The sequence below is a fragment of the Corvus cornix genome, chromosome 4 (assembly GCF_000738735.6).
Source record: "Corvus cornix cornix isolate S_Up_H32 chromosome 4, ASM73873v5, whole genome shotgun sequence".
Classification (NCBI taxonomy): domain Eukaryota; kingdom Metazoa; phylum Chordata; class Aves; order Passeriformes; family Corvidae; genus Corvus; species Corvus cornix.
The window spans coordinates 6306342-6449977 of record NC_046334.1 but is presented as its reverse complement, the minus strand read 5'-3'; the positions used below and the strand labels follow the sequence as shown (position 1 = coordinate 6449977).

The 143636-nt window shown below is 40.0% G+C and overlaps 5 protein-coding genes and 3 long non-coding RNA genes across 16 annotated transcripts; 4 read left to right on the top strand and 4 right to left on the bottom strand.

Annotated features, from left to right (window-relative positions):
• Positions 1-28102: 28102 nt before the first annotated feature.
• On the top strand, positions 28103-45427 carry LOC109145604. Its single transcript, XR_002047077.2, has 2 exons — positions 28103-28465; positions 45361-45427. It is a non-coding gene; the product is annotated as an uncharacterized LOC109145604 (long non-coding RNA).
• On the bottom strand, positions 41275-45838 carry LOC109145603. Its single transcript, XR_002047076.2, has 2 exons — positions 45610-45838; positions 41275-41550 (listed from the first exon to the last, which is right to left on the bottom strand). It is a non-coding gene; the product is annotated as an uncharacterized LOC109145603 (long non-coding RNA).
• Positions 45839-46249: 411 nt separating this feature from the next.
• PGRMC2 (progesterone receptor membrane component 2) lies at positions 46250-59181 on the top strand. The gene is made up of 3 exons (XM_039551685.1): positions 46250-46624; positions 56262-56417; positions 57467-59181. The coding sequence occupies exons 1-3, from the start codon at positions 46297-46299 to the stop codon at positions 57562-57564; spliced, it is 582 nt and encodes a 193-aa protein (XP_039407619.1). The 5' UTR covers positions 46250-46296; the 3' UTR covers positions 57565-59181.
• A 3328-nt stretch (positions 59182-62509) lies between these two features.
• On the bottom strand, positions 62510-91478 carry LARP1B (La ribonucleoprotein 1B). 3 transcript variants are annotated; one of them, XM_039551682.1, is made up of 19 exons: positions 91241-91478; positions 83587-83648; positions 82782-82841; positions 80785-80953; positions 79191-79334; positions 76235-76378; positions 75960-76128; positions 71989-72133; positions 71616-71790; positions 70644-70816; positions 70103-70474; positions 69129-69249; positions 68408-68613; positions 67909-68015; positions 67273-67430; positions 65633-65777; positions 65028-65137; positions 64669-64796; positions 62510-64463 (listed from the first exon to the last, which is right to left on the bottom strand). In XM_039551682.1, the coding sequence occupies exons 1-19, from the start codon at positions 91461-91463 to the stop codon at positions 64242-64244; spliced, it is 3033 nt and encodes a 1010-aa protein (XP_039407616.1). In that variant the 5' UTR covers positions 91464-91478; the 3' UTR covers positions 62510-64241. The 3 variants fall into 3 exon arrangements, with proteins under 3 accessions (XP_039407616.1, XP_039407617.1, XP_039407618.1); XM_039551683.1 differs by having other exon boundaries at positions 67273-67427; XM_039551684.1 differs by lacking the exons at positions 75960-76128; positions 76235-76378; positions 79191-79334; ... (2 more) ...; positions 83587-83648; positions 91241-91478 and adding an exon at positions 74946-75183.
• Positions 91479-91781: 303 nt separating this feature from the next.
• LOC120409908 lies at positions 91782-96666 on the top strand. 2 transcript variants are annotated; one of them, XR_005601771.1, is made up of 2 exons: positions 91782-91896; positions 93475-96666. It is a non-coding gene; the product is annotated as an uncharacterized LOC120409908 (long non-coding RNA). The 2 variants fall into 2 exon arrangements; XR_005601770.1 differs by having other exon boundaries at positions 91782-92043.
• Positions 94588-114741, bottom strand: ABHD18 (abhydrolase domain containing 18). 6 transcript variants are annotated; one of them, XM_039551061.1, is made up of 14 exons: positions 114639-114741; positions 112425-112578; positions 111348-111456; positions 108684-108768; positions 108092-108192; positions 106371-106449; positions 106195-106279; positions 105653-105680; positions 103633-103771; positions 101780-101869; positions 101399-101500; positions 100132-100510; positions 97964-98126; positions 94588-97349 (listed from the first exon to the last, which is right to left on the bottom strand). In XM_039551061.1, the coding sequence occupies exons 3-14, from the start codon at positions 111437-111439 to the stop codon at positions 97298-97300; spliced, it is 1395 nt and encodes a 464-aa protein (XP_039406995.1). In that variant the 5' UTR covers positions 111440-111456; positions 112425-112578; positions 114639-114741; the 3' UTR covers positions 94588-97297. The 6 variants fall into 6 exon arrangements, with proteins under 6 accessions (XP_039406995.1, XP_019145650.1, XP_039406996.1 ...); XM_019290105.3 differs by lacking the exon at positions 114639-114741 and adding an exon at positions 113057-114420; XM_039551062.1 differs by lacking the exons at positions 103633-103771; positions 105653-105680; positions 106195-106279.
• Positions 114742-114993: 252 nt separating this feature from the next.
• Positions 114994-125148, top strand: MFSD8 (major facilitator superfamily domain containing 8). The gene is made up of 12 exons (XM_039551089.1): positions 114994-115120; positions 116187-116272; positions 117218-117261; positions 118287-118527; positions 118844-118957; positions 119584-119728; positions 120343-120401; positions 120930-121038; positions 122014-122148; positions 122522-122625; positions 122728-122987; positions 123701-125148. Exons 1-12 carry the CDS (start codon positions 115017-115019, stop codon positions 123914-123916), a joined length of 1617 nt encoding a protein of 538 aa, XP_039407023.1. The 5' UTR covers positions 114994-115016; the 3' UTR covers positions 123917-125148.
• Positions 125149-125710: 562 nt separating this feature from the next.
• Positions 125711-138259, bottom strand: PLK4 (polo like kinase 4). The gene is made up of 16 exons (XM_039551088.1): positions 138050-138259; positions 137450-137545; positions 136903-136998; positions 136694-136808; positions 134805-135837; positions 133160-133260; positions 131595-131968; positions 131055-131159; positions 130577-130679; positions 129976-130125; positions 129470-129600; positions 128985-129076; positions 128629-128767; positions 127707-127847; positions 126696-126802; positions 125711-126318 (listed from the first exon to the last, which is right to left on the bottom strand). The coding sequence occupies exons 1-16, from the start codon at positions 138077-138079 to the stop codon at positions 126219-126221; spliced, it is 2913 nt and encodes a 970-aa protein (XP_039407022.1). The 5' UTR covers positions 138080-138259; the 3' UTR covers positions 125711-126218.
• Positions 138260-143636: the final 5377 nt, after the last annotated feature.

Below are 143636 nucleotides of genomic sequence, written 5' to 3'. Positions count from 1 at the left end.
TAAATCTTTTGGAAAATAATTTTGTTCATTTTGCCTACATTTCACCCTCAGTGTAACCATACTGAGATCTATCAAGAAGCCCAGGAACAGCTGGGTAAAAATACTAGCTTAGCTCTCCTTTCTAAAGAGGCCAATCATGTAACACGTTGCTTTCTTACCAAGAACAATTTTACTTTCACACATAAAATAATTTAACATCATCTGAAGAAAAAAAAAGACTTCACATGGCAGCATTTTGCATTAAACTGTCCTACACTGATTTTTAACTCGTTCAGGGAAGACTCTTACCTCTATAAACCATCCCTTGGAGATCCCATTGAGTAGATCAGGGATTCTGAAAAAACAACAGAAGACCAAGCCTATCCTCTAGAAAACATGAAACAAAGCCAGCCACTACACTAATTCGAGTGGAAGGGGACAGGTTCTCTGGAGGGTGGGATAGAGGCTCAGCAGATAGGGTGGGATAAGCAGCTATTCTCCCTGGTGGAAGGTTCGAGCTGTTACGAGTTTGCACCAGGAGTATGAGCTTTTGAGACCCTGCAAATTCAGCAAGTCAAAACATCCATTGTAAACTTTGGTCTACTCCTCGTGGAGAGAACGGTCTGGAGGTGCCTCAAGCTCCTTCTGGGTTGAAATAAGGGGTTTGAGGACATGATCCAGTGCTGTGTTTCTGTATCTATACTTACCCTATGATCTTTTTATGGAAACTCTTCTGCTATCGGGGTCTCCTATTCCATTATCTGTTGCCCCAGATAACAGAAGCTAGGAAGCCTAGTTAATTCTGTGAGGGCTCACATTTCATTTCTCATCCCAGTGAGCTTAATAAAACTGGTTGAATAAACTATATATACAAAGAGTGGTTTAGAAAAAGTACCATTTAAATTTATTTCAATCCAGTCTGACCATAATATTTTAAGGTTAACTGCTGTAAAGCTTTACTGCTATGGATGAAGTTAACTATTTGCTTAGCTATATTTGCCTTTAAAATTCATTTGCAACAGATGCCACTGTATTTGCTGACACAAACCACATACGTCATATACACCAGGGACAGAAGTGGGATAGAGACTGGAACATTCCCAAAGAATGGTCACTCTTAGATCCCTAGGGAGGTACTTTAGTAATGGGAAATTACTGAAGTAATTTTACTTTACAATGGGAAAACTCTTATTGCTGCTGATAATGAAGTAATTACACTGACTAACAAAAGAAAATACCTTCAGGACTGTAAGTTTGTTATCTGCAACCCTTTTTGTCATGGACGTTCTTAAAATCTTGGAAGAAATAAAAACAAGTTGTCATTGATGAGGTTCTTGCCCTATCAGGAGAAAAACAGAGTATGTTTGTAACTCCAAATATCAGATAATATTAGCAGAATTATTTCATACTACGCTTGTCATTGTCAGTAAATAGCATTCCTATCAATAATTTAAATTTATCATAAACTGGCATAAATTCATAATCTCATGGGTATGCAGCCCATTACAATTCAGTGAATAATAGATAATTTACACAAGCATCTAAAACTTTCTCAATGTAGGAAAGCTATACAAAACATACCAGAATCCCTGTGATGATGGAAAAAGCAAAATGAACCCTCCTCCATGTTGCACTGGAAAAAAATAACTGAAGATTTTGTGGGGTCCTACAAAACCCTATAATGGTTCAGACCTCCAGATGTACAATAACTGGCAGACAACAGCAGCAACCAATCTCTGATGTTTTGGCCCAGGAGTTAAAGCTAAGACCTTGAAGAAATGACAAAGCTTCTTCATCCATGACACAATGCAAAGGGCAAAATAACAGTGTATTTTCTGGCCATTTTTTTTCCACAGAGAGGAAAATTAATGCTTCAAGGGAAGCTATTTCCTGAGGAAATAAGCATTCTTCTTTCATCTTTAGACTGCATTTTATAGTTGTAAGAAAATAAAATCTTATAAGAGTTTATCTGGATTTCTTACCTGCTAAGTATTTGAATTATGAGGATTTATTTGTGATTTTAAACTCATTCCCATTATGTGGGATATTAAGAAACAAAATTTTTCATGGCCTTAAATTGGAAATTCATATACTCATATAGAGCCATATTTCTCTGTATTATGTGGATACAAAAATGCTGCTAGCAAGGATTTTCTTGCTATTTTCTAAGCCTGCGAGAGACTTTTCTCTCTCACAGAAGCGGTAGCAGAGTTATGTAAACAATCAAACCACCTGCAACCTTGAAAAGTCTTATTTATAATACAGTAGAAAAATATTTTGACAATGGATGTTTTAGGATTTTAGCCAATCACCCCAAGGGTTGGCTGATCCTTTATCCAATTAGACTATGAAGAAAAAAGTCTATAAAAGAGTTTGTAAAATAATTAAATAAATCGATCTTGCTGCACAATTCCTGCCTGCTGGATCTTCTCTCCTCCTCCTCCCTATGGCTGCCGGACACGGTGATATACCCTAGGGCCACGGTAATAGTATTACACTGAGTATTATTTAGAATCAGGTATTCATATGCAAACCCAAAGTGTTGAACTGCAATGAAAAACTGTGGAAGCTTGGATTTTTACTACCAAACCTGGAGTAAAAATGTGATACATAAACAGCAAAAGGATGGATGGATAGATGACAGATAGAAGGATATTTGGAAAGACAGAAAACAGTATTTTGCTTTTCTGTTGAAGATTGTTAATGGTTCAGCACTGTACAAAACAAAAGGAGTAGAAAAAATGTGCTACATTACAGGATGTTTTGGGGATTTTTTTAATGACTGTAACAGTGACAGTAAATGGGATGTACTAGCAATGGTAAGCTTGGCAGAAACTGTGCTTTAAGGAACAATTTGAATTAAGGTAGATTAGTAATTTCCTTATAAAAGGTGAGAGACCTTCAGAAATATGATACATATGGGCTTTAACAGCACTCCCTGATGCTGATTCATGTTTGAAATTGAACAACATAGATCAACATAACTATCATCAAGAGGTCAGCCTAAATAGAGCTTCAATAACATCACTAAGAAAACTGTAAGAAGTTTGGATTGCTGAATTCCTTTACAAGCGAAATGGATGGTTAAAAGGTAGATAAGGTAGCTGGTTAAAAAGAGTACTCGGTATTTGAAACATTCAAAGTTCCGTGCCCGTCCTGATCACACAGCAGCTCTCCGTCACCGGGTCACAAATTGTCTGACGTTACTTCTTTGGAACTTGTCAGTCCTCCACACTGACTCACCGTTTTCCTTCTCATAAGAGACTATGTATTTCTCAATGCAGCTATTTATTTTTAAATAATTATAAAGATGAATTCTCAGTAATTATAACGCCTTCATTTTACTTTCCTCAGAAATTCCTCAGACTAGCAAGCCCCGTATTTCTAACAAGGGGATGATTTCTAAATAAAATTAAGGGAAATCCTCTCCTTACATCCTACAAAGAACTGATTGACAGCGCAAGAAAATGTATTGAAATACTGTCCTTGGATAGACTGCTTTTGATCTGGCAGTTATGTTTACAATTACAGTAGGTAAGCAGTAAAGTTACTGCACTTTGTGCCAGAACCTGATGCCTAATTATCTCAGCCAAACATCCTGTCCCATAAAGCAGGTTTATGAATGATCCTGACCCCAAATAATACTTCAAATTTTGATTAATTTTGAAGGAGAAAAAAGAAGCTGCTTTCTTCATCATTTTTTCACAGTCCAGCAAGCAAATACCCACTTGTTGCAAAACAATCTTACAGTGAATAGCTTTCACAAAGCTAAATACTGTTGTATGCTATCTGTAAATCTAAGCTATAAATCTAAACCTATCCTGTGCTTAAGCACTTCAGCCAATAGAAAATATGGCCTTTGGTGTATCTGTGTGTTTCAGCATCCATATTTCTTTACTACAAATGTTTTACCATGTCTCCCACATTGATACGTTCAGTTGTACTGTTCTGGACTAATGCAAGAATTAGGTTAGTCACCAAGAAAGGAACCTCAGGGTAGAACATCCAATTCTGAAAGTTACGATTAATTAAAAAAAGACACTCACAACCAAAAGGAACAGAAAATTAGCTGCTCCACCTTTTAAGAACATCTATTTCTACTAAGATTTTACACATTTCTGAACAGATTGTTGGGAAGGATTCATTGTTGGTCTTTTGGAAGCAGAGAAATTCTTTTTCTCTAGCTTCTTTTTTTAATTATTATTATAAGATTTCCTACCTACCAATTACAGGAGCTCAATATATTTAGCTGAAATTGTGGGTAACTTCAATATAATCTTAAGTAGCTGACTGAGAGGAAAATCTCTCATAAAAAGTTAGAAAGGGTTTTGCACTAATCAGTGGGAACGGACATTTATCTTCTTAATCATAAGTCTTTTATGTGGGTTACAAAACAAGTAGCAGATTCCATCTCCTTGGCATAATTCAGGAAGTTCAGGTTCTGCTGTTAGAATCAAACAAAATTTAATTTAATGCTGAAAACTACCAACTTATCTAAAACACTGCTTGTTTCAGGCAGTCTATTAAAGATGTTGACAGCTATTATCTGACAGTGAAAGTAACAGGCTTACAATTAACTAAGCATTGCAGAGTTCAGACTGTAAAAGAAAAACTGAAGACATTTTAATGGAAAAAGCTTTTCCTGAACGTTTAAAAAATCCTGTCTAATTTACCAAACAGTCTGAAACCCACTAAAGAGATCCTCACTTTTTGATGCTTCACGCTAAACAGGATGATATACATGCTAATTCTATTGAAGTTTGTGCAAACATAAGGGAGGAAGATTACTGGTTTATGAGCAAATTAACTCCAGCAATTCAGTTCCAAGTATCTGACCCAAAAATGTTGACATGTAGATGCAAATAACCACAAACAGAGTAACACTCCAAGAGTGAGGGGAGAAAACAGGGGAAGCACTCACAAAACCCAACCATGATTCCCTCACAAACTGTCTGTCAGAGACAGCAAGATTTCCACACAAGAAGGGAGTTGTAAATCCAGAGCTCTTTTCTGGGCACTCTGAGATGTATGTAGAACGTGGAAGCCCTGCTCTAGAGATCAGAGCCATCAGCAGTGGACTCTGTACCTGGAATCAGTCATTGAGATGTTTTTTTTTGTGGGCATGGTAAGAAAACTGACTCCATTTTAAGCTGCTTTATATTTGGTGGTAACAGAGACAACACCAGAGTTGTAAAAGTGTGGTAAAATTAGCTGTGATGAGGAAGTATATGAAATTGTATCCATTAGAAACTGATATCTGGCATTTTTACTGGAATAATGCCATGACACCTGTAAATTTAAACTACTTATACTAGTGGCAAAATGATGTCCTTAATGTTTGGAATAAGCCATGTTTTAGTCTCACGACTTAAAGTCAGACACACAGGCAAGCAGACAGATTCTGACATTGTATCTGAGAGTATATCTCTAGTGTTTCTCAAAGTTAGGATGAACTTCAATGGTGAGATCTCTATGGGAATACACAATGCCAAAGCTCGAATCCCCCAAAGCCCTGAAGTACATGCTCAAAATCAAATATGAGTTTTGCACGGTGGAATAAATTTATAAATGCGCTTATGTTTAGGTGAGTGCCTCAGTGCATGGCTGAATATAGGCCTAGATATCTTAGTTTACTGAGGATGCTTTTTATTTCAGCATATCACTAATAAGAACTTTATCTGAACAGGTTTTTTATGCTTTTCTATATGTGGGTTGTGCTTAGATAAGTTGACAGATAGACACACAGGTAGATAGGTATTTTTCCCTGTCTTAACTCTGACAGATACATGAAACACTGTCCTGTCAAGCTCTATTCTAAACTAATTTCTTCTGACTACCATAAAATATTAATGATGTAGAAGATGTTTCAAGAGAAGAGCATTTGTGTTAAAGTTCTAGATAGAAAATATCAGAAAACTGTCACCTCTCAATTAAAAATAATGCAATATTAATCTGTAGGGAGAATGTCAAGATTTTGTGACTCAAGAAGTATGCATTAATGAAAGCAAAACTACCTAAGGGGAATTGCTGAGCAATCACACATAAAAATGACCTGTGTAAACAATTTGGTAATTATTGCAGAAAGCACCATTAAAATAGAAATCTTTAAAAATAATCTGTCTGAAGCATTTCACTGAATTTGCATATTTACTGTCTCTTAATTACCTTTGAATAACATGTTTAATTTGCACCTTAAAATGGTATATGTTTATCTACAAATATAATTTAATTATTATTTTTGCACTTCCCATATTAGCTACACAGAAAACCAGAAAATCACCATGGAAAATATATGTGATTACATTAATTTCATCGTACTTGCTGTTAACACCTGTAGGCTAGTTTCTCCATGGATACGGATTGGGATAGTTCACTAATCTCAATTGAAGCAGTCTTTTACCAACTGAGCAGCTAGCCATGTTCTTTTTGTTTTGTTTTGTTTCAATAACCGCATGGAGGTAATTCAAAAATGCAGACATGAGACTTCTTAGAGAAATTATTAACATTGCATTATAACACCGTTGTGTTTTTAAGCTGAACTGTAACACCAGGCATGAAAACTCAGATTCTGGAGTTAACTCACTTTGGACTATTTCTTTAACATAGAATCCCCTTTCACCTGAGGCATTGAGAAATCCCCTTCATATTCCCAAGTGTTCCCTACAACCTCTGCTGTCACAGCACATCTGAAGTAACAGCTAACGTCTGGATAGTACTGTGGCTTCATTTTCCTAACAAGATACAAATTCTTGGACAGCATAGAAAAGCTCAAAACTATTCTCAGTGGTGTGGCAGGAACTAATAACTCAAGGAATATGACATTTTTATTAAGCACCGTAGCCTAAGTTTCCTCAGGAACCAGCTTTAATAATTTGGCAGTACATTGCTCTGAAGGGATTAATATTATTTACTTATAAGCATGGCTCAAAGCAGGACTGCTAACACATCCTGTACTCTTTCATCAGCTCTGCATCCGATTTTGGCCACACATAATTCAGAAGAATCATCACGGAGTAATTTCCCAACTCTCTATATGCCTCCAAGCACAAGCAAGGAAAAACTCTACCATGCATAAAAAAATGGCCTTTAATATCACAGTACACCTTTTGAGATGCTTCCCTAAACTATTTCAGAAAAGCAGATGAGCAATTCTGTCTGTTTGTTCAGGAAAATACTGCAAATTCTACACTGCCATATATAAGAGGATCAAACTGGGGCCATCATCAGTATTAATCACTGCTCTGCATATAGATTTTACTTTGCATTCCCCATGGTTTTTTAAATATTTGATAATAGTCCTGACTGCTCACTGTTGGTAGTCAGAGGATGGCAGACTTTTAAGAAAACGGCATAGCTGTACCACTTCAAAATAGTGCATTAAGATAGAAATAATATATTCAAATGTGTTCTTAATGTGTCATTGATGAAGCTAATCTTATTTAAGTTATAATAATTTCAAAATGCCTTTAGAAATACCTAATTTTAAAGGTATATCAGCATCAAATTCTTACAGAATGTAGCATGCAGTTATCAAACATCTACAGTTACGACAACCGAGTAGAAGCAATACTTCTTCCTATTTTTAATTTGTTTAATTTTTATAGGATTCATGCCTACTGGGGTCCAACAACAGGTTTAAGAATTGCAGTTTTAGGCTTTTTAAGACTTAGGAAGGGTGACTGACCTCCCTTTCTCATAGTGGGAATTCAGGAAGGAACTTCACGTTTAAATGACATAAGAAAAACTAAAAATATGTCTTGTCCAGTGGCATGTGTTTGACACTTTGTGTAACATCATGAGCACAAAATCTGAACATGTTCATGCTATAGCAGCAACAAAATAAGCCCCAAATGTGTCTGTATTAGTGCAAGGATTCAGTCCCTTTTCCAATAAAACAACAAGCCTTCCTTCAAGCAAGATTTTCACTTGGACAAGATAATTATATGAAAGAAAGAAAGGGGGTGCAGACAGCAGTAAAGCTTGCATTAAGGATAAGTACAAGAACACATGCAGACATTAGGAGATATCAGAATGCTCCCTTATACAAAAGGGAGGAGAAGAAAGTTGCCTTTTAGTTAATAATTATCTTAAGCATTAGGAGAAGGAAGTAGCTGGTCTCAGCCAAGAACAAGGGAATCAGCTGTGGCTGATCAGCAAACAATTTCTCCATTTACGTCACCTCAATCTCCTTCAGAGAGTCACTCAGATGATTAACTACTTTGGGTCTGCTGCTGATCATAAAAGCATTTTCCTTGACACCTCATAAGCTCAATAAATATGGTTTAGAGATTACAGATTTCTGGAACTTTCCACATTAGAGGGCCGGAAATGAAAGAGATACTGTCATACCGTCAGGTCAAAAATACGGGCTGGTGGCAACTGCTGCCTCTCTGTATTTAGGCTGCAGACACACCCCTGCAAACTGACACTGGAGTAGGTACCTGCTGTAAAAAGAGGATGGGTGCTGCCTGAGCACACCAGTAACAGAGCTCAGAACACTTCATAACGCTGCAGATAAATCAATACATGGTTATCATAACACCAAAACACTGTGTTAATGCACAGCATGTGGAAAATGGGAAAACGGATGGGAAAATAGCATTACAGGCCTCCAGGTTTAGTACAGCCATTAATGTACCTGGCTCTATTTCAACAGTGAAACATTTTGAGAGGCACACGAGGGTGAAAATACTTGGTCTGGCTGGAGTCAGTATGAGAGTGTAATACCACCAAAAGGTTAAGATCCTGCTCTTCTTCCCTGCCTTTCATTCCCAGACACAGAACAGATCTTTAAGCCAGGTCATTTCAGTGATCCAGATTACAGTGCTTCCTAAATAATACTATATTGGCAGATCTGTGAAGGCAGGCAATTTAAACACAAGACACATGGAAACAAGCCACTGAGGGAAGGAGACAGAGTTTCCTAAGTTGGCTTTCTTGGGGAAACCAATGTCTGGCAAGCCTGCACATTTAACTCCCATGTATTTTCAGAGAGTGCAGAGTTTAATTACTTCACTGGTGGCATACCTTGGTGCTCATTAATTACCTATTTTTGCAAAATAACTTTACTAATGACTCTTCTTTTTCTTTTCTGAGCCAATGTAACATCATTCTGCTACCTGAAGTGGCTGTCCTGCTTCATTCATTCACTCCCTTCTTCCTTGTACCACTTACAGCACTCGTGTGAGCCCCGTGAGAGGTGCTTCAGCTCCCTCCAAATGACAGAGAACAAGCCACTTTTCTTGCTGGGTTTGTTTTCTCTGGTTTAGTGAGTGGAACTAGATTATAGTAGGATCAAACATACACAATCATTCACAAGGAAGCAAACAGGAATATGTGGCCAGAAGAAAGGGGAAATTGAGTTGACTCTTTCAGCACTGGCAAGGCACGAAACCAGTTCAACATCAGAACAAGAACAAAGTCTTCCTCTGACCGAAGATAATAACCAATGGCTCAGTTACTGCTGGCTGTAATATTTGCCCAAACAGCTAAATATACAGTTTTTCAGAGAAACGCTTGTCACGGTCTTTATTTTCTGGGTATAAAGGGTATAAGTGAAAAGACCTGCAGTTCTCAGTAAGATAAGCCCATCTTCTAGGCAATGAAAGCAATAATCTGCACCATGATAGGCAGTAGCAGTGGAGAATATCACTGGTGTCCTTTGTAACACTGACAGCAATCAATGAGGACACACAGCTAAGAAAGTGCTTTTGGGCTAAGATCACTACAGAGGATTTTCTCTGATGGAGGAGCTCCTCTCCCTGCCCCACTGCCCCCTCACTGAACTGCTTATCACCCAAACTGCCTTCTAGGACACACAAACCTCCACCTGCACCAGCTGTGTGGTGGCTCAGCGCTCTTCTTGTCCTTTCCTTGGGAAAAGCAGCGCTGCTCCTCGCAATGGGGAAGGGAGCGAACATTGCCATTAGAGAAAGACAACCACAGGGCTAACCTAGACCCAGCCCTGTGAGGAGGCCAGAGGAAAAGAGAACAGGAGAAAGGCAACAGAGGCACAGTTATGCTCAGAGCCAGACTGTGCAGGCTGTGACAGATCACAGCAAAACCGAGTGCCACAGATACAATCCTGGCACAGCAGGAACCAGCAGCTGTGTCAGGTACATTTAGAACTGAACTATTACCATTATCACCATATGCTGAAACCACCCACTGCTAATAGCGAGGATCCTTCAGATGCTGTTCTCAAGCATGAGAAAGGGTTCCTAATCAGCCGGGCTCTGTCTGAAGATTGTGGGAGGGAATGGCCACAGGGAAAACCTGATACCATTGCCATCTTAACATCTGCAGGTTTATTTCCATTATGGTGTGACTCCACTGGGCATAAAGAACCAACCTGTTTGAATGGTGCCCTGCAGATACTTTTCTAAATACAAGATGATTTTACATGAGCTGTATCCTGGGTGTTTCTTAAGTAGAAGGATCAAGCAAGTCTTAGTCTGGTTAAATTTTGTTACGGATCCAGACTGATGCCAATTAAGCCACAAGCATATATGTCTGACTCTGGTGGTACAGCAACACACTATGTGAGACTACAGCAAGAGACAGCAGCCCAGAATGCCAGTGTCAAGCGAGTATTTTTCAGACCTATTAAAATATTGAATTTCTTGTGGTCCTGTGTAATTCTAGAAAATCCAAATGTAGCCACAAAAGGATTTACTTTCTATGGACATAATCTGACTGGTTGTATTTGAAGCAAAGTGGCTGTTGAGCCCTTGGGAATGAGTACTGGAAAGCTCTAAGGGCTCCAGGCACTCAGCAGTGCAGGGTGTGCTGCCACCTCTTGGTCATTTCCTCCAACAAAATCTTAATCCCCATTTTTTAAAACCTCATTAGTACATAACATTGTTTCTTTTTCCATAAAATCCTTCTGTCTTGGAAATTCTCTCTCCCTTCTTATAACTTAGAGGTATCTGGATATTGGATTTAATATCCTTTGTTGTATTTGATTATTAGGCTATTTTCCTTTTTAACAACGCTAAGATGACTTTGGGCTTGATTAATTTGAAATAAAAACATTATTGCAGTTTTATTCACACTTGCAACAACGCTGATATTTGTGTCTGCAATCTTTAGATACTGCTATCCTGGAGAGTTATTAAATATGTCCTTCTTTAAAATAGGTGTCACAAATAATAACAACAACCAATAACCCCGCTCTGAACCATAAGTGGAAACCAATATCCTCAGAAACCGACAGCTTTCAGTATGATACAAAAGCCACCAACATCCATTCAGTCCAACAGATATTTAACACCAAGGATTGATTTTCTCCTGTGAAAAAGACCCACATCTTGCATTTTTCTGAGGTCAACAGGAATTCTGAATGAAAAGTCTCAGGCTGAAACTTCTCAGATCACATTTGCTACTTCTCTGTATGAATTACTGAATTTCACTTAACTTCCTATTCACATGTAAGATTCACACACAGCTCACATTCTAGGGAGAAAAAGGAAAAATGCCAGTTCTGAAAATTTATAAAGGTCCTACTCTCTGGCAATAGGAATTGAAGGACAATAGGTAACACCTTGCCCTGTCAGGCAACAGGAGAGTAAACTAGCATATTTACTTCTATCACTTTAAATCTGTATCAGTTTAAGTCATAAAGCACTCAAAGTGACCACTCACTTCTTTTTCTCTGGAGTTAAAACCTTCTTAGTAGGATCTGTTGCAATAGCTCAAGGGTTAATTAATGATTTTACACTAAAAGAGGGTAGATTCAGACTAGATATAAGGAATTAATTTTTCATGATGAGCGTGATTAAACAGTGGCACAGGCTTCCCAGAGAGCTGGAGGATGCCCCATCCCTGGAAATATTCAAGATCAGGTTGGATGGAGCTCTTAGCAACCTGATCTAGTGGAAGATGTCCCTGCTGTTGGACTAGATGACCTTTAAAGGTCCCTTACAAGCCAAATCATTCTACAATAACACTTTTGTAGAAAGATGAGGAAACTGGAGATTTTCAGACACGTTAAGAAGCAGACATGGGTTCCTTCAATAACAGCTCTTTCTCCTCCATTTCCCTAATGATCTTACATCCCTCCAGCCAGAAAGAGAATGTTCATGTGAGGATTCCCCAGGGTACAGAATATATTTTTAGTTTAATGACAAAAATTTTTGAAAAATTGGGGTTTTTTTTCTCAGAGGGTAAAAGGCCAGGGATTACTTTGACTGCTGCATTGGACTCTTATGGTTACATTTTCAAAGCTGCGCTTGTGTTGGCAACACAAATCCTGCTATTGTTACAGGATTAGTATGCATAACTTTCCAAATGCTGCTTTGAAAATGGAGCCAAGGAATATTATTTGTGTTTACTTTCTGGAATTAATGTAGGCTCTGATTATTGGCTAGTCGTTCAACAGCACTGTTGTATACCCATCTTTTGATGTCCTATCTCTAAACACTCATTCAGACTTGTCTGGATTCCTTTAGTAGTTGGACATTTATTTAAAAAAGAAGGAATGATAAGACATCAGTTTCAACCTACCTCTTCCTTTGCCACTGATAAATACGATTTGTCTTGACTCTGCTAACACTATTTCTTGGATCTTCTTATTTTTAATGTCTCTTAGTAATAAAGAAATAAAGGGGAAAAAATTAATAACATCATCTTTTTTTTTATTTAGTTCCACTATAAATGTCAAGCCTGTGTTGCAATGATGGAATCAATATGGCACTGACATTGCCAATTTCCCTCTTCCTTGAGTCTGATGAAACTTTTTCTGATGTTCTGAACTAAAACAGGTTTTGTATCTTATTACATTATACAATTGCCTCAAAGGTGGGAGCTAGTTTTCTCCTTCTGTTACTGTGCAGCATCTATTACAACCATAATGGTAATTTCAAACTGTAAATGCTTAAAATTTTCCTACACTTATATTATCAACTTTTAAATGAGAATGGCCTTTCAACCACTAAAATTATTAATAATGGTCTTGACATGGAAATAGAGGAAAATAAAAGAATTTGTCTTATAATAGAGAGAACATCTAGTTTCTGTAGGTGGATTACATTGACGCATGACATGCACTACCTCTCCAGCACTGCCACATCTCAAGCAGTTCCAGACATGCCTGGTGATGTATCACCAGGCTCCTGGCACAGTTTGAGGAAGCCTAGAAACTGGTACCACATAAGCAGGCTTTTTCAGGTTTCTAATTTTGGCCTAAAGTGCCCTTATTTTGCATGTGTCATACCACAGGCTTATATACTTATCCTGATTTGGTTTTTCTTCCTCAGGCTGTCATTCTTTTTTTCTGTTTATACAATAAAGTAGCAAGCTGGATGCTGGTGGTGTTCTGTGCATCAGCAGCGGGAGAGGGCCTCATTAGGAGAGTAATTGTTACCCATGGTGAATCCCTCCTCTGAATTGCCCTCTAGGTGGTAGAAATCTCTTTCTTCTAACCATTTTAGAGGGTTCTAGAAAGGCTAATCTAAAAGCAACTTAATTCACAACACAGGCACCTGCCTTGAAGTACCTTGAATGAAGCTGTATGAGAAGCACCCAAGTTATAAATTAACACCACCCTTGCATGGGTCAAACAGCAATAGCTGTTTTTTATAAAAGAAGGAAAATTTTGGTAATTATTTTCTCTGTTATTGTCATGGTCACATCTAATACAGAGCTGGCATACAGTCAATATAAAAAAAACTTCCCATGAACCCCATTTCAACTATTTCAGGACTAAAACTGTCACTGACCTTTGCTTTCATCTTCATCTTCGTAAAAATTTTCTAGGATTTAAATATAATCCAACTAGAAATAACAGAGATTATTTCTTCAGTAAGTAATGAAAATTTCTCTTGTGTTGGTGTGGTATAAATGCAGACAGAATTCAAAAGTCTTACAGCCACTTGTGTAATAAAGTTCTTTTTCAGTGTGATTTAACAGCAAATAGTTTTAAAGAACCCATTTACAAAATTTGAATTTCAAATGCTTATTTCACTGTCAAAAATCTTGTAATATGTTCAGACAGCTGAACTATAAATGCCCCTAATTTTTAAACTGCACTGGCCAAAGAACTGTATCATTCATTAGATAAGGATAGTGACTACCTCACTTTAAATGAATCCTACTAGATGACAGGCTGTGGAGGGAATATTTTCTAGTGTGACGTGAGCCAGAAATACAGTTACCTAAAGGAAATAGCATTGAGGGGTAGCAGATATTAAACAGGGAAAATGCCTGCATGATGATGACTGCAGAAGGAAGCCATTCAGAGCTTCCGCACAAGCAATATTTCTTACACAGTCTTGACTACAACCCAAGACTTCATACACAGATATATATATGTATAAAAGATGCACAGTCCGTCTTGGTATGTAATTGAAAACATAAATTAAAAATCCTGACATATATTAGTCTGACAGTTGTGGGCCACTTACTATGAGAGTCCACCATTATATGTTACAAGAAATAATATTATTTACAATATTATATTGTTTATTTTCTTATTTTACAATATTATTGTTTAAATACCTTTGTCTTGTGATGTATAGAAAACCAATGGTGTAAATCAGAATCCTATGTCTCATTTAACAAGAAACAGGCATTTCTAAAGGTTTTAACCCTCTGAGGACAAAGTAATAATTCAGTTCCAACTTTTGCACATGCCTGTTGCACAAAATATAAAAAAAAAATCAATAGGAATGCTCACATGAATAGATTTTAGGCCTATTCATAGGACTGGAAGAATTATGGCCTCGGCATGTACATGGATAGAAGTAGTTTTGCAACGAAGAAAAATGGTCTGTAATGACTAGACATGTACGGTACACAAAGGCCTAGCTGCACGTTAGCAATCATTTCTAAAAGCAACTTAATTCACAACAGCACGCTGGAAGGAGTGGTATGATATGTTCTTCCAGTGCATGGCTAAGGCAGGAATAAAAAGCTGGGTTCAAATTCAACCTGGAAACAAGAGGAAAACGCTTTCAGTTACATTTTGGTCTTGTCCAGAACAGTTCTGCTGGCATTCAGTATGCACCCACAAATTTTAAGGCATGAGGTACCTCCCATCAGTTGTTCAGATGCATTTCAGCCCAGAATGCTGCAATAAGGTCAAGAGAAGTTTAGAATTTATTACAGAGAAAAGATTGCTGCTGTGGGACATCTCTGGCATCAAGCCCTGAGAGCAGCCCCCCATAACTGTTGGTCCACACAACCTCCATTGTTCTCTCAGGTTTCACAGCTGCAAAGGTTGCTTCCCCTTCCAGAAGGGAAGAGCTCTCCTCCCTGCAGCTCCACGACAGGAAGGATTTTGCTCGTTCCTTCTCATTTTGGGGAGGGAGGGGTGCTGACCTTGCTTGTATCACCCTGCCCAGAACCAATTAACTTGGCCTGAATAGCCCAGTGGGTCTCAGGTGGCCAGGGCTTGATAAGGCATTTCCTCTCCCTGTGCTGGTCTGGATAAAAGTTACTCGAAGGACACACCTTCTAAATGATACAACCTTTATTTATTTATTAAAAAAACAACTTCTGCCTTATAGATAAGAGTCTGAAAACAGGCCAAGAACCTATGAATTGAATATTTTAAAGTCTTGTTTAAGTGACTGCGTTTCTCAGAGACACTCGTGTTGGTTCCTAAGAGGAACCTTCACCTAACCGTTCCTTTTCATGGAAGGTAAACATGTTTCCCAAATGCTTTAGTAACTTGGTCCCTTTCTACGCTGGAATTCCCCCGTGTCCCCTAGCAGGAATCACCCGCAATTCCCAGCTGATGACAGTCTGGAAGGCAGGATATTTGTGGCACAAGGAAACCACAGTTTGAACAAATCTCTGTAGTTTAAAAAGGCATCTATCCATGCTTAAGCTTGGAGCTGGAGGGCTGGTGTCCCGACACCCTGCTATGGCGTAGTGCCATCTCGTGGACTACAGCGGCTCCCGGCAGAAAGCAGAGGAGGCAGGGAGCATGGAAAGGAAGATGGAGACAGAACAGTTGTTTCAGAAAAGAAACCAAACCCCGTTTGATCTGCTCTGCTCCTGATGTAGCAGAGCACTCAAAGCAACCTACAGGCATCTGATTACATAATTACCATTGCATATGTTTGTCCTTGAACGCCTTCGTGGACTTTTCAAGCAACATGGATGTGAAATTGGGATGTGACCACTCCCAAAAGGTCAGATACAAAACATGCGAGGAGGGCCCAGAACCTGAAGTTTAATCATGACTAACTCTAAATAATAAAGGGAGTAAAAAAAATAAAAAAACCTCCCAAAATAAAAGAGATCTAAGAGGTTTATATAGTCCTTCCATGTAATTACTATTGCCTCTTACTATTTGTGCACAATTGTTCATATTTAATGCAGTTTAAAATAATTAATTTACCCACAAAACATCTATGTAAACCAGGTACGAGAGAAACCCAGATTTTTTTTTTCTTACTTCCCAAATTTGGTGGCCTGAGAAAGACAATATGTCATTGGTTTGTTTCTGATGAAGGAGTGTCCAAATGACCCTATTCCGCTCCAATGGGAAGTGAAACAATTTTGATTTATAATGTTTAAAATCAAAGACTTACATTGGAAATGTAGTCTGTCACGCTTCTGAATTCCCACTCTGGCTGTGCACTGACATCATTTTGTCGGTACGGTAAGCTTTTAATTACTATACTTCCGAAAATAAATGCATCATTCATCAGCAACTATTAAATAAGCACCCAGTCTGAATCTAACCTTTTATAATGAAGTAATAAAATATTATCTAGATTAAGAATTACCTTGTTTTCTTAGGCAGATCACAATCTTCTTCACTGCCTTGCCTAATTTTTTTTTTTTCTGACATGATTTGAAACTTTTTTGCTATAGGAAATGTATCTGCCTTGATGAGGATTTGGCAGCAAAGTCTGCAATACTATGGTCTGTCATATTAGATAACACCAGGGTTTAAAACTTTTCACATTCCTTTAGTTACAAATTGTAGCAGAGCTGTGCACAACTTCTCACACCTGAATTTTTAAATAGCCCTGGTTTTGCTTTCTGCCTGATGCTGAATGAGCACAAAAACTGGCACTTTATTATGTGGAACAAACTCCATTGTTTTTAGAGTAGAAAAAAAGTAACCTGGCTTACTTCCATCACGGATGCATGTGTTACAATAAAATTCACTTTCTTGAGAGGCGCCAACAGTCCCCATAAAATGCAGGAAATTCAGGCATTTAAACCAGCAAAAGCAAACTTAACAGACTGACACCTAGGCTACTGGGATAAGATGCCCAAAAAGAAAAAAAAAAAAAAAGAAAAAAAAAGAAAAAAAATATAAGAGGATCTAATATATGCCCCCCAGCGACATTTAGGGGCCTATCCTTATCCAGGATTCTCAGCTACTGGCTCCCCCCTCTAATGCAGCTGTGTCCCACCAGCCTCTCCTCATAAAAAATAAGACACAAAATTCACAGTGTTTCCCAATTTGCAATACTTAGTAACTTTGCTTTTGCAGGGGTAAGGGCTTGTTTGATTTCCTACTCTGGATAAATTGAAGCCTTGATTTTTGCTCTTCCATGGTTGATTTGAGTTACCTATTTTTCAGGATACACTATCAATGTTTTCTCCTGTCCCTTTGGCTACAAATATAGAGAACAAGAGATTCAAATCCTCAGCTTCAGGAAAAAGCTCTGACTACTATTATTTGGGCAGACACATAGAAAAACTTGACACTTATTGTTCCTTTTGGTCTTTTGCATTGATAGATCTAGACCCAGCTGCCATTAAAAAAAACCAAAACCACACAAAAAAACCAAACAAAAAATACCAAAAAAGCCCACCCATAAACCCACAGGCAGTGGGTATTTCCAAGATTAGTATTAGTTTTAGTATCAGTATTAGTAGTATTTCCAAGTGTAGTATTTCCAAGATTCCTTAATCTACAGGTATGGCATCATGTCAAGCTGGTTTGTGAACATTCTTTATAAATAAACTAAGTTATTTAATTTCTGACAAAACCACAAACTTGAGAAGGTTGTTTGCTCCTTTTTTTAAGAAAGGAAAGACTTGCTCGTCAGACTCAGTAAGATTTTTAAATGCTAATCCACTCTCGGAACATATAGCTGACACTGACAGAATGTTTTATGATGTGATCTCTTGCGCCTACTTCCAGCTAAGATTAATAAAATCCTCACCTCCCTTTTGGCCTCCAGATCTTATTCCAGCAGGAAATCACACCTTAAAGTAACTGATCCTGCCAAATACTTCATCAGTTTCCACTAAGAGGGAAAGTGGCAGGCATGTTCCATCATAGATCTTCCCAAACGTGTTGAAGTGAAAGAGGAAAAAAATTAGATGTGTTCATCTTGTTCATCAACACCTGTAAGTATCTTCTATTGTTATAATGAATATCCTTTATCTTTGGATAATACACACATCATAAGTTGGTCTATTCTGAAGTTTTAGGAGTTTCCTTTTCTATGCTTATTCCTGTATTACTGCAGCCAAAAAACTTCAATTATTTCATTAAGACCTATATTTTAAAATATCATCCTAATATATATTACAAAATACTTTACACAAATAAATTTCTGGGCATTATAGCTCTGTACAGTACAATGGGCAGTGCATTTCTCTGAAATGCACCTAGTCCCAGAAATATTAACATAATTATTATAGTGGGTTTTAAAAGCAATCTAGTGGAGGGAAAAAAAGCCCAGCTGGAGAAAGATTTTACAAGAGGTGAGTGAAAGTGGTTGAGACCTCTCTTCTCATCAGGCCAGACCCAGTGATAGGACTGTATTCAATGCCGTGTGGGACTGCCAATTTGAAGCATGGTATGACAATGCAGTCATGTGCTCAATCAAGTTTTTGCATTATCTGGAAAGAGATATCAAATCTGGATTTTGTAGGCTTTTTTCCTTTTTCAACCAGTAACTTTGTCCGGATATAACTCATTTATTGTTCTATTCTGTGAGTTATTGTTCTAGATTTCCAAGGGGAAAGGGGTGGTATTTTTCTCTGCAGGGTTGCTCTAAGAAAACACCTGCATTTAGAGCAAGAAATTTTACAGAGCTATGAGATATTGTCCAGGGTGCAAGTGGAAATATTAAGAGTTATATCCCATCCGTGACTGGAATAAAGGTATTTTAAATTTCTGTTTCACTTTTGCACATATGGAATATGTTAAATATAATTCTCAATGCCTGTAGACTTCCTCAGAGCCTGAGATAAATTTACTGTCAGAAGAAGGAGATGTGGAGTCAGACAGAAGTCATTACTTTCAGTCTTATTCCACATTTTAGCCTGAAATACAGTGACCATTTTTGTTACCACCACAGAGGACCTGACATAAAGAAAGCATCTCAAACTGTGATCCCATTACCTCTAACTTACTTCCATGCACACCTGAAAATCACAGCCGAGCCATAGTGCCCCAGATTTTTGCCAGGGCAACATATTTTAGTAACAATATTAGAAAACTTGTTCTAGTTTTATAGAACTTTACAAAGGATAGGAAAGGATGGGGGCACAGAATAATCACATCCTCCTAATGACAGTTGTCCTTAGCTAATTTTTCAGATTTGAGATAAGAACGCGTTATGGGAATTTGATAGATTATTTGGTTATTTCAAATAAGTATTGGCAGATAAGACACAATTTAGCTGTGCCATGAAGGTAATTCTGCCTGGGGGTCTTCACTGTTTCATAGATTGCCCCCACAGTGAAATGTCAGATGTTTTGACTGGCTTTTGATCCAAGCAGACATTTGGTATTGGTCTAGACCATCAACCTCTGAAACAAATGATGCTGTTTACATGCTTCAGGCTCCTTCAGACTAACTATAGGAAGTATGCAACATCCTTCAACATGGTCACGACTGATTTCTTAGGATTACTATGAGATGCAACGTGAAAAATAGATATTTCTATAGAAATAAAATTATTATTTGCTGTGACTGAATTTAAGCCTGATAGCTTTGGCTAATACACAGGACATGCTTTTATTTTGTCTTTTTCATTCAGACCACAACTCTTCCTGCTCTGACTCAGAAGCATATACAGTTTGGGCAATGTCACACTTATTCTGCCTACAGGTTCCAGAGTAATCTGCAGTACAATTTGCAAAATTGTATGGATAATTCTCCAGGAACAATGTAATTCAGTTTCTTTTTTTCTGAATGTCACTGACTGAGATTATTCCTCCTTGGTTACCACTGATTTTATGGAAATCTTAGATTCTTAGTTTAAAAAATTATTTTCTGTTGCATCGCCATGAAAATAGATTATCCTGTTATTCTTTAGTATATAATATATACTCATTATCTTCCTAATTTGCCTGCTTAAATCTGTAGTGAACTAACATTTGTTCTGGTTTTATACTTCAGTTTCTATACCAACAGTATTTTAAAGTCCAAGACTGCTCCTTGTAATATTCAATTACAACAGCCTTACACCCAGGAAATGAAGTACTTTATATTTAATAGGTTCAGAATTCCTGTTTCAGCTACTTCCATGAAACATAATTGCATGCATGTATCTGTGGCCACGACAGAATAAGACATCCTGTAAATTTTTGGTTACCACTTTAGTGTCTGAGTTCTCTATTAAATACCATTGGTTTTCTGTTGCTCTTTATAAAGGAGCCTTGCTTCACAGGGTAGAGAAAAACAGCAAAACCAAGCAGGACACTAAATTCATCTCAGGGCTCTGCTGACATCAGAAACCACTCAATCTTTGCTCAAGAGACTCTTCATACATTTATAACCCTGCAATTTGCAGTTTCTTTCCATTGGCTTTCTACATGGGTGACCTACCAAATGTATGCACAACAGCCAACACACATCCCTTTTATGCTGACAACAAGCTGCCTGATGTTCGTACCCAAACACCAATCAGGCTTGAAAATATCCTGGACAAAAATATTTACCATGGAGCAAAAATTGGAGGAGCTGCCCTCTAAAAACTATCCATAAAAACAAAACTATTAGAAAGTGAGCCTGACAAGATACAAGTAATTTAAGAGTTCAAAGATGAGAAGAACATTTGGGTTTTGCACAAACAGTGCTGGTTTTCTAATTAATTTCTCTCACTTTTATAAAAATAAAATAATTTTCTAATCTTATCCATAGAAGAATCCATTATTATTCATGTTGAATAAAATCTTGTTTTTAAATGGGTTTGACAGAACAGATTCTCTTAACACTTCTTCAGAAGTAAACTAGGGCTTACAGCAGGAATAAATCAAATGCCACTGGACCCTTTTTGTACTCTGTTAGGAATAAGGTTTTTCTAGATTTTTCATTATATTAAAACACGCTTTAGTTAAAATAATTCCACTGCCATATCATTGCAGTCAGCCCTTCTGCTTCAAAGCTAGTTTAGTTCCTTTGGTCTCTGCTTGTACCCTCTTTGAAAGACACAAAGTTGCCAAAAAAAAGACTACTAAAGGGTACCCAAAAGTCCTCCAGCTTTGTTGTTAAGAGATTAATTCAAGGGAAGATCAGGAGCCTACACCACCAGCTGCAGGACCACACAGGAGCAAACCTTCAAACTGAAATAATGAAGAACCAGTTTATGACTCATCTGTGTTATGCTGTCTCCTCAGTCTGTGCTTCATTCATAAACAGATGGACTGTAAATATTCATGAAACAAATTTTTCAAAACTTTTAACCTCATAACCAAACAATAACCGGACAAACCTCTGCGAAAATATAATTGAAACAGATCTCTGGATTTAAGTGTAAGGACTATGGAATATAACATCATAAACCCTGAACAGACTTTTAAAAAATTATTTTAGAATTTGAAAGACTCAGTTTTGCAATTACATTCGATAATCCTTACCAAATTGGCCTCTATTGTGCACAGGAGAAGATTTAAAAGATTAGTAGTGCTTGGTTTAGAAAAAGATGAAAGAAAGTCTGGCCTAAGAAATAGAAATGTCATATTTTACTTTCATTCATAAGGCAAGAACAAATGGACAATCATAATTATGTCAGCCTGTAAGGTTTGTGCTGGCCTGTAAACGCAATTCTGTGACCATTGTTTTGTCTGAAAAGCTTCTAATATTTTTGTTCTTTCCTTCTGCATTTTTCCACTCTGAAGTAAATATACATATAATAGTGAAGTCTTTCCATTCAGCAAGAACATATTAATGAGAAGTATGCCAAAAATAGAAATTCTAATCATTAATTTGTGTTCACTCTGGAAAAGGAGGCTGCCTGCAACCCCAGAAAACTGCTTCTCCTTGTTTGCAGTCATTGTGAAAGGGCAAAGTTGAGGCAGGCAATGGATCTCATGACTTCTGGAACTGCTGGAGACCTTTGAAAGAGAAACTAGAACAGCACAGATTTTTCCATATTGATGTCTCTGTAACAACCTATCAGCTGAGGTCAGGATTAAGGGTGTACTACAAAACCCACTAAACTGTAAGAAAAACCCATGGGCTTTGTAAGTATCGTGAACTCTCATGGGAAGGGTTTGGTATGCAGGTGCTTTATCAGTCTTGTTTTGTTTAGCTAAAAAACTATGGGTGATTTGAAAAGAATTTTCTAAATCTTTATATTCCACAGTTTTACTTGTAACCTCCCCACTGAAGGGGTTTATTGATCAGCCACATCACAGAACATGGTAAAATGCAGGCCCTGCATTAACAGAAGAATACTGCAGTATTAATATTCCTCAGACTGAAAGAATGGAAGTTGTCAGAGTCAAAAAGTGGGCTCTACTATGGCCTCAAGAAAAGCTGTAATACCTTTTGAGTTCTCTTCCCATCTTCAGTAAAGAGCTCAGGACAAATCAGAAATACATCATGTTTATTCCTTGTCTTCTAGGGGAAAATAGTTCCCTATATATTTAATGGAACAAATACAACCAAAACAATATAGTGGACACCTCTGGAAAGATTTGTAGCTGCTATAATGTAATATACTAAGAAGCAGAGTCTTTTTGGTTCTGGTAAATGAGATAGTCATAACACATGAACAATAAAATCCCAACAGTGGCAAATGCAAATAAAATAAAATAACCAACTGATCCTCTGGTTGTACTCAGAAGAAAGGATAGGACAAAGGCAGTGTTATAATGACAGCTTTTGAGGACTGATCAAGCACCCAGCATTAAAATAAATACCCAGCCCTAAGGAAACCTATGTTATGCTCCAAAGAGAAATATGCTGAGCGTCACAGCTTATAGAGAAAGGAAAAGGAGGAGCTCATTCAGTGGTTCTATGTTACTCAGTTATTTACCCTTACAGAGGAAAGTGAATCCCTAAGATATGAGCCAACTATGTAAAGTAGGAACCATGCAAAGACTGCTAGAGTGGGGTCCAGAGATGAGTTGAAAGCTTTCTGCATTCATTTTCTTCAGACACCTTATTTAACTCAAAGTCCCATGGAGCCCAAATATAGGACTGTTTTCAGGTCCGGGAAGTACTTAGGTCACCAAATAAGGTATAAATGTATGGTGGCCCTAGTTAAAAACAAACAAAAAATAAATCCAAACCTGAAAGCAGAAAATATTGAGCTGCATTATATCCACGAAACACTGACATTCTCTATTTCTAAAACAGTCACTGCAGCAAGAAAGAATTGTGATATTCTAACTTTTCTACTAAAACCAGACATCTTGTTGAAGAGAAGCTGCTAGAGTTTACAACTACAGCAACCTCAGTAGTGGAAATTTTAGACTGAAAATAATGAAGACCTGAAATGTGCAAAACCCTGGAAAGGATTACGAAGGCAACTGTTGTACCACAGCATGCCGTAGTTATTATACGGTAATTTTGACATGTACAAAGTATCTTAGATACAGTTCTGAAACTTTCTAGGGTAAAATTTATTTATGTAGATAGAAAAAATAAAACATCTAATTTTTTTTTCAAAGCTAGATTTAGGCTGGTGTTATAAAAGTCATTCTCTATTTATGCCTCCCCAGCCTATGCACTAACTGAAGCAGGGCACCCCTAGGCAAATTATAGGTTATTGTGTAATTGTACACTGTATCATAATGTATTCACTCTAGAAGGCAAAATTAAAGATACATTTACTTTCATGGGAAGAAAAAAGCCAGTAATGATGATGAACATTTTAGAAGCCTGTATTTGCTAAGAACAGAGAATTAAAAGGCTTTTAGCAAATGGACTTTTTCTAACTGGTAAAAGTATTCCATTGATATTCTCCACACTTACAACCCCAGCACTGGGAGCAATAATGGAAGTGATGTTAGAATTAGGGTTCAAGGCACTGAGGCTCAAATTGCTGTCATCATCAAGGGGAAATGCTACAACTAATCACAGATTCTCAAACGATCAGCTGGCCTGATTTAGTCTGATGACCCATCAAGATTGGATACTGAACATAAGCAAGATTTTCTGGAAATGGTTTGTGTATAAATTCTTAATGTGACTTCTGTTCAGATCTTGTCCTCTTTACATTCAGATTTTTAATTACTTTTTGTAGTACCTTATGCCATTTGACAAAAAACATACTTAATAAGCAGAAGGTGTTTTCATGGAGGTTTTCATGGAGGTTTGCTTTAGTACAAACCCAAGAGTGAGATCTAAGAGGACGACTCACAAGAGTTAGTACTCACAATGTCCTCAGCTGTCTCAGATTCAGAATGAAAATAAGCTAAAACTTTTCACTCAGCAGGTTTCTGTTCCTTGTTCTAGTAGGTAATTAATTTAAATACTAATAAATTATCATCAACTTTTATCTTTTTCCTGTTGCTGGAATAACAAATCAACTCCCAGTATTATTCAAAGGGTACCTTACAGGTATGTATCTACCTATCAGCAAAGTCCAGGAGTACTCCAATTCTACATTTCAGTTCATGTCTATTTCCAGTAATAATATTAACAACACGACTTAATAAACTAAATTGTACAAAATTGGAATTTACCCTTGAAAATATGCAATTCCCATATGCAGCCACTGGATGGACTTATGGAACCAGTGAAACCTTTTGACTGTAGACAAGATGCAGAATCAAGTGAGCAACTGGCAAGAAATTTCCCTTCTGGACAGGAGAAGCTTTCTGCAAAAAAGGGCTTGCACCTAAAAAAGCAAGGTACCAGCAGGGATTTTAGCTTCTCCTCTTCAGTCGAGTACTTGTTTTTCAATACATTCAGTTTAAGAACAATTAAGTTGTTGAAATGAACCAGAGTGATAAGAAAAACTAGTTTGTAGAACATACAGGTCAGTTCCAAATGTGATTATTTGGCGTTAAAGTTTTAGGGTAAATGCACTAAAAATTGTACTGAAGAGAACCTGGTGGGGGGGGGGGGGGAGGTTTGTTCAGTTTGCAAACAGAAGCAGATCATAGTTATTTAAAATACTGCGTAATTTTTAAAGCTTATGCTGCCTTAAGGTGCTCATGTTCTTTAAGAATAAAATAGAACAGTATTTGCTTAAGCTCCCTTACCATTTTCTGGAATAGGAACTTCCATAGCAAGTGTAAAGCAAGCCCTGCATTAAGAGTATGGTCATCCATGAATATAAAAACTTTATTTCCTTTTTTAGTGCAGGTGTTAAAATTACTCCTATTTTGTGTGTATTATATATTTTAGGATCTAAAAGGGGGTCATGTGGTTTTCTCATTTTGTCTGTCTGCCCTCACCCTATTCTGTCCCAAACAACTTAGAACGGCACCAAACCTAACTCTGCATGCCTTTCTTTTGTCTTTGTGTTGTGAAGGTCATATGCAGAGTCTGTGTAGTGAGTGAATGTCCTCTGGCTCTTTCTTTAATTGCATGGGATAGTCTTACTGGGTACCCATTATAGCCAGGATGAATGAGAGACAGTGAGAAAAAAGCACAGGCAAGGAAGGCTGGGTCAGGTTCAGCGCTGCTGTCTATTGCTTTCAGTCCTCTTCTGGAATAAAGCATGAAAGGCACTGCAGACATTTGTCAATCAACAACCCGTTCCCAGCCTAATTCACTTCCTCACTGTGTGTAACAGCAACTCTGTGGATAATAAAACACCTGCAGAAAAATCACTCTGGATCTCACTGATTTCACTGCCTTCTACCATATCCTTTAAATTCCTGTTATTTTTCAGAAAAGCAAACAAAACCACTTACAGGGCCCAAAGAAACTAACTGAGCAGCCACATTTAAAGTTTCGCCTGCACTTTAACACCATTCCAAGTCAAGGAGCTGATATTCATGAATTAATTGCCTACAATGATCACACAAATCATGGAGCAGGATGGAATGACACCTCTTACACTGACAATAATCATGGTGCCCATCACTGGACACAAAAAGCATGCAGTGTGTCCCTGGCATGCCAGGACTCCTGAATGCCATATGCTGTCCTGACCTCAGATGGGGGAATACCATCTGGCATAAAAGCCCCACAGTTGGCACTGCAGACTGCAGGCTCCAGGCTCCTCTCTCTCCCCCCCCACTTCTCACCCTACCCCTCTTGACAATTACAGAAACAGCAATCTTGCAGGAATGAAGTCAGGCTACAAGGATATTGAATGACTGAGTCAGAGACTAGGAATGGGGCTGGAAACTCCAGAGCTGCCTGATACATATCATTGCCTAAAAGCAAAATTGTGACAAATCAGGTTCCTCTGTACCACTCACTAGGCAATGAGGTCCCTTCTCTCTTCCCCCTACTACATACAGTGTCATGTCACAGGGGTGCGCTTTCCTGCTAAAATCCTCCCAGAAGACATCATACCTCAGCCAGAAATGCTTCCCCCTGCGAAGCCCCTGAGCATAACTTGCTATTCTTGGCTTGTTCTGACCTCCTTTAATTTCTTGACCTTGTTCTGGAACGAGGTGTTGGTCCACTTTTAATCACACCAGACCAAACAAACAGCAATCTTCCCATACCAGTGTTGATTTGGAAGCCTTTGCTAAGCTGTGGCACTGGGAATCTTCCACCATACAGAGATTAGGTCACAGACTTCCTTCCAGGGTAGGTGGCACCAGGAGCTGCCAGCTCCAAGCTAGGACAGTAAAATGGGTGAGGCAGCATTCTAATATGACACAGGGCGATGTAGCCAGAGCCTATGGAATTACTGGTACCACTAATCTAACCACCTACATAAGCAAATCAGGTGAATCATCTGCCTTACTGGTCTATCAAGCCTCTGGCACACACATGATACTGGGTATATAATGGGGGACTGGCTCACATGAATTAGATTTTTAAAGCACTTCTAAATTACATGTTACAATTCAAGTTGCTTAGAGACACAAGCTCAGTTTAGGAGTGGTCCTCCTTCAGACAGAAAATCTAAGTGATTTCTTATTCTGCATGAGCCACTAAATACCAAACTGTTTACTTCTATAAATAGAATATTTGTCTAAAATTCTAAACCCAAAGAATTGCAAAATAATCTCATTATTCTATTGATACGGCAATTTTTTCAGTCTACGCTGGTTAGGAAATATGAAGTAAGTATCTATAGCTATAATACTGCTTTTAAGTAGAGCTCTATCAGGCAATTAGCTGTTAGGCTCACAAATGACAAAGCTGGTGCAAAGCTCTGAACCTTTTTACTCACAGATTGCTTGGTAAATTGGTTTATTTGCATTGGATGCACCACTGAAATTGTTCAAATTAGTAACCAATCAGTTCCTGTTACTATACACCTGAAAGTGTAATAGCAAATCTGTCCTGTTACAGCCAAATGACAAATATCAGGAAAACTGTTGCCAAGGCTGCCTGGTTTTTCTGTGTTGAGGCCTGTGGATTCCCACCTGTTCTGTGCAAAGCCACTGCGTATATTAAGTCGCAGCACAGGCTAAGCACAGCTTGGAACACTGCAAGTGTGGACGACATATGACATTCAATATGAATTCCCCTCACTTAATTAACATCATGTACTTTCTCTAACACAAAACAAAACAAAAAATTAGTAGCATATTCTTAAATTTTAGAGATCTGGCTTTGATTTTTGGGCATTTGTGCATGCCATTCTGAGGAAGTAACAAGACAATAGTGCTCACAGTGCTCAACCCTGACATTTGGAATGTCTAAACCTCATGCTAAATTTTTTTTTGCACATCCAAAGTGGTTACATACACTCATGCTGATAAGTGTTTCTTATCTCCTGACATTTCAGATTAGCTTTTTAAAGGCATAATGACTATCAGGACATGTTTCCATGTGTTCTGTAACACATTTCTACTCAGTTCAGACTTTAATTTCTGATACCCCACACACACATAACCTTTTCTCATTGAAAGCAAATTCCCATGCAAATGTGAAGGAAAAAGAAGAAATCTGAAAGGAAAAATAGTAATTTGCAACTCCTGAAAAACAGAAGAAAAAAATGATTCTATTCCGGAGAACAGCTGCTTTTATTTATGCATAATCAAATTCCAAAGCCAGAAGTTGGTAAGAATGGATTTATCTCCCCACTATCTAATATGTATCCAGAGCTGACCAATTGAGCTCATCGGTACAACAAAGCAGGTCCTGACCCAGGGTAACCCTACCCTTATTTTGCTGCTCTTCAGTGACTCCTTGTCCTGTGTCCCTGCTATCCATGCCTGACTTTGATCCTCACTGCTTTACAATGAGGTATGTCTTCTTATTAATTGTTTCTTTATTTAAACTTATGAAAATCAGATGTGGAAGTGTGCTACACAGTGTATTTCCCCTTAAAATTGCAAGTCTTGCAGTGCTTGCTAATGTGCAGATTGCATGCCATAAATCCACCCTCATTAGCCAGCCAATCCAACACTAATAAGGGAATGGATTCCTTGAAAAGGAGTGGGCAGGACAATGCAGGGTATTAATTTCATGTACCAATATGCATTGGTATGTACCAATATGTATTCTAATTTCATGTACCAGGATGCATTTCCTCTTCCGCCATTCAGAGCCGCTGGATGAGCTCAGAGCTAATGATGACTCTGAAAATCAGTGGAATGGTGTTTATAGGTACATTTGAGACAAATATTGATGGAAATGGAGGCCACAATTACATAGAGAAAACGTACACTCAATTGTTTGGTAATTAAAAAGAGTGGTTTAGCATAAATAATAGAACTCAGTACCAATAGAATGGAGAATGTACTGTGACCTTTTTTTGTAAGATGCTGTTCTTGCATTAAGTGACTTCTAAATATAGCAGCATTCTGTAGCCAGACTACTTAGATAAACTAGAGTGGCAATGCTATTTCATCTAAAAATAGAGAAACACTTCTCCCTCGAAATACCTAGAGCCTGTACCTGTGGTCTTGCAGGCAGCTGAAGGCAGTCTGTTTGCACAGTCATGGAAAGCAGCCGTCCTGTCCTGTCCTCCATCTCTGTTTGTAAGGATCTGCTCGTGGTGATAAAGCTCCACTTTACACAATGGTATTAATCCTTGGTCAGAGGCAGGAAATTTGGCCTAATTTCTTCCTTGGCCAAATGCCGTCAAACACACACCTCTCTGTGCTCTGATCATCAGGCTAACACTTTGCTCTTGGATGAGGGCCGGAGTAAAGGGAATGGTCAGGCACTGGTAATACTTGAAGTTGTGCTACTTGAAGAGAAAAGGGAATTCCAGGCTCATTGGGTAAGATGGAAAGTATGAACACTAATCCTTTAATGTAAAAAGAAACAAAGAAGGAACTCATCCTCATGACATGATGCCCAACTGTAGGTATGGGAAACACAGCTCCAGAGATGAACAAGGGGGAAAAAAAGATTTCAGCTTTCTCATATGTGAGCCACTAATTACTGTCCATTAAAATCCAAACAAAAACCCCAATCCAAACCACAGATTTGTCTTCTAAAATTTTAAGAGTCTGGATTTTTTTCATGCATCCAGGTGGAACCTGCATGTTTATTATTAATTTTACTTTATCAAGTATTATATTATTAATTTCATTTACTTCACATTAATTTACTTTATCAAGTCTGCAGTCTCTACTGCAAGGCAGCAGTCATACAGAAGCCCCAATTTCCATCTCTGCAAAGTTATGTGAATAAAGATGAACAATGACGGGTATTTCTAAAATGTAGCTTAAATCATTGTCCACAGAAATTGGATTTGTTACCCTGGTGTGCAACAAGCCAAAAATTGCACACTTGAAAGGGACATTGATTATTTATTTCAGAGTTGCACAAGCCTGGGTGCTCAGTGATATTCCACAAATGAAGCACACCAACTACCAAAACTTTTTACATTTTACACATTTTAGCAAACAAAGGGGTTAGTGTTCATTGGCTACAAGTTACATAGTTCTCTTATTAATTAGCACTCTATCTTCCATGGGTTAATTATTCTCTCACTTCTAATCAGTCTGCATGCTCACTCTTTCTCTTCTTTTGGGTCAGTGGGTTTCTTGGGTTGGTGGTCCATGGGTTGGCCACAGATTTACCCCTGCCAGAATTACCTTTTATCCAGTTGAGGCTGATTTTAGCACAATTGCTGAGTTAGAGTTATTAGTTTCCTCCGTATCTTGGGGGTTCTGCCAAACATCCTTGTAGCCCCTAAATTCTGCATTCTTTGTGTCCTCTATCAGTGGTACATCCTTCTTTCCAAGCTTGGTATGAGATCATTGAAGCATCTCCAGCCCTAAACCTTAACAAGGCAATTCTACCAACAAGTAATTTGTCTTTGTAACACCTGGACATCACTTAGATCTTGCTAGCTGCTACCTGTTTCAGAGTTTTAATCTCCTTTTTTGCTATTTAGGCTTGACAGTATACAAAGATCAAACATATAAGAACACCCTTTCTTAAGAAAATTTTATATATTCCACATTTTGCAACAATCAACTATCAGACTTTTTGAAAAGGTACAGACATCGCCGTTCCTATTTTTTGGGTTCTCCTTTCCTGAATTGTACAAAAGAGTGATGAGGCTACAGAGCAATTTCTACCTTTTTCCCTTCCTTTGGGCTGAAATGGTTGCCTTTTGTTTTTAAGATGCTTCCAATTGTTAATACCAAGGAGAAGAGAATTGCTGTTATAAAGATTGTGAACAAGGAGACTGCTTGAAACCCTGTGTCATGGGCCTTCTGACATCTTTCCACAGACATCATGCACAGAACTTTTATCCTCAGCCTCAAAAGCAGTCAACACCTCAAGACTCTTTCAGATTGGACTGTCCTGTTAAACCAGTATCACTGCTGCTCTTTACCAAAGAGCCTTTTCATGAGCTGCCATTCAGTCATCCAAATTTTTAGTTCAAAGAGCTACCATGTCCTCCTATATCCACAGGAACTCTCATGCCAAGGCAGAACATCTCACTTAGATGAACTCCCAAGTGCAAATCAGTAGAGAGGATACAGGAGAAAAGAGCAAGTATTAGCCACAAACTTTGCTGATCCCCAGCAAGACAATCATAAACTGCCCATTCTAGTTGAAGTCTGCAGTCAGTTACAGAGCTTTGTTGCCTTTTGTTCTGGATCGTGAAGAGCAGTTGCAATATGTTATTTCTAATCCTCTTTCAGAACATGGAGTAAGAAGGTATTTAAACAGGGAGACAAGGCTGTATCAGCTGCTCTTTGAAGCAGGCTATAAAAGAGCAGTTTTATTGCAGCTGCCATAATGAGGTAACACTTGTATTCCTGCCTGTAAAATGTCTGGAATTCAGTCTGATTTGAACTTTGCAGAATGTTTGCATATGTGGGTCAGTTCACAAGGCAGGACACTGTAAGTTGTTTGCTGTATCTGAGACACGTTGTACAGATCAAAGAGAAAGAAATAGACTGTTCAAGGTGGCCAGGTGGCTGCTGGTGGCTGGGAAGTGCTGGCTGAGAGGGTATTAGTGACACTGCAGCATCTCAGAACACGAGGAATTGTTTTCTAAAATAATCTGTTTTAGCTGGGCAGGAGGAAGGAAAGGGAGCTGTTTGCTTTTCAATCTGCTGCTCATTCTGGTTGTCCACTTCTATAACTGTGATCTACTTCAGAGTAGAGAAAGAGTAAATATAATCAGCTATAGATGGGACTCCTGCAGTTCAGAAACCTGCTATTGCCTGCAGCACAGCTAAAGGCATAGAAAATTTAGCTGAGACGTGAGATTTTATGATTGTATTAGCAAATATCGAAGTGCCACTGAAGACACACACTCCATAAATGGGTTGGAATGGAACTATTCACAGCTGATTGCAGGAGCAGCAGAGGGGAGGAGCACAGGTACAAACTACAGCAAACGCAGCTCTACTGATGCATGAAGGGCTGTAGTCTTGCCAGACCAGCAGGTGATTATTCCCCTTCCCCATCCTATTTTGTACAGAGGGAGGAACAGATCACAGGTACCCACAACGACATATCTCCAGCTGGGCTTCTTTAAATTCAAACTATGTCTGATAGCACAAATAGAATTCCTGATTTTTTTATAGGCAATAATAATAATAATAATAATAATAAGTTTTAAACATTCTTGCACTGAACAATGCTTTTACAAAAAATATATATATTTTAAATGAAATCAAAAAAGAGTATGAAAGGGTGCCACAATGAAGCATTTCATCTACAAATGAAGTTGTGCTTTGTTTTCCAAGGTTAATTATCAAAAACTTCTAAGATCCTGCTAGAAGAAATAGAACTCTTTCGTTTTTAATACTAGATCAAATTTTCTTTCTTAATAATTCTTTTCCTTAAAAGAAGAGTGGTTTTTCCTCTTCTTTTCATACGTGCAGCCTTTAATTAGTTTGTTAGACAAAAGCAGTATTAGCTAGACTCTGTCACAATTACCCACATTTGGTAGCTAATTACTCCTTGAATAGTCTTAAGGCTACCAGCAATTTTAGTACAATTGGCAGCCTGGGGCCCCCAGGAGCTGTTCCAGCAGCCAAGAATAGCTGGAACAAGGGGGCGGGCCAGCCATGACCCTTTCTCCTCAGCCACAACCTAACATATCCACTATGCCAAAGGCAAGAGTAACACAGAAATGAAAATATTCCCAAGTGGCTAAATGTGCTCTCTTTATAGCCTTTTTAAACTAATGGAGTGGCATAAAGGGACTACGGGGAAATAGAAAATAGGACCTTTTAAATGCTAAAGCATTGTCAGGACTACTAATGATTTTTCAATTTTGCAATGTTCCATTAAAACAACAGTACAAAACACTTATATGGGATCAAATTCTGACACAAGACTTTCATTCTAGTGCAATTTTATTCACTGATGCCTCATATTGCAACAATTTACATCACTGCAATATGGGTGTCAAGACAGTAAAAAAACGCTGACTTGATTTAGTAGCATTTCACATGCATTTTACACAGGTAGAAATTACTTCACAAGGGACACAGAAATGTCTGTGATTTCAGTAAAATTACTCCTGCTGTACACTTGTGTGACATCAGTGGAAGACTAAAATTAACATAAAAATTTAAATGAGGACTTCAGTTTTAAATACACTGCTAATTCAGATTCTATTCCACAACTGCAAAAAGCATTGCTCTGCAAATTCAGCAGTAATGTGCTTGTAAAGAGGAAGGAATTCCTTTTTAAAAACTTCACAAATATTTGAGGGATCCCTTTCCACTACATTCTTTAAATTTAATCTTTAGCTTACCACTGTTGATGAGCAAATTGATATGAGTACATGGATGTGGCAGCATTGCAGAGGCTCACTGTAGGATGGACACAACAGCAATAGCTCAGCTCAGTTGTCAGCAGCAGCATCACAAGGCTGTCAGTTTGGAGACACATTGCCTTTGGCAGCAGTATTGACTTAAGGTACTTCCAACCATTTTTCCCTCCTTGCTGCCTGTCCTGTTCTCCCAAGAGCCATATGACTTTTATCAACACAACTGTGTGTTAAGGTCACCCTGTGAATCAGGTCTAGGGGATATAACAGGTATTAGAGAAAAATTCTGAAGGAAAAGCACTGTTATTCAGTTTAACCTGATTCAGTCTCATCATCCAGTTCCCAAACATAAACACATACAGCTGTGCTGGCACAGCTGAAAGGGTTTCAGGAACAAGTAGCTGGCAATTGAGGTGGGTCCTGGCAATGCCTGGAAACAGGAGGCTGCTGGCAAAAGTGTGCATGGAACAATACATTTACTGTTGTCCAGCCTGGCATTGCTTACTTGCATGTGCACTGGCCAGTTACAGGGCTGTGGTCCACAACTTCAAGTACTGCAGTAAGCTGAGGCACCAGAAATCCTTTAGCAGTGTTTGTCAGGGAATTTGCCTGCCTTTCTGGGAGCAGAGCAGGGATTGGAGAAATGACAGTGTTCTTAGCACCTGACTGGAAACCACCAGCAGGGAAACAAAAGTAACACATATCAAATTTGGGTTCCACCAAAGTGCAAACCTTGACCCTCCTGACTACCTGTAGCAAAAGGTGCTCCTCAGCTCAGCTGCTCAGTGGGAGTTATCCTAAGGTCTCATCCAAAGCCCTGTCCAAAATCCTTTCTGGCTTTAAGGTCCAGAAGGATTCCCAAGATAACTCTATGGTGTCCTGACTTGAGATTTCCTGCCAGCTGTGCTCCCTGAACATCAGAGTCCAGGACCTGAAGAACAGACAAGTGCAGCAGATTCTGAAGCGATAAAATTACTTCCTAAAAATGGTCTTGGTCATAGACTGGATAGTAGGACAGATGGATTGTAGGACAGACAGAACAGCTATTGTGGGGAAAAAAAAAAATCTAAATAAAGATAGTCCAACACTGGAGCAGGTTGTCCAAAGGTGTCTCTTGACTCTCCATTCTTCAGAACTCAGCAGGACAAGGCCCCAGTCAATCTGATCTCAAACGGTCCTGCTCTGGTCTGAGACTGACCAAGTGACCTCCAGGATTCCTTCAAATTAAATTATTAAATCCCTTCAAATTAAATTATTCTGCAATTCTGTCACCAAGGAGTGCCATGTGCATGACTGATGAGGCTTCAAGGATTTGAACTGGGTAATGCTCAGGAACAATCTGAAAGAGCAGCTAAAAAAAGCAAAGCCTCAGCCTATCCTTTTTATCACTTATCCATTTCCTCAAGCTCATAAGGTCACCAAAAAACCCCCTTACTTTTAATTCCCCACTAAACTATGACAGGTAAGCACTTGATAACACAGGTGGCTGGAGAAGCTCAGTGTTTAGAAGCAATACCTGGAAGGTGAAGAGTTCTGTCCAATTTTCAGTTTTAACAGTAACAAAGGTTTTGATCTTGGGTTTTGAGCCTCCTTCCTGATAGTGGAGATCACATGTCTTTTCCCACCTCTTATTTCAAGTGCTTTGGAAATGAAGGAAATATCCATAGCTCTGACACTTCTAGTAGTTGCATCAGAGCAGTGAGGGAAATAGGAGTTTGTTTGTAGCACAGGAAATGCTCTCACCCTTTCTAAGTATCTCTTAGTACAGAGCTCATGGCAAGCCTTGACATCGGGGAAGCAAGGCCTCAAGTGCAATTCAGGAAACACTGAGAAGGATAAGGATAGGTAAAAGTCCTTAACTTACCTTTCCAACATGAAAAAGAAGTAAAATAAATTCTTATTTACAAGAACAATATTATTCTTATTTTCTGTAAGGCTGGAAGACCTTAAGAGACCTACCCACGAAATCAGAAAGTGGTTTTGCCTTGCATTAGAGCCTTTCCAAGCACTTTTTGTTTGGGGGAATTCCTTTTCTATCATCTGTGGGCAAATCCTAAGTTAGGTGTGTCATTATCATCGCTGTGCAATGAGCTCTAAGCACACTGGGACTTAACAGTATAGCAATTATAATAATTGTATATAATTATAAATTGTGTAAAATGTTTCTGTGCATTTTGCCCCACTAGTGCAATGTGAGGGCTATGGGGTTTTTACAGATTTGTATCTAAAAAAGGCTAATTAGACCTATACAAAACCTCTACACACGGCATGTTAAGAGCACCAGGAATTAAAGCAAATAAATACTATGTGCACACAGCATCATATTTACACCAATGTCTTACAATGGTAAGAGAAATGGCTCTTAATAAATTCTTCTACAGTGCAGCGTACAGCCAGAGTATTTCTTTGAGAGAAGACCAGATAGCAATAGGGACGATGGGAGGAAGGGAAATAGGAAGGTAGAGGAACACAGGGCTACATCCATTCCTGAGAAATCAAGTCTCTGCATATCAAAAATCCCCTGGTATATTTCTCCCACAGGTGTGTAGTCACATCCCACTAACTATTCTCTTCCATATTGTCCATGACCAAAATGGAGGAGTAAATTGTCAATGTCTTTTCAAAATATCCTGTTTATTTTGAATTCTGATAAAGGCCCAGCACATGTGAGTTTTCCTTTTGGATATCTTCACATCTTTTGCTCTAATGCAATGTTGCACCAGGGCCTGTCACCAAGCTCAATTCACAAGTGGCCTCCAAAAGTTTGAATTCTAGTCTTCCCTGTATTTTTGCCTTTCCTACGCAAAGAGCAAGAAGATGCAGGAGTTCAGCATAGCATTCATGGGAAGGGCACAGAAGTGGCAGAGGAAAATTCTGACTCCTAGAGTGTGGTGTTACACAAATTTGCTGTTATTCCATAAGAAAATGCATCAGGAGAAATCACATGCATGGGTTTCTTTTTTCACATGACTCTGATTCCCACCTGGTTTACCCCAAATTAACAGGCCTTATCATTCAAGGAGATTGGATCCTCTTGGAGCATCTGGGTCAGCCATACTCAATAATCTTCGGTAGCTCCTGTACTTCAAGATTTGTGGTCAGTCCTGAGACTGTGAGCATCCACAACAGCCTATCTAAGAGAGTGCCTCTATAATATCTGCTGCACAGCAGCTGGATCCATTCCATCCCAAGTGCACTGGAATCACAAACAGCACAGCAGGTGTTTCTCTTGCAGGTAGAAGTCAAATATGTAAATCACTTTCTGGGTTAAGTATCCTCATATGTAGCAAATTGCTATGTATCATCAGACCTTAACAGTGTATTTCATCAACTTTCACTTGGAAGTGTTTTCTGCTGATGAGCTTTTTGCAAAATTCAACCCCAAAGGGTGTTTGAACTTCTTTTCTTGTACAGCTTTAGTACTTGCATATAATGTAATGTGATTGCAGTTAAAACAGCACCACTGGTGCAGATTACATCAGAATGGTCTGGAGTCCAAGCCTGTGTCTGGAGTGAGTGATGGGAGTGTTTTGTAGGAGTTGAATAGTGGTGCACTGCCAGGAGCCCAGGTTATTCCTCCACAGAAAACTGTTAAAAATACCAATTTCTCAGTACAATCTGGTCCCATTTGGAGAACAAACATAAGCTTTTAAGAAGTAATAGTGGTAGAAGAAGTAGTAATGGAAGAACGCTAAAGATGCTTCAGCTGTGCCAAGACTGATTTTGGAAAGTTCACCAAAATGCATGCAGGGAAATAAAATGGCTCTTCAACTTCTAAAAAAGTAACTTCTTCATTCTTCCAACAGTGCTAGCTTAGTAGAGTAACAGCTCTACAAGCTCAGACCTGTATAACAGGAGTTCTTGTTTAATTTGGGGTGTGCAATGTTTACATTAGATGAGTATGTTGCTTATTGATTATTGATTCTAATTTTTAGGGGTCTTGTACCTGGAAAACTTTTATTAGCATCACTCTCCCAATTAGGAGGACACTTTTATTCACACTGTTATACCACCACCATTGGTATAGATGTAGTCATACCACAACAAATGGGACTTACAGCCCCCAGTACATGCTGTACTTTCCAAGTGTTCTTGTATCCATATGACTGCATCTGCTCCAGGAGACCTTTTCCTACTTTAACTTATGCCTGGGATGGAGGTACAGGTATGTTCTTACCTTACGTTTGTCAGGGATAATACTCCTTTCCGTTTATTCCACACTGCCATCCCTTTTGCCAGGTCTGCTCTAAGTTCCCAGCTCCATTTGTTTTCATGCACTTTGCAGATTGGAGAAAAAAAGTCAGCGGGCAGCACAAGCTGCCATAATCCCTGCTATTCTTCAGTTAAATCTGTTCCATAGGCTAGTCTAGAAAACACCCAAAACTTGCTGTTCTAGCCCAGTAAAGACTGCAGTACAGGTGCAGGCAGAAACAGGTAGCCAGGGTGGCCTAAACAATGCTAAGCAGTGCTGTCATTGAATGTTGCATTGCATTCAGTCACAATCCCTGGCCAAAGACTGACAATGGTGCACTGACAAAAATAAGTTAATACATTCTAAGGAAATTTGAATGAAAATTAACAAAATCCCAACAAAAGTCTTACATGACCTCAGTCTATTTTATATGAAAATTGGTAAAACTTGCATATACTTACTGATGGATTTGGCCCTCCAGCTTAGATCTCAAAAGTCATTGGGTTCGCACTCTAATGTTCTGGTTTGCTATCTTCACTTTCCCACAACTATTGTCATGACAATTCAGCTTCAGAACGAAATGTCAAGGATTCATAATATGACACAGAAGCTACATATTTAAAAGATGAAATATGGTGGGAAACACAAAATCAAATTGTTTCCTTTCACAATATGGGCCCAAACCTAAGCAAATAATTTCAAGAATTATGTTTCTAACTATCATTATGACTAATTTTTTTCCCACCTCATTATTTACATTTACACATGAGTACACTCAAGATTTCTATAAAAATCATATTCTGGAACATTTCTGTACCTGGCTAAGATGTAAAATATAATGTGAATTTGTGACTCTCCCCTTCTTTCCCTCTGAGGAAAAAATCGTCAGTCTATTTCCAGCTAATCAGATATAGACAAGCTTTGACTTGAAACAGATTTTTCTAAGGTCTTTGCAGGGTTTATAGCATATTAGGGTGGTAGGCTATCATTCTGCGTGATAGTAAATAGCTTGAAGAAATAATTTTGTCCCAGGAGAGGTCCTATCAGATGCAATACTGTCTGTTTGTACCACTCTAAGTTTGTGCTGGATCAGGCATAATTTACCCAGCTCAACTGACAGAAAGCTGGCATAAACCCTGAATAAACAATGTAACATATGCTCTGGCTCATTGGGTAAAAATGCAGTCGTGTGCTCACACCAATACAGATCAAATTTCAGCTGCCAGGAAACCCCATATTCATAAATTTTATATGACTTACTGCAGAACCACATCCTTACATTGCTTCATTTTCTTCTACACATTAATTGAGTTGTAATTACTTTATGATGGGCACAAATAAAGAATACAGCATTATTTGAAATCTCCCTGACAAATACTTGTGTGCCATGAATCTACTGTAGCATAATGGTTCTTCAAGCAGGGAAAAACACGATCTCCAGAGAGTACCAATGCCTCTTCCATAACACTGGTGTACATGATTTTGTATCTTCATGGTCTCTACAGAAGTTAACACACACAAGGCAAAGCAGACTGTGACATCCCCCTGCAATAAAGATGTTGGACTGGCAGTGTATCTGCCCCACTGGAGACAAACTCGTGTACCTTTGTGCTGCTTTTCACCTCTTTGCAGGCACTAATGGCACTGGAATGGAGGAAACAGGTTACTCTGACTTCCAACAGTTCGTAGTCCTGCACAGGCTTTATGCTGTGTCTGAGCTCTGCTATGCACCTCTGCATACTTGAATCTCTTTTCAGCACAAATTACTGTAAGTACATGGTTGCTGTTACCTTTGGAGGAAAAGTTTAGGCTCTGAGATTACTTCTGCAAGACTGCATCAAACATAGATTTTAACAGCACAGTTCCCAAACACTTACCTCTGATAAAGACAACGTCTCTTTCTGACTCTCTCCAGGCTGTTTCTAATGCCCATCCAGTTTCCAATTTTAACAAACTGATCATTAAATTATAATACTGCATTCCTTCTTTGGAACATGGATTTCTCACTCAGTTTCAGCCTAGTCCTGGTCATGACTCAAAACCAAAAGGAAGACATAGGGGTACAGAGGTAACAGATGGATATACACGCACCAAGCCTGCTTTTGCAGTGTCTCCTGTTTTATTTAGCGATACACAGGCCTGCTAGGTGAGTGCAAAACACAGGTCAAGGGCTCCTATTTTAATTTCTTAGTATTATTTACTTCTTGAAAAGAGGTTTTAATAACCAATGATTTGCAAGGTATCTAGTGTAGCCCACTTGTGAATTAGAAGCTCTGAATCTAGCCTCAGATGTTCTCAGACTAATGTGTACAATCAAGAAAACATAACAAAACACAAAAATTACATTCTTCTTCTTTCCAATTGTCCTTCAAATCTTTAAATACTTAATGTATTTATTATATGCACAATAATTACACTCCTCTCATCACTCTAGGATCTAGATTACTCCCAAAAGGATATGGCTGTCTCTTCTCAAATAAGGCTTGTCTACATAAACTACCACAGGGAGTACTTCCCCCCAGAAAAAGTCGGGCCAATAACTTTTCCTCCCAAAAGTTTTAACACCAGAAGAAATATAACTCCACTTCTGAAGGTCTTGAGGAATTTGGTCACGCTTATGTCAAAAACACTGTTTTCCAGAGTCAATCACTGAAAGGACAAACTGGAACCTTATTCAGAACCAGTGGCATTGCTTGCAGTTGTGGATTAGCAGCTGTTAACATACTCGGGTAAACCTCATCTACGTTCTCCTGACATTATTTTAGAAGCAAGTCCCAGACAATGTGGGACCTGCAGAGAAATATCAGCTATTGTTCTCAGCCACTGCTGAAACAGAACATGGGTTTGGCAGGCAGGACAACACTTCCTTTTATGCTACCAACAGTTTACACTTGTCTGTAGCCTACTTCATTTCATTTGAGAAACTGAAAGTGAGGACTCTGACAAGGTTTGGATCTTGTAAACTTTTGCTAGGAGTTGGTTTGAGCTGACTCACACTTCTGGGAAGCATCCATGCTTTTGAAAAGAAATCGGGAAGACTAAAATTAGAACGACTGCATGCATTCAGATGAGGCCATTTTAGGGAGTAGTTTATTGCTGATATATGGGGTGGTCTGGTGCTAGAAAAATGGTTTGGAACCACCATGTCTGTATGTTATGAGGTTTTATAGAGGCCTGTGGTGCTTCTTCTTTAAAAAACTTTAGCTTAGGTAGCCATAAATTTCTGCTGTAAAGCACCACAATCATTGTAAGGTTTCCACCAGGTAAGGGTTGATTGCTTTTTTAGATGACATGTCAAATTAAACATAAATCTTGGCCTGTGCTTTTCTGTGAGCATGGGATGCTGTTATATCTGATCTTACAGGTTGGCTTGCTTTACTCTTCTTCAAAAATTCTGGCATAATGGCCATTGCTTTATCACTAAGTGAACAAAAAATGTCTGAATAAACAACTTCATTGACATTAAAAACATACAAAAGGAAATGTTTAAGAACAGGGCTATCAAACCTTCTGTCAGCTAAACAAAACCCTCGTCTTAACTACCTAGTAGAGTTTGGCAGACCAAACCTAAAGTGAAATCTGTGAAAATAAACTCTATAAATGCACTGTCATAACTTTTAAGTGCTCCACTATACAAGTCAGTGCTCAGGGACCTTGTAATTAGTCTTTATAGAATTTTTATCTGCACATAAAGTTTAGATGCTGGAAACTATTTGTTGCCCTTCTAGCAAGTGCTTTCTTTCCTCATTTTTCCTCATGCCATTAAGTTGTCAGTTTCTCGTCCTTTGTTCCTGTTGTACCTGCCGCAAGTTTGGAATTTGGTGTTCCTCTTCGGCATCTCCACAGCAATGTCACTGGGAATGAGATACAGTTTTTTGCTATCTGTACCAGTGGCTTTGCTCAGTCTCCTAACAGGCCCTTCCATTCTCTGAGCACCTGCAAAATTAGAGAAAGAGAATTTGTTGATCTGAGATTCCAAAGAAAAATATTGTCAGGCTTCTCTCTGATAAAGGCCCCAGTTTACAAACTGTAACACAAAGGCTGTGCTGTCTACGAAAAGAAAAGGTGTTCTGTTCTGGTAGAGGAATGTCTTCAGCCAATGGAAAGGTTTTGTAGACTCTGGTGACAATACCATGACCATGTATCAGTGAATGTGAGTGTTAGTAACAGAAATGACCCAGCAAAACTCACCTTATTCATCAATCAATCAAAATTCTGGCTGTGCAATAGGTCTGTAGGTAGTATTTATTAGAAAGCAGCAAAGGCTACTGATGAGTTGCTGATGTAAATGATCCTACCTGATAAGCAAAATCTGACTGTATTCCTCAACTTCCTCCCCTTTCCTTATCAAAAATAGAAAAATACAAAGGGCAAATACTGAAATGAACATGAATTTTGCCACAGAGGACCTCAACAATTTACTCCTTCCTATGGCTGCTTGCCAAAGAACTGGAGCTGTATGTGTGCGCACAGTTTTCACACACACCCCTCCAAAAAGGAGAAGAAAAAAAATTACTGACAAGGACAGACTGACTTTTGGTGACTTTGAACCCTGCCACACTTTGTCCAGTGAAGAGGTCTAATTATCATGACAACTCTACCTCAATCTGTTTCCCATTACGTGTGAATGATGCAGTTCTACATTACGACACCACACTGAAGAAAAGGCATCGAATGGTATGAATGGTGCCTATTTAAAATACACAGGTCACTGCTATGACACATGAACACTTGGTTGTGTATTTACCATTCTCCCTCCTCGATAAAGAGGTGGACTTTGGGATGGAATAGGCACCATAAACGTCTATGTCAACTGCTTAAACGGCTTTTGCCCTTTACAGAAGCCAATCTTTCCATGAAAAACCAACACTGTAACAGATATGGCTAAAAAAATTTATGTTGGCTTGAGACACTGGTTCCTTCGCTTTGATCCTACAAAACAGTATGTACGTGTAAACACAACAGCATTTTACAAGGATTATCCCAAGAGTTAAAATGAAAAACACCATTTATAAAGACTAAGAAATAACAGTTGCTTTTTTACCAATGAAAAATTGAGCTCCATACCAATAAGTCTGAGAAATATCCTAGCCCAAACCATCACAGTAGGCCAATATGAATTTTGTTATGTGACTGTTCATACTGTATTTTCAAATTTTTTAATGAAATTCCTGAATAATTCAGCAGTCCTTCATTATAAGACATGACATTAAACAATTTTAGATAGGTCTACATGTAGAACTTCAAATAAATATAAAATAAATATGTGTAAAGGAATTCGGGCAGGTACAATTTTGAAATAAGACATCAAACATTGCACTGACCTCATCAATGTTTCCAAGCTGTATCAGCTTAAAACAAAATTGTCAGTGCATCCCATACATTAAGATGTGTTTAAAAATACCCCAAATCAATGGAGCTGATTGATTGTTCTGAGACTCCAAATGTATTCAGAAATCCCTACATTACTTCACACACAGTCCACCTCCTAATCTATCCCGAATGTAGCCTGTCCTTGTGTGATAAGAGATGTTTCTTCAGCTTCAAAATCAATGGAAAATAGGCCTCAGCCATGAGAGTGGCTGGTGTCAGAGTTCAATTTCTGTTCATAAATCTGTGCTCTCCCTGTGCTTTTCCCTCAGTTCAGTCCTCTTTCCAGAGGCTGTAATAAGCAGTGTTTGAAAAGAAAAAGTGAACAGTGTAACTCTGAGTTGAGGCATTCACCTCCTAATGGATAAGTTATCCAGAAGATGAGGAAGCAGAACAAGAACTGTGTGTGAATATAGTGATGAGTTATTCACTTTCTAGGTGTTCTTCAAATTTTCTTAGGGAAAAAGAACCCTGTAAAATTAAACAATTACTCAAAAACAACCAAAGATATAACATCTGTAATTAGAAACCTCTTTCATACATTTTTTCAGGGCTTACTAAGCACTTCATGGGAAACTGTCATATATAAATATTATTACTATTTTGTTTGCTCCTCAGATCAAATCCATATGAGTGAACTAGCTGTGCATGGATTTCAGAATTTGAAAAACTCTGAGGGTTTTCTCCCCACAGAAAACCCACAGTGCCCAACTTTCCTTTCACTCCTTCAATCATATTGCTGCAATTACTCCCCTGACACCTGCAATTATATACATTAGCTATACCTGGGCTTCCCAATCATGGATCAGGATCTATGACAGCTGGCTGTCAATTAGATCCAAGTAAGATTTGTTCACACCTAAATAATCACTGAGAAGGGCAGGTAAAGAACAGCAGAAGCAGCACAGTAACGCTGAGAGACTTTTCGAGACCATTTATGAGTTGTGTAACTCTTACACTGTACAGGGACAGACTTTTTGTCTTGGCAAACCAGTCAGGCAAGGAAGAAACACTGGAAAGTCATAGTGGAGAAACTGTGTTTTCTGGCATTTCTCTGGCAGGTCAAGCTAACAGCACCATAATAAAATTTGACAGGTTTGGAAATAGTCTAATCCAGATTTATTTAGTAGTTGTCTGTTTTCTGGTGTTTAAATTCCTTCAAGTACAACTCTTCTAAATGTGGTCTTTTAAATTATTTTATTTCCTTAGGGCAGGTTGCTGAAACTCCTCTTGGTTTCCAGCTCTTATCTGGGGATCAAAAATAGCCACCATGGCTCACAGAACCTAAGCCAAGGTGCCCCAGCCAACCCCAGGTAGCAACATAATCTCTTAAGAAGGCATCCAGAACAGAAGAAACGAAGATTAAAATGAACGGTTGAAGTTGCCACATCAATTTCTTAAAGTATTCCTGCCAGGATTGAGCACACCACGGCATTCATGCAGTGGGAAACCACAGGTTTTCAAAGAAACATGTAGAATGATTTAGCCATTCTGGATGAATTTAGAGGCAAGGTCTTTTTAGGAAGATGGGTAAAAATACTTCACATCTCTTACCACTTGTTTTTGTTTTCTGAACCCATCTTTGAAATACAAAGGAAGTTAAGAGAACACATTAAGATGATGGGGAAAGGTCTGTATCAAACTTAGGAGGGAAGGAAATCCAGAGATACAGCTGCAACTCCATCTTTTTCTGATCTGCACCATAGCTGTGCCCAGACAATTTAAACATGTTATAATTCTGTAATAAAAACTGTTGTTAACCACAATCGAGCTGTGACTTGTTCACATAAAAGGACTTTCTTAATAGTGTTTACTTACACATGTATTAAATAGAGCCTGCTGGGTTAAGGAGAATAGTGGTAAGTATTTTAATTGCAGGTCTTTAACTAGCAAGAACTTTATCCTGTTTCCTCACAGAGGTAGTCATTACCGAACCGGCTCAGAGGGCACAAGATTAAGCACCTAAATCATTACACAGGGGGTTGAAAACTCGGGGCTTCATGTAAATGCCAAGTATCCTTAGTGTTCATTTCCCATTGGGTTTAGTCCCTTGCACTGTCTTCCCAGAAAAACATCTGAGTTTTCCAAGCGAGTTACATGGTAGTGAATTTCTCCTAAAGCTGGTATTAGGCAGGGATGCTTCAGCACCACGGAGTTACGTCGAGTAACAGCGTTTCTCAAGTACGAAGTACTCCCTGTACCAGCCGCAGAGAGTTGCTGAGCCAGGCTTACATTCCCTGGGCCCTGCTACACATCCATAGAGCAGCTCTTCTGTATTATCCCATGAGATGGTCAGGGCTGCTTGGGAACACGTTCACAAAGTGATAGGTGCAGAAGGGCTAAATTCTGCTTTCCGGTCTTTTGTCTTCTCTGCAGGTGCCCTACTGAGACGATCTACAGGCATCCTCTCTCCCCTTGGAAATAATAAAACCCTTAAGAAGTCTTTTCTCCTCGCGTAACTGAGCAAACTCACCCCCGAGCACGGGTAGTGTAAGGAGGTATACGAGAGCCATCTATGTGCTGCCAGTGATGTATTTCACAGCACGGGAGGTGACCCTACTGCATCAGCCTTCTGTTAGCAATCACCCCGTTTTCTGACAGCCAAAAATGGAAGGGTACGTTTACCCTCGGCAGCGAAGTGCATCCAACAGCCCCCTGAGCCGACTCCAAAGGCTTCGCCTCCTCCGCCTCACAGACCGGCCCTGTGCCACCCGAGCGGGCAGCGCCGCCGCCTCAGAGCCCTGCGCAGGCAGACGTGTCGCTCACTCGGCAGCTGCCGAGCGGGCGCTGCACGACGTGGCCGCACCGCGGTGGCCAAACACTGCCGGCCTTCGACCCTTTCCCCGGTGGCAGGGACGGGCGCCTCCCGCAATCCGCCCTCCCCTCCCGCCCCGCGGGTCCAACGCGGCGCCCTCAGACCCTCCCCCCGCTCCCGGCGGTTCCCGCCCTGTGCCGCGGGGCGGCGGCGCGAGCGGCCCCTCACGGCACAGCGCCGCGCGCCGCCCCCGGCCCCGCCGACGCCGCCACCTGGGCGCGCGGGTAGGCGGGAGGCATGGCGGGGGGGGGGAGGGGGGAGGAGGGCGGTGCGCGCGCACGCGCGCTGGGGGCCGCGGCGCCTCTCGCGCGAGAGGCGCGAGCGCGCCGTTGGGCTCGGCGCGGGGCGTGCCCGCGTCCCGATTCGCCGGCGGGGCGCGAGCCGGGCGGGGGCGGGGCCGGCGCGGGCCGGCAGCCAATGGGGAGCGGGAGGGGCGGGGGCGGGGGCGTGTCCGTCGCCGGGCGTGTCCCGGGCGGGCGCGCGCTGTCCGGGCAGCGATGGCGGACGATGGGCAGGGGCGGCTCCGGACTGAGGGCGGCCGGGCGGGCGGTGCGGTCGTGGCGGCCGGCGAGATGCTGCTGAGCGTGGGGCTGCTGGCGCTGGCGCTGCTGGCGGCCTACCGGCTGTACCTGCGCTGGGGAGCGCGGAACGGGCCGGGGGGCGCGGCCCGGCAGGGCGAGGCCGCCGCGCTGCCGCGCATGAAGCGCCGGGATTTCTCCCTGGAGCAGCTGCGCGAGTTCGACGGCGCTCGCAACCCTCGCATCCTCCTGGCTGTCAACGGCAAAGTCTTCGACGTGACCAAAGGCAGCAAGTTCTACGGGCCCGGTGAGACGGCGGGGGGGATGGGGGAGTCCTGGCCTGCGACCCGCCGGCGGTGTTACACTGGTGATGCTCAGCGGGTCTGGGTTGTCCTCAGGCAGCCGTCATTTTCCCAGATGCCTTGATTTGGATGTGCCATGGTTAATTCTATTTTTTTTTTTTTTTTCCTTCTGTCTCTTCTAGTAGGTTTCTCAAGTGCAGCTGAGCAGTGCTTTCTTCGTTGTAGCGCTTACGGCTCAGGAGAGGAAACCAAACAGCTGGTTATTTATTTAGGTGTAAATGCCATATTGAGTATGACTTTTAGTCGGGATAGAGACAGGCAAGGAGAGCTCTGGGACTAGTATGTTGCTGCTGTTGGGAAGAGTGGAAATCAAGCCAATCTCGTAAACAGACAGACAGACCACTCCTCTTCGGAGAGGAAATGTGTATTTCAAAGGTTCAGAAAAGTAAGCTTCAAAGAAATGTTCTGGTTTTGTATTCAGCTTGTACACTGTGAAACTGCAGCATATTTTCTCATGATAAACAGCATTCTTAATAATGAGGTGGGTAAACTTACTGTGTTCACAACTGATGCCAAAGGAAATGAGGGTTATGACTGCTGATAATTTTCTTCTTTAAACAATGGTGGTTTGAAAAACTTGACCTAATCAAACTATGCAGGAGTTTTCATAGTAGGCATGGCAGTCTTCCTTGTGAGAGGGGTGGAGGGGAGAGAGGATGCCTCCCACTCCCCCAGGAAATAGTTCAAATTAAGTAATCATTTATTATTATTTAATAATTGGGGTTACAAAAAGAAAAATACAGAGCTGTCATGTTACAAGTCTTTGGTTCTTGGCGGGGAAGGGACAAGCAGTTCTGTGGTTGAACTGGGCTAGAATTTTGTAACTACTTCACCCTCAAAGTTTGTGATGCCAACTGCAGAAATTGAAACTGCTGTAATTGAATCAAAATGCTTTTTTCGCTGGCTACTGTAGAAGTTCACAATGGAATCTGAAGTACCTTGCCATGCTTTATATTGTTTATTAACCAGTAAAGCTGAGAAAATGTAGCCTGGTGAGCTGCAGCTTTCATGACATTTAATCAGGCTAGTTCTTTTGTCTCTCTTATTTAGGGGTTTTTAAAGTGAGACCTGTGAGCTGACATAAAATGCAGGTAATACATATGCTGCATGCAACTTAAAACACCAGTAAGCTGACAGAGTGCTCCGTGAAATAATACTGAACCCTGATCTAAACCTTCACTTTCTCCCTTTTGTGTATCAAACTTCAGTCAAATGTTAGGTTTTCCTCTCTAGATACCATCAGTGGTTCACACTGTCAACCTCTGGAAGCCTATTATTATGAGGAAGCTAAAACTTAATATTCTAGGACATCAATCTGCTTTTTGATAACTGGTAGCAGCTGGTTTCCTCAAAAGCAGTGCTTCTAGCTTTTCGTGAAGAGGGACAAAGGCTTTTTATTTTTTTTGTCCCTGTAGTGAAAGATTGCCTTTTTCTAACAGAAGTGACATCATTTTCGTCTATCAGATCTGTAACTTGGGGTGTTGCATGTAAAGCTCAACCAGTGCATCATCAGCTGTGTGTTCTCTGCCAAATGTGCTGATTTTTGAATTGTCCTGACATGGTTTCCCTCTTTGGAGACATATTAGGGATTTTTTTCTTGCAACTGTTTTGTGGCTGAAAAGAAAAATACTAATAAATAGTTTGCAGGCCTTAAAGACCTGAGAAGAGTTCAGGTGGAAAAGTCTCCTACAGCTGGTTGAGATCTTTTCAGAAAGGCTCCAGCCAGAGTAGCCAGATGCACACAGCAGTTCTCATGGCAATTTCATGTCTCATAGCTGGAGTGTGGCAAGGGAAGTGCAAAGCATACCAACAAGCATGGCCAAATTTTAACAGAAGAAAGAGCTGAGAACATTGGCTTTGCTGATATTTCAGTTTCTGACTGTGGGCAGTTAGTAGTTTGTTGAGGTACTGATGTGAAGAAAGAGTGCTTCAGCTTTGGAGGCAGTGGAAAGCAGTGGCTGAGGGCTCACTGTCGGTCTTCAGCAAGTCTGGAGTGCTGGGTTAATGTTGAATAACCTGTCTCAAGTGGCTTCTCATGTCTTGATAGTAAGGTCTGTATTTTCTCCTTCAGTGTAGTTTGGATGCCAAGATGTTCCTTATTTTTCTACTTATAGCAGAAGGTTTAAAATGCACAAAAGAGTCATCTAGTCCAGATTTTTGTCCAACAGTGGAGATTTCATCAAAGTTTCCACCAAACTTCTGATTTTATTCAAAGTTGTCCTGGTTTTAAGTTCTGTCCAGTGAATCCTGTTACACTTTGGTCCATTTCATTGAAGAGCCCTTTACGTCCATACAGTTAAGGTATTTTTAAGTAATGGTAGACTGTTGAAGCCATCCTTTCAAACAGCCATGAACTGAAAACTTCATTTTCTCTAACATTTAATCCAAATGTTTCCCAATTTGTTTTTGTTTTTGTTTTTCTCATGTTGTCTTCTTTAAGCCTTCCACAGTTTATGTTAGTCTTCGGTATGTCTTTATGTATTTCAGCTAAGAGCAAGGAAGGGTTACGCTGTACGTATAACAGTCTGTGCTTCCAAAAACCACTTTGCTTACATTGAGCTCTTAATTTGAAACTTTACTTGCCAAGTTCTTTTCCAAAATGCTGTTCTGTCCTGCAAATACACCATTTGTTTCACGACTTCACTTAGGTGTATTAAATGCCACTTCTGCTTGTGCCCAGATGAGTAAGTGACCTAGAATGCTTTGACTGATTATTAAATCTAATTAATTGCCTTTCCCTTTATCATCCACAAGCTCCAAAAGAAATAAAGTAAACAATTAGTGGTTCACTGTTAAAAATATCACATAACCAGACTGTCAGAGAACCTCTATTAGGATGATTTCCCATCTGTAATTACATCTCATGACTTAGGGTCTAGTCATTAATACCTTTTGTGTGTGCTGTGTTGGTTTTATATCTTATAGTGAGAGACAGATTTTTACTTTTCATTTATTGTTGCATTGAACTTTGTGCTTGTTTGCATCAAGATTTCAGGTTGTAAACTTGTCAGTAGAAGAGCGTTGTAAGAGTTAAAGTACTTTATGTCAGCAAATCTTAGTATTTAGCATTTAAATTTGCATGCCAAGGTAATGCTTTAAACAGGTTTTGATTAACTTAGCAAATACTTTGTGCATTTATGAAAAAAATGCATCTTTGAGCATGACAAAGCAAGATTATGTGCAACCCTGAGTATGCAACTGTTTGCGTCACTTCTTGGTTCTTAATGTTTCATGATCTTAAAAGAATCAATTTCCTGACTTTCCTTCACTGCAGTATGTTGTCACTGTCAACTCATTTCTCATCCCACTCATCTTTCACGATGTCATGAAGATTCCTGATTTTCCAAGTTTGCCAAGAAGAATAGATTAGATAGTAGTAGTTCCTTCCACAAAAAATATGCCATCATAGTTCATTTTCTGTGAAGGGAAAACTGCCTTTATTTCATTGTAGTAAACAGCATCATTTTTTCTGGTAATTTGTATAAAAATAATCTGATGGTGTTAGACTTCCTTCGGAACTGAGTGCTGTAAATTTCACTGTGTCTCTGTTGACCACATGGCAATGGTGCTTTTCCATCCTTTCCAAGGGTATGGTTAGAGTGAAGTGTTGCAGGAGGGACACTACATATGTTGTATGTGGAGAATACTGTTACGGGTGGCCTTATCTTAAGAACACAACAGGCTGAGGGGTTACAGATAAGTACAGAGGATAAGACTGGGGGAAAGAAATGCCTTCTGTAAAGTGCATGAGGTCCTAGTGGTTCTGATGTTTGTCAGCTCTTTGGTTGTCTATGTAGTAGAGGTGTCTCTCACCTTGGGATTCAGCTTTTCAGGGAAATAGCATTTCTGGATAAAGAAGTGGAGTTCCAGCCAGAAGCAGTAAAACTAAAAGGTGTATGCAGGCATATTGGTGAGAGATTGTTTCCCTCCTTCTGCTCAAAGGGAGTAGTGCCTTTGCTGCCAGGATGGAGGTTGTTCTGAGCCTCCAGGCCGTGTTCATGGAGAGCAGTAAAGTGGTTTTGTGCAGGAAGATCAGCACTCTGTCTCCTCTGCTTCTGCTCTGTGTGTCTGTCAGTTCTCTCTTTCTTGTTTTTTAAATTTCTTTTTCCCTTTTTCACAAGCTCAGTATATTCCTTAAAATTTGAACAACTGTGTGTTTGATAAGAGGTCTGTGTAAATTCCTGGTTCCTATTGAAACCAATGATGTTCCAGTCACAGAATTGATTAGGCTGGAAAAAAGCTCTGAGATCATTGAGTCACCTGACATTTGTGGGGCCTGATCAAGCAGGTACACTCAAAGCAGGATATATTAAATGTGATAGGGACATCCTTGTTAGTGATATGTAGATGTTAAATCCAGTACACAGCAGCATTGCTCTCACTGAACCAAAAAACCTGGCCAGCTTGTCTTATTAGGGAATAAACTAGTGGTCAGAGCATTTCTCACTAAACCAAGATGTGGAATCTTGGTCCTTCTCAAGAATGCAACTATCTTCCAGAAAGCTCCTGACTGCTGAACTACATGCTCTCTTAGCAATGCTTGTTGTCTGCCCCTTCAGTTGAAATTGGGTCATTGATTCTTGCACTTTTTGTTTTCAGAGTTAAAAAGCAAGTAAGCAAAAGAGAGAGTGAGACTCTCTGGCCTTGTGCCTGAGGAGTAAGGTTTAGACCCCTGTTTCTAGGCAGTTCCCATCTTAGCACATAGACTTCACATCTGTAGAGTTCCCATTTTAGCATGTGGATTGGTCTCCTACTTTCCATGCAAGTTGTAACTTAAATTTGACCCACATCTTTCCTTTCATGTAAATCTGGAGCAGTAAAGTTAAAATTATGTCACCTTGAATTCCCAGTGATAAATGTTGTTAGAAGCCTTCTGCTTTCAAGCTACATCTCCAAATGGCTTAGTCTAACTTTCAGCTTTTTCATTCTCTCGTGAAAAATGCAACAAACTGAATAAGCACATGTCAGGATTCAGATAGAAAATTTGAAACAGCCAGTGAAGTTTTCACTTCAATTTGGAGTGGAAGAAGCAGGCAAAGTCATAGAATAATGCAGTTGTTAAAAATTCTGTAGCCTGTCTCCCTTTGCTCTAGTTCACATTAAAGGGGAGATTAGTCCTTATTCTTGTCTGCAGATTAACAAATGTTGTCCATGAGTATCTGAGCTTCAGCCAAAACTGGGGTTTATTTACAGTAGCTGTATGGATCCCACAGATGCATATTTGTTGATTGCTTTGAAGTGCTTTTTGACTACTTGAAGAAACCAAAGCTGCTGGTTTAAAAATGAATCTTGTTGTTAACCTGTGTGGCTTCTTTAGAGAAATCACATGGACCTTGTGAAAACGAGTACTTAGCTTACCTATCACTTCATTAGCTATAAAGTCCACATGTGGCTATCTGTGGTGTAGTCCCCGTGCTGCCCCTTGGAGTGATCCAAAGTTCAGTGTACAACGTTCACCTTTGTTGCTGGTGTTGGAGTAATAGTCTGGGATGTTCCACAAAGCTGCTACTGAACTGAAATGGTCAGAGAGCCTCTTTGGCAACCAGGGATATACTCTGAAGTTGGATACCAGCATAGGTTTTGCTGGGGGAGCTATTGGCCAAACTGGCTGGAAATTGAAATGTGTGCTGTTCCAAGATGCAGCTTAGCCTGTTTTGGAGGAAGTGATTAGAAGTAGTGCTTCCAAATACAAACTTCATGGTTCAAAATTTTTAATATGGTGCTTTAGGTTGAATAGATTATTCCTTGTCTGCAAAGAGAAATTAAATCTTAATTAGCGAACCAAAACAGCACTATGAGATGCAGAAATCTTAAGTGCATTTTTGTTGTCTGAAGAGACTTTGACTTCACCAATTCTCAAGCTACCCAGTTTATTGTGAATAAAGACAAGTGTCAGGCTGGAACAGGATGTCAAATTCATCAAGGCTGCTAGATTCTTAACTGGATTCTGAAGGGAAGTGAAGCTCTGCAGGTGGTGGGTAGCAACGTTTTGCATGTGTTGTAGCTTCGAGAAGGGTGTACTTTATACAAGGTGGAGTTGTAAGATCGATGAGGACTTTATACAGGGGAAATATGGTGCATGAACATGGAGGTACAGATGTGGAGATAGGCAGGCAAATACATGGGCTTGATAACTGGTCTCAGGGCTAAAATAAACAAAGGCTCTGAAACAGAGTGCTTTAATATGTGAAAGCCATGATGGGAGGAAAAGCATTCTTAAAGGAACAGTTTTCCTTTATGGAAGACTCGTACCTCCATATAACCAAGTAAAGTGTAGCAGGAGTGTTTTAATTGGTTTTGACACTTCCCTGACTCCTGTTGTTGAGGTATGCCAAATAGGGGTGGGAGGAGAATTTTTAAAGGCATATTTGACTGTGAAATAGCTAATGTGGGGATATAGGAAAAAAACCCACTGAAATTTTGTGATACGGTTTCAGAAACTTGCTTTGGTTTACATACCTGTGCTACAAGCTGCTCTTCCTGCCCTCTCTTCAGCATGTCTGTCATGTCATGCTGCAATCAATTATTTACAGCAGGAGCCAGGCTAAATAGGTGGGCAGACAAAAGGAAAGGAAAGAAGGACTGTGGGTAGGGCTTGCATCAGACCGTGAAAGAACTCTGTGGGAGTGTGTCTAGGATTGCACTGATGTCTCTACCTCAGAGTCATGTTCCTGAAGGATATTTTTCCCTGGGGTTTTATGTGCTGGCACCTTCCTGGACACTTCTCCAAGTGCAATGAAATCTGATATGCAAAATACCTTTTTAAGACTGTTGCACCAGTATTTGATATAAAAGTGAGTAATAGACTAGGGTTTAGAGCAGAACCCCAGAACTGTATGTTTTGTATTCATATAAAATACTGTACTTAAACTCTGTGTAGAAGCACCTGAATGGAAGCTTTAAATCTTGAAGTAGATTGCTCATACTGGGATCTCTGAACTTCTGCTTAGCAGCTCAGGTGAAGCCAAGCTTACACCATTTATTAATAGTCACAATTCAGTATTTACCTTTTGGTAGAGGATTAAAGAATAGGACACATTTCTAAGTTACATTTGCAGAGCTGGAATTTAAAATGCTGTCTACTGAGTCCAAAGGTTGGATTTTACAAGTTAGCATTCCATTGAGTGCTTGGACCTGGCTTGATGATTCCTCTTTGACTTCTGAATACTTCTGCAGTAAACATTCTGGAATGTTAACATTCAAATTCAATTTTAGAAAAGAAAAGAGATATTGGTGTAATAGCATCTGAGATTACAAGATACTTGCAGAAAATTTGCATCCATTAATCCTAATGCAAGCTGATGAATTCTAAAATCTTTCATACTTTCAATTAAGTGTATTACTGAGATTTAAGAACGTTCAGTGCTTGATACAGATAAATATAATATCATTCTCTTTTTAATACAAATAATTGGAATCAAGCTGGTGGACCAAGAGGTGGCATCTCAGCAGGTGCTGTGAAACTCCATTAACCACTAAATGCAGGGTAGAAGGGAAGGGGAGCAGGGTGCTACTCTCTGATTAGCCAGACTTTGGAAAATACCTTGTGCAAATAGTAGGATTTATGGACGTATTTGCTTGAAACACTTCAGAGAAAGGAAAAACCAGGAACAGCATACTGTTGGTGGGGCCACTAATTAACAATTTATAATTGCTTTAAGGATTTACTAATTGTGGTGTTCGTAAGACCTGTTTATAGGTCCCCTGTTCTTCAATCAGAACATCAAAAACAAGATCACTTGAATGATTGCTGTTTTGCTTGCAGCAGGACTTTTTGTTTGAAGAAACTCTGTGTTGTGTTGCAGATGATGGTCTTCGCTGCCTCTTAGCCTGTTCTGTGGAAGTGACTGAGCACGCAGAGTGCGTTGGTGTAGAATTGATTTCAGTCTCTAAATCTTGCTTTTCAAATAAATACCTAATTCAGGATGCAAATAGGAAAGATACCCCTCTAGACTTTGTTCCTCTGAAGTACTGTACCTGTAGTCCCTGATCCCTGAGGTAGTTCTTGTGAACACTGTTCCTGGAGCTAAATACCCGAAAGGATGAGCACAGAGATGCTGTTCATCATTATGGTCAGAGTGGTACAGTGCAAACTTCCAGCTGATAGTTCATTCTCTAATACCTACTTCTTGTGAAACTGTGCTTTGAAATCGGTTGGTTTATTTCCAGAGAGACAAGGGAATTGTCTTTGGCACACAGGACAACCTTCTGTTCTCAGGTTTGGCTGTAAGTAGTTAACAGTGCCAAGCACTCCGGGGTGGAGAGACGACATCAGTTCTGGTGAGGACGTAGTTTCTTCTAATCCGTATGGTACTGGGGTTCCCTGCTTCAGGAGTTCTTCCTGCTGTGTTCAGCCTCTGTCTCAGCCCTGGAGTCAGTGCCTGGCAAGAGCAGATAGGTGTGGTGGCTGGAGCAAGCGGCCTGGGAGGAACCAGCCTTTTGGAATGACTCCTCATGGCTCGTCCTGGTGCAGAAGAGGTCTGAGGTGCTCCAGCAGGCAATGGAGGGGGTGAAGGACAGTGTGTTGCCACTTGATTGTGTTCATTCTTGCCCATGGGTGCTGCCTTTTCTTCAGGCTGACGGCCACTGTTGAGAGGTAAGCCAGAGAAGGGTTCTGGCCTGGTCATCACCAAGTAGGGAGCACGGTGTAGCAAGCCTTGGGTACTCTGTGGTGCTAGGCTGCTGCAGTTACTGCAGAAAATTTTAAAGTGGTTTTTTTTTTCTTGTATTGGTTTGGGTTTTTTTAATTGATCTGAATTTAAGGTCTTTGGTTTTCGGTCAAGAAAATCTAAAATAACAATATGCTTAAAGTTCTTTCAGTTAATTAAAATTTGGGAAAGCCAAATTATCCTGCAAATTGTTGGTTTGCAAATCATCTATTTGTCTTGGTAGTAATGTTTATTTCACAGTCATTGCTCAAAATTTTATTGGGATATTTGTGCTGCTTTGCACTTCTCAAAAAGTACAGAGGAAGCAGGTGCATTATTTTCCTAATGTGACAATTTTGTGCTGTTTTCAAGAGCATTACAGGCTAAGGGTGTGGGGAATCTGCTGCCCAAAATAAGTGAGATGATATCCTCAGAAGTAAGAAATGTCACAAAAGATGTAGAAAGCTCTTGCAATTCTGTCAGTGAAGTGAAATCACTAATTAGCCCTCCTACGTTCTATTTATTTATAATAATGGATTTCTAATTAAGCTGTCTGTGCAGTTTGCTTCTGTTTATAGCTGACTTGTAAATATTCAATGTGTTGCTTAATAGAAGTATATTTCTTTTGAATTCCAGCCTCTGGTCCCTTTGGAATTTGCATCAACTGGCTTGCATCAACTGACAGGGATTTTTCCAGATATCCCTTCAAAGCTATTTTCCTGGTTCTGCTTCTCTCAGCAGACTTTATCTCCTAGTGATATTAAAGATTGAATTGCAGTGCTGTTGAATGTCAAACAGCCATGGCATTGAAACTGCTGCTGTTCCCATCACTGCAGAAATTTAATATATGGCTTTGGCAGACGGCGTAAGGAACTGAGATTTGGTCACCATAAACAAAGACGTGAAGGTATCAATTTTGTCTTTTTGTTTCCAGAGGGTCCATATGGAATATTTGCTGGCAGAGATGCCTCCAGGGGACTAGCAACTTTCTGTCTAGATAAAGATGCACTCAGAGATGAATATGATGACCTATCGGACTTAAATGCTGTACAGATGGAAAGTGTAAGAGAATGGGAAATGCAATTTAAAGGTAAATTCTCAAATTATCAGCTTAAGGAAATGCTTTTAATAAAAATGACTGATTTGGGCTTGGGGAAGCTTTTAAAGAGGTGTTGACAGTAATATTATCACAGACTATGCTGAGTCAGAAGGGTCCCCCAAGGATCATTGATTTCAACTCTTAGCCCTGCACAGGACCATCCCTAAGAATCCCACCCTGTGCCTGAGAGCATTGTCCAAACACTTCTTGAACTCCGTCAGGCTTGTGCTGTGACCCTGGGGAGCCTGTGCCAGTGCCCAACTACCCTCTGGGTGAAGAATCTTTCTCTTAACACCCAACGTAAACCCCCCCTGACAAAACTTGAGGGTTATGTCACTGGTCACCACAGAGAAGTGTCTGCCCCTCCTTGTCCCCTCGAGAGGAAGTTGTAGAGTGCAGCGATGTCCCCCCTAATGTGTGTGCAATGTAACTTTGTTAAGAAAAGACCAGGGATTTCAAGCCTTTCTTCCACAGAGGGGTTTTCACTATATTTTACTACAGCTTTTTTAACCTTTTAATTTTATACAAGAAAACTGTTCTCTTCGCTCTTCAGCACAGAATTTCACTCTCAAATCTCATCAGCCTAGCTGGTGGAACTCCTCCCCGAGGTTGTTGGCTGTGGATGCCATGAAATCATCAGTAGGACTAAAAGTTGTTTAAAGATAAAAGGTTGAATGAGTTTGTCTTGAAATAATTTCTGACAAGTATGGAAGTATGCTTCTGGAGGGAGGGGGAATCATTTTTCACACTAATTGAAATCAAAACGGGCTGAAGAATTGAAGAGCAGCAGTTTTTAGCCCTTGGGTGATAAATCTTGCCTGATCAGCTAGAGGAGAATGGAAACAAAGTACTCACAGTTACAGAAAGTAATGGTAGAAAGATTGCTTTAGGAGGCCAAGCTTGCTGCTAAATTACCATCAATTTCAATGATCGAGATTTAGAACTGTAGTGTGTAGGAGAAAAAGTGAATTTGCAGTAGTATGGGCTAGCAAGCAAATGCAGCTGTATTTAATTGTAATGGAATCATAAATCTCTTTCAGAAAAATATGACTACGTAGGTAGACTCCTAAAACCAGGGGAAGAACCATCAGAATACACAGATGAGGAAGATACCAAGGATCACACTAAACAGGAATGAACTTTGTAAACAACCAAAGTCAGGGGCCTTCGGAACTGCAACCTCTTACTCCCCATCACAGAATGTCCTGCATCTTTGGGTACAGTTCATCTGCTGCGGAAAAACATTCAACAGGTTTTGTACAAGGAAAATAATATACTCACAAATGAAGATTTGAATACTAGACATTCTTTGTGCTGCCAAATTTTTTGTTGCAGTTTATTTGTAATGTCTGGTTAGGCTTCGTTAGTGAAGAGGGGCCAGGGATTTAAAGGCAAACATGCTATTCCTTTTTATCAGTAAGCTGAAGCCTTCAACTAGTGTATCTTACAAGCTCTCTAAAAGACGTGAGTCTTCAAGCTCAGAGGAAGGTTTGAATCTTGTTTTGTGTGTGTCTTCTCCTTTAGCATTAAAGAAAGATGTACTCATCCTCATCAGCATCAGTAGGTTAGGCTACTGAAGCCGGTGTTAAAAATGTGAATTTCCAATTTTGTTTTGTATGTGGGCGTTAGTAGCCCGGCAGAATACTTCAGTTCTCTAAGAGAAGTCCGTGTAGATTAGGATGGGGATAAAATTCATCCTTTTCTCAAAAGGATTGGGTAAAAAAGTTTCTTCTGCAACAACTATTATCTGAAGCCTGCCTCTCCCCCTTTTTCCCATCCTCTAAATCAAATCAAATATTAATTGTGCCTTATTTCGCTTACATAGACTTGAATTGTTTTAAGGGACAGCCCCCAAATTGCGGTTTCATAGTCACTACAAGCAGCAGTGAGACTGAATTGGAATGTTCTGTTGACTGGAAAACTTTGATGTCATTCTGTGTATAGAATGTAAAAGAGGAGTACTCAGTGTTACTGCCATATGTTAATACTACATATACTTAAATTAGCATTGTGATGGCCAAATGCATACTCCCATGCTTCTTTTTAATGAATTACAAACACACAAAAAAGTCTCCCTTCCTCCTCTTCCAGAAGCTGCCTAACTTTTGGGAGCATAGCCTTCACACCCCCGTAGAGTGAAGGGGCGTTGCGCGCGTGTGTCTGTGTGTGTGTCTGTCTGAATGCAAGACTTGGGAGGGATTGTTTCTGCAGATATTGTAAATACGAGTACCATTTTAATAAAGCATGTACAATACCACATGTGCTGTCAGACTGTGTGTAGAAGCTGTTAAGCAGAGCTGGAATATGATGCAATAAAAAGGGGAAGAAGGCTTGGCTAGATGAAGCAGCTGCAACTATTAATACTGCTCCTTGTACTGGTGGAGTTATTCTCCCTTTCAAGTCCCAGCTGTTGAGGAATCTTGAAGACTTACTCAGGTAAGCTGTATTTAAGAGACTAAACCTATGCCAGTGAATTTATGGTGGGGGAAAAAAGGGGGAACTGAGTGTATAGAGTATAAGGAAAACATCTCATGGTATTAACAGGACAAGAACAGCAGTGTCGTGGCTTATGTTTGTACCTCTGGTTGCAGATTTCACCTGTGATAAGTCTACAGTAACAATTTTTATATATATACATTCTTTTGAACTGTAAACTCTGAAATTCCAGGGATGACTACTTTTTTTATTCCTATTTGACTGAAAGAAATTCATATTGATGTAAATGAAATGAATAAACAAAAACTCCTCTGTGGAATTGTGTGTAACTGACATGTCCTAGAAGGCAGGTTGAATTCTCTTTCTTGCATATCCATCCTTGGAATAGAATCCATTTTGGCATGGAAGAAGTAACAGAAGTGGGGCTGTTTCTCCATAGAAGTTATGTTTACAGGCTCCTGTACAGGCTGGATGCTCCTGGGAGGTGTGAATTCAGTAAGCGCTGGCTTCTGCTTGAGTCACGTCCTTATAAGCTGAGCAATGGTGCAGTGTCCAGGCCAGGATTGAGTGTCTGCTACTCATCTAACTGCTGAAATGCTGGGCATGCTGCTGTAACTAACCACAGAAATATGTGGTTTAGATGGAACAGAGGGAACTAAGGACAAATAAAAGCTTCCTTGCATAAGACAGGGGCTGGGAGTAATTAAACACCAGTTCTATATCTGGATGCTTCACTAGGGAATCTTTTTCTTTTAAGTAAGTCCCGCTATAAAAGGTTTTACACTACATTTACAGTATGCCTTTCACTTTTAGCTGTTGCACAGCTGTTGCAACTCATCATGGCACCCAGCTTGTCTAGCTGTGGAACAAGAAAAGGCAGGCAGCTTGCCCAACTCACCCTTAGGACAATCGGATAGGTTGTTTTTCCCCAGGCTTCCACGTGAAAATACATGTATGTGTACAGCTTCTACTATACAGAGTCATAGCTGGAGGTTCTTGACACTTGCTGGGAGTTTCTCTGCTCTTCAGTCAGTGCAGCTATTGGTATTGCTACATCTGGCACAGCTGTAGCATTTGCTGTTCCTCATGCTTGTATCTGCTTGATGGACTAACTTCCTACTGGAGAAAGAAAGGTGACTTTCGAAGGAAGAGCAGTTTGCATCTGCTGTGACTTACAGTCCAAGTGCAGAATTTTCCTCTCCCTTCCTATTGGAAAGGCAGCAAAGTTTAATCACAGTGAAGTTACACATAGTTCTGTTACTGGGTTTTTAAAATTGCTTTAGAAGGACAATGCTTAAATTTTAACTTTTAGGATTAGCTGAACAAGATGGGTAAAGGGTGAGTTTTTCTTTGAAGCACCTTAATGGTAACTATGAAGAATACAAAACTTGTCCCATGGCAGCAGAATGTTGCATAGACTGAATTTTGATGTCTAGTGGATTTAAATTAACCTCATCCATCCTACATACAAAGTCACTGGTGATCTAAAGCTGGCAACCTAAAAAAAGTGCTTTAAAGCACACTGCAGCTTTCATATTTATAAAAAGTTGACACAGAGCATAATTTAGCATAACATCAGATCCATCCAAACTCCAGTGCAATTTTAATAATTTGATGGAGGCGTTCAACCTTGGAATACTTGTGTCAATCACTTGGTCAAAATCCACTGTTAAATAAAATGAGAGGTTGATACTGTGTTAAATTTTGTTTAGGCAACATGAGGGTCTTGATGGAAGAATTTCTCATCTTTAGAAACAAGATACATTTCCAGTTTAATATATGACTTGTTTTCCTAGGCTAGACTTGGTGTTAAATTAGTTTTAGTCATCATTGCTTTTGACACCTCTGCCTCATTTTGTACACCGCTCCCCAAAAACACTTCATTTTGGCAGGAGATATATTTTCAAACCTCCTAGGTTAAAAAAAAAAAAAAAAAAAAGCACCATGTTGTTACATGGTCTGAACATTTTGAATTTTCAGTGAGGACTACAGAATTATGTCACATGGTTGTACTTGTTTGTATCTTTTTATTGAGCTAGCTCTACTTTTCTTTGAGGTTTAAATTTCTATCATTCAGAGTTGGGCATAGCACATAAAATCAGTTTGGCACTCTGTTGTTGGTGTTGTTTCACTTTAAATATCTCAGGTCTAAGCTATTTTCTAACTTTTTTTTTTATTCCTGCAAACTTAGTTTGATTTTACTGTCTTCACTGTAAAAGGCAGGGAGCCATTAAACCTTTCTTAGGCTTTGTTTGAGTCTGTTTGACAATACAGTAAGAGTTTCTGTGGTTTTATTTCCTCTAGGAAGAGGTGCTATTCCTCTGTATGGAATAGTACAAAAGATTTGGCTATTTACTCCCTTCCTCCTTAACATGAGTACTAATGTAACTCTGGCCTTGCAGACTGACTTACAGGTGGAAAGCAAATCCTTCTCCTGGCTTCTAATCTATGGTTAAAGGTAAATGTTTCGTAACAGGTGCTCACAGATTTGGTTTAATCTTGCTTTGACAGAACCTGTGTGCCAGGGTTGGCTGAAGTGCAGGTGAAGGGTTGTTTACCTGAAACCCCAAAAGCACAGAGGGTGCAGACAGCAGAGAAGAAAGCTCTTGAGCTGACAGATCCAGCCTGGTGTAGCTGTGGGATTGGTCAGGAAGAGATCCTCAGCTACTCTTTAAGTGTCCTCTCTGCCTGGAGTGTCGTTTGTCACCTCAGCAGTGCCTGAAGCAAAGGCTGCAAACTGTTTTCCATCCATTCGAATGCTTTATCTCCCACAGAAATCCAAATCCCTGTTAAAACACAGACAGGCTACTGCTGCTCAGTGTAGGAAAACATCATCTGGTCTCCAACAGGAACAAGAGCCAGCTTGAGTCTTCCCTTTTAAAAAGGTGTTAGAATCCAGGATTTTGAGCATGACAAAAATCAGGTTTGAGGCAGGGTAGTGTCTTGAAGTATTTGTATGGTTATTTGCCAACAGAAGAAATGAAGAGAAACCTAGAAATTCTTCAGTAAGCACATGGGAGAATTTTTACACAAGGTCCAAAGCTTGCAAAGTGGTCAGTCATAGACCACTGTTAGAACACAACTCATCTTAAGACATAGTTAAGGTTGGAATAAATGGATGTTAAGAGGTGTGGGAAGGGATGTTGGATACACATCAAAGTTACAGCCCTGCAACAAGGACTATCAGTTACTGAGGTGCTGAACCACTTGAAGCCAGAGAGTGAAACAAGCAGCCAAGGCAAGGATCGTTTTTCCCACCTATCTGCAAGGGAAGAGAAGGCAGATTCAAGCCCATGGGAAGTGAAAGGGGCATTCCTGAGAGGCAGCCAGAGCTGTGGATGGGCTTGGGTGGTGTTTTTGTCCAGCTCACTACAGAGGCCAGCAGGTAAAGTATTCACTCTCCTTGCCTTCCCCCACATTTATCACTCACTTCTCGTATTTTTGACAGATACCCAATCATATGCCAAAAATAAATCCATCTTGAACTTGCAGAAAGCTGGCTCCCATTCCAAGAAGCACTTCCACCTTTAACAGGCTGGGTTTCCCTCAGTGCAGCAGAAATTCCCATGCAAATCTACATCCTTACACTCTTTCAAGCTGTTTTTCTTCACACTTTTTTGGGGAAAAAAAGTTGATATACAACACTATTAGGGTTTTTTGTTGTTTTTATAAAATTTTCCAAGATATCACAAAATTACACACACTAAAAGCTTAATCTGCACATTTTCCAATGAAAAATTGAAATAAATTTATTACTTGTATATACAATTTCAATCCAAATTTACATTCGCATCATTTTCATGGGTAGCAAAAGGCATGGATCAAACACAGGATTGAGATGTGTCACTTCAGCATATTTATAGGATATTTACTTAAAATCTTGGTATGTGTTCATTTAAATTTATTTAGAACAGGCCACTGACGAAAGGCTGGATTTTGTGCTGAAATGGTATAAACTGTGGGGAAGGTCACTGCTACCATCCGCTCCTTTCAATGCAAACATCCATCATTTGTTTCAGTGAGATTCACAGGACAATGAGAAATTAACAGATTCATTATAACCTCTGAGAGCTGATAGTTTAAAGCTCCATCCATGGCTGTGCAGTCAGTTTAAGGCATCTGTGCTAGATATCACTTTTTAACTTTAAAAGTTGACTGAAGTAATTCTGCAGTTAACTAATGAAAAGCTGGAATTCCTCTCACCTACACCTGGAAGAGAAGTTATTCACCTGGTTCTTCTTGAGTCTTTAAAAGCAAAGTAATGAAGTTAATAAGACATGACAGGTTATAAACATCCCCCCCTTTCAGCTACAAAAATGGATTTGTATTTGAATAACTTACATTCAGTGAAATTGTCTTTAGACCTGTTTGAAATCATTTAGGCTTAGCGAGCACGATTTAAGCAGAACTTCATTCAGATATTGCAAAATAAAGCAAATAAAAATTAAAATTTACAAGGAATACTTTGTTTCCCTCCAAACTAATTATTACTTGAAATATGGAGAAAAAAAAATTCAAAATTACGCCTCTCCTGCTAGAGTTCATAATCGTAAGAGAATTCAAATGAAGACACCTCTCAAGCCCAGAGTACGAATAGTTGGCTATTTTAACAATCTGCACAAACTGTAGATACTGAATGTTAATTTAAGACACTATGAAATCAAAAGCTTGATTTTCCCCTGTAGTTTTCTGTTGCTTTAGTTATTAAAGAACCAGTACTGGAGGAAATACCTGCAAAACTATCCCAGTTAAGTCCACTCAAACTCCATACTTAATAAAATACTAACTATGGAGACCCTGAAAAAAATAGAAGCTGTATCTTTAAATAGAATCCAGAAATGCAGTTTCATATACAGCTGCATGTTCTCGAGTGTGCTTTTGCAGAAAAACAGACTTTTTGATAGTTAGCTTTGAAAGCAAACCAATTACATAGATCCTTCTTTTCCATTTAATAGTCTACATATAATGTAATCTTTTTTGCTTTGGTAGAATACAAATAATGGGGAAATATGGGTAAGGAAAGCACAGTAAATAACATGAATATATATCATACCTTTTTAAGAAATCTGAGCTGAAATGTAAGGCATCCCTTGAAGTATTTTTTGCATATGCAAGGAATGCAGTTCTTTGTAAACAAAAGCTTGAGGAAAGCAATACTGAAGCCAAAGATTCTTCCCTAGGATCCTTCCAATGATCCCATAACCAAGAGCAACTCTCCTAGGGCAAGTGTTTTGGAACTAAATCCCGTGAAAAAGAATCCCATTCTTTGTCTTTCCATACATTTTTAATCACGTAGTAGAGATTGCCTCGCCTTGAAGATCTCCAGATTAGAAGAGTGATGCCAAAGTTGATTCTCAAGGGCACAAGCTCATCCAAAGTCTATTTTTCTGGTACATCACTTTCTATAGATTTTGTGGCAGCAGTGCTGCGGCCCACGGAGGCGTGCACGGTATTCCCACAGGAAACGCTTCCCAGCGGCCGGGACTGACAGGCAGCGGGGGGTTTGGTGGTGGAAAGTGTTTTAGAAGAGTTAGACTGATGTCTGCGATGACCTGAATCCTCACCTGATCTCCTCCTGCCAGATTCTTCACCAATAGGAGGCTGAAAATAAACAGGGGCAACCTGTTACGTGTTTTGCCATAAAGCCAGGTATTTTTTGCCTTTCCACAACTCGTAGGACTGAAAGGATTAGGCCCTTAGGATTTATCAAGCTGCTTTTTCATGAAATCAAGTGCTGCTCTCAGATTACCTTGAAGCAAAAATACTAGTACACCAAATATTATTTAAAACAGGCATTGAAACTTACATCCACCCTGAAGTCCTCCAGTCTCTTAAATTTACTCAGGTACTCTTGCAGTTTGGGGTCGACAGCTGGAGTCTTGTGCTGAGAGTATTTTAGGTAAGCCCAAAATTTTTCCAGTCCATACAGCTGACCTAGTAACAGAAAAAGATAAACAGAAAAAGATAATTTTACCACTTTACAAAGGTCAAATTTAATTAAAAACTTAATTATTCACTGGTAACGATATTTTTAAGGGAACTGAAGATAAAAAGAATATGAATAAAAGCTGTTCTCGGTCAGGTAACAAGTCAGTGCCAAGGAATTGGGATTATCTTCAACTAATGTTACCACAGTGTGAGCAGTGACAAGCCTGTGATAATTACCAGCTTCATAGTCCCTCTTTGTTTCTTGTTGGAAATCCTCAAATATTTCCTTCCTGAATTTCTTTTCCAGGCCATAGCTGTAAAATCTGAACAAGCATTCCAAGCCGTACCTGGAACAGAACAGAGAGGTACAAAAATCTACCTTGTCTCTTTGGCTCAGAAAAATAGAGGTGGGGGAAATGGGTGGAAGGAAGGGAATTATATCCAAGAGCTAAAGGGCAGTGACAATATCCTTCGTGGTCATTTTTCTGGTATTTTTGTAAGGCAAGAACCAGTCTGAACAAGTAAAATGAGGTAAAGAATGTCTTCCCCTATGGAAGGAAGAATCTTAGGAGTGTTAGTACAGAACTGACTCGTCATGGTCAACAAGTTACAGGATTTTGTGGAACTCACAACTGATTGATTACAGGTCAGGAAATGTGGCCCATTTAGCTATTCATCTGCAAAGCACAAATATATACAGATTTTTGCTATTAAAACAACTTAGACACACTGCTATTTTAAAGATTTACAAAAAGGCAAAGGTAGTACTAAAAATGTTCACTGCAGATGTATGTAAACTTCACAGTCATTAAAAGGAGTGGTAAAGCCTCAAGAAAAAATACCTGTAGTGCTCTTTTGCATCCTCTAGAGCAAGCTGTTTGAATTCTTCATACATTTTCTTGTTGAAGTGATCTCTCAGAAAAAAGGACCAGAAACGAAAAAGTGTGTTCATTTCTTGGGACTGGCCAATTCCCAACCGTTTCCTCTCTGGAAGAAAAAAAGAAAGGGAAGAACAAAACCACTAATTTAGTTTTTCACCAGAGTATTTTAAAGTGCCTTGCCTTTAGTAAAAAAACACACCAGATCTTCTGGGAACTTCAGTCCAAATTTGAGTGTAATTTTTTCGTCAGGGAACGTAAAGTTAAATGGAAAGCAGGGTTCCTAAACAGAAGCACCAAATAAATTTTGTTTGCCTTCTGTCATAGGTTAGCAAGCACAGTCCCGAAGGGATGTCCTTGCTAAGGGGTGCTTACAGCTTCCTCTGGGACCTGATAGAACCTATCAGCTGGCCAGTTTGAATATGGACAATTCTTTAAGCCACTTAAAGTTGTGACCACCTCTTTGATACACACTTAAGAATAGACGAACTCCCCCCCAAGCTCTCTCTCGTTTCCGGCGCTAGGACAGGTGGCTACGGGGCCCCGTGTGGGGGCCACCGGGCCCGGCCAGGCCCTGCTTGGGCCAGGCCACGGCCATGCTGGAGCTGATGGACCTGTTCCAGCCGTGGAACCCCCCCCCCGAGCTGAAAACCTGAGGGAAGAGAGAGAGGAGATGCTTAAAGCTGAAATTCTGTTGTGAAGCTATGATATATCAGAGTATCCCGTTGTAATTTAATGAAGATATGGGGGGTGGAGTGTTCAACTCGTAAGCAAAAGCACCTGCGTTGAGATAGGCAGATGCTGACGCAGCTGTAATTTCATGAGAAGTTTGGACAGGGAGAGATGAACCAGATGAGGACTTTTGCTCCAAATGGGAAAGGAGAAAACCTCAGTTCCTAGAGATGCTCCCAGAGATAGTCCTAACGATGAAGATGAGGAAGACCCTTTGCTCCCAGGGAAGGAGAAGGGCCTCTGTTCTTAGAGATGAAATGCTCCCAGAGATGGTTGAAGAGAACTTTTGTTTCTGAACGGCTCAACCTTAAAATTGTACCCCAAAAAACTTCAAGAGTGGACCCTCGAAAGCAGTTGCAGGAAAAGCTGCAAGTCGGGGGAAGGGACCCACATCGCGAGCAGAGACACCTCTTCCTAAATGGACTGAACAATATTTGGAAGTGGGCGGCTGTCTCGCTGTGATAATGTTTTCATAGCACGAGCAAGAAGAGACTTCTCTTTCTAAATGGACTGAACAAGGTTATTATGGAAGTGATAAACAGACTGAACATCTTAAGGGTTGTCTTTTTACGTTGTCAGTGGGAGAAGGGAAGAAGGTGGGGGGAGGAGGAGAGTTCTGAAGGTGGTTTAATTTTTTTTTCTTCTTTTAGGTCTGTTAATAAACTTCTTTATATTCTTGCAAGTTTGGTGCCTGCTTTGTGTTTCTCCTCACTCTTATCTCACAGCAGATAAACAGTAATGAGTATTTTGGACCAAACCACTACACCTTACCAAGAAAAATTAAGGATGAGGAACAATGTGAAGAAAACTGGTATCAGACAACACCTGGGAACTTCTACCTAAAATTTGAGGAAGTGCATGGAGCAGCTTACCCGTTAAACACCTTCGCCGGTATTTGTGGTACACCTGCTGAGTAAAGCCATTCTCCTTTAACAGTTCATGAGATGGATGCTGGAATTTGGGAAGAGAATTTGGAGTACAGCCGTAACCTGCCAGTGGAGCTCCTTCTGAAGGTGAGGCATTGGAACTGCTGGAGAAAAAAACCAACATATTCCTGACCTATAAACAGAGCTTTTCTGCACAATCAGTTTTCACCCACCCTGACCTATGCAAGAGCTGCGGTACGGTCACCTGGTGACTGCTGCAGTGTATCTGGGTTTGGCTGCACCTCAAGAAAATCAGATTTTGTGCTAATATGTCAAAACCAGGCAGGTTTGGACAATGATAATTAAACATTACTGATTTTATGGTCATGCCTGATTTTTAATGACCGCTGAAGTGAACATCAGTGCCTCAAGTAACATTAATGCTGCTGTATCATGGATCAAACAACGCTGTGAACACTAGTCTGCCTAGCTTGTTTCCAGACAGTATTCCATATTTTTGTCTTTCTTGAGCATTCTTTTCTTGCTTCCATTGTATTTATAAATTGCCTTTCATAGCCTGTTTCTCCACTAGCAGTGAGAACTACCTGCCAATAAATTTTGAGTAACAACAACAATGTTTACCTCACAGAGGAAGTTCTTGGCCTGTGGTCTCTGGAATCCATCACCCAACCAACATGGCATTCCAAGGGAGGATTTGTACTGTGGCGCGTTTTTCTTTTTCTTGGAGTCTAAGAAAGTAAATGAAGGATTTATTTCCCTAATTTGACTTCACTCATTCTCTCCCACTTAAAACAGAGATCTAGAAGTTTTATACTCTGTTATCTAACAAGTTATAAAGTCACAAGACCACAGTTTCATAACCTGAAGATTAGTCTTATGTAACTAACCAAAAATCTTAAACACTACACTTTTTTTAGCAAAGACTTTCAAGGAAGAAGACTCAGAAAACATTTAATAGAAATAAGAAAGTGAATATGGTAAATATTTTGGAAAATAACAATAGGAGTACAAGCATTTAATTTTTTGCCTTTCAATTCTTGTTAAACTGTATGCAGAAACATGAGTTTTGTAGGCTTTTGCTGGTTTTGGGGTTTTTTTTTAAATATGTTTTTTCATTTACCTTTACATCAAAGGATCGTGCTTCTTTAACAACAGGGTAGAACCTGGGTGTTTTGTTGGGATCCTGGAGCCTTGGGGTGCGAGGTGTTCGTGGGATAAAGCCAGGGTGGAAACGGGGCGAATCTGGGACTGCTGTTGGCAGCGACCGAGCCATTCCTGCTGTTGGAGGTACTTCAGTACTTAGGAAATTACAGGCCAGCTCCTCTGCTAAATATGGAGGCAGGAAGGAGAAAGGTGGTTTTACTGAGCTACTTTAGAGATGCTATTAGCATGTAACCCAGTAAATGTTAATAGTACTACTCAAAGAAATACCTCGAAAGATAAGATTGGGATGTTGTGACTGCTCAGTAATGCTATGATACAAGTAGTAAATTCTTCTTATCTCATTTCCTTCCATCCCTGTGTCCCATAAAAACACTGGTTTCTAAAAAATGTTTCACAGCTTCAGTTTAACTTTACACATTGTAAATTCCAAGTCACACAAAGAGCACCTGGTGTTGATGGAGAGTGACAACAAAGCAGAACAAGCGCCAGCTTCTTGTCATTCAACTGAAACCATGCTACCCATGAACAGTTGGCAATTTGAAAAATTAGCAAAGAAAAAGCCCCCTCAGACTGCTGACTGAACCAAAATTAAAATACTGCACAGGCAGAAACAGTCAAAACACCTACAGAGTTGTTCTTTATTACAGATTCTAAAAAACAAATACTTTCATACTTACCTTTCTGTAACCCTCGAGGTCCTGGAGGAACTTCCTGCGTTGGATCAGCAGTTTCTGGTGCAGGACTAACGAATTTGTCCTTATTAATGAGGTTTAGCTTCTTAAAGTTCTCAATCTCTTGCTGAATTAGAGAAAGCAAATTGTAAATGCAAAGCAGGGTAATAGATACCACCCTGAGAAACAGATGCATTTCATGAAGAGAAAATAAGCCAGAACTGACACACAAGAACCCCCACACCTGTCTCAGGTGGGACTTGTGTATGCTCTGTGTGAAAAATCTCGTCAAATCATTGTCAAGTCCATAACAGCAACAAAAAAGAAAATATTCTCTCTTGCAGTTTGCTATTTCTCACTGCCCTCTTCATGTTTGCTGGTTTTCTTTGTCCATTTATTTCATATTCTAAATTCTACCTTTATTTCTTGCTCTTACTCTCAACATCCATTTCCACCTTTGTCCACTTGCTTTTGGATGGACGTGCTCCATTTGTCCATGAAGCCACTACCCCCTCTTTGTGCACAGATAAAGCCCCTTTCCCTCACCACTCAGTGTGTAGGTAACTTCATTCTAATTATTCTTCTAACAAACTACAAGGCAAACAGCACCTTAATACAAAACTACTTTAAAATGACTGTATTACTTCCCTCTCATCATCTCATCTCTGACACATACCCCCTTCCTCTCTGGGTAGGGATTTGCAGTTGTTATGAAACAAACTATTCATAGAACAAGAAAACACTGGAAAACTTGAACCATCTCCAAAATGTTAAAAAAAAAAAAATTCATTCAATGTTTTTGGTCAAGTCTGTGGTATGAAAACCTTGGGTCTGCTTTCCACTGTAAAGGTAGCTCAGCAGACCTGCAAATTACTGTCACTTTTCTGTAGCATTTTACAACTACATAGCAGAAGGCTGAAATTAATTTGGGAACTGTTTGGACAGGCATGGTTTTCAGGTCAAAAATTAAAGAGAATTACCTTCACCATGGCATCATTTTCACTCTGATCCATCCACAAATCCTGTTCGTAGTAGTACAAGCCATCATTTATGACTTTAGCAAGTTCTGATGTGATTTTTGCACGGCACACACGGTTGCCAGCACGGTCTCCACAAGGATGTTTTTTCACATATGGGGGTGTCTGTGTTACAATCAAAATCTTGTTTACATCCTGATCATCAATTTCATAATCAGAATCGCTATCTGACCAATCAGTAAATTTATTCTTCCGACACTGATTTTGTTCCATCTCTTCATCAAACAAAAATTCAAGTTCTTCCTGTTCTTGTTCCTCGGGAAGTGGGGGTGGCTGGTGTTGATCTGGTGTTTGATCAGATACAGGAACAGTCTCCTGAGTTGGAAAAGGTTTTACATTTGAGTTGGATAATGATTTCCCAAACTGTATTGCATTCTCAAGCATCACATATGTTAAGATGTTTAAAACCCTGGTTTACAGTGTAACCTCAAAGTTGGTTTTGCATGTGTTTATTTGAACATAACTTCAAGAGTTTTGATTTTACCTTTAGCTTGACAGTGGATGCACGATGCCTCTTCTTCACTTCTATCCAAGGTTCGGAGTCCAAGTCAGGCAAACTTGTAGACAGTCCCTTAGACATTGTCTGAAAATTACTTGTTTCAGCGTTTTCCTTTGGACTCAGTGGGCTTCCCACTCTTGGAGAACTTGGTGCAGACTCTAGCAGTAGAAAACAGTAGTTCAGTTCCTGTTGTAGATTGTTTTGGTTTTATTTTGCTTGTTTGTCAATTGTTTCACTGGTCTTTCTTTTAACCACAGCTACCATTTTTCTACCTCTACGGATAACTATAACACCGATCAAAGAATTTCTTTTCATTTTTAAGAGACAGCTTTCCACAGTTCACCCAACATTTCAGAATAAAATCAGTTCTAAGAACTTGTTACCATGGAAAGTTTCTTCATAGGCTGTGAGACATTACATTTGTTGAGGAGAAAAAAAAGCACAGCATCATTAGGATCCTATTTTCTCCACATCATTTTCTAGCTCTGTGGATGGGTGCCTAACTCCATCTTCATTCTTCCCATTTAATTTCAGCCAACATTTTCATAAAGGATTTCCTTGCCAAGGGTTGTCAGCAAACAAATCCATCTCCCTATTAATAATGTGAATGAGTTTCACATCCAAAACAAGGAGGCACCAAATAAAGAGTGAACTTTCAGCTGCCACAAAAATGAAGCAGAGTTTAGGACTAGTTTAAGATTAGTGTTACTAATTCTACAGGACTGTAGTCCACCATTCTGTATTCTGGAGAATGGTCACAGCCATAACACACAAGAGACATTTTTATCTACTTAACATCAGCCATGTGACTTGGCAAGTGCAAGGCTGGCATGCAGAGCAGCTGAATAAACTGTTACCAAAAGTACAACTTCTATTATGAAATCAGTATCAGGAGGCAAATTTCCTAAGCTAGACCGACAGCACTAAACTTATGTTTCTGTAAAATAAATCTTTTACCAGTATGTGAGCCAAAAGTTTGGCCTGGTATGAATTCTGGACAATTGATGAGCTGAGAGAAGTCAGTTGGAGGCAGGTTGCATGGAGGAGGACCTGGAATTGGCCACTTTTCTGGATCAACCCTTTTTCGTAGTTTCTGATCCACAGTTTCAACTTCTGTACTGTCCTTTAGGGCCTGTGTGACAAGCACATTATAACATTAAAAACTACCAACAAAAAGAAAAAAGCCCACCAACTTGGCCACTTATAGCCTCTTTATAGAATCCTTGTCATTACAAACAGAAAATTTTATTAACTTCATAGTGCTGACTTTAAATGGCAGCACAGACTTAACCAAGCAACTTTTCAAATATATGCTTCTGAATGATTTTACCTCCAAAATGAGAGCAGCATTCGTTGTCAGAGCTTGCATCCGACGGAAACTGGCAATCAGTGACACAGGCAGAAATCCTTGTTGGTCCATCTTTCTCCTCAGAAAGAAGTCTCTCTCCAAATTTTCTGTGCTGAAATAATACTCACTGCAGAACAAAACATACAAACCTGAGCTTACTCTACACTTCAAGCAACCTAGATTCCTTGTTAATGTCTTCCATTAAAAGACAGAGTGTATTTTGACATCAACAGAATCATTCTTCAACAGCTGTATCACTACAGAAGACCCACAGAACAGCAAGCATGCTCGACAGCTTAAGATAGACTTATGACTCAGTACAGCGGGGTAAAAATCAAAGCCTTGTTACATTTGCACAACCAAAAACTATGCTCCAGTTTTCCTTCACCTACCCCCTCCCTCCTTACTTACATGGACAGAAGGGAACAACATTGTCTTGGCCTCCATACAGATGAAGGACAAACACTGCTTACAGTCAGGGCATAAGTTATGTCCCACACAGCAATATCAGTTCATCCTGAACTGCATCTTTTATTGTCCCAGTCTCCAGCGCATTGGAAGGTTTGAGTATCCTATCTGAGTGTGGAGGCACAGATATATACTCTGAATCATCAAGCATGCTTGTGAGAAGATGAGAAAACAAAACCAGTAATGTTGTATTTGGCATGAAACTGTACCAAAAGGCACAACAGTTCATGGAGAAAAAAAGTCTTACAGAATAGATGGTGTTTAGTGGACAAAGAAGGACAAGGACATTTCAGGAATCTGGTAATACCACAGAGATGAGGGACAAACAGCAGAAAGACAAATCTTCAACAATGAAACTGCTCTAGGAAATAACCCAGGTGTCAAGATGTTTTATACTTAGTGAAGACAAAAAGCAAGGAATTCATATCATGATCTGTCACACAGAGCAAGGGAATGAGAAAACGTCCTATGAAAAAGAATGAAAAACCCCCTCAGTTTAATCATGATGACTGAAATCTAGGCCTTTCATAGAGCTTACACATCATATCACGATTTTGCACATTACATCCAAGGAATACTAACCCCTCATGGCGTTCAGAAAAACGCAAGTAGGGAAAGACTTAATGGAAAGCAGTTAAAATTCTGTTACAGAAATAGAGGGGTGCAAAAAGAAAATGAGAGGGTATTAAAATGCTGAAGAAAAAAGCTGCACATGCAAATGTAAATAACGATCATTCTAATTTCAACAAAGTAAAAAACACTAAGTCTCTCCACTGAAGCTGGAATCAAGGCCAAAGTCTCCAAGAGCAGAGCACTCTGATGCCATCAATGACCCAAGCAGCACCTGGATACCATTTCTTTCTCCAATTTTGTGTAGCTGAAGAAATTTGAAGCAAAAGCTGGCTCTATGAAACACATGGAATCACACACAGAATATTCTGAGCTGGAAGGGACCCACAAGGATCCTCGAGTCCAACTCCGAAGTGAATGGCCCAGGCAGGGATCGAACCTGTGACCCTGGCGTTCCCAGCACCGTGCTCTCACCAACACTGGGCTCTAGGACAGAATGAATTTAAAGTCTCAATGCTGGACAAGATGGGACAAATGGGAACGCTGCTACTAAGTCAAAGCAAACAGAGAAGAGAACAAGGCTTTTGGAGAGTTAAGCTCTTACTCAGAGCCAAGTATGATCAGTGAAGCAACTGGGCACAAAGAGAAAGTTTCTTTCAAGAATATCCTGTCTGCTGTTCTGAGCTGCAACGTTCCTTTTCCCCTCCCAGTCTAGAAGATAAGCAAACACAAATGCCATAACCAATGTTTTACTGGTGTTACCTTTACAATCATACAGTAAAGGTAAAATCCTGTAACGATTCACCTAGATAAAAATTCCATAAGCAGAAATGGACAATGACTGAACTTGACTCAAACTGCCTCCCTTGATGTCCATCACTCTAGAAAAAGGAATGTGAAAGACCATTAATGATAAATGAAGACAATGCACAGGTTTGCTCCAAGCAGAGGGACGAACCTAAACACACACACCCTCTCCAGCTTTCCTCTTCTGCCTTTTCCTCAGAGTCCCTTTGCTTACTCCCGAATTGATATTTGAACTTTTATTTATTTATTTTCTAAAGCAAGAGGACTTTTAAGTAGGGTTCTGCTGCACGTTGCAGAATGAGGAGCTGCTAAGCACTGAAACTTTTCAGGCTGACAACTTCAGCCTGTAATTAACAACACAGAAGATATTTTGGTATGCAATACAAATATTACTCTCTTGTAGGTCGAGCTGGTTCTTGGGACAAGCATAAACTGCTTGATAGCAGTGTGTTTCTTCCTGTAATTACACATCAACTCAGTTGGACAGCGTCTAAGATTTTTCTCTATTAAGCAGGTGAACTTTTAAAATTTATTCATCCACTAGGATTTGATCTCACTTCTTTAATATATCCTGATTTATTTTGGCCTCCAATAGGAGCTCTGAGACATAACAATTTGGTGTACCTTTATTCCACATATAATTCCTTCTTTGGCATACTCACTTTAATATTTTATAGCTAAGTTATCAAAGGCAGACAAAGCCACCCCCATTTAGAGGTGAATAATAGGTAACTGATGAATAAAGTCTGTTTCCCGTAAGTTTTAATGTGATAAAAGAAGGGAATAGATAAAAACCCACCTTTTTCTTTTTTTTTTTTTTTTCTGTCTAGGGAGAATAAAACTAGTGGAGTTATGTTCTAACCCTGCTCAGGAATCTCCCTCTCATGGAAAGCAAACTCCATAACCAAACTGCCTTAGGAGTTCACACCAGGCAAGCAGCCAGTGGCTGTGGTTATCCAGCCATGCCAAGTCTTCTACCAACATCTGCCAACCTCTCGGTGCCAAAACGAAATACAAATATACCCAGAAGTCAGATGTGACCAATGCTGTAAGTGGCATTTTTCTCAGCAGAGGGGGACATCGTCATGTCCTACCTTAGGAGGTCTGGATTCTACACTGTATGCCCAGAAATCTGGCCAACAGTGGAGTGGCTGTGCTCCTCCCCCACTTGTCTGAGGACAGTGCAGGCCGATTATCCTGACATGGGGGTACATGTCCACTGTCAGGTCTCATAGGGGCCTGGCAGCAAGAGTAAAAAAAGACTGCAATAGAAGTTTTGAAGTTGATAGCCACATGTCAGATACTTTCTGCCCTTTAAAGAGGCTTTTCTCTTCCTTTTTGCGTCAACTGTAACAAAAGAAGCGAGAATAAAATAAGCAAGTTGCTGTACGGAACACGAGGGCAATCAAAAACCACCACAGAGGCATTGCAGAGAAATGCAAGTACTGAGGATGAAATATCTGCCAGTGGTGGAAACTGTCTCTTTAAAATGAACTAGTGCTTTCCAGGCCCTTTTTGACTTGTCTCCTGGTGATAATCAAGCCTTCCAGATGGTTTCTCATTGCCTAATGGTGTACACGAGAAAGTAAACATTTCAGATTATTGAAAAATCAAGTATCATTGCAAAACTACTCTCTCTCAGTTACATGTTTCAGGTGAACCACACTGAAAACATCAAACTAACAAGACTTCTCAAAGTGAAATTGAGAGCAAATAGGGGAAACGTCACCCAAGAAGAGCTTTATAGGCAAACAGACCAACAGTACTCAAAAGCACAAGCTCAGAGACATCCATATCTCAATTACGTGACAACATAAAGAGGGTTGTGTACCATCAATAAAGCAGTCATACGAGTTAGAGCCAGACTACAGCACAAGATGCAGAAACAGCTTCCTTAAAACTCCTCCACATTACTCAAGTTTTTCCACCCCACCAGTGAATAAATTCGAGCTGACACTAGTAATGGTCAGAGTTAACTCCAACAGTTAAGCTGAAACGCCTTAATCTCCAACTTGATACGGATAATAAGGATCCAACACTGTTTGAAGTGAGTTATTTTTTCTTAACTAGATCTCTGAAAATATTTATACATTAAGCAATCTACTTACATTTGGTGCCTTATATATTCCTTGAGAAGTGCTTCATCCACAGAATACATCTGCACTCCTGTTCCATCACCATAGTAATAAATCACACCAGGGTTAAGCTCAGGCTGAAAAACTTGGTCAATTCCTTCACCATACACTTCTTGATAACCAACTGAATAGTCAAAGTTCACTGCAACATAGACGAGAAGATAAAATAACAACATTAGAAAATGAAAACAACAACATTATAAACATAGCTTTAAAATTTTTTGCGAAGTATCCATTTCTTTGCATACTGCTGGGGTTTCCTCTGCCTCGTCCTCTTCCTCTGCTTCTCCCCCTTCCTCTGCCTCTGGAGAATCCTCGGACGCTGCCACCCTCACTCCTCACGCTGCACACCTCGTCATGGTCGTCTCTCTTTTCTCTATCGCGACGCCAGTCTTGAAGAGAAAAAACCACAAAATACCTGCAATCACAATGAAACCTCCTGGTGCCTGTAAGTCCCTCATGACCCCAGAGTTCTCAGCTTGCTCCCAGGCAATCCACAGCCTCAGCCATGCTGGCTGAAGCAGGGGGTCAGAGCTCAAGCTGCAGGAGAGGAACAGGAAAGGTTTGCCAGCCCTGCCAGAGGGTGAGTCAGGCAGGAGGGGTCAGCAGTAAGGTGGCAATCGATTGACTGGCAGTCAGTCTGAAGCAACTGGACACTCTGGTGCCAGCTCAAAGATCACGGTACCTACGATCAGCTCAGGGCAGGAAGGAATGATCACGACAGTTCAGTCTCCTCCTGTGGACAACTCCCACCTCCACTAGAGCAAGATGGCAATCAAAGAATTGCAGAATGGCTTGGGTTGGAAGGAATCTTAAAGACCATCTGGTTCCAACCCCCCCCCCACCATGGGCAGGGACACCTTCCACTAGACAAGGTTGCTTGGAGCTCCATCCAACCTGGCCTTGAACACTTCCAGGGATGGGGCATCCACAGCTTTTTGGCATAAGCTGTGCCAGGGCCTCACCACCCTCACAGTAAATTTTTTTTTGCCGTTATCTAATCTAAACCTACTTGGTTTCATTTTAAAACCATTCCCCCTTGTCCTGTCATTCCATGCCCTTGTAAATAGTGTCTCTCCATCATGCAGGCTCCCTTCAGGTACTGGGAGGCCACAATTAGGTTACCCCAAAGCCTCTTCTTTTTCAGGCTAAACAAACCCAGTTCTCCCAGCCTTTCCTCACAGGTGAGATGCTCCATCCCTCTGATCATCTTGGTGGCCCTCTCTGGAGTCACTCCAACAGGTCCATGTCCTTCCTATGCTGGGACCCCAGAGCTGGATGCAGCACTGCAGGTGGGGTCTCACAAGATCAGAGCAGAGGGGCAGAATCCCCTCCCTCCCCTGCTGCCCATGATGCTCAGAATGCAGTCCAGGACATGTTTGGCTTTCTGGGCTGTGAGTGCCCATGGCCAGGGCATGTCCAGCCTCTCCTCCACCAGCACCCCCGAGTCCTTCTGGGCAGGGCTGCTCTCCATCTGCTCATCCTCTAGTCTGGACTGATACCAGGGATCACCCTTATTCAGGTGCAGCACCAGCACTTGGTCTTGTTAAACCTCATCAGATTCCCAGGGGCCACACCTCAAGCTTGTCCAGGTCCGTCTGGGCGGCATCTGGCCCTTCAGGCATGTCAACTGCAGCACTCAGCTTGGAGTCATCTGCAGATGTGCTGAAGGTGCACTCCATCCCTTTGCCCAGTTCCTGATGATGGGATTCCCACAGCAGTGGCTCTCTCGAGTCTCCCTTTTGTTCCCAGCAGCAGCTGCCAACCACTCCCCTGGCTCTGCCCATTGAATAGCAACTGTCCAAACCAGACCCCAGGGACCTTGGCTCCATCCTTAAGGACAGGTGTAATTCCCACTTCACTCGTGAGAGGAACTGTGTCAGAGAGGCTTTCATTTTCTTTCTCTTTCCCTAAGACTCGCAGAGACTTCCATGTTCAGTCAGTCACCTTTGCTGAAAGTTTCTCCAAGGTGTAACTGGATAGTCTTTCAGATGCCAGGGGGACCACTCTGCCACAGGAATGCCTGGGGATACAGCCCCTACTTGATCCAATTGAGAGCTGCTAAATTTAACAAAGGACTAACTAAAGATATGTATTAAAAATCTTGGTTTAGCAACCATTTTTAGTGAACCCTACAACCCCACATGTACGCTCATACACTCAAGTCTTGTCAAACAAGACCCTGAATTTACAGAGAATATAATCTGTATGTGTGTATCTCACTGGGGATTTGGACCTTAGAGATCCCAAATGCATAAGTATTGCTTGAACTGTTTTTCCAGACCGGTTTAAATTTTGCATCCTAATTTTGCCTATGGCTCAGACTCATCCAGAAGTCCTACATAAAACATCCTCATGAGCAAGTCTGCACTTAGCACAAAATGAAGTTTTTAATTTAAACACAACATTCCTGAAAGGAGCAAGGATGTTTTATGTTCTCTCACACTGAAACTGGTCCTGAATCACTCAAACCTTGAGGCAGAATTCATGCTGCAAGTTTTCAGCCATTTGACCATCCTAAGGAAAAACTTAAAGGAAGTGGTAACTGGTAAAAATCCTCCCCTTGCCCATCCTTCAAAAATCCAGATCAAGCTCTTACATCCAGTTCCTAAAATGACTTCATGAATTCCATGTCAGTAGCATCCAGTACTTTTTATAATGAGCAAACATTCGAACTGTTCGTGTATAGTGCAATTTTAAAACTTAAACCAAAGACTTACACTCAGCCTAAGATTTCTGCCACCCAACCAGCTCTGTTCACAACACCTGAGGACCAGAAGCAGCACCAGTTGTGGCGTTAGTACAGCTTTTTGTATTGCCATGCTGAGAAATAGGTCAGGGAGCTGAGGGAATCGGTCCAGCTCACAGGAAAAACAACATCAGTAGAACTGCCAAAGCAGAGTTCAAAGTGTAGCTCCACAAGCAACTGCTCTGGTAGCAACAAGCTGTGGGAATAGCAGCAGAGTAGGACAGAGCAGACACCTTCTGAGGCTATTTCTGAACTTTCTGCATTATAAAATTGTGGGACGAGATTGCGTAGGGAGACACGAAGAGGAAAACAGATGCTGCTGGTTACTGGCAAATATAAACAGCCAGTTTTACCTCCTGCAGGTAGAGCTAAGTTTCGACATAAACTGCCAGCTCATGTGATATTACACTTTATTTGCCACCAACAGCAAGACCCAGAGACTGAGAACTACTTACTTCTTGCCTCATTCCTTCTGTTGTTGTGAGGTACTAACTTGTTTGTTTCCAGCACAAATCTGGAGCTCGTTCGAGACCCTGGTCTGTCTTGACTGTCTGACCTCACATCGTCCAAGTGAAGTGGCACCCATTTCTGCTTGTTACCTTGAAAAGTTAATATATTACTCTTAGTTATACTAACACTTGAGGTTTCAGCTCCTGAAAAGACTCTATAGAATTCTTCTTGTAAAACTAGCAACAGTTAATTTCAAGTTTTAAAAAGCGGGAGAAGCTTAATGTTGAAATTTTAAGATATTACAAATGACTAAATAATAAATGCAGTAAACAAGAATTTCTCAAACTCAAAGGTAACCTTACCTAAGCTTCAAATATAAGAAATAAAGGTGAATTTTAGATGCTCCATGGCCAAAAATTTATAGCTATGTCAGTGTTAAATATAGACAGTAAATTCATTGCTATGTAATTCCACAACTTGTATATGAAACATTGAGGTAAAAAAAACCCATATAAAATTAACCATCACAATAAAGATTTCAATCACAGATCATACAAATTTTCCTGAGAATTTAGTTGTGATACTGTATTTTCACCTCAAGATATTCAAAGTTCATTCACATGCATCAAAAATTACTAGCAAAGCTTCATTTTGTTTCATTTGTAGTATTTTGTTTTATTTTTATGGCCTAAAGTATCCACTAACAATTCATTTAACTATAGTATTGATTGGTATTGTGGGGTCCATTCTTTTGTGGCTAAGAAATATAAGCAAGTACACAAAATGTGCTATCTGCACGGGGCGTGGGGGGGGGGGGGGGGAAGAAAAACACGTTTTACCTGTGGAATGCTTTGCTTTAGATTTCCACTTAGACTGAAAAAATTAAAAGCAATATAGGTTTTGGTTTTTTATATATATATATATATATATATATATATATATATATATATATATATTAATAAATCTAAACAGCAAAGGTCTTTAGGATCTGGAAAAACACCAGCAGGGCAGCAAGACAAAAAAGCAGCTGATGGCAGCAAGATCTTGAAACTCTTTCTGCTGTTTCTCCAGCCTATTCCAATCTCCTGACCAAATGCGAATCAGGTTTGCTTCCCATTCTTTGTAAGAGATTGGATCGAAAGGAAGCAAATAACCTGGCTTAGTTTTCAAATGATCACTTCAATGTGTAAGCTAACAGCAGAACATGAAAACTGATGTGCTAGTGTATATGCAGTAACACACACACATATATATATATTAAGTTAAATTAACACAGTGCTACCTATCGAGGGAAATAAATATATCAGAGACAGTACTGGCTTGTACAGCCATGACAAAATCTTCCAGAAATTGTCAGAGCTCCAAGGACCATCAACAGGGCACGAGCTGCTTTTCCCCCAGAATTCCTACCAGACTAAGCAGAACGCTCCGAACCCTGAGAGAGGCAGCCTGGCTGAGGCTTCCACACAGAGACAGCAACATATTCTGCATTCACCCAGCAAATGCAAATCATGAGAAGCTTTCTTGAGTCACTCAGCTGGAATCGATGCAGCTGTATCAACAGTGACTTACTGCATCATACACAGTGCCTTAGCTCACCTTTTTTCCTTTGGTTATTCGTTTGAGCTTCATCTTCACTCGTGTTCTCTGCCGGACCATCTGGCTTTGCCTCCGGATTGTCCTTGATTCCATTACTGCTTTTCTGATCAGATTTCTCCTCCTTTTCTCTTCTATTTGTTGGCTTCTTACTGTGACTTACAGTCTTACACTGTAAGAGACACAGGTAATTATTTCTGGCAGTACAGCTGCTGCTAGCAGGAGGTGCACATTTCCTTTACCTATTAAAATTCCTTTTTTATTACCTGTTCTCAGCCTCTTCAGCAGGGTGAACTTTAAGAACTGTCTTGTTTTATAAAGCATCTTTTTAAATAGCTTTATTTTCTGCTAACTTGGCAAGAATATAAAATGAATTTTTAGATTAAGAAAAGAAAGTTTTTGGTTTTTAACAGAAGATGTAAAATGACAGCGTGCACAAAAATCATTAATCAATCCCTCAGATATGAAAATTTATTTTATAGGAAAGAAAGAAATATTCTCACTAGTATCTACTGTTCAGACTGATTATCTTTAAAAAGCTGGTCTTACAGAATACTGGGAGGGAGGGCATTCTGCCCCTCTGCCCCACTCTGGTGAGATCCCACCTACAGTGCTGCCTCCAGCTCTGGGGTCCCCAACATAAAAATATGGACCTGGTGGAGAGAGTCCAGGGGAGGCCAAGGATGATGAGAGCGCTGAAGCACCTCTCCAATGAACACAAGCTGGGAGCTGGGATTGTTCAGCCTGGAGAAAAGAAGGCTTCAGGGAGACCTTATGATGGTCTTTCAGCACTTAAAGGGGGATTATGAAATGGGGACAGACTTTTTAGCATGGCCTGTAGCAACAGGACAAGGGGGAATGGTTTTAAACTAAGAGAGTTTCAGGCAAGTTATAGGAAGAAATTTGTCATGATGAGAGTGGTGAAACAGTGGGACAGGTTGCCCAGAGAGGTGTTCAGATGTCCCATCCTAGGAAACATTCAAGGTCATGTAGGACAAAGCTCTGAGCCTCTTGATCAAGTGGAAGATGTCCCTTCCACATGGGTTGGGGAGGCTGGACTAGAAGACCTTTAAAGGTCCCTTCCAACCCAAATCATTCTATGGCCAGATAATATTTACCTGCAAAACACGAAGTCTTGCAGACATTTCTGCTAAAGAGAAAGAATTTTCCTATATTGTGGAGACAGCTTTGAACCTGCTGGAGTACATACAGCAGATACTGCAGTACTGTGCTGTAATTAATTTGAACACAAAGCCTTCCCTTAGACAAATAAGCTAAGTTTAAGTACAAATGGAATGTCATTTTGTTTTACAGACACTACATGAATTTGGACACTTTCAGTTATAAAATGCATGTTGTTGAACCCAAATGTTCTGGTTTCCCTCACCAAGAACACAGTAAAAGCACCACAGGGATCCTGCTGCAGAGCTAGAGCAGAGTGAAATGGCACCTCACCATTTCAAATAATCTTGTGCTCTCTTCTTGTTTTAAATAGCATCAGAGAGGTCTAAAATACATTATGCACTTATCACTTGAGATAAAGAGAAAGGAAGATAATTTGACAGAATAGATGTTAACTTAAAACCCAGGAGGGGGAAAATATATCAGAAGAATAAGATAACTAAGAATAACTAAATTGTGTTCAGACAACAGGCACAAAGCGCTCTGAGCCACAAGAGAGGGCAGCGCATTCACAGCTCCAAAGGCCTCCTCATCTGTGCACAAATAGATGGAAACAGCAGAAAAGGTAAATGAAACTTTTTAAGCAGTGGAGTTAAAAAATAAGGCACATTTTTATGTACATGTCCGTGGCAGACCACTAACAAATTCCAGTACCAGTGCAAACAGTTCAGCACACACCAGTAACCTGAATTACTGACAAAACTTCCACTGAAACCCTCCAACACCCAAAGCACATTCTGGGGGGGAACAGTGTTAAACAGATAAGCCAATATGGTTTAAAAAAAAAAAAAATACTGAGGATAACAAAGGATACTCACTTCATTGTTTGCTATTTCACTTGGTGTCGGCCAGCTTGCGATATCACCCAAATCATCGGCCTGCAAAGGTGACAAACAGTTTGTATTCCTTCCTTGATTTAGCCCTTTCTGACACAGGGAAGATGTCAGTCATGGCTCAGATAGCAAGACTACCCCCTAGAGCACAGCTGTTAGAAGAAGCAATTCTTAAAAAGCCAAGATATACAACAGAAAACAAGCACACAACTTTTGAAAGAGGTCTTATGACTTTTGAGCTCGCATAAAACAATTGTCAGATTAAATGCTGTCTTACACATATGTGACTTAAAGGTATTTATTGCTAAAGGCTTTTAATTTTTGGAATACCTTGACAGGTACTAACCAACCTAAAAAGGGGTGGCTGTAAAAATTTTAGAAACTTTATGTTTCAATAAAAGGACTCAGTGTCTCCTGTTGTCATAATGGTAATTTTATGCACATAAAGGATACACATCACATAAGAGGCAAAAAGGATTTCCAAAACCGATCTTGAGCACAATCACTTGTGCTCAAGTTGTGCTCTTTGCAGCCTCTTCACAGTTTTATGTCATCCCACTGATTTTTTTAAACCAAAATGCCTTTCTTTATCCCTCATGGATACACCAATTTAGCAACCCTCCTAATTTCAAATGTCCCTTCCTTATTTGTCTCTGTGTTCAAAATTATCTATTATCAAGACATAACATAACACTTCCATCCAGCTGGAACGTCAAAATACCTTCTACCTTTTTATTAGAGCAGTAGCAGCTATTTATCATATTGAATATTTACAGGCACAAATACAAACCTTGCTGCTTTTTCTTGTCCTGGGTTTTCCCGCTTTTATCCCTTTAGTGGAATTTTGTAGTTCTGAAAAGGAAGAAAAACATTTTCAGGTGAAGAATTAGGCTGCACTTTAAATGAGTAAGGCAGGTGTGTCTTAACAACTCTGCCATGCTCTATCATACTACACCCAAGTGTTTTTGAGGGCTTGATATCAAAGTCAATGAACTTTTTTTTAAGTGAATGAAGTCACTAATAGTATATGACACTGAAAAACTCACATTCATCATAAGTGCAAATACTCTCGCAAACCAGGTGTACAAGATACTGCCTAACACTGTATTTAAGCATTTTTTCAGCTAAGAAGGTCAAGACTATGTGAAAATGCTGGTATTTTAACCTAACAAGTGGCAAAGAAAACCCCTGATACACATTTAGTAAGTTCTCCTATTAAAAGCTACATTTATAAGGCAGAATTTATGAAATCGGTAATTACGGTAACAAGGAAAAAAACCATAGAAACAATTATATATTCCAAATTTCCTAGTAATTTCCTTTTACAAGTAATTACTCAAATGCCAGATAGAGTTTAGCCATGTAGCTCAAAATCAAGCCAAAACAAACAAGAACAAACAAAGATAAAAAAAATAAGGAAAATACAAAAAGAGAAAATGACTGTAAAACTATATTAAGACTGATAAATTTTAATGCCTAAATTCCTCAGTGGATATGTTTATGCTAAACATGAAGCTGACATCCATACATTTTCAGAACCAGCCTAAGTTAAGGCCTAAACTTTATACTAATGACCCCACCTGCTCTCCTGATCAAGACTTCATTATGCTTCTACCAGGAATTATTGTAATACTTGGAAATAACTCTTTTATAAGCACTGTTAGTGCGCCTAACAATCTAGGCTCAATAACCTACAATGAAAACCAAAAGTCTATTTAAATTTTCTATGTCTTAACAAATAAGCAATTACCTTTTGCTACAAGAATCTGATTTTCTTATTCTGTGCAATTTTCCCCTACCCTTCTCAATTGCCTTCTACTTTTTGCATTGGCAATTCAGGGGAACAAAACCCACCAGCATCTGGCAATTTTTCTTGGAGATTAGCACTGAGAATTAAGGGGACACCATCTCTTAACTTCTTTTGTTAAGCCCTGGTTCTCCCAGTGCATGTTTTCCCATTCAGATGGGAGTCACAACCATTCCTTGAACTTCTTATTCAGTATTTTATTGCAAGACAAGCTTGAAACACTGAACGTGTCTGAAATCACAAGTGGATTATTTTATATGGGGATAACATCACCTCCTCAGCCCTTATCTCTCTCACATCCAGTGACTAATCTCCCTTATCACCGCTCCACACTGGGAACCCCACCCTGGTGCCCCAGTGACTCTGGAAAGCCTCTCTGTCCGCTTCCTGGAATACACAGCAAATGTTAGAAGCACAAACTAATGCTTACTCCACATTCCACTCTAAATTCTAATATAATTTATAGTCATACAAATTATGAATTCCATGTATATGCTATATACAACTTGGACATCTCACCAGACACGAATCCAGTGAATCCTGATCACCATTTACCAGAACGCTTTTGCCTCTCCTTACAGATCTCCTTTTTAAAACAAAGACAAAACACACACCTCAATTAACTTCAGACTGAGAGCTTTAAGAAACGCACAGTGACCGTGTAACCCTAATTTTCACTTGCCACTCAGTAGTAAACTAATTGCCCTTTTACAAAACAAGACAAACGACTGCAGGGGTGGAGCAGCAAACAAATTTGTAATTTTCTCCAAGAGACCTGCCAATTACCCGTGCAGGTAAGCTGAGTGGCCACAGCGTGGCTATAAACACATGTCTCTGTCCAATTACCTGACTGAAGCCCTTTTTCCACCTCACAGCACTTTTACTTAAATTGCTGCTGAAGGACTGTTCGGCCAGAACTTCTACTCCGTGTGTCAGCAGGGCGTAGCGAGGCACTCAGAAGTGTAAAATTCAGTGCTGCTGCACTACCTTAGTCATGGGATATTATTCCAGGAGGCAGGGAAGCTATCTGAATCGAGCAGAATGAGACCCAACTCGTTTTAAGGAATCTCTCTTATCTGAATGGAGTAATGCAAGACTTGGAAGATGCATTTGCAAGCTAAACAAAAAGAAAATATTAGGCAACACACCGCCTGGTGGATGATGCCCTTTCAGAACTCAAAGAGCTCATCTCACCCTGTACTTCCCTACCTGACAACACCTCCACAAAGTTCCTTGTCCTCCCAAAAGAGGCATGTTCAAAACCAAATTTAACAGGTCTTTCCTGGCCGGCTTTCTGGGGCTTATCACGTGGGAGCTGGACTTCAGCGTGAAGCATGAAAGGGAAGATAAAGGGGAAGGAAAAACTACAGGGAGGGTGGGAGAGTAAATGAACATAACATCAGATCACTGAAAGGTTTTACCCAGGTCACACCTGTTCTGCTGTCACAAACAAGCCTAGAGCCAGTGTTCAGTGTGTTCAGATAAAAGCCCTCTGCTTAACATCACTCAGGGGTTTGGTTTAATATCCCAAAACACAACCCTGAAATGGCATCTTTAGTACATTGTCTCAGCAGAACTCAACAAGCCTTTCCAAAAAAACTTTTTCACTTGTTAATTCCAACCCAACTGCATTAAAATGGTTTATTCTGTGATAGGCTACAAGGGAACCTGTTCAGTAGTGGCATGCTGTGTTGATAAAAGAATTCATTGATCTTCAATGATTTTACTCGCTAGGTTTTAGAGTTTTGAGGGCATGGGAGAAATAAATAAAGTCAAGGATGAGGCAGTTTAATTGCCAATGATCATCTTTCAATCACTGAACTCCATCCAGCAGAGATGCCCTTCACACGAAAACAGAAATCAGCCTCCAAAGCCATTTTTATTACGGTTCTTCCAAGTTTCCTAACAGACCACATCCTAACAGGAGGTATTTTCTGCAGAAAGACAAGGCCGTACAAGCATGCCATGTGCAGCGTGTCAAGATAAACAGAATGACAGGGCTGAGAAATGAAAGGTGAATTTTGGAACCACCAAAACTGCAGCAATCCTCTGGGACAACAGTAACAGAGAAGGAAAAGCAGACTGGATGGCTGAGGAGCAACGTTTGTATGCAAGATGTGTCACCGAAGTACCCCTGATCACAATCACAATAGGATCACAAGACAGTAGGATCAGAAGTAACAGGACCTCAAAAAGGATGGTTTGAAGCTCTGCAAATGAATAGTCTTTTTTTGCTAGAAAGGGAGGCATGATATTGGCAATTTCTTCTGAAAGCAAAGTCTATTAATATAGGTGGAAGACATTCTAGTTTCGATACAAACACTGTTTATGCTGTAAGGCTTTCTAGACAATATTCAGGTTTTATTTTTACTTGGACTTACTTGCACGTGTGTTCCCTTTTGTGAAGGAAGGGCATCACATAAATACCAGAAGTGCTTCAGGGAGCAGATAAAATCACCCAGCAAGACAGCTCTACAAAACTTAATTGGAGCCTGTTCATTGAACTTGTACAATATTTTCCTTTCAATGCTCAGTTTGAAACTTGACAGTATATTCCATTTTAAACAAGGTAAGCTGTGCTTAATCTATTGTTTTAAAAGATGAAGTATTGCAAATGTAACAAAATAATCTCCTGGAGAATATAATTAATTTAAATCCAGAGCATGGATTTAGAGCTGAGATTCTGCAAAACAATAAAAAAAAAATCCTAACTGTGATCCTAACATCCTGCCCTACAAAGTTCTAGCATTTTATAGCAAAAACTACATTAGATTGACCTTCTCCACACTATTTGAACAATTAACCAAGGCAGCAAGTTACACCACCTGCACCTTTCCACCTACTTATGATCAAAACCAGTCAATTTTTCAATACACCAGCAATAGGGGATGGGGGGATGTGGGGAGAGGGGAGAGGAATCCAAACACATGATTGATTCACCATTATGCTATTTATTTTCCTTATATTTCATTTCTCAGCTCGTTTTTGCCTTATCTTCTACATAGAAAACTGAAACCTGTGACTCAATTGCTACCAAAATTTTCACAGTTTAATGGAGCACATGCCACAGCACAGAGAGGTGGGTTTCAGTCTCAGAACAGGTCTCCAGTTCAGGAATAAAAACCCCAGACAAAAACCCACCATGCAAAATTACACATGCTGTTATGTACAACTAAAATACAGGCAGCAGCTTTGCAAGGAAAATGTTTTTAATCCCTTTAGGGCTGGGGAAATTGTCAATGCTCTAACTTCTGATACTGCTTTGAATAATTTTTAGAAGCTGCTATTAAAGCATTCCATGAATTCATAAGAACTAATGAGAACACCTGCCTTAAATACACCCAAAAAATCAGATAATCAGATCATTTATGAATTTACTAATCTAAGGTTTGCTATTCCTAGCAACACAGTACATCTTCACCAAATTGTACCTTTACAACCTGTTTTGCTCTCAGACTAAAGCAAACTGATTTATACAGTAGCACTAGAGCAAAATGGTTCTGCTACCAAAATATCAAACAGATAAAATGCATTCTTTGATGTTCAGAAATAAACACAATGGAGAAAGACAAACTGAGCACAAAATAAAAGAATTAAGTGTGCACTTATTTTAATTAAGTACATCATTCAAGCACACACGAGTAGGCAAACCTACTTCAACCACTTCAGCAGCACAAGTATTTTGCTTCATTGAATATTTTTGTGAATTTCATGAACAGTTTTTGAATAACCATTTGATAAATCATTAAAGACCCCCATCAGCTCATACAAATCACATGAAGACTTGAGAACTTGTCATTCAGATTCCCTTTCTGCAACCTCACAAAAAGGGCAGTGCTGAAGGTTTCCTCAAATGAAGTGGTGGGAGAACTTTTGAAATAAAATTATTTCAACCATTCGATCCTGGGTGAATTATTTATGTGGAGGATGGGTAACTCACAGTTTCAACCTAAAGAAGTGAGGACTTACTGCAATACATTGGAGGCACATCACAGAAGCACCTTTCATCACTTGGCAGCCTCTGTTAAAGCTCACTCCCTCTGACCACGATCACCAGGATTAGAATTACGGAATCAATAAGGTTGGAACAGACCTCCAAGACCATCGAGTCCAACCTTTGGCCAAACACCACCCTGTCAACTAAACCATGGCAGAGTGATTTCTTGAACCCCTCCAGGGACTGACACTCCACACCTCCCTGGGCAGTGTGTTTCAAAGCTTAACCACTCTCTCAGGGAAACAATTCTTCCTGAATTAGACTGAAGCCTATTAATTTCACCAGCAATTTTATACTGATACGAGTCGTTCCCCACAAGTTAAAAGCAGATGAGGATGTAAAAGTAGCTGTGTAATGCTGGAGTTATTCTGCTTAAAAGCAAAGTTAAATGAAAGGCTTGGCCAGAAACACTGAACTGTGGTAACAAACACACCATGAACAGTTCAGATATGTTTGCACTGGGTGTTTGGTTTACTGTAATGACTAAAACCTACAAAGGTATCTGAGACAAAAATACAGTAAGTTGTAGTAACAACTCTTTGACTGAATTCTTCTGGCAAAATTTTACATTTTCCTGGTAGTACTTGGTGACCTTAACAGCTTCAGTAACAAGAGCCAGGTTTGCCTCTGTCACAAACCTATCCCATGATAAATTGAAAGTCCAAAGATGAGAGGCTGGAGCCAATTTTCTCAAGTCTGTAACTATCACTGAACATACCATAGGTGCATGTCTCAGGAAACTTTTAACAAATTAAGCCAGGATCAACAAGTCTAACAGGATCCAGTCACTGCTTTGATGTGAGATCCTTTTACATTTTATTATCCTCTTTACGGATAGTTCTACATTCCATCCCGGTAGTATTTCTGCTCATCCACTTATTATTTCACATGACTAATTTCCATACTACAACATTCATAAGGGCCTAGTGTGACAGATTTTGCTTTGCCAACATGCAATTAGTTTCTTCAAAATGCATCCCTTGTTGCGGGTGGAGGCACATGGCAATTCCTTCCTCCAAACAGCCAGGAAGGATCAGCTACTTTGTCTTTTACAAGGGAAAGAACGGTGGCTTCCTCACGGTGCTTTTGGTGGTGGCAAAACCAAAACACACGCCCTGGTGTGTGTTCCTCACCAGTGCCACTGCCAGCAACACTGACTCCCTTATTTGCTCAGTTACACACCTGGCCACTGAAAATTATGTTCTAGTACAGCTCCTCAGTTTAATTATTAATTCCATAAATGGTAAGCACAACTTCTTGCAGAAGAAAAACAATAAAAAGCTCTCCAAAATCATGAAATGAAGCAGACAACATGCACAGTGTACGAATGCACTGCCTTCTGCCTCCTCCTTCTTTCGACAACTATTTGTGAGCTTTATCTTTGCTGGAAAAGCAAACCTTACAGAGGAGAAGCACAAGGTGCTAACGTGACAAAAGCAGTTTTCCCACTGCTTCTGATGCAGCACTGTTGTTATTATGCCACAGCAAGGCAAACGAGTGACAAGTCCCCTTTCATGCATGAAGCAGACCGCAAGCTACTGCCCAGCCAGCCGGACTGTGGAAGCTCGGCATAAATATGTACTTAGGAGCGCGTCAGTACACCTAAACAAAACAGTCTAGATAATAAAGATGGGTATATACGTTGCCAAAAGTTCTGCTGTTCAGCCAAGTAGAGATTTTGTGGTCTAGAATGTGGTCTCTGTTTGTATGACCTGGATACTTGAAACTGTAAATTATATATTTCTCTTTGTCAAGGAAGTACATGTTTAATTCAAGGATAAAAGTGACCGTGAGATCATAAAAAAGGTTTGTCAGGTGCCCTCGGGAGCAAGTGCTGAGATTGAAATTCTCGGGAAGCACTGGTTGAAGTATTTATTTTGAGGTCAGCAGTTTACTTGCAGCCAAGAACAATACTCCAAGAAGCTGCAAACTTCTAGGAACACTTTGCTAGCCTAAGCATAAAGCCTGGCAATTTCAAGTCAGGTCTTTGACGACCAGCTTTGTAAAGCCATATGCCTGTTCAGTCAGTATGGTGCCATAAAGCAGCTTTATCTTACATGTAGTGATTTAAGGCCAGGAAATTATCCCGTGGCTACTCCTCGCTCCCATCTCTTCCGATGTAAACACACCGAATCCCAGCAGGGAGCAAACTGTCTGCTCTCGTAAGTGCTTAAAGCCTCCGCAACCCCATTCTAGAGACCGAACCTAGGTAACGGATCGTTCCGAGGGCCTTGCTACATAATTAGCCCAAAAAGCGCTGCGGCAAAGCGGCATTTCTGAAGGAGGCTAAACGAGACGAGTGGGTGAGCAGCCCTCTCTGCGAGCGCCAGGGGCCGGCCGGAGGTCACCGCCGGGCCGGGGTGGCCACTCGCAAGCCCCGGGACCTGCAGCCAGCCCGGCGCTCCTGTCCCCGGCCGTGTCCCCCGCCCCGAGCGCTCCCTCCTGTGCCCATGTATGTCAAACCCAGCGCGCCCGGCCCGGCTCCCGCCGCGCTGCGCACGGGCCCGGCTCCGCGGCCGCCGACAAACACGCGCTTTTCGTTCCTAAAAAAACCCAACAAAACACAAAAAAAAACCAAAACCAAAACCAAAACCACCGCGATGCCATCGAGGCACCGTGCACACGCTCCCGGCCCCGCACCTGGTTCCTGCGGTCCGAGCCGCCTGTCCGGCCCCGCGGGCGGGGAAGGGCTGTCCCGCCGGGCTCTGCGCCGCGTCCACGCGTTCTCCTTGGGCGCCGGGGCTTCCCTGCTCCGGCCGCCCTCCTCCGCCACCTCCTCCCCGCGGGGCGAGCCGGGCTCGGGCTGCCGGGGCTCCTGGGCCGCCCCCCAGCCCCGCCGCTCCGACACCTGCGCCGTGGACATGCCCGGCCGTGCGCCCGCCGGAGGGGCCGCAGCCGGGGCGGCCGAGGCGAGGAGCCCGCGGCGGGGGAAGGGGAACCCGCCTCCTCTCCTCGCCGCCCCGCCCCGGAGCCGCTGTCAGCGCCCCCCGGCCGGGCCGAGCGCCGCCGGCTCCCTGCTGCCCTGCGGCCGCTCGCTGCCGCGGGGGGCGGCACACGGAGCGAGGCACAGGGACAGCGACCGCGACCCGCCGGGGCCGCCGCCGCCTGCGGAGGGACGGGCGGCGCTCCGGGCACGCTGCCTCGGCCGGCCCGGCCCCGCCCGCGCGGGGGAGGGACCCGGGGCTCTCCCGTGCGCCGTGACCTCACGCGGCCGGGAGGCTTTCCAGGGCCTTTCGGACATTTCGGCTCTGCAGGCCTGGCCCGCACCTGCACGGTGAGATGAGGAGCTCGATATGGTGAGCTGGGGGATGAGCGCGTTTCGTTGGTGCGAAGGGGACTCCCCGGGGCACAGCCTCGAGAACGCGTTCAACAGGCGCATGAGAACATACTTGAGGTCCCAGCAGCGAGGGAATCCCGTATCATTTAAGCATTCCAACAGACAGGTACCTCTGCCATTACACCATCTCTCCTCTGCCTTTCTACTTTCTGCCAAAAATCCCCCAGAAAATCATCCCACAGTAGCACGTGCACTCATACCACGCTCACTGGTTATACCCACACTTCTGCCGCTGCATTATCCCACAAGCACTACGGTCACAGGATGAGGAAAGCCACCACAGTACGACATTAATCACCCCTTTCCCTCTTTGCCAGCTCCCAGTGCTCCCAGAGTTCTCCTTGATTACGCCTTTAGACACCTGCTCCTCTCCCATTTATTTCATTCATCTCTCAGCCATGTTTTACTCCCTTTCTTACAAGAGGTCTTCCAAAAAAGAATGCCAACACTTCTTGAATGAACTAAGCAAATTCCCAAATAGGCTTCTATAAAGCTAGTCAAATATGTTTGAAGTCATGTGACAAGTAACAAAATTTCCTGGGTTTTGCAGCAGTAAAAGATGTTCTGTTTGGGGTAATGTAATTCTCTGCTTTAATGAGATTGTGTGGAGTTTCACCCCTTCATCAGAAAAAAAATCCACCCAAAATCAACCAAGAACTAAACAAATGCCCACCACAGCTGACACTTCAGGCACTGAAACATTCTTAGGATTATTCTGGAGCTGTGTATCCAGCAGCAGACCTGATCACCTGGTGGAAGTCCAGGCCTACCTCAAAGCAAACCTCAGGTGCCTGCTGCTTTGTTCAAGATATTTGGAAATTAATGACCTGTTGTGGTAAAGGCTTGAAATTAAAACATCTAAAACAATTGTTATGTGACAACGAGCAAACCACATAGATACGTTAATGCACATTCCTGTAATTGCAGATTTCAGCTCCAAACATTAGAGGAATTTTCACAGAGAAAAACATCAGTACCGCTTCTAAGCACTTTTTGTATAGAAAGTGACACATTTTCTTTCTTCCAAAATTTATATCAAGAGTAAAACAGGTGGAATGATTAGAATTACAGCAAATCTTCAAACACTTAGAAGCATTTTTCTTTGGTACCAAGAACTCAATTTGTTTCAGATTCTGTATGTTTACTAATCAAGGATGTGCTGATTGCATACATTCCTGAAAACAGGAGTATCAGTCACACTGTTTAAAATTATTTCCATGTCTTTTATTTGGTTTCCCAAACTCAGAAGTTAAGCAGAGGTTAGAGTGACATGAAAGTAAAAAGGCCCTACCTAAGTCACCGGTAATAAGGGGATTAACCTCTTGTTTCCTCTTTTTCCCATACAAGTGTTAGAAGACAAGGAAGCAGAGGAGTAGGCCAGCTGGGACCGCAAGAATACTACAGCACAGGAACCTAAACAGAGCAGGAAAAAAGCAGGGAACTAATTAAGGGCTAATTATGTGGGGGGCAAAAAAGCACTGAAGTTGATCAGTTACGTGGCACTTTAAAAGTTTTCGATACTTGTTTTGCTCTGTAGGATGGAGCTTCCTGCTGACTTTATTGGATGGACTGGGACTGAAGAGGATATAAAAAGTTGCTAAGACTCATCCTTCGCATTTCGTCCACTTGTATCCTCCTTATTACTTTCTAGCAGTGCAAGTCAGACTTCTTTGGCAAAATTCTCCTTCGGGAACACAGTTCTTAAAATGCTCATGTTTGGAAAAGGGGCTGATACACACCAAGTGATACCAAGAGAATAACAGTTCTTATTTTCATTTTAATGCTCATGTTTTATCTTGTGTGGAAGCATCCAAGCGTACCAGGGAACACTGCAAATTCCAGGATTGCATGGAATAGCAGCATTTTACTCATATAGGGTAAAAATTCAGGAGGAATTACATGGCTACAGACCACCCCAAAGCTCCTTTCCATACCGTGTAACTTATCATTACAGCCAAGCTGGCAGAGAACCTGACAGTCTGAGATAAAGAAACTTCCCTGCCCAACCAACAGCAATTCAGATCAACATTTAAAAAAACCCCAAAACAACACAAGACAGAAACAATTAAGATAAATAAAAAAATACCTGCTTCAAAATGTTAGCAGCTATCAAGCAAAAATAATATTCCGAGGATCCAAGGATTTTCACTTTTCTACTGTTTAGAGAGTATCTCTGTTACAGGCATTTGACATTCCAGTAAGAAGAAAAAGCAGCAAGACTCCATTCCTTCATATGTTGTTTTTCTGCAGACTTTCTAGAGTAATAGAACACAAGTGATCTCTCCTTGCTAAAAAAGAAATCCTGAGTGGTTCCTTTTGAGTTGTTTGGGAGTTGTTTGGCCTTGGGGAAAAAATTACAAAAAGCTCCACCTGACATTTATTAGATGTGTCCTGCACTGGAAAGTGTAAAACTGGAATCACAATGGTATCTTAATTAGCTGATACAAGCTTATTTTCTTGACTGGGTACTGCATGTAGGAAAACATCAAAGCAGCACCAGTGTTTGTTGTGTGAAGCTTTTATCACGTCCTGTAGATTACCCGCTCTCCTTGTGGTACAGCACTAGTAGGAACAGAAAGGATTACAGAATGACAGTGGGATGCATTTTGAAATCCTGTTAACAAGAGAGAAAAAAACCCTCACCCCTAAATGTTTTTAGGACTTTTATTGAAAAAATTTGAAACCAAAAAATTACCAAGGCCAGTCTTACAATAAATTTAAGACATACAGAATGGCTTACCTGCTACATGGAAGAAACCTTATTACAACATTTCTCTCATGCAACTCCTGGATTAAAACCACATTCTCATTTAACATCAAAATGGATTATTTATACTTTCTTAGGAGTTCACCTTAAAATATGATTTAAAAAGTCAATTTTCCAAGGGTTAAAAACACGTACACAGCACGATTCCCCCCTTCACAGACCAGCTCCCTTTGTCTGATAACTGGCAGAAATAGACCACTGAGCATGTTTTTCCTTTTTTTATTATTCTAACCTGAGAAATTTCTTAAATAATGCTTACTGGGCTTTCATATTTGGCAACGCGACTTTAGTTACAGAGCAAAGTGTGATTCCTTTTTCTTGTCAGAAACCAGTCTTTCACTGCTTGTTCCAAAAGACACTGTCACAACCAGGAGGAGCATTTGTCCCAAAAGACACTCTCACAAGCAGGAGTGGCATTAGCCTAAACCTCCTTCTGTGCCCTTTTGGTAAGTTAAACCTTGTTAGTAATTCCATCAGGACACTAACCTCAGGATGCAGAGTTCCCATCAGTTGTGTAATTCTCAGTATTGTGCACTTTGAAAATATTTACTTTGGCATGTTATACTTTGTAGCATAGTTGATTTTTTTTGTGCTTACTCCCGGCCTTTACAAAATCTGTCTTTTCTCTCTTGCATTTATTCAAGCCCTTCCCTTTGCCACCAGTTATCTCCCTTTCTCATAGCTGCAACAGAACCAGGGCATAAAGCACACAATTACATTAAAATGTCAGAGCTACAAAAGCTGCTGCACAGCAGACAGTGCTCTTATAAAGCACTCTTAGTTGATGAATATGCTTGTAAACCCTGTGAATCTTTTAGTACACTATTCAAGACTTCAATTTTAATCTGTAAACTTACTAATATTTGATTTCAAACCCTCCAAATATTTGGTGTTCTACTCTACTCAAATGTGCTAGTCACTTCACACTGGCTCCCCATATATAAAACCAACACTGTCCAAAGAAATTATGAAAAACCACTTGAAAGAAGCAATTTAACTTCCGACTGATCAGAGCTTCTTCTGCATTTTCAGTAAATTTGTATGTTACATAATTTGGGTTATTCAGAATTGTTGCTCTTCAGCTTTATCTGAACACACCTGATTTTCAAATGAACCATAATTTCTTCACAGTTACTAGTCCTGTCTACCTGACTAAAATTCACTGAGCTTTGTTTGCTCCATACTCTGACTACTAAAAACCTTTACAGTAACCATGGAGATCAAAAGTGCTTGACTGGAAAGGTGCAGAAGTCACACATTCTGAGAAATGGCTGGATTTTTCTGTTCATTTTAGTGTAATCCTGGTCGTGACTGTACTGAATACTGAAGTGTTTCAGTTTTCTACTTCTCTGCAAACTGGTTTTAAAAGAATGTTATAGGAGATTACCACAAAAAAAAGATGTGGAGAGATATCCACACAGTTGGTAAATGACAACCTTTTATTCTACTGCAATTTGTTGGCATTTTTGATCCCAAAAGAGGAAATAACAGACTTTGGACTTTCTTAAATGTGCTCAAAATCAAAATTTCTTTATTTTCCATCTAATTAAAAAAGACAAGTATTGAAAAATAAGGAGCAAACCTAACTGTTTCAGTAACCTTTAGTCTCACGTATCTTTTAAATTATACAGTGCAAGTGTATTTTGCATATCAGCGCTGAGTGCACTTTAGAAAGGACATCTGTTGAAGTATTTGCAACAGGTCTTTATAGCACCATATAATTGCTGTCGATTTAACTGCTTAGAATCAGCCAGTGCCTAGAAAGTAAAATGATGCCATTTCTATTTCATCTATCATTCCAAAAAAGAAAAGAAATCTGGAAGCTTATGTTATCCAACTGAATTATGTAAACAATTAAATACCAGACACTTGATTTTCACTTATTCCAGTTTTGTGAACCTGGTTGAAGATTTGCTACATGATCCTTCTGTAATGGCACAGTTCAATTCAGTGGCAGGAAAACTTCATGGATGTATTGAATGAAAACGTCTCTCCCTCACTTTTCCTTGAATTGGCAAAGTTTCTTTTTGCACGATTTGCACGATTTGGTGCTGAGCCTTCTGCCAAGGCTCATTTTCAATTCATAATTGACAAGAAAAGAAGTGACAAACACAAGAGGCTGAGTGCTGGCAAAGCCACAGTATAACACAATAGGAACAGCAAGGCCATGAGGAAGCCAGAGGTAACCGAGGTATCTGGAACAAACCAAAACTACACTAAACACAAGAGAGCAGCTTAGCCCCACAGCACATTTTACATTCTTTAGATACTTGACTGGTCTGTTTTCTACTGACACACAATTCAGAATTCATTCAGAATTGAAGGAATACACAATCTGATTAGACATGAAGTACACGAACCATTCATGCACCGACAAATGCTGCTGTTGGTTTTTCACAGGTAATGCTGAAGCAGCTGTGTCAGAACGGCACTGGGTTGAAATGAAAGCAATGCTGGTACTTTACCACTTCTGGTAATTGTTACCTACAACAGTCAGTGACCATCTGCTCAACACTACAAGAGGCTTGTTTTCCAAACATGAGTTCCAGTAAGCTGAATTACAAATGAGATCAGTCTGAATGCATTAGAAAGATCACATGGTGTATTTCTGGAGAAAGCGGTCGAACGCGTCGTAAATCGCTTGTCTGAAACAAGTAAAAGAGAAGAGAATTTGTACAATTTGGGAAAGGGCAGATATAAGTGGCATCCTTCCATACATTTACAAATATATTTACAAAGCTATCATCACAATTTATTTCCTTTATTTCTGGGATCTCTCACTTCAAACCAGTAATATATTGATGTTCCAGGAATGAGTGGGACTGTTTTCCAGCTTTAATGCAAGTGCAAATATAGATGGACTTGGAGTTTTCTACTCAAACACATCAGAGACATGCATAACTTAAAATTTTTGAGCAACTATCATAAAAATAGGGCTGAAGTTTTAAATAGCAGTAAGCTAGTGGTTAGCATACATTGACCCAATAGAGTGCTATTCTTTTTTGTGGTTGCTTAGACTTCCTAAATGGTGTGTACAGTCTTCCTAAATCCTTATATTTTAAAATTAGAAGCACAAATATTTAAAACTTTTGGAAAACTACAGAACTGCACTCATATAACTGATTTATGTAACTGTCTTTAGAAAATCAACACCTAATATTACTAAGGCACGAATTCATGCACATACTACTTATTTACAGTCAAGCTTTCATTTTAATTAAATCTAAAATTTAATTTTAAACTTTTCTGTCCACCTTACCTGAAGAGTCCTTGTTTGAAGAGGTAGGCACTGACATGACCTCCATCCAGATACCTGATTTCACACCCCGGCCAAATCTCTTGGAGGCTGCGCACCCCAGTGCGAGGAATGTACGCGTCCTCCTTAGCTTGTACAACTATGATTAAACTTGGGTCAACTGGAACTAAAGGAAAACAAAGCAAAACTGAATTTATCTGTGGTAAGAAGTAGAAACACAACAGCTGAGATTTCTGTTGTAAAAATGCTATTTTCACAAAAAATTAAATTATTCTAAGCTTTAATAAAAGTACATTTTCTAAAATCTCCAGCAGAATTTATCTGGTTTTTGATGTTACAGTAGTGAGGCCATCAGTGGAAAAACAAACTAACCCTTACCCTTCCCACCCCTAAAGCAGGAATTCCTCAAAGACTTGTGAAGTTGACAGAACTGTCTTTCCTCTTACCAACAAAACTCTATAGCATTCATGTCAGTTCTTTAAGATTCCTTTTTATCGGCAAAAAGAACTATGAAATTCAACAGTGTAGAAGTTTCATATATTTTTTTTTCCCTCATGGAGGAAAAAAGACAACTTTTCATACAAGAGGTCAGAAAGTACAGCCTGCGTTCACTTTCTTTTCTGTTTCCTACATGGTTTACTTGCAACATAGAAATCCCAACATATTGTTACACATATTTATTACTCACAACCAGAATTGCACCAATCAGATTACTAACAGGAATAACACCAATATGATGTTGAGCAAAATTACACCAAAATTATGTTGAACACAGAATATTTCTCTCTTCAAAAAGAAAATAAGTGATATGTTAAAGAGTGACCAGCCAAGATGTTTGGCAGTGGGGTGTCAGCAATAATTTAAACCCTTCCTTCTTTCATACTAAATCATGTATTGAGAATATGCAATGCTAAGATAAATCCTAGTCTTCCATTCAATTTTCCATGAAATTTGAGCATTAGGGAGATCTTCTGAAGCTTCTCTCTGGCCATACTGGCAGGGAATGCAAAGTCTCCCAGGGAATGACAAGACCTGGGAAACTACTGACACGGTGAAATTCATCACTTTGACAAGTGCATCAGGATCACAGATCCTCTTAAGTTCCAAGGTCAGTGCTTAGCTAAGTGATACCTGGATAAGTCTAGATAAACAAGAATATCTGCACTTAGAATAAAACTTACAGGGCTTTTTCTGTCTACTGAAATAACTTTGAAAGCTTTAAGGAAAGCACTTCACTGGTATTCGTCACAAAACATCTCTGGCTAGCAGTGAAAGAATCTACACTAGTGTAGGTTCCTTTTATTGTGTGTTTCCTTTTTGCTTAATTTTAACATTTATTTAAATTTAAACATTTGTACCAATGGAGTACTGAATGCCAGAATTAATAAATGAGGTGGCACAGGGGCCCAGTATCAGGAAAGTTTTGACATTAAAAGACAGCTCCATCTGAAGTCAAAGCACGTTGTAGGAGATGCCTTTAGCAGGTACATGCACAGCCGGACCACGGACTGCCACAAAAGGAATTCCAAGCCCCCACTGCAGCAGAACCTTTTAAGGCGGCTCTAGGAAGCAATGACTTGTTTGCAGTGCTGGAAAGGATTTGTCCTGAATGCCAAGGAATGCTGGACTACAGCTCCCCCTATACGCTATGCCTGCCCTGGGAAACTCTCTTCACCAGCCAGCACCAGCCCAGAAGGACCCCCAAAATGTTTTTACTGGCAGTATCATTCAAGCTTGTTGCTCAGCTATGCAGGCTACTTTCTATCTGAAGTCAATATGAGATTTTTGCTTGAAAAACCTTATTAGCAGATTAATTAATTACACTTAAGTATTATTCACATCACACAGGTGTTTTCTTCCTTTAGATAATACAAATATGCACTAACTCATATCTGAAAAGAGCTACAGCAAGGCAGAGGAGAAAAATGAGCAAAGATACTGAGAGGCAAATTTTTAATTCACGTTGTCATTAGTTGGCCATCAAGAAGGAACAGAAAAAACAATTAGGAAATGGAGTAGTAAATAGATGCTACAGAATAATGGTCACAATATTTCCGTATTTCAGCAAAGGTGCCACCAGGTTTGCACTTGGAGAATGAAGAAAATACCTTTCCCTCCACTGTATTTTGTTCAGCTTTCCAAAGTGCACATTGAAACAATGAGATACATACCTGGGAAGTTAGCTACATGGGTACATTCATCCATTACTCCCTTCATGAACATTAAGGATTCTCTCTGTAAAGTGTCACTCCTTCTCCTTGTATTTATCCTGTGTCCTTGTGGACTGGTTAAGTTTTTATTGCTACTGCTACTGGTCGAAAAGGTTTGATTTATGCACTGCATTTTAGGAGCATCTTGTATTAAGAGTCTTTCTGAAGAGGCACTTAGAGCACTTCTGTTTGTGGTAAAGCTGTGAACGGCTTCCTTAGATACAGTGTCATTCAAGGACTCAAAGCTGAATATTCTGGAAGTCATGTCCATATCCGCCAGACTGTCCACACTGTCAGGGAAGTTTTTAACAAAGTCTTGTCCCATCTTGAAAGAATCTGTCTAAACAAAGACAACAGGCCATTTATTAAGGGTTTCTCCCTTAGATCAGTTGGTTCATCTTATTTTTAAGATGAACTCATTATTAAAAAAAAAGAAAAAGACACACACAGCACTGCTCACTTCTATTTTCAGCTTGCAGGTCACTCAGTTAAATCCTGATCATCATAACCTCTTGAAAATTTCATTCTACATATCTGTCAGCTTAAAAAAATGCAGGAAGTTCTTATATATACAGTAGTTTGTGACATAAACAACTGTTTTTCTTTCTAAATTAAACTCTGAATTTATAATTACAGTAATTTAAGCTTAAATGACCTCATTATAATAATAGAAAAATAACATATCTGACCAGGTCGAATGTCAGGTTTAGAACTGAAAAATCAACTGTCTCTAAATGCTAGGGAGACACAAGCTGAACAACCTGAAAAGTTTATTTTCATTTTGTCTTCTCCATCAGTGTTGCTGGAGTGTATTTAACTTTAAAATGGCAAATACCCAGGAAACAACTATCTGCACCCCAGCTTCTCTTCTCCTGCTGTAAGGTATTAGAAAAAGAACTATCACAAGGCAAAGAATCTTAGGGGGGAAAAAAAGTTATTTATCAGAATTTTGACTGAATACATTTTATGTTGCAGATTACACTAAGTGTGATCAAAGGGAAAACTTGTAGCAAGGGCTACGCTTAACACTCATTATACAACCAAAATATTAGGTTTGTTTCTCAGGTTTTTCCTTCAAAGACCAAATTTATCAAAGCATAAAGAAACAACATGCCAGTATGTTCTAGCTAACAATTGTCTACTTTAAGTGAAAGTAAAAAGAAGTTACAATATTTGCTAGATTGGCACATGCAAATATTAGCAGATAGGGAAAACAGACCATACTTACTCCACAATATTCAAGCATTTGAATGATTTCTTCTTCGTACACAGCTTGTGTAAAATACTGTTTCTCCAGCTCTCTCCAGTTCACTGCCTTGCTTAGCACACCCTGAGAAGATAAATAAAAGCATTCAGTACACAAGCAAAACCCAGAGGTCATTCTAAAATAATGATACATGCAGGAAATTGACCTGTTCCTCTCCTGATTTTTTCAGTAGAATTCTGTTCCCAGACAGCCCTCAGAATTATTGCAATCGAAGCATAAGCACATTATAACACAGGCCATGGAATCCCACCTCCCTTGTGGCCAGCCCAAATCTTTTATCTTACATTTCTGATTACGATCTAATATACTAACAAAAAATGCATTTTGTAATTTGTTAATTACCGTAGTGAAGACTGCAGAGGCTGTTGACCAGGAAAGACATGGAATCAAAGGCAATGGTTTAGGCCAGTTTGTCACTGCCAGTGAAGCCATCTAGAATCAAAGGCACTTATTACACATTTTAATATTGAATTCCCAATATGGTAAAAAAGAACTCTCTCATCTTCAATTTCTTTGTTTATATGGTATTTATGAAACACATGATGTCAGAGAGTTAAGGATTGTGGCAGGTGGATATGCTTTCACCTATTTGGAAGTTACTATCCATTCTCCAGTGATTTTTTTAAAAACAAACGTTGCTCTGGAAAGGACTCATTTCAAGGCTGAATTGGATTTGGTTGTAAGAGTTCCCAATGGAATATTTACTAACTATTCCATTAATTATAATTATAATTAATTATAATTATATTTGTAATTATATTAATTATCATTATAATTACAAAAACTAATACAAGCTATTAGTTGTTTAAAACTATAAAAAACTTCTATGAAGCTTTTCACCAAGCTCTTGCAAGTTTATTTCAAGGCAAAACAAAGGCAATCTATGAGAAGGATTATTTAAATTCTGTACTTTTAAACTTTGTGTACTGGAAACAAAATCTGAAGGAGAAGTAATTCAACATGTTAAGTGCACTCTTTTTCTGTCCTTTAAGTTTGAATCATTACTTTTGCATCAGTTCTCAGAACATATTTTTGTGACTATTCTGTTTATACCAGAAAAAAACAGGGCAAGAAAGTTCAATGTACAGAAGTTCCCTATATGGTATGTTCTTTACAAGTTTTATTCTATTAATACAAAACACCTCATGTCTGTTCTAGATGTTCTAATAACTGGATTTATGCAATTGAACTATAATTCTATTCTAACTATTTTTTATTAATAAAAAGTTACAAGAACACCACACGTCTGTTCTGATTCTCTCCAGTAGTAGAACTCTCTCCCCTTTAGTAGAACTGAATCAATGTGTACAACCTTCCATTGTAAAACACATTCTATAGAGGATCAACATCAAATATTATTTATTTCACAGCAGTTGCTGACTCAGCAGGGTGATGTTGATGGAAATCAAAGGTACTTTGTAGATTTATGACATTTAGAGTTATAAAACTGTGCTCTAGGGGAGTATTTTCCTTTCAGTAAACACTACCATTGCCAACATTATTTACTGAGCTCCTAACAACAAAGAAATAAAGGTATTGCACCTGTGTCTCACAGACCCATGCTAATCTGCAGAGACACGAGCAATAACATTTTGACTGTGTATTAGTCTTTCAAGCACCTTAGTGATACACTGCTGGTTTAGTTTGAATATGCACAGACTCACACAGAAAATGTTAGCCACCTCACCGCAGAAACCTCTGATCAGTACCAATGATCAGGGGAAAAAAAGAGATGAGTTGAGAACAGAACTGACACCAAAAGTCACCTCAATTACAACCTGCCTAGAAAGAGGGGGTATTTCACACAGTGCATTAAAACACAAAGGTTTAAGCAAGAAGAAAGGAGGAAAAGAGGGAGAATCAGCAATCGATCAGTGCAGACTTTCTTTCAGCAAACATTGCTGCCACCCCTCCTTGTGGAAAAAAAAACAATTATGTGAGAAGTTTATATTCTTATTAAGCCTGCTGGGAGATGGCTGACAAAGGGCTCTATGGTTTGTCAGTACATATTAAGGATTCTACTAATTCAGCACCACGGAACATGAGAATTGCCAACAATTTGTTTCTCATGACTCTAAGTGCTTATTTTAAAGTACTTCTGAGATCAACACTGTAAAACAAATTATTCCCGTATGCTACATGATCAAATGAGAAGTTAAAACAAAAGTTACTGAACAGGAGATATAAAAGCTTACATGTCCTCCCATGGATATTCCAGTCATCCCTAGTGGTCCATAGCCTTCTCTCTCTAGCCAGTGCAAAAGAGCTGCCGATTCTAGAATTAGAGCTCCTCCCATCACAAACAGGTCCGAGACATTTTTTAAACATGACCGTCTTTTCTCCCCAGAAAAGGAAAATAGAGGGTTTATTTTCTAAGATTAGACTCTGACAGTTCTTATCAATATATACATACTTTTATACACAGCTTAATCACAATCCCAGAGAATTTTGGAGCTGAAATCCTGTTGATTCAACAGGAGGAAAAAGCAAGCCCAGATTTTCTGGCACTTGTAATTTTTCACCCAAATGAGGACTAGGAATAGACACCTGGTTTTAATGTAATATCACTGACAACTTGGTCTTTTGGAAACAGTTATTACCAACACTAGCATCTCATTAGTAGTAATATTCTGTCCTGTGAAGTTGTCACAGACATTTTAGAAATAGAATCAAAGTGCTAAAGTCCTAGGCATACACTATCTTGTTTGCAGAAACAACTTTTTTTTTTTCTTATTTACCTGTTTTACATCATTGAAAAATTGCACACAACATTTGAAGAGCAATCAGTATGTCAGCTTTGGAAGCACTCATCAGTGTCACTGTAAGACTGAAACTGTAAAGTGGGAAGTTTGTCACGGTGCTGAGAAATTCAGGCAGTGTACTGCAAAGCATTAAAACAGAAGACACACAAAAAAGTAGAAATCTATCTGGCTGAGCCATCAGAAGGACTCTAAAAATAATAGACCTCTAACTTGGGGAGGGGCACTGAGTATTTTCAGTACCACAGCCAGGTTACAAAGGGCTCCTGGCCTCCCCTGCCAGCATGCCACCATCACATTTGCGACACTCTGAAGCACAAGGACAAAGCTCACTGTGAAGTCACACAGAAATGAACATAGCTGCTGCAGAGCAGCATTTACAGCCTAATGCAACTCTTTCCTACAGCTTTATGAGATTCCTCTGCAGCTGCTGTATTTACTGAACACTGTCACCAGCATATTAACTACAACCGCTGGTGCTGTGTAACCCTGTATTGGAGAGCGACAATTACCTGATGGGGTATTAGACTGAGCACCCCCCCTTGAAACAATCCTTCTCTACATGATACGTGACCTACTAAAGCTGACACACTGGACAACTGAGAACAGAGTTATTTAATCCATTCTTCTGCATCAGATCACCCATAACTGGAAATAAACCTACCAATGGATGTATTCCAGCGCACGCTTTCCCCTGTCACTTTCCTATAATCTCACATAAATCACCTTCCCTGTGTCTTCCAGTCTTTTTAAATGTCCAAGTTAGGATTAAAAAGGATTAAGACACCAACTCATATTTGGACTTTCAGAAATATTGGGAGACTAAAAGCACAGCTTTGCCTCAGACACATATCCAGTTGAATTCTGATAATACTTCTGTGGTTTGGAAAATGTAAAAAGTAAAAAACCAAGACTTCCTAATTAGGCTTCTAAATTCACATTTAAGAAATGATTGAAGGAATAAATCCTATAAAACACTGAATATTGCATAGCCTCCACTGACTAAAAACTGACCAACGCTAGATTTATTTGTACGTCTGTAAATCCTTAAAAGGTCTTGGAAAAGCAAAATCCTAGCAATTATAATGGAAATACACTATCAGACCAAAGAATATTCACAGCTGACTGAAATATGACAGCAGCACTTGTACATGTGCAGCTGTGAGTCAGGAAAATAAAATGGCCCTGACTTGTACTCACACAAGACGTTTGCATGTCACTTCACACTGCAAGTCCATCTTGTGCAAACTTTCCTGATCCCTGAGATTGCCTAACACAACTCCAAAGCAGTTTAGTAAAGAGCAGACAATTTCACATTAGCACGTTACAAATGGTTTGTAGAATGTTTTTTTCTTAATAAGCTATCCACGTTTTGATAACTTTTGGCTCAAAAGAGAAAAAAAGAAAAGCAGTATTTTAAAAAGACAGTATCCATAAATGCAACAGAAATACTTACAACTGATCCTTAGGTTTCCTACAGCCATGTAAAAGACCCCAGTTAAAGAAAGTAAAAAAGGCTTTATCAAAACTGGTCATTGAAACAAAAAAAAAAAAAGATAAAATAAATAATATACATAAATAGCAAATTAATTGAAATTTGGAACTTAAATTCCCAATGTTTTACTGTCACTAAATCAAATCCAATCTGCCTTGATGATGTAGTTTGCAACATTTTATCGTTGTCAGATATATGGGTAGGAAAAAGTGTAACCCAAGATCCTATTTAATGAAACAGAATAATAGTGTTATACAAGATGACAGAACAGAACTTAACTGTTTAAAAAAAAAAAAACAAACCACATCTTAAGTGGTAATAGTAAGTTTCTCAAAATTTACCTGAGGTACCACAGAACTGTGTTTCATGTAATGGTCATAACTTTCTTTGCTTCTACCCCCTGGGAATGGATCCAAAAAGTAGGTATTTTATGAGTGTGGTAACTCTTCTGCCTTCCAGAGAGGACATTAGGAATAACTACCGTGTTTTCCACAAAAGGATATAGTAAGGATTTTCTAGCAACAGGGAAGCCATACAGGCTTCTTTAATCATTGGCCGTGCCATTAATGTGCGTCTCCTCCAGAAGTGCTAAAGACAAGACGCACAAACAATACAGGTAAGACAAAATTTGACAATTTAATTTCTCAATAACAACCAATTTTACATTTTATACACTCACATGATCTCCAGTGCCTGCTAAATGAATGCACACAGGTCTGTGCTTGCTATTCCATCTTCTGGGTATGATGAACTGAAATCTGTGAGAAATGAACGCCTATTTTAGCAGAGTAAGCATTTCTACTTACAAGCTGCATCAAGAGAAATTAATAAAAAAAAACAAAAACAAACCAACATAATAAAGTATTTGTAACCCAAGCAGGCAAACTGCCAGCAATTCAGCAACATCATTTTTCATGAACACGTTCAGCAAACAAAGGAATCTGAAAGTAGGACAGAAGAAAGGCCAAACAAGAAAAGGAGCTAAGATGAAAGACCATGTTCCTAAAAAAGACTACTACCTCATCATCACAATTTAAACTTTGCAGAGTGGAGAAATGCAACTTCAGATAAAGAGCAGCCTAAACAAGCATGTCCAGCTGTCCTAGGCATCATTGCTATTTTTCTCCTGAAGGCACAACAGCTGAAATTGAAGATTAAGATGAGCAATAAATTAAAAAAAAAATCAAAAACCCAACATACAAACCATGAAATTATTCTATATACCCAACATCAATCAATTAATGTCTTCTGGTGCTACTTATTCATAGTCTGAACTACTGAAAAAAAAATCCCTTCTGAGACGCCACTATTCCCCACAAGATGGAGCACTGTTACCTACAACAGTGTTGTTACACTTCATTCGTACCATCTTAAGGGAAATTTGTACAGCTTTTCAAAACTGTCACAATACTGGCCAAAGCAACAATATCGTAACTTGGCTACAAAGCACAAGAGAACACAGATAAGGAAACAACGACCATATTGTATTTTCCAATATGGTATTAATTAGTTTGATAATGTTAACAGTCAGAGGCAAGGTGGAATAGAACTGATTCCTTGACTACCAACCTTTTGTCTCACATTCCTTAATGTTACATGCTTAAGCACACATATAAAAACACCAACCAGTATTACTGACAAAATTTACAACGTCAGTATCAATCTGAGCTGACAAACTTTTATGTTTATGTTATTAAACATTTAATGAAGTCTAGGAAGAAAAATTCATCATGACAGTTCAGCTCAAAACTAAAAGCAAACAGAAATTATGCTCCCTTTGCAAACCCACTCCTCATCTGCAAAGCATTGTTAGTGTGAAACCAGCACTGTCAGGGAGCCTCCAGCCTTCTGTGAGAACGCTTTTTTTTCATTTTTTTACCAAGAAAGAAATGCACCAGATTCTCTTGCTACAATTAAATGAGCTTGCTACTTCGTCACACATATAACATTTTTTGTATTCAATGTAAATGGAAAGCTGGAATGTCTCCTTCAAATACAATATAATATACTTTGATATAAACAGCTTCTCCTGCTACATACAAAACAATAACTACTGTTCTTCTTTTCCAGCATCCCCCTCATTTGGAAAAAAACAAACCCAGGGTATTCTACAGCTTTGTGCAATATTATTTCGGTGGACACACACACAAAAAAAAAAAAAAAAGTCATACTTGCTAGTGGATTTTTTAAATACATAGATTGAACTATCACATGAATAAGATTTGTTTTCACATTTAAAAACAAATCTATTTTAACACATTAGTCCAAAATACCCCCAGTTTGAAATAATTTACAGATAGTTTGCTTTACAATCAATTAGTTGCACAATAAAATTACTTATAGACCATTATTACTCTGCAGCACTAATTCCAGCAAGAAATACCTCTTGGTTTCTCTTACCTTGCTACAAGAGATTCGACTGGCAGGATACCTGGGACACAATGAGCCAAGGGGGAAATGAAGTGCCCCTCGAGGATTTTACAGTCAGATTGCCCCTCAACCTGCAGAGAGAATGGGACAATAGCAATAAATGTTATGTCAGTCTTTAACTTGCTCTGAAAGCAAATCTCTTAAAGTAGAATTTGTTGTAGGATAAAAACTTGCTTAAAAAAACCCAGAGCAGAGGCCTACTCCTCAAATATAGAGACACACGTTATCAACACAGTCAAAACATTTGTTTCCAGCTTTGCTTTTATTAAATAAACTTTTACAGGAATCAAAGAAAGGTGTAATGCTGTCCCATTTTAAATACATTTGATAACACATAGTAAGTTTTGAACACTTTCTGAGTTTTAATATTTGACATCTCACTCCCCAACTATTGTACTACTGGGAAAAAAAGAAACAACAGTATCTGTACAGCCACTTCTTTAGTCTCTGTTTCCTTCCATTCTCTGCTAGAAGCTATAAAAGTAGCCTGGTGTTAAGTACCTTTATATAGCATTAGGAAAATAAATGTAGTTAAATCATGTCATCTCTTGCTTTTAAGTACCTTGTCAATGAACACTGGGTAATCTTTCGAAACCAGCGTCTGGCACTTTTCCCTGTTTCCAATAATCTTTCTGAATTCAAATATTCTGTTGAAAGGAAACAAGTAGAGAAGATTCAACTTTTAATCTAAAAAAAAGAAGAGACATATTTATATAAAATTTCAGGAGCTAAAGTAAGCCACAAACAAATAAAAGTCATGAAGCCAGCTTTCCATTCACAGATTAATCAGGCCAGCATAGGGTAGGTAGCTACCATAGGATGCTTTTAAGTTAAAAAAAATGGGCTCAGATATCTTGCTGGGGAACAGAAGGCTAAGGGGCAAATCTGATTGCTTTCTTCTGCTACTTAAATGGGCTGCAGAGTCACACAAAGAAAATGAAACAAAACTCTTCTCAGAGGACAAGATTACTGAAGGACATGAATACTGCAGAGGCAATGGCTGTGTGTTGCAGTGTAAGAAATCCCTACTGGAGCAAAGTGAAAGATTGCTTTCACAGTTAAGCACATGGAAAAATAGCCCAGGGAAACTATAATTGATCTTCATCCTCAAGGGCCTTTCAAATGAATGAATGGCCAAGTGACTTGAAGAAATAAGTCAGCTTTGTTTTGAACAGGGATTTTGACTTGATGCCCTCAAATTTGCCCTCTCAACCTTAAATACTCTATGCTAAGAATAACTTGCTCATTCTTATGGTCATAAATACACACGTTACCTGACCAGCTAGAACAGTTTTGATTGACAAGGAATGACTTGTTCACCTCCCGAACACCACAGAAAAGCCACAGAATGGAAAGGAAATCCAGTTTATCACCACATAAAGAATAGCTCTACTTTATAACCTTTGCTTTTCTTATACAGAACAGCAAGTGCATTAAGTATTTCTGAGAAAGTAAGGGTTAAGAGGTGAGAGTGGAGGGTATGCTAAATGAAGAGATGTTTTGTTTGACAATAAATCTTCTAAAAATACTGCATTTATGTCTTGTTTCTATAGTTAGGTGGATAGCGAAGGCTAAATCTTGCCTCTGCTGAGGAATTTCAACCCTTGCTAATGAGTTGAGGACAAAGAGCTAGGATATTAACATTCATCACATCAAGGGTGTGCACATAAAATTTCAGATTACACCTAGGCAGAGCAGTCAGTCATTCAATCTCAGTTAATGCTTGAAGTATAAAAAATTTAATAATAACTTAATAACGGAGCTTCACAGTGATGAGTTAACAAACAGAAATAAAAGCCCTCCTCCCACAAGCCAGTGTGAGGGGTCAGGAGGAGCTGGTATTCTTCCTTCTTCATCGAGGTGAAGCCAGGCTGCTAGGGAACAGCTCATCTTCCCAGTCAGGGGCAACACATAGGAAAACTTTCTTCTCCTTTTCAGACCAGCAAGCTTGCCTCCTGCTTCCCCCACCACTTGTGATCTGGTGGGAGAGGTTTTTCCCCTGAATGAAGGAGGAGCTGTAGCTGCTATCACCATTAGCACCAGCAACACTCCCTTATTGCCATTTGGTGTGGGTGTGATCACCCTCCAGAGCCCAGTTTACCCTTGCACTGGTGAACAGCAGCATCAGTCAGAGGCTCCCCCGTACAGAGACACCACTTGTACTGGAGGGAGGTGGAGATGGGGCAGGGAAACTTCACCGTGTCTCACCAAGAGCCCAAAAGTTTTTAAGAGAGAAGGTTTTGAAAACATTAAAATATCCCATTTTGGATACACAGATGGAACAGAATACAGAAATGCTGCAACCAAAACAAACCCCACTATTTTTGGTTATTCCAACCAAAGCCAGCATTCTCATTTTGCAGGACAGTCGGCTACTTAAGAGAAAAATCAACTGAAGACAGACACACGAAGCAATCCAAGTGCCATTTCCAGATCAGATCTTTCACTTGGACTTAAAAAACAAGCTCCCATAAAACTCCACTGCTATCCAGTGCACAAAATTTTATTTCAGTAGTTTTCAAAGTTTTCTTTATTGACTTTCATATACATAAGAGTGAGCTTAAAAAATGCAGATTTATTATTTCCTATTTAAATACTGCACAATGCAGAATATATATATATTGTCACTTCATTTTTAAATTTAAGAAATAAAAGTGCTCAACTTCCAGGTGTTAATCTCAATAGTAACTAACAAAAATAATCAAATGCTTAAAAATTAAGAGGTACTTCCAATTTTTTCTTATTTTCAAGACATCTAGAAGGAAAGAGTTTACTACTTTGGGCTGTGAGAGAAACTTCTGATTAAATCTTACACTTTTAAAACTAATTAGCAAGTTACAGAGAGATAGCAAGAGCCACTTTAATGTTAAACAGAAACAATTCTTCTGCAGAAATTCATCAAGTGTTGTTTTTAGAAAACACTTCCAGAGATGCTGTTTGAAGTATGTCATCATATAAACATAAGTGAAAAATACAGTTCGACACACAGACATTCTCTCAAGAAGAGCCTCTTTAAACAGGAAAAAAATTGCAAATGCTTTTAAGGCTCCTCTTAAATCCAGTTACTTCCTTGGTATAGAAACACATGATTTCCTGAACAAAACCAACTTAAACACTTCTGGTATTTTAAGTACAGGATAGCAATTACTGTTGCTACTTCAAGGTTTGGGGGTTTTTTTCTTTTAATGTAAGATATTGTTAATGCCATTACTTTTTAACAAGTCACCTTTTCAGATCCTCTGGCTTTCCCCATCCTCTGATGAAAAGTTTAGTGAGGAGAAGCTTTCGGTACAAGACATCTAATTTACTTACACCCATTAGCAGCACACTGTCATCTGTGAAAAAGAAGAGGTAAAAACAAGGCAATTAAAGGGGTTGTCAACATGAGTGGCAAACTCATTGACTGTAACACAAAGTAGTTTCTTATTCTGGTTTCTGAATTAAGGAAAAGCCACCTAATGTATTCCAAGAAAGTTAACCTTGATATTCAGGTCAACTCTTTTTGTTTTGAAGAAAATATAAAGGCAGTTTATACAACCTGTAGGAATTTAAAAAGCTAATTATAACCAGATATTCATTACACCACTGATGACAAGCTGACGGAAGAGGCACATCAGGTCACAGAACTGCATCTCTAACCAGTCCTAACTGTACTTTACCCGAAGTGATAAAACAAAGAGTGGCACTGATCTCTGTCCTCTCAATAGAGGTACGATGGCAAAACTTTTCAGTCAGTGTGGGCAGTCATAAACACATCTCAGAATGGAAGCTTGAAACAATGTTTGGGTTTGAACAAGTAGAAGACTTCATCTCTTCATCTTCTTAATGGAAAGAAGGAGAGAGAGAAAGGAGAGAGAGAGAAAGAAGGAGAGAGACAGAAAGAAGGGGAGAGACAGAAAGAAAAAAAAGGAGAGAGAGAAAAAAGGAGAACGAGAGGAAAGAAAAAGGAGAGCGAGAGGAAAGAAAAAGGAGGGCGAGAGGAAAGAAAAAGGAGAGAGAGAGGAAAGAAAAAGGAGAGAGAGAGGAAAGAAAAGGAGAGAGAAAATGTAGTTCCAGGCACTGGTTTTGCCTTCATTGGTGTTTTAAACACATATCCTAATCCTTATTTTATCCATTCCGTTCAGATTTTGCCATTTCTTACGGTTTTCAAAGCAATGCTCCTCCGACTCCTTTCTGAGAAGAAATCACACTCTCAAAACCCTTGCCAGGATCATTTCTCTTTCAACAAATACACCAGCTCAAGTAGAGTTGAATCTAACAAGACTTTAGGCAAGCTGAGTATTATTTTCAAAGCAATACTTACTGAAGTGAACAGGGAGCCACTGCTGAGCTCTTCCAATGAGGAAGGAAAAATAAAAAAACCAAACACTACTAAGAAGGAGAATTTAAGTCTGGTTTCTTGGTCAGCAGCATACAGGTTACTCAATTAAAAATAAAGGTCCAGGATCCGTGTACACCTAAGAAAACAACAGATTTAATAATCAAAGGCTTGGTTAGTAAGTTCATTTCAGGCATTTTCTCATATTTCCCTCCATACTAAATGTACTCAATCTCATCACACTCCAAAATAGTGTGATTTAATCTATGGGGTTTTTAAAATTTTATTTTCATCCAAAAGCATTTATTCTGCCATACTCCAATATGGCCATTTTTAAAAATAAACTTGTTTGACTGTAACAAGTTAAAATTGTGGTCAGATAAACAAAAACATTCCTCTGCACTTCTAGAAAGCCAATATTTAAGAATTGATATACAGAAAAAAGGAGAACTCTTTAACACCTAGAATAAATTACTATCAAAACAGAAATTATAGACAATTTAAGGTACTCAAATACTAGAACAAGCATCCTAGAAAGCCACAATGGCCCCAGGATTGTTCAATCATTACAGGGTAAAAATAAATACATGAAATGAGCAGAAAGTCATAGTGGGCACCTTTTGTTTTAAAAACATGAAGATGTAGATTTTGCTTGGAGTCCAAAGTCTGGCCTGACAAGCTCTCTGCTGCACCAAGAATGTGCCAAAACATCTTTCTAGGCAAATACATTATATTTAAATGTAATATTGATTGAGGCAAAAGTATTGTCTCATTGTCTCTTCTGCTTCATTGATGGAGTGGAGACTCTGAAGTAACTCGGGATATTTCAATTAATCAGAACCAAGATAAAAGCATTACTGGAAAGAGTACAGGAAACACTAAAACAAGCAAAAAAGATATTCCTAGTATGTGAAGTATGCTGCATAGAACTTCTCAGAAATATCACTGAGATAAAAAATTTGGGAGGATGGTCCCTATTGTATCTCTGTAACAAAAGGGCAGGACATGCTTCAGTCACTGCCCATCCATGCCTACATGGAAAGACAATTACAAACACTTTTACTGCCAGGAAAGGCAAATCCAACTCCTGGAGACTGAAGTTTTATAACGTCACATTAACGGGAGTATTTCAGCAGTGAGGATTCGAAACGAAAATGAAAGAATCAGCAAAGGCCATTTCAGAATGAGACTTGATTTCTGCCACTTGACAGTACACGTGCCACATCCCAATCCCTCTGTGAGACAGGTCAGCTGGAAGCAGTGACCTGATAAAAATGCTGTGGAGTTGTGTGGCCCAAGAGCCAGGATCTGTGTTATGAATCTTGAATGAATATATTGTTAACACGGAAAGCTTTACATAATCTTGATCTGTGAATGGAAACTGCATTCTGATACAAAAGCACACTAAGAAGAAACATAGAAACAGACACGAAAATTCATCCAAAAATCCAACACATAAAAGATCAGCTATTGCTTTTTATCCAGTGCAAATAGCTTCAGTTACAAGAAAAACACCCCTGGAAATTACACGAGGACTTCACTCAAAGCCCACAGTGTAGTTTCTATTCTATACATGGATGTGAAAAAGCTCCCACCCAGCAGCCAACCTGAAAAAACCACGGAGGCTCTGTTTTAGAAGGCGGAGTTGCCAACTTCCCTACCCTCCCTCTCTGTTTAAAAAAAATCTCTCTTACAATTAACGCCAGGTCCTTTTCTCATAGAAGAAATGACTGCTTAAAAATCAAAGAAATCACGAAAAATTCAAGTCAAGGCAGACACAAGCCCCACAATAACTCCACACAACGGGACGGACACGGAGGAGCCTGAGGATAAAACCCGGGGCCTAAAGCAGGGTGCGATCAGCTCCCTGCAAGCCTGAGCCGAGCACTCAAAGGGGGCAGGCGGGACCCTCGATCCCAAGTCTCTGCAATTCCCCCGTCCAAGCCCGCCCGCGCGGGACCGGAGCTGCCGCAGCGCCCGCGGGAAGGTGCGGCGTAAGGCAGGACACGGATACGGCGGCCCCTCCGCCCCCTCAGCTACCCCCGCGCCCCGAGCCCGCCCCCGGGGCCGGGCAATGCCGTGAGGGGGGAGCGGCGGCAGCTCCTGCCCTCAGTGGGAGCCGCTCTGGCACCGCTCCCTGGGCGGGCGGCACGGCGACCCCCAGCGCGGCCCGGCCCGCGAAGGTCACTTGCTGCTCACCCGAAGCGCTGCCGGTGCTGAGGCACCGCATGGGAGGGCGGGAGCGGGAAGCGGAGGAAGAAGAGGAGGAGGAGGAGGAGGAGGGAGGGCGGGCGAAGGGCGGGACGGGACGGACAGGACGGGATGGGACGGGCGGGACGGGACGGGACGCGCCCCACGCGCGTGGGCCTGGCGAGCGCGCGTGCGCGCGCGGGCACTCAGGCGTGGGGCGCGCGCGGGAGGCAGCCGGCCCCACCCCTCCGCGTCTCGCGCCCGGCCCGGCCCCAGCCGGCAGCGCCCCCAGCGGCGGACAGGCGGTAGCGCGCCCCCTCGGGCGCCCCCTGGCGGCGGGCGGCGCGGGCCGTGGCGGCCGCGGGCGGGGCCCGGCGCTGCGGGGCCATGGCGGCCGCGGGCTCCGCTGCGGAGGCGCGTCCCGAGGGGCAGGAGCCTCTGCTGGGGTCCGCAGAGGCGGCGGCGGATGAGGACGAGGAGGGGGAGAGCAGGTAGGGGCTGGTTCCGCTCTGAGGCGGCGCCAGGTGTTGGGGCGGCACCGCCGCGGGTGCCCCGCGGAGCCGCCCGTGGGTGCCGGGTCCTTCCCCGCCCCGCACGGGGAGCCCGAGCCGGGGGCGCTGCCCGAGCCGGGGTCCGGCCCGAGCCGCCGTCCCAGCGCTCCGCAGCCCCGAGCCCGTGTCTCGGACCGCCCCGGGCCCGGCTGCGGGAGCGGGCCGGGGGCTGCTGCCCCGTGTAGGAAATCACGAACCCGCTCGCTTGGGAAGTTCCTAAAAGACACCAGACAGGATTAATGTGGGGCAGAGGTCTGGGTGTTCAATAGCAGCCTTCATGTGTGGGCAGCAGGTGGTCACTTGGGTTTTTTTCCCCCTTCTGACAGCAAAACAAGTGTCTTGAACTTAGAATCGCAGATGTGCCGAAATCTATGACTTACATAAACAGTGTTTATAAACTATGTTCCGGCATCTATGTATCTATAACCTGAGTCCACATAATTTGAATAGAGATTACTTTGTAATTTAAATTGTAACTTCTAGTTTAACTTCTTTTTCAGCCTTCGCAATCTACAACAATATCTTTTACACACAACTTTTACATTGTATATTGTTATTTGCTCATCATAAGAACAGACTGGCTGTAGCTTTTAGTCAAATCAAGAGTTGTTCAGGTTTGTGGCTCTTTTAAGGGTACAGCTCTGAGGAAATGTCTGAGGTTTTATGGTTTAAAACACACTTTTTAAAACGTTCATATGATGTGTGGTAATCCAAAGTGTCTACGCAAAGAGTTTGCAGAATTGAAGACCTCCCCTAGATCAAGATCTCTGTATGTAACATTTGGTGTGTGATAGCATTTCTGTTATTTTGTTTGATTTGTCAATCTAGTATTTTTCCAGAGAAAAATAAATCCTTTATAGTCTTTGCTGAGCAAAAAATCCACTCCTGCTTAACAAGTTACACAACTGTATTGAGAGGCTGGTGAAAAATGTTTTCAGTGTCATGTGGGAGCAACTAGAAGAGGACCTGATAATGATTTCTTTCTTGTTTTTTGGTTTGAAAACAGAGATGTTGTTGAAACACAGGAGCATTATAAGAGCAGATGGCGATCCATCTGGATCATGTACCTGACAATGTTTCTCAGTAGTGTAGGTAAGTAAACACATGTGGAATTCTATGTCATTTGTTTAATGAATATACTTTGTTTTGAAAATTACAGGGTTTTCTAGGTTTCAACTACAGGGCTTCTTTAATGCTACTGTTCTAACCTCAAAAAAGGTACATTGTTTAATTCTTTAATAGAAAATATATGACTAGCAAATCAAACAGAAAGTTACATCTAATGAGATAAGTAATAAAACTGGTTTTACACAAAATGACATCTTGCATAAGTCTGTGGTTTATGACTCCTTAATGGTTTGCTAGTGGCAAAAGGTAGTGGCAAGGTAAGGTTATTGCTCAGAACCGAACAAAACAAAGGATGCACTTTTATCATCCAAAGTGAAACTTCTAGGGAATGAGAACAGAAATAATGTGGAGTTCTTAAGAGGTAAGATCTTTAGGGGAATGTATGCTATTTCAAAATATGTATCAAAACTTGTTTTCTTCTACTGGACTTTGCATCTCCATTGCAGAACAGATTGAAATTTTATTCCTGAATAACTCCCCCCAGAAACAAAGATTCTGTTGATTTTTGATCTGTGATGACTTTCTGTGGGCTAAGAAATTATCTTGAAGTTGATAGAATACTTCAGTAACTCTTTTTTTTTTTTATGAATTAAAATGTCTTTGACTAATGAATATAGATATGTCAGTATATCAAGAAATTCTTTTACTTTGAGGACCTTGTTGGCTTTCCATTGTGAGGACAACACAGGAGTTTTTTTGTTTAATGTGTATGCACCTATAAAATGATCTTTTAAAAATAGTTCTTCCTGATAGGAGGAATTACCACTCTTTAAAGAAAGCAGGAAAGGCAGAGGTTTAGACTATAATACACTTAGAGGCAGAAGAAGGAACATGTACTAACTGTTTCAGGAAAGAAAATTACTGATAAAAATGGCAAATAAAATAACTTCTGTTTTTACTGTGTTACAGGTTTCTCAATTGTAATTATGTCTGTGTGGCCGTATCTCCAAAAGGTTTGTAAATATGTTTGGTTTTTAATTAGTAAGAACAGAAAACTCCTGCTCAAAAAGTAGGTCATACAAAAACTGGCTTTTTGTTTAGGAAAACAAAAAGTGAAGGGAAGTGTGTGGCTTTAAGAGACTTTTATTCTGCCGTCCACTTAGCTTTTATTATTTCTTGCAAAATCTGTCAGGTTTTTTTCCTGAATTGGCAAAGGTGCATCATAATCCAGAAATGTTTGGTTTTCCAATATCATGATTTCTTGGACAACAAACCAATAGAAATCTTGTTATTAAAACATCATGCACAAGACTTGTCTGCATTTTGGCAAAAAAAAAAAAAAAAGAAAAAGAAAAAGGGAACTGGAGGTACAAGTTGCTCTGTAAATGTCACATTGTTGCACGTAGATCTTGATATTCCTAACAGGGGATTGCCATTGTTCCTGTATAGCGATTTTAGTTTCTTTGGGGGTTTTTCACCTCTTAGTTGTGATCTTAAAAGCAGCATAAAAGTCTCTAAAACTTGAATTTAATCTGTGGTAGGATTTTAGTGCCCCTGGAACTGTAGGAGGCAGTTTTAAATGCAAATTTGGAAGGACATACCCTGGACAGGGACCTAGAGGTGTCATTGAAAGTAAGGCTGGTGCAGAATTCTTGCAGAAGAAAAGAAAATGCATTACCAGCCTTGTAAATCAGGACAGATTCAGGCATGTGCAGAGACAATGGAAGTGACTCCTTGCTGCTGGCATGGAAAGTGCCTGCCATATTGCTGAAGTTCTGTCTCTAGCCCAGAACATCAGCAGTGCTGCATAAAAACTGCTAGAGTTTACTGCAAGTGAGCCATTCCCAGGCTGGGAAGTGAAGCAGATTTTATTGATTTGGTGCATTGCTGGAGAGAGTGAGCCAAGGTTTATTACCCCAGACAAAGCATTACAGTACAGAGTCCTTGGTATCCCAGGTACTAATTCTAAAAGGGTGTTACTGGTAATAAAAACCACTCCAGTGCTTTACCCACAGAACTGATTCATGTGTTCTTGCAGATTGATCCGACAGCGGATGCGAGTTTCTTGGGCTGGATTATAGCTTCATACAGCATTGGCCAAATGGTTGCCTCTCCCCTGTTTGGCTTGTGGTCCAACTACAGGCCCAGGAGAGAACCTCTGGTCATTTCCACTGCTATTTCAGTAGCTGCAAATTGTCTCTATGCCTACGTCCACGTGCCCCATTCCCATAACAAGTACTATATGCTGACTGCACGTGCTCTCGTGGGGTTTGGAGCAGGTAACCACAGCAGAATTTACATTTCTGAAAATTACTACATTCTGTGTCTTCTGTAAGATGGTTAACGTTGTATTTTAGTACCAGATTTACCATTATGTGAACGATAGTATTTAACAAAGCAAAGAGTTGGCCCATAGCAATTTGTCACAAAATTGTGTAATTGTGCTGTTGTGCAAAAATACTAGAGGGAGTGCTGGGTTTTATTTTCTTGCAAAATAAGAAGCAAACCCTTAAAATAAATGTCACTCAACAACAGTTTAACGATATGACTTGATATTTACGTGAACACTTGCTTGGGTTTGGGTTTTTTTTGAAGGAAATGTGGCTGTAGTTCGATCGTATATTGCGGGTGCCACTTCTCTGACGGAAAGAACGAGTGCCATGGCCAATACCAGTGCCTGCCAAGCAGTTGGCTTCATATTAGGGCCAGGTAAAGCATGTCTTCTTTCCTCACTTCTCTTACTAGGTTGAAATTGGGCAACGGAAGTAGGAATCCTCAGCAGCTGTATGTAGGGGATCTTAAGGCATAGTTTGTCAATGATATCACAATTGAATAAATGGGATCCATTCATCTGTACTTCTGTAAGCCAATAAAAATGAAACATTCTTGTCCAAGTGCTCTGCACCAATTTAAAGTTTCATTTAAACCCCCCTACTGCATCTTTTCTCTCTAGTTTGCGCTTAGCATGAGAGATAATCCAGTCCCAGGACCAAGGTTTTCCATGTAGAAGCAAGAGGAAAAAAGTAAATCATCTGTCTGCCAAGAAAATTAACCAGTGGTACACTCAGAATTTAGTTCTTTATGTGTCATAATGTTATTTATACAGTGTGTTTGTATGTAACCAAGCAGTCTTCTGGCTAGCTGAGATCCCACTAGTATCCATTTGGTTTATTTAGAGTAGGATTCTTAAAATGTAAAAGGTTTGACAGGTATAATACTTAAATTTTACTTGGTAATTAGAATAACTGTGCTTATCCAGTTTAATATGTTCTACATATGTTCTAATATTTTCTTAATGATTCTCAAAATTTTCACAGTACATTGATGTTTTTAAGTTTTTCAGACATGTTTTACACTTATTGGAGAAGAAGGAGTAACATGGAAATTCCTTTGTCTTCAGCTGAACATGTACACAGCACCAGTTTTATTTGGAGCTCTCTTAGGAGTTATTAATATTATTCTCATCTTCGCCATATTCAGGTAATCAAGTTAAAAAAAATTAAATATCCTACTTCGTTCATGTGGGTGACTTGTAGCAAATAATATGCTGCTCAGCAGGAGGAGCAATAAACCTGAAACCTGGAGTGCTAAAACTATAAATTGTTATTTATTTTTTCAGTGTTCCTACCTTCTTTAATACCTGTATTTTTGTTATGCTCATAAATGAATCTTGGTGATGTTGTGGTTAGAATGTAAACTGATTTAAAAAGTTAAAGATCTTAGACTATTAGCCTTGATATAGTTTTAGTGTTGGTGGTTGCTGCCCATGTTTTTTCTGTAAGGAGGAATAAGGTTGGCTTGTCTGTAGGGATCTCACTGTCTGTGTCTTTCCTTTAAGAATCTCAGGGGGGATTTTTATTCATTCTCCCATTGGTGCAGATGCATCTGGATATGTGATACTATCCCACTAGAATATTTCCTTCCTTGAATAGGATGGTATTCACTGCAGTCAGATGTGAGCTTGGTAGATGATGTTTAAAGGAGCTGTGAATAATTACCATATAGATACCATTTACAATTATTTTAACAGAAACTTGACTCAATAGTAGATCAAATAAATATTTGGAATAATGAAAAAAGTTTTAAATTTCTAGGGAGCACCGAGTGGATGACATGGGACGCCAGTACAAAAGTATAAATTCTGATGGAGAAGGTACCAGTGTGTCCTTGAAAACTTACTCTGTGATTCTAATTTTGAAGTACTCTCTTATTACATAGAAGCATTTAGAAGTATTCTAAAGTCTGAGGCACTGGGAAGTTGATGTGGAAAACAGGCTACATCTCTCCCTAGCTGATCCAGAAATTGCTTCATTTGTCATGTTGTGTCCATAGTGCTGTCTGGTAGCAAAGAAGAAAAAAAAAAGAAATTGTATGGATCCTTCCATATTTTCATCCTGAGAATTCTGCTGTGTAATTTTGACCTTTCAAGAGAATGTTTTGGTTTCCATTGTTAAGATATTTAAAGAAGTTTGCTCATTTTGCTGTCACTCAGGACTCATTGGGAAAACAGACAGTGTAACCAGTTTGGAAATAATTTTCTCTAATTGTCAGTGGAATTGAAATGTCAACAATTCCATTTTGATTTAAAAACTTTATACTTTGATTCTCAAAGTAGAACTGCCTAGCTGCCCACCAACTTGCTCAAGTGTGCAGTTCTGGTAATTCTTTTATGTTGCTGCAGGAAGTGATGTTCTGGATCAGAACACAGAAGGAAGCATTGACCACGTTGCTGTGGTAGCACTCAACGTTCTCTTCTTTGTCATCTTGTTTGTGTTTGCTGTCTTTGAAACGTAAGTTTTTCTATTTTCTCTCAAAATACTCAGACATGTAGAGTAATTAGACTGGAGGTGCATATAGAAGCTTTTCTCTTCCATTCATCTTCCTAACTTCCTAAGTGGAAGTCCAAAACCATATGCAATCAAGTTGATGTGTAATACAGAGTAATGAATTAAAGGTCAGTGATAACTAAAAATCTGTGGAGTTTGTGGTATAGGAAACATTAATGTAAAAGCTTTTGAATGGAGGCAAACCCATATCCTCAACCTTTTGAATGTTCAAAAAAAAAGTAGCTTAATTTGGGCTACCTAAAATCTTCAGAGAAAACATGTTTTCAGTTGAGTATCTTGTTCTATATTTTTTATTTTAGTTTTGTATGATTTCTTAGTATGATTCTGATTAGCTCCAAAAGCTTCAGTATGTCTCTTATTTTGGTAATGATTAGAACAATTGTTTGATAGAGTTAATGCAATTGTATTCTTAAATACTCTATTTTATATGACGGGGGTTTTTTAGCCTAAAGATGTATGTTATCCACTCCCAAATTTCTGTGTGTAAGAAAGTAAGTAAAACATGACAGTATTATCTCAGGCTGAAATGTACTTCATGCTTTTAACTTATAAAATACTTTGAGGATGTAAGATTTATTCTGCAAGTTTTTTGAGCTCTAATGTAGCTAAAATTTGTTTTACAATATGGCTCTGTAAAATTGCATTATTTTTAGAAAACTGAGGTTTGAGAGACTGATTGGTTGCTAAAACTGAAATAGTATTAAAAGTTTATTATTTTTGTTCTCACAGGGTCTGGTTTTTTTTCTGTCTCTATTACCCTGGCTTGGCTTTAACTCCACCTGAACTATCAGAAATCGATTAATGATGCTTCAGAGTATGGCTGGCGTAGTGCACTGATGTTTGGGATAATACATGTATGGAAATGAATGTGTAGAAGCAGCTTTTTATGATTACTGTATTTTTGTTCTGTCATTTTAGTATAGCTACTCCACTGACGATGGACATGTATTCCTGGACCAGGAAAGAAGCTGTTTTTTATAATGGAATAATCCTCAGTGTGATTGGCATTGAATCAGTTATTGTTTTCATGGTGGTTAAAATACTATCAAAAAAGTAAGTTCTTGGAATTTTGTTACTTATGTTGGCTATGTGTGAAAAGTTTTATGGCAAGGCCAAATCTGTGTTACTCAAATCTTTTACTTGGTAATGAATCTGGGTTTACTATGACAATGAAATACCTCCAATTTTGGCACAGCCTTGATGTTGTGGTTGTTTTTTTATTCTGTTAACATAACCCCCTTATTTGACTGTCTTTTACTCTTGAATCACAAGAAAAGCAGGTTTTAAGTTACTGTGCTTTTGTAACATTTTTGTCGGTGTTTTGGTCTGATATAATTTCCACAAACTAATGGGCTATGTCATTAGCAGCTACATAAATTTTACATTATTAAATGATACATTTAATTGCAATTTCAATGTTTGATAGGACTGGTGAGCGTGCCATACTCCATGCAGGCTTACTGATTGTCTTGATTGGATTCTTTATCTTACTGCCTTGGGGGAAGAAACTACCAAATATCCAGTGGCAAGGTATAGTTCAAGTCTTACTAGACCACCTACCTTTGTAGTGTTCTTTTGAAAGCCTTTTATTGCACTTTTGTTCTTAATGATATGAATAACTTATTTTTACAGAAATAAAGAACAACTCCATTCCCAGAACAGCCCCCACTGAAATGTTAATGCCTTTCTGGAGTTTGCAAGAGATGCAGCTGCCATCCAACCACACAGGAGAACCTGTGGGCTGCCCTGTCACACAGTCCTGGTGCCTGAATACTCCCGTGATCTACCTGGCCCAGTACCTCAGCTCTGATGTGCTCATAGGGTTGGGCTATCCAGTTTGTAATGTCATGTCCTACACTTTATACTCAAAAGTGCTGGGACCAAAGCCTCAGGTATGTACAATTCCTAAATGGTTTACTTCATTTGCTCTGCAAGACTTGCACTCTCTTTATTAACATGAGGGATCTAGTAAAAAATTCCTTTTGTCATCAGCAAAATAATAGTGTGTTTTAAACAGGGCAGAACTTTGCAGGAGTTCCAATCTTTTTTAAAATCCAAGGCAAGTCTCTAGGGCAATTAGAAAGCAAGGCTTGTGCTATTTATGCAAATCTTACAATGTGGAAATGTCATGACTGTTCTGGCAGAGTCCTTTTTGTAACTACCAATTATGTATTTGGAATACCAATATCAAATAATGTTCCTCTTACCAAGCTTGTTATATAAAGACTACAAATGCTACTAGACCTTCAGTATTGGCATTTCTTAGTAGTGAAACACTATAGCAAACTTACATTATTGCTTAACAAAAGATTTTATTCCACTTTTCCCCATTTTTTTCATGTTACGTTTTGGTGAGACTAAATGCTTTGAGCCAGAATGCATTTGGTTAGAAACCAGTAGAGTACCTATGAGTGGACCCTTGGAATTAATGCTTAGAGAGGCTGAGCAGTACTCTTGGAAACAAAGTAATCAGTGTCTTAATGAATTAAGAAAGATAAGTGGTTGTTTAAATACTTCTGAATTTTCTAGTTAGGCTAATGAGTTGGAATTAATGGCCAGCCAAATAATTCCTGTATCACTTACATAAGCTCTTGATCTGCTGTAGGGTGTCTACATGGGATGGCTGACTGCCTCTGGAAGTGGAGCACGGATCCTTGGGCCTGTTTTTGTCAGCCAAATCTACACTCACCTGGGGCCACGCTGGGCATTCAGCTTGATCTGTGGAGTAGTTGTAGCCTCTCTCTTACTCTTGGAGATAGTATACAAGAGACTAATTGCATTTTCTGTCAGATATGGGAGGATGCAGGAAGAGAACTGTTAAATACGTATTTAAAAAAAAAAAAACAACAAACAGAAAAACCAACCAGAAGTAATACTTAGTTTATTACTGCTTTTTAATGAGGAGTACCTAACCACTGACCTTGCTGGCTGTGTGCCAATGACTGTACACCTTTACTTACACATTGACAGAACACTTAACTTGGTCATACCCTAATACCTGGTCACCCCTGCTGCAACTGAGCTTTTGTGTTCTGTGTTTCTAGCAGCAGAGGAAGGAATTTGACAGGTTAGAGCGATACAATGGCACATTTGAAGTGTGTACAGTTTAAATGGTGCATGTGTGCACTGAATGCAGCTGTGAAGGTCACAGGTTACGTGCATCCTTTCCAGAAAGAAGAAAAATATTATCTTGATTCTGTGAATCAGGATTGGTAACTGTTTTGTAACTACAAGATTAGTTGAGCTGCATGCACTTTGTACGGAGACACCACTACTTGAGCAAACCTTCTGATGTTGGGTTTGTTGGCTTGTAAGCACTGATACATACAGACCATCTGGTTCTGGAACCTGTTATGTCTCCTCCAGGATTTCAAATGACAGGTGACAGAAGCATAGAGGAACGTAGGTACCCTCCACACAGGTAGTTGGTGTGGGATTTGGGCCTTTAAATTGATCAAGAGCCACTGAAAATCAGTCTCAGCAGCTGTTACTTGAACTACAGTGAACCATATGTGCAATTTTTCCTCTCCTGTTTTGCTGAATGCCTTTTTGCAGCAAGAGAGATAACCTGCACAGAGTTGAAATATGCACAGCTTTTCTTAACTACAAGAGAAAAGTCCAAGACCGATAGTTTACACTTTTGTGCTCGGTGAGAATGAATGCACTGTGCTGAGCAGAGGTGGTAATTAAGTGAAAGGAAAAAACTGGCTCCTTGGCATTCACTGTTAGCTGCAGACTTCTATTTTTTCTGGTATTAGGGTACGAGAAACAGGAATTTACACTTAGTCATTCAGACTTTGTTTTAAGAAGTGAGATTGTAATTTTCCTTCATAATGGGGCCTAAGCTCATCCATACGGGTTTCTTTAACTGTTTTAATGCTGCTGGGAAAAAAACCTCTGGAATAACTCCAGTTTGAGAGTTGTGGCTGCTATTTAATGTCCCTACTATTCGATGCTTATTGAATTTAATAAATGTAATTGTGGATTCCTACGTACTCACTTGTTCAAACACTAAGAGACTACTGAATTAAAAGATGATTTTTTCAATACTGACTGAAGAGGATACAGAAGTTTTATTCCCTCATGGACTTTCCTGCTACAGAATCACAAAATGTTGTGAAAAAGGACTTCGCTTTTATAAGCTAATTCATAGTAAGTGCTACTTGTATATTGTTCTTGATGTTCCTAGTGCTAGTTTCTTTATTTGTAAGCTAGTTCCTTGATTTGGACATGACAAAGTAATCCAAGTTCTGTCTTTTAAACAGTAGCTGAATAAGGAGAACTGGCTTGAATCAGTTAAGCTGAGCTGTGCTTGCACACAGCCAGCACCAGGCTCCTCTGAAACTCTTCACCCTCCCCTTTCCAACACCGTTTTGGATCCCACTCCATTTAAGATCTTTTCCTGCCTAACAAGGAAGTCAGAGTATTTAAGTACAGACACAAGCATCAGCAGGAGTGTTAGCACACTTGAAGCAAAATGCATAGGAGAAAAGCTACTGTTAATGCTACTGCAGTTGCTGTAAGTATTACTCAAGGTGTAAAACAAGGTAAAACTACCTAAAGTTATTAATTCCTACCCTTTAACCATTACTTGACCATGAAACAAATAAATAGATCCAGACAATTACCACTGCATTTATTTTTTTTTGTATAACATGCTTGTGCAGGGACGTTTTAAGCTGCTGCTACAAAAAATAAAAACAGAGTTATAAAACATATACATATTTACATATATTACTTGTAAGACATAAAAATATAAGTTATTTACAAATACAAATACTTGAACAGATGCATTTTCCTTGATTGTTGGCACTGAGTAAGCAGTGGAGTAAGAAAAAAAATACAACAGATTCAGATTATTTCCAAAGACTTAATGCAGTCAAGAACTAAATTGCTTGAAGTTTTGCTTGAGCAAGTTTATCCATCACTTTAATGAAAAGAATGTTTTGTATGATAATTCACACACAGTTTGCTACACATAAACAGAGCAGCCCTCCCCTTCCTAACCTATTACCAGATTTTGGAAGAATTTCTGCATAAGCGGAGTAAGATCAGTCACTTTACTGGGGAGTCAGTGAGTGAGTTTATTAAGATTTTGTGCTGTGACACCCAGTTTTCTTTAATCAGTGAGGACCAGCTGGACTGGTAAACATTACAAGAATAGAAGACAGACAGTGCAGCTTCTCTTTGATGTATTCTGGCAATTTATCATCTTCTCCATATCTAGAGAGGCAAAGCAGCATAGAAAAATTGAGATGCTTAAATAACTTGTTGTATTTCATGACAATATAGTTATTTCAAAACATTGCTTTTCTCACCCTCCCTGTTTTTAATATTATGCAGGAATAGTGGCTGTACTCTGGAGACCAAGTAGATGCATGCCCAACTTATTTTATTCATTTTTTATCCAGAATTTGGTCACAGCTATGGGTGCTTCTCTTTATTTATTAAGCTTACATAAGCTACTCAACTGTGAAGTGATGGCAAAGCTAAGGTTTAATATTTACAAACCAAAATCAATAGTGGCTATGAAGTTACCTGATGTACAACAGCCTTGTACTGAGTTACCTGGACTGTTTTTATGGCAGGAACAGACTCACCTGGTTGTCTGGCCATCTGGAGAAGTGTAAGTGATGGAAGAGACACCTGCTTGGGCTACCAGCTGGGATCCATCATTGAACTGAACCCATACTGCTCCACTGGTCAGCTGACGAGACAAGTTATGTTATGGTTTGAGCATAAGAAATACAAAATTCCACACCTCGAACTTTGCTAAAAATGGAAGCTGAAAGCTTTTAAAATTGCTGAAGAGACTTAGGTATTTTGGTCAGTCTTTTAAAGATAAAGATTGCATGGATATTACTTTGGAGGAGGTAGTCTCATGCAGACTTCCTCAGGTTTCAGATTCTCAGCTTTAGTTATCCTTGTCAATGTCAGATAAATAAAGAATTATCTTTAGCTTAACCACTCCTAAAGAATAGTTATACAGGGCCAGACACTAAAAGGAGGCCCATTTGTGAGAATTCACAGCTACACACAATTTAAAGAATATATATATATAGATAACTTCTTCTGTTAGGACAGGAAGCTTACTTTATCTGGATTGCCAAGAACAGTTTTTAAACCTAAAGCTTATCCAACAGAAGAGCAGAGGGAAAATGGTTTTGCAAGGAAACAGCTTTTCCTATTGTAGAGGAAGATGCATTTCTCTTGTACAGATCTGGTACAAAGCTATTAAAACCTTTGTCATGACACCTTTGCATCTACAATAATGAACAGAGAAGTTTAACATTTTCTATTTTTTACTAGAGTCAAACTTAAATGACAAAAGACACTGAAATAGGCAATGATAGCCACAGGAAAATCGTGGTAACTGAGATACTGAACTATTATTTTCTTCTACTTATGTAGTTTGCCATGGTATTTATCTAAGCCATTTGTTTAAAAACACCTTTCCACATACAAACTTTAGATTTAAACCGTGGTGCACAACTGAATGATTCCTCACAAACCAAGTTTAACAATAATGTAAAGTTAATGACTTAAAAATACATATCTCAGATCTAATAGGAAAAGAGAATAGGCATATGCCTCCTTTATTAATTTCTCACCTGAGAAGCCCAACCAACATTTTTCACAAAAACAGATTTGACAAGTTGGGCTGAATTTGGACTGCATTCTGTTTGATGAACAGAGGAGCACGTCTTTTCAACAGGGTTAGTCAGAAATGTAGGTTTTTCATAGGACACCACCTAAAACCCAGAGATGCACAGAATTAACAGCCTTGGCATTAATCCTCCTGATAAGGTACCAGCTGTAGTGGTCAATTGCCACCTGCTCATGAATACAGACAGATTAGCCTCTATGCTTCATTTAACAGCATTACAGTATAAAAACCCCACAGGAACACAACTTTCTGTTGTCAGGTTCATTTCAGTCAGGTGAAAATGGTCAGATTCTGTACACGAGCTACACAACCAAACAGACATGCAGATCCAACAAACGTAGATTGATGTACATTCAACAAAGTTCACAATACAGTGTGCCAAGACCCCAATATAATTCAGTCAGCTGAGGAAGTTTTATCAGGAACCAAAGCCTGGTGGGCCTTTTAAACAAACCAGATGGAATTGCTCACAAAGTCTTATTGGCTACACGTATATTTTCATTTGCCCTTGTTTTTGTATACACACTAACACTCGATTATTTCAGAACACCCTCAAGTGCCAATAACCCTTGTGATACCAATTGTTATACACCACTGAGGCCACATCAGAGCTCTCAAATTGAAGACTGTGCTTGTGTCTAACACAAGTAAGCAATTTTCAAACTCTGTTCCCAGGAGATATTTGTGGTAAAGTTTTGAAGTATGCTGATTTTTCAGATGATCTTAAATTCAGATATCAAAAGTTAGGTGAAATCAAAGTTAACATTTCTAGTCAATATGCTCACAAACAGCTAATAAAAGCCTATGTCCATACAAATATAATTCTATTAGTTCAAGTAAAATATGGTGTGTCCTTGTGTACTTACAGGAGCACAGTTTGGAGTCTGAACTGGAGTAGAACTGGCAGCTTTATTTCTATCCAGTGCCACAACTTCTTTTGAATAGTTTGTCTTGTCCAACAGTGGAGGTCCTACAGCCTGTGGTGATTCAGTATTACCAGGTTTTCTAGAAAAATAATGAGAAAAACTGAGAAAAAGTCTGTCCAAAAGGGACTAAAGAAACAAGTGAAGAGACTTAGGTCTTCCTTCATTTTACCATGGACCATCCAAAGCACCTGATGGCAGAAGTCTTCTGCAGAACTGTTTTCCATTTCAAATACATAAGTATTCAATAAACACATAAATATTCAAATACATCAGTATTTTGAACTGAAAGATATTACCTTCCAACAATTATTGGAAAAAATGGAACACTTCCACTCCTTTTTTCTTCTTCCAAAACAGCAGATTCCAGTGCAAGGCATATACGATGTCCCTGAAATGAGAAGGGGTTTATTACAGTTTGAAATTGAGAACTGTATAAATATTTCATACATGTTTAATGTGGCAAGTGAGCCCACACAAGGCAATTGCAATGGTACTGAATTTTTCAAGTTGTATTAAGCAGCTTCATCTGTTGTGTTTAATCCTTTCACCAGACAGGCAAACCTGCTTTACAAAATAGTGAGAATTTCCTCTCAGTCTTGGTTGTGAGGCATTTTAACTGTTACCTGTATGTTGATATTGCTCTTCCAAGAAACACCATCCTCCCTCCTTAGCAGTGTCATGAAAAACAAGCAAAGCAACATTGGAAGCCCACTTGTGAAAGGGAAGCTGAGTTTTCAGGAAGTTGCTTTGCACTGGAAAAGGTCTATGTAAAACACCTTACCTCATTTGCATGATCCATATAGGCCTGGATTTCCTTCTCCAACCCTGCTTCGCTTTCTCCTTTCAAAGTGAAGGATTTCCCTGACTTTTCAATCACACGAGTTATACCAGCTGTCTTATGTATTTTTGCACCTGCAAGGAAATGTGAACCCTTTCAGTGTGAGCTGTTATGATACCAGTTAACCATGGAAAGCTTGGGGTAGGGACATGTCTCTCACAAAGTAGGTTAACTATCAAAGGTAAATGTAAAGAAGAGCTCATGAATAAAAACAAAGTATAATTTAAATAACACTTTTGCAACATGTACTTCCTGAAGAAGGTATCTGTAAGGAATTAAATAATCAACTAATCTACAAGTGCTAGAATAAAGGCAGAGTGGCCAAAAAACTGTTCATAGTGCACAATTTTCTTCAGACTGGAGTGCTGGTTGTTTAGTTAGGCAGTATTTTAGTGCAGCTCTAAAATCATGATTTACCTACTTGCATAACTGCAAAAATGAATACATACCATCATAAAAACAAATTTCAACATCTGCAGGGGGTGAATTTTCCATCAACATGCACTTGGCATATCTTGTATAGAATGTCACTTTAGGGGTTTTTGTTCTCACCAACTGCACAAACTTAGCTGCATACTGGTATTTTTTCCAGTACTTTTCTAAAAAAGAAAATTAAAAAAAGCTTTTTTAGAAGTTAGCAGATTAAACACTGTGCATCAGCTTGAAGAGAAGTAATTATGTATTTGATAGCTGAAGGTTGTGAGTAATATTTAAGTACCTGACAGAAGTATGTTTAAAGAAACTGACCTATTTCCACCAACAGCTCCCAGTATGAATGAAGAAAAGATTACAAGAGCTTTAATTTTGGTACACTACATTGTAAAGGGGAGAGTCCTTATAAGCTCCCATACAAAAGGAATTAAAACCTGTGGGTTACACTTTCCTGTGAAGTTTCAAAACAGTTTCCTGTTAAACTGTAGTTTGGATCTAATTCTGAGAGGAGTTTTACTTCAGAGTTATCTGAAAAGTAATAGCTAAATGGATAAAGTCACAAGATTCACTTAAAATATCACATTAATCATAATAATTTTAAAATAGATTCCAGGTTACCTGGCAAGTTGTCAAAACTATACGTGCAGATGCCTTCAGGAGGAGCAGGAGGTCTGTCATCAAGAAGGAAACCTCTTCCTTCATTTGGATGATAAACTGCAATCTACAAAAAGGGAATAAAAATTGTGTGAAGTTGCAACTTACTACAGCACTCTGCACTTTTAACAGGTATGGAAATAAGACACATTTTAATTAATTACTGTGATTTACCATGAAAGCTCTATTCCTCTAAGTAATGATTTAACAGCAGCACTTTTTCAGCAATACTTCACCTATTCCAAAAGTCAAATCCAATTTTTCTGTGAAATAATCACTTGCTCCCTATATTATATGGTTTTATTATGGAGGGGGAAAGTTTACAGCTGTGCATATATAAACATTTGATTTCAAAAGAAATAATCACTTAAAAAGCAAAAAACAGCTCTAAATGAACTCTAAGCCCTTTATACAACAGTGAAGAAATCAAAAACATACTCACCACATTTCCATCACAAGATATTCTGAGGACTTCTTTCACAAGTTCCTGTGAACGATGTTCTTTCAGAAACTCCATACACACTTCCCCAGTATCTAGGATGCTCACCTAAAATATATTAAATATACAAGTTAAACAAAAAGACCTTTACTTTCCGCAAGTGTAAGATTTTACACTTTCCACAAATGCTTTAATAAATGCTTTTCTTTTTCCTTAAAAGCACTTCAAACTTATAAATGCTTCTTACAGTAACTTTTGTTATTAGTGCTATTACAACAGAGCACTTTGAGATGACTGAAGGGTATCAGCCTGGTCACTGAGGGTGTGGCTTCTCAAGTGACAAATCAAACACAGACAGGTCTGCTCCATTATGTTTTAAGTATTCTCTACACAAAAACTAAGATGCATCTTATTAATATGATTTTAAATTACTCTAGATTAAGTTTCCCAAAAACACGTTTCTAGTTTACCAAGTGATTTTTAAGAGACAGTCACACTATATTAAGCGCTTCACTTGTTCCCATTTTAAGAACTGATACTTACCACTGCATTTTTGGTTTTTTGCCTGATGGGTTTCAGCCTGTGAGCAGTGAGAGGTGACACAACATTTCGCAGTGTAGGTTTCTGGTGTGCTGAATGTTCTTGGCCCCAAGTTTGGTTTTGTTCTGGAGTTGACCAAAGGCCACAGGTAGAAGATGGTTGAATTTTCTCGTTTTTGCAGAGAACTCCAGGGATGCATTTATTTGGGTTTCTCTGGTTTAAAGAATGTGGACAGCCACCAGATGCATCGTGATTCCTTATATCTTTTAAGGTGTTCCATGCATTTCTTGGTGCATCCTGCTGCACATCCAGATGGTACCGAAAACCTCCACGTGCATTACTCTTGCCAGTCAGGTCTGCAGGTGGTCTCAGAGGAACTGAAAGCATCACAAAGGGACATTGTAAATTCAAGGAGTCATAGCCAGAAAGAAAAAATTCTAGTACAGCTTTAAAAGCTTTTCAAGGGATTGTCTTAGAAAGCTTATTTAAGGGAAGAATGGGATTTCTCTAATCCTCAGTCCAAATCATCAGGCCTTTTAGTCACTGCTAGCAAAATTCCAGTGCTACTTAAAATAAGCTGTTCCTATATTTCAGTTATGATGGTCTTCAGTTTTTATACATCAAATAATTTAGAAAAATAATTTATAAACAAAATACTAAGATTTCAAATAGATTCTTACAAAATAGTTACTTTAATCTGTTGAAAGACTGCTTATTTGCCATTCAGATAACCACTAGTAATGAGTTTCATGTAAGTTCCAGTTTGTCTAACTAGTGTTTTACCATCAACCACAGGTTTTGGTACTCAAAATGTTAAATGCATACTCCAAATCCCTTGTTTTATTTTAAAAATCCTTGTATTTACTATTTTTATATTTAACCTTCCTATAACTCCTTCCCTCGTTTTGATATTTAAGCCCTTGATCAACTTTCACCTCACCCACATCACTACTGTGCTCCTTCTGCCATGTGGCCGAACAGTTGAGAAGGGACCAAAAATCAAATAGGATTATTCAGACCATATGTTCTCTGATTCCAATTCCCTGTAGACAGGAAGGGAAGGAGTCCAGTAATATCAAACCAAAAAAGGCCAGAATAGATTTGTGGTTTATTTTTATGATTAAATTACATTATTTGTTAATGATGTAACATGATGCACAACAAAGAACACCTCCTTCCCTTCTGTGTCTTTTGTCCTTCCCTCCACCCCTCCTTCTGCAGCCTGATTATCTTTCTCATTCACTGAGGTCCCATCTTCTCTTATTTAGCTGTATTTGCACAACTAAATTAACAGGGCTTTCAAGTCACCTGCTAATATTTTATCATACATTTACACTTACACATTTACACAACTGAGTAATTATGTCAGGGTCTAAAATTCTGGTTTCCTCTTTGTTTTTTGGTTTTGGGTTTTTTTTCTAAAATACTAGTAGAAAGTAACAAGCTTGTTTTAGGAAACTTAGTATTCACATTTGATGTACAAAGAAATATAAAAATAGAAAATCCCACTGAAACTATTACAAGTCACTAACTTGAGTGCAAAAGTAAACAACTGATGAGTAACACACCATTTTTCTGCATGCTTCCAAGCCACTGCTGCATCGTCTCAGCCTGGGACTTCTGCTCTAACAAACCAACCTGGGGCTTCACTGGGCACAGATAATTTGAGCTACAAAATAAAAGTTACACACATAACCAAGATTGCATCAAAGACACTTGCACAACAAAAGTTATAATGCTACAGCTGCAGAAACCACAACACTTCAAATATTTAGGAAATGCAGGTGGCATTTTGTAGCTCTTGGCAGCACAGAACACGTTTCTTTTTCATGGGGTAAAGCATAAGAAAATAAAATAGTTTCCAAATGGAATGAAAAGTTATGATAACGCTGCCAGCATCTGCTGTTCTTACATCTGGCTCTTATCCTCCAGCCTTGGAGAAGACACAGTGATGACATGACACCCATGACCCCACTGTATCTCACTCAGCACAACAAACACGCAGCTGAAAGATGCCAATCCTACCACCCAAAATAATTTGAATTTCTATAAAATACAGTCAATCCCAGAAATTATAAAGATTTTTTACCAGCTTTTTAGATGATGACATATATGTAGGCGCAGGTGAACTCAAGATATAATCCACATGTTGAAGGATAAAGAATACACACAAAACCAGTTACTGCAGAGTCACTGACCTGCTGTAAATTCACACTAAGCTCCTGTGAGGTTTTCTATCTCCATAGTCTATACCTGTCTGCACTTTCTTTTTGTGATGATTACTACCATTGGCAAGGGCTCACTTATCACCAAGACCACCCCAAACCCACAGAATATAAAGCATCTAATTTAGGTCTTATGACCTTGCATTTAAGATTGCTGTGCAAGCTAACTACAGAGGCAAGAGGCTTTCCCATAATCAACTATGTAAAAAAGTGGTAACCATTAAGTTAATCCCCACACTCACATTAATATTCTCTCATGTTTACATTCAGCACGGCTTTATGGAGTCATGGGGAACAAAGTAAGCATTACATTAACATTTGCATAAATTTTTGACTCATCAAACATTTCTCAAAGGAGAAAGAATGTACATGCCCACTGAACTTTGCTTATGTCAAACACTTGAGAACAGTCAAGAAAAATTTCCTAATCCATTTACTTTTCCTACAGGGAAAAGTGCTTGTTTTGTCTTTTCCTTGAACTGATTTGCAAAGACAAAATATAGGAAATGATGCCACTTGTTAACGTGGAGAGAAAGGCAGGAACTAAGATATGGAAGTCCTTATATCAAAACAGAAAATGGTACTTTTGATATTCTGTTGATGTAAAGTCTATAGAAAGAACCCAGGATTTTCACACAGAAGCTACAACTAAGTACAGAACTAACTTCTAGATAATTACCTATGATTGACACTTCCCTTTCTGGTACACCACTTTTACAATCTACTACCTAATCTTTTCTGATTTTTTGTTTTATCTTCTCTAAGCATAAGAAAAAAAATCACCTAAAGAGATCAGCAAGTGAAGATGTTTGTAAATTGCAGTTTGAATGCCTTCTCCCCTCATCTGTCTCTTCTACAAAGAACAATTGCAAGGCTCTCTACTACAATTACCATGGGGAAAGAAATGCTCAACTTGCTGCACGTGGAAAGAAGACAATAATGGACAATACCAGCTCTAAATTTCATCTGAATAAAAACTGATTCTTACTGTGGTTGATCTTTTACAGGTGGAGATATCTGCTCTTCAAAAGAACCAGAAGTACTAGAAGTCTTCTCCTTAAATATTTCTCCTATATCAGTATAGCTGTTGGCAGGTGAAAAGTATTCTGTGTTTTCCCTTGTTCCTACTTTAGGCTTGGAAAGCACTTCCAAAGAGTGACATCGATCAGTGATGTTGGATATGCCTTGAGTCTGGCTGTGGGATGTGCCAGACCTGTCGGAGGAGTGGGCTCTTCGGAGGTAGCGGGAATGTGGCCTCTCTTCACTAGGCTGCATGGTTCTTCCCCTGCCACTTACACCAATTTCCTTTCCCTGAATTCCCCACTGCTGGAAAGAATCACTTCTGTCCCCCGATGAATTATTACTGGAATTCTTGTTTGTAGGAAAAAAAGTAATTTTATTTGGGAGTGGCTGTCCAACTAACAGCTTCTTCTTTTCCTTCAAGCAACCACTGGTACTGATGCTGGAAGAGCCTGTGAAGGTTGTAGAGATGGTGGCATTTCCACTGTCCATGGAATCTTCGGAGGTTCCCAAGTCTCTGCTCCGTGCAGAGCTACCCCTGGACATGAAAGGATGATCCAACACTGAGGAAAGGCTCAGGCGATCTGCCGGGTTTTTGCGCAGTAACCTGTGTATGAGGTCCTGCGCCTCTCTTGACAGAAAGGCTGGCATTTCATAATCTGCCAACACCACTTTATTCAGCGTGTTCCTGACCGTGTCCGTGTCAAAAGGTGGCTTTCCAATGAGAAGAGTGTAAAACATACAGCCCAGAGACCACACGTCGGATTCCAGTCCGTGCGGGCTCCTCGTGGCTATCTCCGGAGAGATGTAATTCGGAGTTCCACACATGGTGTAATGCTTCTCATGAGGCATCTTCAGCTGAGTCGCCAATCCAAAATCAGCAATCTTGACATTCATGTTATTGGTGAGCAAGATATTGGAGAGGGTGAGGTCCCGGTGCAGTATTCCATGGGAATGGAGGTACAGCATACCCGTGATAATCTGATGCAAGAAGTGCCGCGCTATCAAAACAAAAACAGGTGTTGCAGTCTTATATTTGAAGTCATAGCTCTGAAAATAACTCAGCTTTAAGTCTGCTATTGATCTTGCTTCTGTTTTCTTTTGTTTTTAATAAAAAGAATGTTACAAGGGTGTTCAGGTGTCAGACTAGTGAAGCTGGAATTAACTTTCTCCTTTCTACTTTAAGCAAAATGGCACAACTGTGTTCTAAGTTCATGAAAACTAATCTAATGCAGGAAACAGGACTGGAAATATTTTCAGTTGGCCTAAACTTTTTAAAATTATGTTTTTAAGCATTAAAGCTAAGCTGCTCATCACTTTTGGAAACAGATACAAGCTAAATTGACGATGCCTGTATAGCAGTACCCCTTTAATCCAGTCCTGTGACCTGGGTGCAAAAAATCCCTATCTATAGCAGCTTCATAGAATTAGGTTTGAAATTGATAGAGAAGCAGGTAAGATGGAAGAACTGAGCAAGAAGTGAGCAGTGAGGTGCATCTGGAAGCAATAAAGGCCGAAGTTGCTGGTTTTCCTGTTCTTCTTTCCTCTTCCCAGTCTTGACCCACATTTCAGCACAATTCTAAGTACAAAGGTAAGCTCTACCTTCTATCTACCTCTGCCTTCTAAGATCACTATTTTTTTATACTCCACATAGCACAAACAGAAACAAATATATATATAGAAATGCAAGTGAACACATGTACAATAATAATTAATCTCTAGATTATCACTTCCCACACAATTTTGAGGTATAGAAACTCTAATGGCAGTTTTAAATACTCTTCCTCTAGAATTAAGTATTTATTGAGTGAACCAAAACATTAATGCAGAAGGCTCCACAGAACAAACAAACCTCACCTTCATCTTCTGAAAAGGGTTTCTTTCTGTTCTTTATGTATCTGCTCATTTCACCATTGTGACACATCTCAAGTATCAAATATACGTAGTTGCTATCTTCAAAATAGTTATAAAGCTGGAACATAAAATAAGGAAAATTGAAATTCCACTTTGTAGACTATGCAGCAAGTCACAGATACAGCCCTCTCTACAAACCCCACGATTCTTACCTCGAGTATAGATGGATGCTTTAGCTGACAATGTATTTTCACCTCATTCTGAACCCTCTGTACCATTCCAACTTTGTGCATGGCTTTTTTGTCTATCTGTAAGTGGATCACAGCACAATTTAGATGTTCAGTGCATATTTGCCTGAAAATTTCTAAGTATAAGAAAGTTTTCACATTGTTTAACTTGTGATCTGTAACGAACAAGTGTAACAGATAATTGGAGGAACACCACAACTGAAAGTAGTCAAGCGTTAACATTATCAATACTAACACTAATAATTTTTTTTCTGAAATACTTAAACAGAGAAACCTAATTCTGATTTTGCTAGGCAGATGGGCTAAATACAGTCAATACTAAAAAGCATTTCTGTTAATTAGCAAGTCTACTTGGTCGTGGTGCATCTTTCAGGATCAAATCCTAATCTTAATGTCCGTTATATACAAACACTCAGCTCAAACATCAATGCCCAACTGCATAACCCCAACCTGTTGCAACTTTTCATTTGGTCTCTAGGGAGACGGGTACTTCCTTGGCCGCCTGCCTTACCATTTTGATGGCCACTTCCAGGCCGGTTTTCAGGGATACTGCTCTGTAGACCCCTGCGAAGGAGCCCTTCCCCAGGAGGTTCCCCACCTTGAAATCCTGCAACACGAACAAACCAGCCTTGTTAGCCTGGGGCTTTGTCAGTCAGGCTTCGGAGCGCCTCTCCCGATGCGGACCCTCCCACCAGGGCTGGGGAGCCCACACACCCCCGAGATCCGGGCAAACCGCGAAGCGGCCCGGGGGTACCTGGGGGGAGCTCTCCGGGGCACGGCAGCGGGGCCCGGCGGGGCCGCACAGCCAGCCCCGCTGCATCCTCCTGCCGGCACCGCGTTCCACGGCTCGCACTGGCGCTGCCGCTGCCCGGCCCGGCGCGGCCCGGCCCGGCCGCCTTCCCGCCGCGGCTCCCGCCGCGGCTCCCGGGACGCGGGATACACCCGCCCCCAGCTGCCATGGCAGCGGCCGCGGAGCCGCCGCTCCCCCACAAACACGTGAGGACGAGGCGAAGGCGCGGGAGGAATCGCGCTCCCACGAACACCCGCCGGGAGCGGGACGAGCCCGCGCCCCGCGGCCCCGACGGACGGCGGGAGGGGCTGCGCGCCGCACCTCTATCCTCTCGCCGATGCAGGTCGCCATGGCGCCGGCCGCTCTCCCTCGGGTCCCGCTACCGGTTCTGCCGGAAGGCCTGGGCCGCGGTTGCCCATTAGGGCGCCCCGGGCCGCCCGCCCCGGCGCAGCCCCGCTCGCTCCCGGGCCCGGGGGCGGCCGCTCCGCGCCCCCCCCGCCGACATTTTGAAAAGTCGCGCCGTTACCGCCCGGCCCCGCCCCGCCCCGCCCCGGGACGAGGCTGCGTCTGACGCAAGCGCGTCACGCAGCGGCGCGAGCGGCCCTCGCGGCCGGGCCGGGAGGAGGAGCTGCCGCGCATGCGCGGGGCGGCGCGTGCCCGTCCATCCTCCCCCCCCCCCCCCCCCCCGGACAGCCGTTACGGCGCGTGCGCGGTGAGGGGGGCGCGCAGTGAGGGGCGCGCGCGCGCGATGTCGCCTCAGCCCGCGGTGTCACAGGATGGTGGAGTCATGGAATGTTCAGGGGTGACCGTAAAGGTCATCCAGTCCCAACCCCCGCTGCCAGGGGCAGGGAGATGCCCCCTAGACCAAGTTGCTCAAGGCCTTACCCAACCTGGCTTTGAATACTGCTGGATATGGGGTATCCACAACCTCCCCGGGCAGCCTGTTCCAGTGTCTCACCACCCTCACAAGTAGAACATTTCTTCCTAATATCTAACCGAAATTTCCCCCCTTTCAATTTGTATCCAGTACTTCTTGTCCCATCACTACAGTTCCTGATGAAGAGCCCTCTCCCACTTCTCTTTAGGATCCCTTCAGATACTGGAAAGTTACTCCGAGGTCTCCACTCAACCTTCTCCAGGCTGAACAGTTCCAGCTTTCTCAGCCTGTCCTCACAGGGCAGGTGCTCCAGTCCTCATCAGCCTTGTGGCCCTCCTCTGGACTTGTCCAACAGTTCTGTGCCCTCATGTCGGGACACCAGAACTATAAGCCAGGCAGGGTCTCACCAGGGCAGAGAAGAGGGAAAGAATCACCTCTTTTCACCTGCTGGCAATACTCCTTTGGTTGCAGCCCAGGATTTCCTTGGCTTTCTGGGCTGCAAGTGCTCACTGCCAGCACATGTTGAGTTTGTCATCAACCATCACTCCCAAGTCTTTCTCTGCAGGGCTGCTCTCAGTCGTTTCTCTGCCCAACCTGTTGGTGTTCCTGGGATTGCCGCAACCCAGGTGCAGGACCTGGCAGTTGGCTTTGTTGACTTCATGAGTTTTGAATTTGGCCACTCTCAAGCCTGGCAAGGTCCCTCTGGATGAAATCGCTTCCCTCCAGCATGTTGACTGCACCGTGCAGTTGGAGCTGTCAGCAAATTTGCTGAAGGTGCACTTGATCCCACAGTCCGTGTCACCGACAAAGATGTTGAACAGTATTGGCCCCAATATTGACCCAAGGGACATTGCTTTCAGCTGCAAGTCATGGTTTTGTGAACAAATTCCTCTTGGGTCCTGAACCTTTTTCAAAGGCGTTGCGACTCCCACTTCTGTTAGTGTGTTCCAGACTAACAGAAGGGATTCCAGACAGGAATTGTGCTGGTTTCGTGGTGGTCGTTGCTGTAATTATTGTTTGAATATAGCACAGCTTTTCTTTGAGTTGTCTTCTATGACAAGGAGGTACAATGAGTGTCAAGTACAAGCAAAACTGAGAGGCAAAGGCAGAGCAGCTGCTTTAATCCTTTTGTGGATTTAATTCCCAAGTACCTTGTTTAATTTTCTGAAAATGCTATTTCCAACTATTTTTCTGCTGAAATAATTTCTGAACTGTGAGTTTAAAGAAAAACACAAGTCAAGATAATCAGGAATGAACCTCATTCCATCACCTGTCCTTAGCATGCTCTTCTTGACACATATCTTTGTTTAACCTGAGGTACTAGCATGTTATTGAGGAGGCCTCTGAGTGATGTGACTTTAAAGGTATTGAGTGACTCTTTTGTATTGTGTTTTATCTAAAATACAGGGTAAAATGAAATCCTGGAGCTGTGTATGGAGATTCTCATGTGTCCTTTGGCTCCTTCATTTCACTTTTGTTTACTTTGTCACAGTAGCAATTAGACCTGGTCAACAGCACTTCATGGCTGATGTGAAACAAAGCATTGTAACAAATTTATTTTTATGGGCTAGAGGCCTTCACTGGATGCCAGGTGTCATTGATGAATTTCCCTTCTGCAGTTAAGGTGAATTTGAAATGTGTGGGAACATCTTCAAGTTCCATTACCTCAGGAGTTTGTTTGCAATCTCACGTGCTTTTATATTCCTAGCTGCTCTATTAAAAATTAAATTCATTTTTGGGCAAGCATGCCTTCAAACAATATTTAGACTCAATCCATATAGTGAGCTGGTGGCAGTCCCTTGCACAGAACAAATTTTCCCCAGTTTTTGAGAATAATTTTTTTTCCATTTCTTATTTTTCAACAGGTTGTTCAGTTGTGTTTTTATCTTTTTCTTGATGTTCAGATGCAGCACTGTTTATACAAGCTCAAGCACTGTTTCTGCTTTTTTTGTGTGACAGGACTGTTCATGTAGCTACACAGTGAAGCAGATCGAGGAATTGGTTTGGACTGGGAAAAAGATTTTTATTTTTATTGGTTTCTATTTTTTTAGCCTGCCCTCTGAATTATCCCACCTCATAAATGTCTTGCTGGCTCCTTCTGTACCAGGGGAGTGCTCCCAAAGTTATTTTTGCTAGGGCAGGCATCCAGGATGCGAGGAGGAGGTGGAGTGATTTAGCACTTCACCTTCTCCGGTGTTTGCCAGCTTGTGGCTATAAACTCAAGCAGTTCCCCCACGACCCGCCAACTTTCATTGTTGAAATAAAATACAGAGGTGGCTTGTAATCAAGCTGCACTTTCTTCTTCAGAGAAGGAGGCTCTTGGGAAGGTTTGTGCAGTCATGGGTGTGAAATAGATTGTGGATAAATGTATGTGTCAATTGCTGAGAATCCTTAAAGGTGAACCAGAAGCTGTGTGAGTGATTAAATAGACCTGGTTTGTGGAGATGTGGAACATTAACAGTCATCACTGGCTTGAGTAACTGGGCTGGAAGATTAGCAAAAAGGAGACTTTCCGTTTAATTTCAAGGCTAGATTATTAACCTGAAGGGCGATGAGAAGAGTTGTGTGAGTGAATTCATGAGCTAAAAGTATGACTGATACATACTGATGTTGGGGGCAAACTAGATAACCAACAGCATACAAAATATGGTGCAAGACCATACAGGAGACAAAATTTGTAGATTTCTACAAAATAGGTAGAAGTGATTGGTTTTTTTAATTAGCCATCACAGTTGAAAAGCTGTACGCTCTTTAGGGCACAGGCATGGAATTCTCTGAATTTCTGTTGCATAGTGTGTAGCATATTTGGGGTTGCACAGTAGTTGGGAGGTTAAAAATAGGAAGTCTTTGGAAAATGATCATGTTTCTTGCATAAGATTGGGAGGTCAATGTCGATGCCAATGTCTAGTTTGGCTTCTTTTACTCTCATGTCTCCCCTTTAAAAGGGCCTTTCAGCAAGTGAGAAGCTGCACCTCCACTGATTGTCAAGCTGCGACATGCAGTGAAGTGATGCTTTCTGTCTGAAAAGAAGCTCGAATCACTATTCTGTTGTTGGGTTGCGTTTATGACTGCAGGGGTCAGCATCTGCTGCGAGCAGAGCTCATGAGACAAACCAACGATGTAACAAATCTCTTGGTAACTTTATCACAGAGAATCTACTCTTCTTCTCAATGCTTAAGCATTGAAAGAAATCCTGTCGTGAATTCTTCTTTAAATAATTTTATGAGAGTAATAGGACTCCCTTAAAACAGGGCATGCAGGCCTTCCTTCAACTTCATTGCATGACCAAAATGTGAAGATTTAGATCACACTTCATCAAGTGGAGAAGTCTGATTAGCAACAAAAGTAAAAAGGAACTGAGTAAGAAGGACAATAAAAAGCAATCAGTACAGGGAATAAAGTTACATTTTACAAATACGTCACTGCTGGTTGCTCTGCTGGTGTGTCCTGGGTAGATGATGAGTTGTGAGCATATAACGATCCATCAGCCCTGGCTTCTGTTTGACCACTAGGACTTAAAAAAAATTACCCCAGTTTTACACTTTTCTCCTTCAATGACACTCAAGTATCATGAAAACTTCAGTCTGCCTGACATTTTACTTTTGTGATGGACATTGATCGCTGGTGTTATTTCCAAGTTGAAATTGGCTCATGGTTTTATTCAGAAAATTTACCTTCCCACTAAACCATAATCACAGTGGATCATTTTTTGGCAAAGAAACAAAAAATAAGGCCTAGTTGGTGATTTTCTGAAAAATTAGGTTGTGGTGTGTTGAAGGTTTGTTTCTTGCTCGAGGAGGAGAAGGAAGAGTTGGATAAGGCAACCAATGGCTTCACAGATGTATTCCTCCCCTCTGCCCCTTCCTGTCACCATCCTTGCAATAGTTTTGCCAAGACTTGATTTCTTTAGCTAAGCGTGCTGTTATTACAGCTCCTTCATGTGTACCTTTGTAATTTGAGCATCATGAAAATTATTAAATGAGAACAATGCTTCCTATTCACTTATTTCTATTAACTGTGTTTATGCTGCTCAGGTAGTTGAGCAGCAGGGCAGTGGTCAAACAGATGCTTTGGAACAGTCTAGTTTACCAGTGTATGTGGTGCTAGTGTCCGTTTCTCTAACAGCATCCTACAGACAACATTTCTGACCTCCTAAAGCCTTTATCTTACCTCTATAGACAAGCCAAGCTATCTTACTCTCCTGGCATGTGCTGTGTTTCCTGTTACCCAGGTCAATCTGTAGATTTTCCTTGCACTTCCTGTGTAACAAATCCACCTTTTTCTCAGCATGAGTTGCTGGTATTATATTAACACTTAGTGAGTGATGCTATTCTTTTCGTAGAAATACTCCTCCTGGTACTTTGGAAGATCACATTTTACTTTTTCAGTCCTGTTATACTGGCAGTTTATAATGGTCTTCATGACAATTGCATTCAAATCCTTCCTTTGTTACAATTTTTCAAATTTAGAAACATCTTCTTATAGCATAATTATTTTTTATTAATCTACACATGCATGACCCTTGAATGTGTATTACTGGATTTTATTTCACATCTGTTACTGAAATTCTGAGTGTCATCTGATTCATCACCTAGGATACCCAGCACTCTGGTTTTATGATGCCTTCTAATTCTATGTTACCAGTAAAGCTTATTCTTGCAGCCCTCATGTTTTTATAACAGAGCCATTGATGGTCTTCTAAATTTTCAGTATTTTACACCTTTGATAAAATACAAATCTAAGCCTTCTCCATTTTTCAGTTCCAAAATCTTCATATCAAACAATGGTATTTTTGCTGAACTGAGACATAAAGGGTAGTTCTGTGATTATTTCCTATAAACAGGAGTTTTTAATGGTCATTTTGCTGGTTGCTAGTCCAGATTCCAAGTCGTGCCACCTGTCTCTGTGTCAGTGTGTCTGTGAGAAGGTCTATCATAGAGCTTCTTTTAACCTGCTGAACTCTTTTCTCACACTGGCACTATTCTCTGTATTATTTCTTCTTTTAATCACACAAGAACACTTCAGCCATTT

Coding starts and splice junctions, on each gene's coding strand:
- LARP1B (XM_039551682.1), bottom strand. CDS start 91,463: ATGTCCACGGCGCAGGTGTCGGAGCGGCGGGGCTGGGGGGCGGCCCAG. Junction 83,649..91,240: donor GCTCGGACCGCAGGAACCAG/GTGCGGGGCCGG, acceptor CTTCCTTTTCAG/AACTACAAAATTCCACTAAA. Junction 79,335..80,784: donor GAATAACCAAAGGAAAAAAG/GTGAGCTAAGGC, acceptor TAACTTTTCAAG/GTAACAAGCAGAAATGGGTG.
- PLK4 (XM_039551088.1), bottom strand. CDS start 138,079: ATGGCGACCTGCATCGGCGAGAGGATAGAG. Junction 135,838..136,693: donor ACCCTTTTCAGAAGATGAAG/GTGAGGTTTGTT, acceptor TTGTTTTGATAG/CGCGGCACTTCTTGCATCAG. Junction 131,969..133,159: donor TGGAAGCATGCAGAAAAATG/GTGTGTTACTCA, acceptor TGATGCTTTCAG/TTCCTCTGAGACCACCTGCA.
- ABHD18 (XM_039551061.1), bottom strand. CDS start 111,439: ATGGGTGTAAGTAAATTAGATGTCTTGTACCGAAAGCTTCTCCTCACT. Junction 108,193..108,683: donor ACCCAGTGTTCATTGACAAG/GTACTTAAAAGC, acceptor TTCTCTCTGCAG/GTTGAGGGGCAATCTGACTG. Junction 100,511..101,398: donor AAATGCTTGAATATTGTGGA/GTAAGTATGGTC, acceptor GTCTTTGTTTAG/ACAGATTCTTTCAAGATGGG.
- MFSD8 (XM_039551089.1), top strand. CDS start 115,017: ATGGCGGCCGCGGGCTCCGCTGCGGAGGCGCGTCCCGAGGGGCAGGAG. Junction 118,958..119,583: donor TGGCTTCATATTAGGGCCAG/GTAAAGCATGTC, acceptor GATGTTTTTAAG/TTTTTCAGACATGTTTTACA. Junction 122,149..122,521: donor GTTAAAATACTATCAAAAAA/GTAAGTTCTTGG, acceptor AATGTTTGATAG/GACTGGTGAGCGTGCCATAC.
- PGRMC2 (XM_039551685.1), top strand. CDS start 46,297: ATGGCGGACGATGGGCAGGGGCGGCTCCGGACTGAGGGCGGCCGGGCG. Junction 46,625..56,261: donor CAGCAAGTTCTACGGGCCCG/GTGAGACGGCGG, acceptor TTTTGTTTCCAG/AGGGTCCATATGGAATATTT. Junction 56,418..57,466: donor ATGGGAAATGCAATTTAAAG/GTAAATTCTCAA, acceptor AATCTCTTTCAG/AAAAATATGACTACGTAGGT.